The 110,540-nt window shown below is 50.6% G+C and overlaps 4 protein-coding genes across 6 annotated transcripts; 2 read left to right on the top strand and 2 right to left on the bottom strand.

Moving 5' to 3' along the window:
- Positions 1 to 2,251: 2,251 nt before the first annotated feature.
- Positions 2,252 to 37,259, bottom strand: FNTB (farnesyltransferase, CAAX box, subunit beta). Its single transcript, XM_090032061.1, has 11 exons — positions 37,111 to 37,259; positions 14,063 to 14,135; positions 13,164 to 13,255; positions 10,932 to 11,078; positions 10,644 to 10,727; positions 8,243 to 8,329; positions 7,924 to 8,053; positions 6,917 to 7,049; positions 5,025 to 5,136; positions 4,220 to 4,334; positions 2,252 to 3,431 (listed from the first exon to the last, which is right to left on the bottom strand). Exons 1-11 carry the CDS (start codon positions 37,143 to 37,145, stop codon positions 3,303 to 3,305), a joined length of 1,137 nt encoding a protein of 378 aa, XP_089888187.1. The 5' UTR covers positions 37,146 to 37,259; the 3' UTR covers positions 2,252 to 3,302.
- A 75-nt stretch (positions 37,260 to 37,334) lies between these two features.
- RAB15 (RAB15, member RAS oncogene family) lies at positions 37,335 to 77,413 on the top strand. 3 transcript variants are annotated; one of them, XM_090032064.1, is made up of 7 exons: positions 37,335 to 37,984; positions 43,250 to 43,448; positions 68,538 to 68,598; positions 70,959 to 71,019; positions 72,823 to 72,900; positions 74,296 to 74,385; positions 75,545 to 77,253. In XM_090032064.1, exons 2-7 carry the CDS (start codon positions 43,355 to 43,357, stop codon positions 75,869 to 75,871), a joined length of 711 nt encoding a protein of 236 aa, XP_089888190.1. In that variant the 5' UTR covers positions 37,335 to 37,984; positions 43,250 to 43,354; the 3' UTR covers positions 75,872 to 77,253. The 3 variants fall into 3 exon arrangements, with proteins under 3 accessions (XP_089888190.1, XP_089888188.1, XP_089888191.1); XM_090032065.1 differs by lacking the exons at positions 37,335 to 37,984; positions 43,250 to 43,448 and adding an exon at positions 47,836 to 48,056 and having other exon boundaries at positions 75,545 to 75,610; positions 77,111 to 77,413; XM_090032062.1 differs by lacking the exons at positions 37,335 to 37,984; positions 43,250 to 43,448 and adding an exon at positions 47,830 to 48,056.
- A 172-nt stretch (positions 77,414 to 77,585) lies between these two features.
- Positions 77,586 to 84,460, top strand: GPX2 (glutathione peroxidase 2). The gene is made up of 2 exons (XM_090032066.1): positions 77,586 to 82,462; positions 83,868 to 84,460. Exons 1-2 carry the CDS (start codon positions 82,241 to 82,243, stop codon positions 84,216 to 84,218), a joined length of 573 nt encoding a protein of 190 aa, XP_089888192.1. The 5' UTR covers positions 77,586 to 82,240; the 3' UTR covers positions 84,219 to 84,460.
- A 4,637-nt stretch (positions 84,461 to 89,097) lies between these two features.
- CHURC1 (churchill domain containing 1) lies at positions 89,098 to 109,920 on the bottom strand. Its single transcript, XM_090032071.1, has 5 exons — positions 109,767 to 109,920; positions 100,780 to 100,915; positions 97,282 to 97,352; positions 92,459 to 92,565; positions 89,098 to 90,328 (listed from the first exon to the last, which is right to left on the bottom strand). Exons 1-4 carry the CDS (start codon positions 109,803 to 109,805, stop codon positions 92,473 to 92,475), a joined length of 339 nt encoding a protein of 112 aa, XP_089888197.1. The 5' UTR covers positions 109,806 to 109,920; the 3' UTR covers positions 89,098 to 90,328; positions 92,459 to 92,472.
- Positions 109,921 to 110,540: the final 620 nt, after the last annotated feature.

Below are 110,540 nucleotides of genomic sequence, written 5' to 3'. Positions count from 1 at the left end.
TTGACAGAAGCTCCTTGAAACAGGGACTCGCTGGGGGTGGGGGTGGGGGTGCTTGCAGCCCTTTGGCTTTTGGAGCACTGCTGTTCCCATGGTGATGCTATTTGGTGAAGATGAGGAAACCCTGAGCCTGGGGTGGCAGGAGCCTGGTATGTTGTAGGCCAAGGGCAGCATTGTCCACAGCCACATTCTGCTGTGCCTAGTGCATGGGTCCTGCCAAACTGGACCCAGCTTGTGCCCACAGGACCATAGCGAACCACCCATGCACATGAACACAGGGACATTTTTCAAAATCTTGCCTGAACTCCAGTACAATCCTCAGCTCTGGGACTCACTAGGCATGAGCACAGACCCATGAACACAGGCTGCTCCCTGCTGCAGTCAGTGAGCTTGAGGGTGGACAGAATACTCCAGTCTAGGTTGACCTGTCTCTAGCACCCCTACCCCATCAAGCTTACCCCCAAAGCCTTGGGCCTCTGTTCTCATGGACTTGGAGGAAAGTAGGGCTGGAAGGGATCTCTGGAGGTCATCTAGTCCAGCCTCCAGCACAAAGCAGGATCATTTCTGTACAAACTATCCAATACAAACCCAGTATCTAACTTCCTGGCATCTCTTGCAGCACCTTCAGTAGCAGAAAGGAAGCTCAGACATGAAACCTGGATACAGGAGCCAGCACTGGCCTTCTTCCTAAGTACATGGACAGCACCAGCCAGACATTGAGACTGATGCAATACAGATGAGAGTACATTAGCTGGGTAAAGGCACTGAGATTTTTTAGGAAGCCCCTGCTGAGCTTTCCAAGCACTCTGGCCAGGGACAATGTGGGGGGCAGGGCTAGAGGCTGATGGGGCACCGGCTCTGGCAAAATGAGATCCAACTCTCTGGATCTTGGACCCTCCCCCAAAGCTGAAACCAGCAGGCACCAGAGAAGGCAGCCAACTTGGACTCGGCCACTCCTAGGCTCCTGCCCCCTGGCACAGTGGAGGAGGGTGGAGGATCAGCCAGTAGCATCAGAAGCCGTGAAACTCCCCATGTCCTGGCATCCCATTGGTGGGTATCAATCAGAATCACAGAAAATGAGGGCTGGAAGGGAGCTCAGGGTCATTTATTCCAGCAGTTCTCAACCTTTTTTGTACCAGGACCCATTTGTAAACATTGATGGCTGTTCCCAGCCCCAGCCCCACAGCATGTGGAGCCCCAAGCATCCCCTTGCAGACTGGAACTGTGCCAGCCTGCAAGGGAAAAGCCACGGTTTCCCACATTTTTCTCCTTTTAAAAAAAATCCATTTTTAAAGTTTGCTCGTGACCCTTTCATATACTTTTGTGACCCATGAGTTAAGAAATGCTGATATAGTCCAACCCCCTGCTCAAAGCAGGACCATCCCCAACTATATCACAGCCAAGACTTTGTCTAGTCCAATTTTAAAAACCTCCATGCTTAACATTACAAACTGATCCAAAGTAGGGGCAAGCAGACTGACCATCCCAGCTCCACCTCCCACCAGAAAGTTTGTCCTCACACTGGATAATTAACAAGCAGCAACCAACTAATTCTCCCATGGCATGTGTGGTAGCACAGGCACCTCATTAACCCTCCTGTCACAAACTCACCTGCAGAGCAGGGTGCTCCATCCTGCAGTGGTTTGCTCCTGTCTCCCATTTCTAATTGGCTCTTCAAGAGGCCACAGCACAGCCTACCCACCAGTGCTCAAGCAGATCAGGCATCAGCTGCCAGAAACTGCTTCACAGCTGGGCTGCAAGGTAGGCAGGGGACTGGGAAAGGCTTTGCAACTTCTCAGGTAGATAGTGAGCATGGGAGGTACATGCACCTGGCTTCAGCTCAACAGCCCTGAGCACATTCAGAGAAGTTCAGGGCCCTTCTTACACAGTGCAGATCATGCCATGACTCCAGCACCTGTACTACCACATGCACAGGCCTGCCCTCTGCTGCTTTGCCTCAAGAGATTTGGTCTTTCACTGTCTGACAGGGAATTTGACAAAATTCCTGCTGATTCAAAACCAAGCAGTCAGTGCACCAGAAACATGATGCAGCCAGAGAACCAGAGCCTATGCCACTGCTGTGAGCCCAAGGCAGACTAAGCTGCTCGCTGCAGAGGGTATGAAGGACTCTCTACTACAAAGACCCCATGTATGTGCATATGCGTGTGTTCAAGATGTAGGGAATGGCAGAAACTTGCCTCTTCCTGCAGACTGGGACCAGGGCTGCTGGCCAATAATTACTCATGGGGCCTGGTAAGAAAACACATTAGCCTTTATTATGGATTTACTAGTAGAGGCAAGAAACGTTCCATTCAAGATGATGCAATAGGGTCCCTGGACAGATAAGAAACAGGCCTGTCCCTGTTTCACCCTGGATCCTGCTCAGGGTGGGAAATCCCATGTTTGTCGCTACAGTGGTTGTTTCTGCAGCTGGCCCCAGGCAAGGTGTTCCTGAAGTCCATGCTGCTTTGGAAACAGGTACATTGCCAGCTTTGACCTGACATGGGACAGGGATGGGGGCAGTGGACTGAATCCCAACCCCATCAGTTGCCTGTAGGACTCCTCCTAGCCTGGGGAGTAAAGTCTGGTGTGGATGAGCAGGGGGGTCAGCCTGATGTTGAGCATGGAAACAGCTTAGGAGAGACTGGTTAAACCACTGCAGCAGCAACATTACATCAGCTTCCTAGGCTGGTTGGGGCCAACTGGCAAGGGACCAGATGGATCAGAAAAAGCTCAGCTGACCCCAGCCATGCACAAAGAAGCCATGCATCCTCTGCTCCTCTGTACCCGACTCTGCAAGCTGCAGCCCCATGTTTAGTGATCAAAAGGCTGGAGCATTTCCTCCCAGCTCATTTGCAGTCACCTCTCCACAACACTGCTGTCCAACAGGGCACAGGCCCAGAAACCCAGGCCATTTTCAGCACACAGGGGAGAAGGCTGCTGCTTTCCTTAGAGGCTTAGCACAGTGCAAAGGAAATAACATGTATTAGCTCTGGTTTATTGATGCTAAATTATTCACACATATCATTATTTTAATTCATAGTTCCTGGCTGGAGTATTAGTGGGGCCTCTGCCTCTTCTACATGCTAGCGAGCAGGCTGCACGCTCCCTGCGCTTACAGCCTGATGCAGTGATTACTGGGCAGGTTATTTTTGGTATAACTAGCATCCTGAGCTCTTGTGGGTGAGTCAAGAGGGGGCACAACTCTAAGTTAGCTCCAAGAAGGAGCCCCAGGATGACTAAGGCTGATCTGAACCCAGGGAAGATGATCCGGTGCCAGAGTCCATGCCATGGCACAGAGGCATCTAGTCTGCAGGCACTTCCTGCTCCGGCTCTGGCTCCGGCTCCAGGTTAGGGATGGGTTTCTGCAGGAAGTACAGGACGGCTTGCACCACCTTGTCTGGGGAGATGTTGTACACAGGATGCGTTGGCTGCTGTGAGGGGGCAGGAAGGATGGAAATGCCCACATTAATGCTCATGCTTGTCATGAAGGTTGGATGCAGGCACTGCCAGAATCAGACCCAGGCAATACTTCTCCACTCATTGCTTCCTGTGTGAGTGCCCAGCACTAAGTGCTCTGCTTTCCAATAGTGCCTCTAGGGGGTGGAAGAGTGCTTCCATGCAGCCCAGGCAGGCTTTAAAAGAAGGTCTTGAAATCATGGCACCCTAGCAAGACATGAGACTCAGTGAAGGAGTCAGGTACCTGCAGCAAGAGCCCACAGGTAGCTCCCACCAGCCAGACCTCAATCACAAATAGGCTTCAGATCAGGCGTTCAGGGTCACCATGCATCTGCCCGGCCCCCTACAAAGCCAAACAAGGATTGAGGTCTGTTCATGTCAGCCTTGCCCCCGCTTACAGGCAGGGAACAAATCACACTCTGCACAGGGCCACAGCCCAACACAGCGGCCAGGCACCTGTGAGGGAAGGGAGCCTATGAGCTGAGGGTAAATCTGCATCAAACCAAAACAGTCCCACCCGCAGAATGTTTGGAAGCCCAAAAACGTTCATGGGAAAAGCCTGTAGTGACAGCACCTCCCTTTCCCCATAGCGGAGGATGGTGTTTGCTGCACCCAGACCTGCAAAGGTGGGGGAGGGGCAAGGTACGCCAGGGCCTGGCAGAGAGGGTGGGGGAAGAGATCAAGGAGCCACACACTGCACTGGCAAAGGGTGTGAGCATGCCCAGTCCCACTGACTGCCCGCCCAAACCCAAGGACCACTTACAAGGCGATTCTCAGGGACTCCCAGCACGACTTCATGTAGGAGCTCTCCGCTGCCGAAGTGCTGGGCTACTGACAGCCCACTCAGGCAGTAGCAGGTGTGGTAAAAGTCCCGTGACCTGTGGCCAACAAAGGATATAGCTGGTAAGACATTTTCCTGGAACAAAGCTAGCTCCCCTTGGCCCATTGCCCTGTTCCCTGCACATGAGCTTGGGTTGCCATGCAAGGGGAAGGCTGCAGTTTCACCTGCAAGTCTATCAGGGATATTCATGAATAATGCAACCTGATGATACCCACACATCAAGGCCAACTTCCAGAGAATCCCATGAGACAAGCCCACAAAAGCCAAAGTACTAAGAGGCATTTGTACTTGGCTAATATAAGTACAATTTGAGTGTGTGAGAACAAAGGGAGGGAAAGCTTATACAGGCCGGCACCAACAAGGAAGCTGAGTTATTTTCTCAGGTTATTTTCTTTATATTAAATAAAAAAAAAACATTTTTAGTTCAGGTAATCCTAATTTCTCGACTTGTTGAACGAGCTGCATAGCAGAGGTGAATACAGCCAGTAGGCCTCAGCCCATGGGCTGTTAGCCAGCTGCTTCTTCCCTGAGGATCACAGGCAGCTGACTCCTCCTCCCTTACCTGATCCCTGGCAATGACAGTTCTGCAAGTCACAGTTGAAAGGCAGCCCCCTCCAATGCTGGGCTAACCCCTGCTCTATACAGCATTTCCAGGAGGGAAGACCTGGTAGCTGGCACTTGGGCAGCTCTGATATGGTTAAGGGTGGAGTTGTGGCAAGGCACTCACTTGCCCGGTTTGTCCAGCAATCCTCCTGCAGGGCACTGGCAGCACAGCAGCAGGTACTCCTGTAGTGCCTGCTGGTCAAACATCCAGTGTGTCATGCTGAGGGCAGTGTCACCTGGGGAGGAGGAACAAGCAGCATGAAGAAAAACCCAAAGGGGAGGGAAAAAAGGGTTCTAGTGGGTCCTACCTCAACCCCAGGCAGGATACACAGACATGCACTGGCTCTCAGACAGGACAGGCTCCCCCTGCACTCACCTGACAGGCTAGGGCTGGGCCAGGAAGTTTTGCCAGCCAGAAGCTGCCAATACATGCACACACCCAACCTGTGTCTGCTGGTGCTGCACACCCTTGATATGAGACATCACATCAAGAGGAGGTGGGGTGCTCTGTGGGCAAGAGCCCAGGGCTGACAGGGAGGCAGTGGTCCCAGGAGGGGGAGCTCACACGCTGGTAGAATGGCAGTCCTCCCACACAACGAGACAGAAATCATGGGGTTCTGTCAGCATACATCAGATCTCTGAAGGGAAGCACATGCTTGAAGCAACCAAAGTCATGCAGACAAGACCTCAGACTTAGCATAAGCAACTCCTTCTCCACACACCAGCCACTTCTGTGGGTGAGCATCCTGTCAATACTTCCTGCTTTGTGAGCAGGGGACCTAGGCTACCCAGCATCCCCAGGCATGGCATCACTCTGACCACAAGAAGCCTGTCTGCCCATGCCTTCAGTGGCCTTTTACCCCAGTTTAACTCTGCTTTGCTGCTTGGACTGGAGTAGAATATTACTGGAAGCATTTTTAGTAAAAGGTCAGGAGCTGAGGCAGTCCTTTAAATAAGGAACTGGGGCCAATTCAGGTGGTTGAGCAAGGATTGCTACTGTGGGCTGGAAGGAATCCTGATGTTAAAATTGTTGCCCCAGGCCTGATGGGAAATGTGCTTTGGATGCCTCGCTCACATCCTCCTCCTCTGTCTGGGCCCGCTGGTTCAACATCTCTCTTGCATCATGCACCCTGCTCTCTCCTGGAGAAGGTGGGCAGTGCATGCCGGGAGATGCAGCTGGGATGCCTCACACATTTTGTCTCCTCTACAAGCCAGCCCTCCTTGGTCAGACTATGTCCCCACTTCTTCAAGCTGAGGCACCCAAAATACCACAGGGGTACTGCAGAAGCACAGTCCAATCCAAGTGGCCCCCAAGAGCCAGGATTCTGCTTTCTGCATTCCTATGCAGCACACACTTTTTGGCATAAGTTCTCATATCTGAAAAAACAATTTTCCTGTAACCCCCTGCCCCCTAATTTTTCTGCATAAGTTTTGAGCTGCACCAACCCCACAACCCTGTCAGGGAGGGAGGCTATTGAAGTTGACAGCTCTGCAGTCTAGATGGCATAGCCTTCCCAGATATATTGGGTGCTGGCTACAGCTAAGGGGTGTGCCAATGCTCCTGCTGACATCAAAAACAGAGATTCCTAGCTAGTGGGTCTTGCTCCTCTGCTCAGGGTCAGACTAATAAATCACCATATCTGGGGTCAAAAAGGAATTCTGCCCCATGGTCAGGCTGGAATAAACTGTGGGGTTTTTTGCCTTCCTCTGTAGTGGGGGGCACAGCCCTCTAACTGGGACCTCTTGAATGTATACTGACAACATTTTATAGAAGTAGGACATTGGCTGCTGTGGTCTCCCTGTTTTACCTGTGGCAGGTTAAGAGTCTGTGTCGTGTCCAGACTGATGAGCATCTTACATTGAGTTTAGATTACTGTTTGTATGGAATAGTTTGGATAGGAGTGATCCTGCCCCAGGTAGGAGGCTGGACTAGATGACCTCTGGAGCTCCCTTCCAGTCCTACTTCTCTGTGTCTATGACTACATCCTGCTTCACTAGGACAAGAATCACACTCGCCTCTGGCATGGAGTGCTCGGTGTAAGAGGGGCAGCAGGCCGGCTTGCCAGAAGGAGTAGCAGCCATCCACCAGCTTATTACAGCGACCCTGGAAGCCCCCCTCAAAGCGCATCTGTCGGCTTGTGACCCAGTGCTGGAAGGGACAGACAAGAATGCATGTAAGGCTTAGACAGACACAAAGATGCAACTAATTTGGTGGTTCTGGCATCCCACTGATTAGTGCCTGGGGCATTTCCCTCCTCCTTTACCTCACTGAAAGGTGGAGAGGAGGGGGAAGGCAAGCAGCTGGACAAGCCCCTCCACCCTTGCTGTCATGCCCCATGATGCACCACCTCCCTTCCCCAGGAGACTGACCATGGGGCATCACAGGAGACAGTTCCTGAGAAGCCCCATCCATAAAGATGAGATGGGAGGTATCTGAGGTGCAGACCCTGCCAGGCACTGTAGAGACCTTCCCATACAGAAAGTGCACCAGCTTCTAGTTCTTCAGTTTTGACCTAAAAGTTTGAGTTTTCCCCATACAAAGGAAAAACCTTCCAAAACCCAAACGTTTTGTCAGAAAACCATTCTGACAGAATTCTTGACAGGTCCCAGATGTTCTCCTGCCACTACCTAGCTCTCAAAAAAACCTGCAGAAATACTACAGAGTGATGCAAGCCTGTGCAGGATCCTCTTCTGCAGGAAGGGTAATCACCTCCTTCCAGTAGCATGAGAAAAGGGCCAGCATTAAGGGTGCTAGGCTTCACTTAGCCACTCTTTCATTCGTCCTATCACAGGGAAGACAGAAGTCCCAGGCAGTGAAAACACATTCAGGTCTCCACACCGACTCCTAGACCTGGACTCAGTCTTGCAGAGGGGCAACTCCGCCCAGTCCACCACTCCTAAACTGTCCTGCAACACCATCACACCCCACCCAGACCACGTCGGGTGAAGTCAGAGATGACAAAGGATCTCTTCAGTCCTGGAGTCTTATTAAGGAGTGTAAGAGCTCCTTGGACCTCACTTACCAACAAGCTTTTCAGATTCAGCAAGTGCTCCTTCTTCAGGATGACCAATGCAGCTAGTCCACAGAAAGTGTACCCTCCGTGAGCCTCCATGCCAGGGACTCCACCAATGCCACCCTCCCAGTTCTGGCACCTGTCTCATCGGATCAGCAAGAGAACAGAATAGTCACTATAAGGCTGACACCTGAGGCTTCCCTTGTCTACAGGCCCCTTCCTCACAACCATCTGCACAGGCCATTGCCTGTATGTGGAGCCCTGTGGACATCCATGGCTCTGCCCCCATGTCACAGTGCTGCTGGTGCAGCCCCAATGCATTGCTCACCTGGCTATCCACACAGCTGTCCCTTCAAAGAGTGTAGGTGTGATAATGTTGGTCAGTGAGGCCACTGAGGCAGCACAGTATGCACTCCTGGGGTTCATAGACAGAGAGAAAAGGCCATCATTACCCAGCTATTTACTACATGGACAGGCAGACCTGGACCATGTGTCATACAAATTCCTACCAACCCTCCTAGCCTCCAAGTTCCCCCTGGATTCCACAATTGCCAATATGAGCCTGGTCATCAGGACAGGTCACTGTTCTCCCCAGGAGTGCTGGTCATTCAGAGTTGTCCCTTCCTCTTCCCCCTGAGAAGTTACGATGTAAGTAGAAATGTTTAGCTCCCGTTACCTATGGATCACAAAGCAGGCTAGGGTCACTATCCCCACTACCCAGACATTAAAACTGAGGCACAAGGAAGGGAAGTCACTGGTCACCAGCAGAAAAATAGCAGAGCTGTAAACAGAACCCATCTCTCCCAACTGCCAGCTCTATCTTCAGGCCTCACTGCCTCCCCATGCCCGATAGTGAGAGCTGAGGAAGTTGCACTGAAGGCCTGAAACACTCTCAGCTCTTGCACTGGCAACTTGAGCATCATGGTGGACAAAAACTCCACTACCACGTCCAGAACCAGAGCTCTGCCCAGGACACAGACAGCCTGGCTGTAAGAGTCAGCAGCACCCAGAGCCCCAGCAGCTCCATCAGTGCTGTGGGCAGAAGCCCTGTAACTGTGGCCAGAACATCAAGGCAGAGCTTCCCACAGTGGCAGCCTGCACCTTGGCATTTGACAGAATGCAGCAGCTCCAGCAACACCATGGGCAGAAGCTGCAGACCACTCAGATAGAGCTCACTGAACTGGGTCTTTTGCCTCAGCGCTGGTCACACTGGCAGGGCTTCTGCAAATGGTGTTGATTGATGCTGCCAGCCACCACAGGGAGTGTCCCACCACCGTGTTCAGAGCTGGGACAAAAGCCTGTGGGCCTGATGGCCCAGGTCACTGACCTCAGTGCAGCCCACAGGCTGTATGTTTGATCAAATCCTGCTCTGGATCAACTTCCTAGACAGCTCTGAACTCCAGTGCTTGCTTGTTGGCAGTTAAACACTTGTCCAGGCAGGAGAATTATGATGCTGATACAATTCCCAGTATGTATGTGTAACAGGGAACCTCTGCCCCTGTTTCCAGGGATGCTGGGGGAATTCAGGAAGCCTGAGGGCAAAGTGGCAGCATATAGTAGCTGCGGAAGTGAACTAAGCCAGGGGCTAGAAAAGGGTAGGCAGTTAATGGGGAATTAGCAGCCTTGGTGCAGGAGACAGGGTCTTGTGACCAGAAGGGGGCTGGGTTTGAGGCATATTAAGTCTAGCTTCTGGCCTGGGAGAGGGTGTTCTGACTTTGGCTGCTGCAAGACACAGGGCTTCTAGTTGAGCTAACCAGAAACTGAAGTCAAGCGTACCCACCTGGAGACCTGGAGGAGTTTATGTTAGGACCAGTTAAGTCAGGCCTTTTTTGTTTGCATTCAACTGGAGAACTGGATTGTGGCTGCAGGGGAGGAGGCAGCCATGGGTGGGGTGTTTAGGAGGTACTTCTCACTACCGGCAACAAAAGCTAGACCCAAACTGAAGAGGTTGAGGCTGGCAGGGTGAAACTGAATCCCTAGGACACACTGCAGCCAATTCAGGGCCAAGGCTCAGAAGCTGAGGTCTCAGGCAGTACACCAAGGCTGAGGATTCAGCTAGAGAAAAAGGGGGCCAAGAATGGGATTCAGCTAGAGAAAAAGGGGGCCAAGGACAGGATGCCTGAAGCCCCAACAGGTTCTTGGAAGCCAAAGAGGAAGTGCCCTGAGGGAACACAGACCCCTGATGTGGGTTAGATGCTGCAAAGACAGAACTGGCCATCAAAGAAACCAGTAGGACTACTCCTAAGACCCCAGGGACTGCCTCTTCAGTAAACCCAAGCATAACAAAGCTATGGCAGGTGAGAGACTGGAGGCAAGGTGGGGCCAGCAGACCGGTTGGATCACAGGGGGCACCAGGTGCCAGACCCACCAGACACATTACAGTATGTTTATTTCATTATAAAGGGGCTTTGTTTTGGTCTAGCTGGGTGCATCCTTTTCTGAACCACTAAGTTAATTGGCTCAGGGCAAAGGGTTGGACTTGGTAAGCTGAGGAACCCTTCTGGTCTAGGAATTTTGTAAGCCTATGTTTTAGAGGGGAAAAAGATGAAGATGGGCTTTTGACCAAAGGTCACAGTGTAAAGCCAAGGCCAACTCACTCCTCCCTTGAGCCCAGCCACTGTGCAGCAGAGAACCCAGGATCCCAGCTGGGAAAAGCACTACACTCCTGGTATTTTGCACATGCACACTCATGTTCAGGACAGTGCTAAGAAACCAGAGACCCTACTCACCTGACGTCGACCTCGCCTCCAATATGCATGAGGAAGGAGCCGTCAGGCTGCTTCAGGGAATACAGATACTCTAAGAGCTTCTTCCTGAAAGGTAGAAAGGGCATCACTGAGAGTACAGTCCTACCACACACACGACCCAACCCATCAATAGGAACAGCTGAAAGCCCCAGGAATACACACCAGTCAGGCTGATATACAGCTTTATAAAGGAACTTATTTTGCTCCTCCCCTACCCTACCCCACCCCACCCCCAGCAGGCCCAGACACCCGAAGACCAGACTGTCTTGCCTGTTGATGACATTGAATGCCTCTTCAGTACCAATGATGCAGAGAGCATTGACAGCTGCATACGTGGGAGCAAGATGTGGGTGCTGGCTGGGCCCCCCTCCAAAACCACCCTGGGGGCTCTGGCACCGGCTTAGAAACTGGCAGACACTGGAATCAGAAGAGGCGAGTAGGAGACAATGTTGGTTTTGAAAGGTCAAACATATGCATGCATGATTCGGCCCTTCTGGCACTTCAACTGGGTGACCTTGATCTCCCCACAGGGAGAGAAACTATTTCAGCAGTCATCAAACCTAGCCATCTGAAGGCACAGGGTGAGGGATAGGTGTATGGAGCAATGGAAAATCCCAGCACCATCTTTGAAAAGCTAGGTGGATCCTGACTGAATGCGAGGGTTTGGCAAGTTATTCACAACCCAACTGGAGATGGTACCCACTGTACAAGATGGAAGGGCAGCAGGATATTGGGGCCAGAGAGTCAGGAGGCCTGCACTGAGAAGGAGCTGCCAATAGGGCCTAGCAGCATCTCAGTGTGTGGAGTGTTCTCCCAATGCCTTCAGTGAAGAGAGGAGTTATCAGGCCATGTGGGTTGATGGGCGAGGGGTGAAATCTGAGCACACAGGGGCCAGTCTTTTGGTTCAAGAACGCTGGCTACAGTCTGAGAAGTCCAGAACACACTTTGCCCAGTACAGACCCAAAGTGGCAGGGAAGGTTACAGGGCAGCCCCACTCCCCTTGTGCTGTAAAAAGCAGTTCAACAACATGCATGTCTCCCTCCCTGACAGTCCTCCACCAACGGGTGAAGGCTGTGTTTCACTGGGAGGATAGCAAGGTAAGGTCCCAGGTCCATACACATGTACTCAGGTAACAACAGCACAGCCAGACTAAGAGTCTGTCCCCTCCAATGGCACTTTGCTCCATTTGAATGCATAAGGCAGGTATGCCAGTTCAGGGAGGTTTCAGATCTGTTATGGAGAATCAAGTCCTATGATGCTTGTGGACACAACCTAGGAGCCCTAGCTTGGGTAGGAATTATGAGCTGCAGAGGGATCTCAGGCTTGAGTCAAATCAAGACAGCACAGTGGTGCCTTCTGGCTATGAAATCCCTTCAATCCAGAAAGGGAGACCACGAGACAAGAGACAAACCCTGAAAGACAGGAACATTAACGAGTGAATTTTATTAACGTACAACCAATGACTCCTGTGGTGGCACAGTAGGGTGTGCTACTATGCAGAGGCACCTGCCTCTGTGCCAGGCCCAAAAACCTTGCTCTGGAAGTCTCCCACAAAGTGCCTCCAGCCAACTGTCCCACATCCTGGAGAACACCCAGGGTAACTGCCACCACTCGGGCACTGGTCTCTGTTAGGCTCTGTGCAGCCTGGGTCACACAGACCCTGCAAGCCTTGGGAGTGCTTTGCCCACTGGTAATATTCCTGGGTGCCTCTTTTAGCCCAAAGCATCCCAAGACAACCTCAGGTATGACTGAGGGAACATACACAGACAAACTCTGCTGGCTGGGCCAGGAGCAAAAAAACCCAATACCTTTATTGATCGGGGAAGAGGAGGATTTGAGGGGAGAGCGGGGGTAGAACAAGGAAGTCAGAATACATTTTGAGCAAACATAATCAGTCTCACACAATCTTGGATGTAATAGTCCTTTTATAATGTGTCTGCCTAGACATAAATCCTAACTCCTGGCTAATTTTCAAGTTTTTACTTACAGGAATTCATCCAGGCGGCAGCCTGGAGGCACTTTCCTTGTGAGCTTTTCAAAATGCCCAACGGAAGAAGAGAGCTCCCCCCTCCCCTCCGGAATTTATCTGGCCCAGTGACCTGGTTGACCAGCCTGAACCAGAAAGAAAGCAAGTGAGACAGAGAGGGTACCTCTGAAATGACCCATGGGAGGGAAAAGAGAGGAGGATTTCTTCAGAATGTTAGGAGATGCCCTCCTCTCTCAATCACCTCACACAGGACTCAGGGCAGGGATTGCTAGATCATGTTCTCCAGCCTGTGCTAAGCAAGGCCACTTACTTCACAATGAATACCAGTAACCCTTCCCGGTTCAAAATACAGGAACTGGGATGACTCCAGTGTCCACACGGACCCTCTCCCAACTACTCTGTCTGGCCAACAGCATGCCAGACCAAGCGAAGGGGGTCTGCCTTTTCAATTCCGGAGTCTTTGTTGCAACAGGAATTTGCTACAGATGGAATGGCAGGCACCAAACAAAACTTACTCTGAAGCCACCGACTCCGGGATGGGCTCCTCCAGCAGCTCCAGACTGTGCAATATCCAGTAACACAACCAGGGACGGCTAGCATCCAGACACTACAGATGGGGAAAGAAGACACCCATCAGGTCCCAGTTGATGATACAGACTGATCTTGTTACACTGGTGCAGGGAGATGAGGAAAGGGCTGCAGAGGACAAGCAGCAAGAAAAAGGCCTCTGCAGTGGAAATACAACAGCAAGAAATAAATACAGCTCTACAGTGACAGTGGTCAGTGTAGGACACAAAAATGGTGCAGGAGGAAAGAGCGTAGATATCAGTGTCCATGCTGCCCTGAGAACTGCAAGGAAAAATAGCCCTATAAAAAAGCAAAATCAGGCAGTAACCATTTCCCATGCTAAAGGCCCCAAAGATGTTTTCCAGGCCACATGCACAGCAGCACTCATTTTACTTGCTAAAAATCAAGCCACTTCCAGGGCATGACATTATAGCTATTTAACTGCATGCTGTGACCCTCTGAAAATGTTCACAGCAGAAAGCACAAGGGAAGAAAGCACTAAACTGAAATTACACTGGCTGCCTAGAAAGACTGGAAATTAAACAAAGTTGAGAGCCAATGGTATTGGTCCCATGTCCATGCAAGGGATGTGACAGCCAGTGATACAGAAAAAACAGTCAGCAGAACCGAGTGCTGCCTCTCTGACCTGTCCAAGCACCCTTTGGCAAAACACTAAATGCAAGCCACATGTAAAGTGTACACAGCTGGAGGAAAAGGAAAGTGGGGAGGTGTTCTTCAAGTGGAGAAACAAGGACAGATTCCTGGTGTCCTGGTTCTGCATTGGTCCTGGAGCTGGCAGCAAGCGGCTGATGACAGTGAGAGGGAAGAGCTGGAGCCAAGCAATTACCTCATAGGCATCTGTCAGCTGTCTCAGGCCTCTCTTCAAGTAGTGGAAATGCTTCTCCCGCTGCAGAACAAATCTGAAAGACACAAACCAAGAGCTCTTTGATTCTTCATGCCACCTTTACCAGCAGGATCACTGCTCTTTCAGTTCAAGCATGGTGGATAAAAATCAACAATTAAAAAAAAAAAATCAGATTTTATTTAAATGAGATTTTTTTAATTTAATCATTTTTTAAGATGCTTTTTAAAAAAATAAACCTGTATAAAATAGTTTTAATTTAAAATACATTAAATAAGGATTATAACTTCTAATTATATACTATTTGAGACAATATATTCATGTAACCTTTTTAGAAAAGTTTTATGTATAGGTCACAACAGGCCACGGACTATATTAGGGGCCCAATCTTATGGGCCAAGTACAGACAGTCAAAAGGCCTGAGGCTGAATTGATTCAGTCTTTGCAGGTTAATCTAAAATGCAAAGATTAAATTGAAAACAGAAGTGAACAGACATTCACTTTTGATTCAGGAAATCAGACCAGAAGCCAAGGGCTACTAAAGCTCAGCCCCCTGGCATGTAGTCAGCATGTGTTTGCTGCTTCTTCCTGCTGCCCCCAAGGTCTCTGGGATTTGCAGTCTAGAGCCACAACAGCAGGACTCTGCAGGGTTGCTCATCACTTCTTCTTGCTTCCAGGTGCCGCTGGGATTTGTAGCCCACAATTGCAGCCAGCAGTAAATTTGACCTGGGGAAGGACTGTTTAACCTCCATCCCTGGCCTGACCCCAGCCAGGGTTTGCCTGGGGGCCTCCCCACACCTTGCAGGCTGGGATGCATTCCCATCTGGGCTTACCCCTTGCCCCTACCCCCAACCCCTTTGCCAGCCAGCCATCACTGCTCCAGCTAAGGAACAGACGGGTGGGGCCAACCCTGCTTTTCAGAGCAGACAGCACAGCTCAGCCCAGGGCTGCAAAATGCTGGGATGCTGCAAGACTGAGAGTTAACCTGAACCAGAGGAAGGGGTCTGGGACAGAAGTTTCTTAAACTGGCTTGACCCATATCAGCTAAGTCTGATAACTACATTCAGCCAGGTTTATCTTAAACCAGTTTCAGCTGTTTTGAAACTGGTTTCTGTGCACTGACCTTCTGTTCTGTTACAGGTTTAAACCAGTTTCTGATCACTGAAGGGTAGGAGATAAGTTATCAGGACACTTAGAAGCCATAACAGCTGCAGCTGCCCCAGGAGCAGCCAACACTACCTGCCTGCACCACGGCATGGTACAGCCCAGGAGGTGGGGTGAGTGGGACAAGTGGAGCCCTGGGGGGTTTGGAGCACAGTGCAGCCTCCTTTCACACCAACTAAACAGTCACCACCACCCTGTGCTTGTGTGTATTGGCTGCCATTAGTGAATACCAGAACTGTCTTGTAAAAGCGGTAGAACCAGGGGTCAGTACTGTATGCAAGGTAAGTCTGTAGGGGAAGGGGCACAGCACAGCCCATCAGCCACTCCTAGGGCTACAGCAGGGAACAAACCAAAGCAGAGGGAATGGGACTGGGGGGGTGCAGCTCTTTCTGCTACACTCCCCGCCCCAGGAGGGCTGCAAGGCCGTGCCAGACTCTTCCCAGGGGGGCACGTACCCCTGGATCTGTGTGCGGAATGAGCAGGTGGCCAGCAGTGGCACTAGGAATGCAGGTTGTGTGGGCTATGGCAAACTGAGGTGGCACTAGTCCCCTCTCATCACCATGGCCCTCCCCCCAAGCACTAGGAAGAGCCTGGTGCCACCACCAGCCCCAGCCTGCATGCAGATCTGGGGGCACACACCCTCCAGGAAGAGCCCAGTGCAGCCTGCCAACCCACAGCCCTCCCAGGTGGCATGTAGCAGCAAGAGCCATGCCGCCCCTCCTCCGGTCTCCCAGACCGACAGTTCCCTCTGCTTTGCTCCCTGCTGCAGCCCTGGGAATGGCCAAACTGTCTGCACCATGCTGTGCCCCCCTCCGCCCTTTCCGTAGTCCCAGCCTTACTCCCTCCCTCACTGCCATGGGAACGTATCCCTATTTGTTACTTTATAAACTAGGCTCCCTTCATGTGAATTAGATTTATATGCCGTTTTCCAGGAAGGTGCGTACCACATAAATCAAGGGAAACCTGTAGTAAAAATCAAACAAGCAATAACATGTTTTAACTTTATTTAAAAATATATATATATTTTTGTCCTGATTTTATTGTGTGTTTGGGTCATGTATATAGAGGTGATTGCATAATAGCTCAAAATGAAGTCTTACTCTTGTATATTATGGGGGTATGAGGTTTGTGGGGGGCTGTGGGTATTTGTGTGCATGGATATTGGTTGGTTGGTGGGTGGGTAGGTATAGGGGAGAAGGTGGCTGTAGGGGATGTGTAGAGGGCTGTGTGCATGCAACAGTGAGTAGGCTCCCCCCCAGAGGCCCACAGGTGTGCATGTGGAGACAGGTGTGGGGGGCGGGTATAGTGTCTGTGGGGTGATTGTGTGTGGGGGGAGGGAAAGGTGTGGTTATGGTGGGGACTGCATGAGATGCCCTTGAGTGTGCCCCCCAAAACTGGTCAGCATTCATCCTTACCCCACAGCCTGGAGCCTGCAAACCCTACAGTGTGTCTCCCCACCACTGCCAACAGTGCGCAGCCCCACCCCTGCCCTGGATCCACTCCCGACTCACCCCCGCCAGAGCAGATAAGCTAGAACTTGGGCACAGCCCGCACCTAGCCTACTCCACATTGCCCACCCATGGCACATACTGCTGCCCCCTGGGCACACAGTAGGAGTGGTGTGGATCCATAACTCTACTGCCTTTCTAGGTAGCCCAAGTGGAGGCAGCTCCTAGCAGCTTCCACTGCTGCTAGCCCCAGCCCTGCAGTACTGGTGGGGAATCGCATTGCACAGCCCTGACCCTGCATGTCCTGTGCCTGCTCCAGGCTCACCTGCCCAGGCTCAGCAGCAGTGGTGCTGGACAGAAGCTGTTGCTCAGTGTAGGGGGAAAGTGGCCTCTCCCCATCATTGCTGTCAGCCATTCCTGCTGCAGCCCCCCAGAGCCCACACCTTGGCTGCCACCACTGGGCAGCTGGGAGGTGGCAGTTACAGCAGCATGGACTCAGGGCAGCCTGGTATAGCGCAGGCTCCAGGCAGTTGCAGCAGGAATGGCCCGGCAGCAGCAGCAAAGGGAAGGGGCTGCTTTTCCCCCCCCACACTGAGCAACAGTTTCTGTCCAGCGCTACTGTTGCTGAGCCTGGGCAGGTGAGCCTGGAGCAGGCACAGAGCCCATGGGCTCAGGGCTGTGCAGCATGGGTCCCAAATGGTACCACGGGGTTGGGGCCAGTGACAGCAGCAGCCAGAAGGAGCCACTGCCACTTGGGCTGCCTAGAAAGGCAGTCCAGCTGCAGAGACACCCCAACCCCACTATTGCCCAGGGAGCAGCAGGACATGCCATGGCTGGACAGTGCCTGGGCAAGGTAAGACCAAGACCCACCACAGGCTAGAAAAACACCCACCATGGGCCATATTTTGCCCACCCCTGAATTATAAGCATCTTGGCAACATTACGTCCTCCCAGTAGCCAAGAGATAACACTTGCTTACTTTTTGCAAAGTGACTGCTTCTGGCATGGCCTGTTCAAGTAAATCATTTGCTAGATAATGCATTCTACATTCCTCTGCCAAAAGCTCCCAGCTGAAAGGTACAGCAGGAGTCTCCTTGCCACAGCCCTGCAGCAGCCAATGCTGCCTCGAAGTCCAAAGAGGCAGCTCCAGCCAGTTCAGGAAACGCTAGCTGTGACACTAACCTTCCACGTAGAAGAGATGTTGCAAAGGGTACTGTGTACATTTTTGGGTTCCACATTTTAAAAAGGATGTGGAAAGGTCAGCGGAAGTCCAGAGGCAAGTGACAGAAATGATAGAGGACTTGGAAGCCAAGTCCTACAACGTAAGGTTGAACAAAATAAGCAGGTTCCATGTGAGGAAATGGTGCTTAAAAGGGGACACGATAGCAATCTTCTCTATAGTAGCTCTCAGGTATTTGAAGAGAGAAAACACCTTTTCTCTCTTGCTGCAGAAAGTAAGACGCAGACCAATGGCTTGAAGTTGCAGCTGAGTAGATTCAAACTGGATACCTGGAAAAACTTCTTCACTATTAGAGGAGTGGAAAAGATTGCTTAGGGAAGCTGTTTCTCAGAATTTGCCTACCTCTTGCTGCTGTGTATGGCAAGGTGTTGGTTGTTTTGGTGTTTTTTTAAGCCTTCCTCAGAAACACTGAACACTGGCTGCAGAAAAAGCTAGGGATTGCGACTGGGGTATGCCAATGTTCCTACTGTGACAAACCCAGAAGTTCTGGGCTAGAGAGAGTATTTCCCCTCTGCTTGGAGTCAGGCTGATCACCATATCTGGGGTCACACAGGGATTTTGCCCCATAGTCAGATTGGTATGGGTTATGGCAGGTTTTCCCCTTCCTCTGTAGTCTGGGAACTTAGCTGGTTCCTCTGCACAACATCTTCCACTCTGCTCTGAGGGAAGAACCCCTGCTGCAGCTCCTGGGAGTCTCACTCCCTGCTGGTCCCAGCTGCTGCTTTCTCCTGCTGCAGTCTACCTCCACCCTTAGCAGCTCCTGCAGCCAGACTGCCCCTCTCTGGCCCAGACTTGGGCTTATGTAGCAGGCTCTGGGTCACCTGACCCTTCACTTCCACCTCCTGGGTCAGCAGGCTCTGTCTGCACATGGATGTCGGCCAGCTTGTTTCATATCCTCAGCCTGTGTGCAAACCATGCAAGCACCTAGAGATGCACCAACTCAGATTACATAGTAAGGTTAAGGGACAGTGTGCAAGTGTCTGTGTGTACAAGAGAGATGGAGGTGAAAATGAGGAAAAAAGGGCTGGGGAAAGGCGCAAGGGAGGTAGCAGTGAGAGCAAACCTTAAACCCCTCAGTCTCCCTTGTAATGGGGTAGGGGGCCATTACAGGTAGTCAAGCAGCAGAGACTAAGTATGCATATTAAACCAAACAAGGAAATGTTCTTGATCTGGTCTAGAACCAAGCCACTGATGTTGTTACAGTCTTAAGCACCCTCTCACCATAGTCTCACCCTGCAAGCACCTTCTCATTGGACCTATTCTGTTACACTGCAGAGGTGACAATGGAAGCTGGCCCACTAAGAGAACACCAGGACACTACCTGGGCAAAGCAGAAAAGTTCATAGAAATTAAGGGCTAGAAGGGGCCTCAAAAGACCATTGAGTCCAACCCCCCTTCTCTGGGCAAGAATACTGCTGACATCAAATGATCCCAGCAAGGTGTTTGCCCAGACTCCTCTTGAAGACTTCCAAGGTTGAGAACTGTATTACCTAGCTCATGTTCATCCTGTGATGAACCATAACCCCAAGGTCTTGTTCAGCCAGGACATCTCCTCCTAACCTATATTCATGTCACTGATTACTTCTCCCCAGATGAAAAACTCTTCATTTATCCTTCTTGAACTGCATCCAGTTTCACTCCACTCACTTTCCAGCTTGTCCAGGTCCGTTTGGATCTGCATCCTATCTCCTAGCATGACCACTTTTCCCCATAACTTAGTATCATCCACAAACTTGGCCAGTGTGCTTTCCACATCATAATTTAAATCGTCGATAAAGATGTTGAACAGCATGAGGCCAAAAACCAAGCTCTGAGGGACACCATTGGCCACCTCCTGCCAAGACAATACAGATGTGTCCGCTAACACTCTCTGGGTACAACTGTCTTAACCAGTTCCCAACTCACCTGACCATGGACTCTGCCAGCCCACAATCCCCCAGTTTGTTCATTTTTGTATCAAATGCCTTTTTAAAATCCAAGTATGACATCAACTGTGTCTCCCACATCTAAGTGGGTCATTACTTGATCATAGAAGGAAATGAGGTTGGTCAAACATGAAGTGCCTGTAATGAAACCATATTGACTATCCTTCAGCATCATGCTTTCTGCCAGTCTCTCACAAATGGACTTCTTGGTGATTTCTTCCAAAATGTTACCTGCTATCGAGGTCAAACTGACCTATAAGTTTTCCAGATCCTCCCTCCTTCCCTTTTTAAAGACTGGCACCACACTGGCCCTTTTCCAGTCTTCCAGGACCTCTCCCAAACACCACAAGTCTTCAAATACCTTTTGCCAACGGTCCCGCAATGACTCCAGCCAATTCCCCCAGCACTCTTGGCTGTAGTCAACCCAGTCCTGCCAACTTGAAGATGTTTGGCCTCTGTAAGTGCAGTTCAACACTGACCACTGGTTGGCAATTGCGCCCCCCACCCCCCACATCCATCTAGTATCCAACCAGGTGTGCGACCACCATTTTTATGCAGGAACACCAGTGTATTAAAGACTTCAGCTTTCTCCCAACTGTCTGTTATCAGCTGTCCCATTCCATTCTGCAAGGGCCCCACATATCCCTTGGTCTTCCTCCTGCTCCCTATATACCTAAAGAACTTCTTATTGTACTTGGTTTCAGTGGCCAACCTGATCTTAGTTACCACCCTTGTCTTCCTTATCCTCTCCCTACAAATACGGGCTACACTTGTGTATTCCTCCTTGGTGACTACACCTTGTTTCCATGTCCATAAGCCTCCTTTTTCTTTTTTCGGCATTCCTTGACTCCTCTGGTAAGCCAAGTGAGCTTCCTGGCCCCTTTACCACCTTTTCTGCATACAGGAATGGACCTTTTCTGCACTCTGAGGATTGCTCTTTTGAGGAACAACCACCCTAACTGAACTCCCTCCTTCTCCAGTCCCTCTTCCCATAGGGTCTCTCTCACCAGGTCATCCCCTTTGGCTAGAACAGGGGTGGGCAAAATACAGCCTGCAGGCCAGATTCAGCCTGCCAGGCCATTCTACCTAGCCCACAGGACGCCTAAAAAATTTAGAAAGTTAGTTATTATCTGCCCCTGGCTGCCTGTCAAAGATTCAGTCATAGAAGTTAGGGGCTAAAAGGGACCTCAGAGCTCATCAGGTCCAGCCCCCGTGCTCAAGGCAGGAAAGACTGCTGAGGTCAGATGAACCCCAGTAAGGTGCGCATCCAGCTGTCTTCTGAAGATCCCTAGGGAAGGTGACTACCACTTCTGGGGGTAGTCTGTTCTAGACAGATCAGAGACTAGGCTCCGATCCATACCCAAAGCCAGGCAAGGAAGCCTGTGCTTACAGCCCCTCCATGTGTGACTCAAAGGTTTTTCTGTATAGATGGCACAAGGGTTGCGCTGAATTTTCAGTGGGAACAGAAGTTAACTGCAAAGTAGACATGTCAAAGCAGAGAAGCAAAGGAGATGAGATCATTTCAAGCTAGCTTAGCCAGACAAAGTTCCAGCAGAACACGGGTAACACAAGGCAATGTGACAGAGCCCCAGCTAAACACAGCCAGCCACACTGCTTTCAAACATGCTAGACCCTACCAAGCTTCCAGAGATTCCACCCCAAGAGTTTCCCACCAGGCTTCTTCATGTTACAACAATAACTTACTGTGAGGCATGATGATTCGTCCTGTAAGCATTGAAAACTTCCTGTACAATGTCTTCTACTTTAGTCTGCGGTGTGCAATGGTTGGGAGACACAAAGCAGGGGAGGAAAAAAAAAAGCAAAGAAATGTTAGTTTGGGAAACGTATTTCTTCCCGTCCTCCAGTCCTTCCAGTCTTGCAGCATTTGAGAATATGCATAGACCAACCAAGCTGGGCAGATCATGCCAAGAACATGCGACTCCAAGCCTGGGCCAAAGGCTTAAGATATAGTGAGAGACTGCTGCATCATTGCCTTTGTTGGTCTAATCCCAAAGTCAGCAAAGAGGCTTCCAATATGGCTGAATGGTGACAGCTGAACAATCCTGACTGCAGGTTACATCTCAGCAAACAGCCTCTTATGAAGGCAAAAGGTAGCAGGAAAATGGCAACACCTGTGGAGTGGGGGCCAGGAACTCATCTCCTCTCATCCTGCTTCTCCCTCTAAGGCCAAAGTTCCCTGCTCTGCTTCATTTTTTCTGTGTGGATGACTCTCTCTGGGGAAAATTTCTCCAGCAGTTATAGCGAAGTGGCTAGGCCTTGTCAACATATGAAAGTTTGTATTGCTTTCACTATCCTAGGTAGGAGGTGCACCGATACATCGGTCCAATATTGGATCAGCACCAAAATAAAAAAAATTAACTGTACTGGAAATCAGCCTGACTTGGCCAATAATTTGGCTGGTACATGCGTGCGTCACACAGAGTGAAGAACACAGCCCAGCAGCTTGGTGAGCTACGTGCAGGTGGTAAGTCTGTTGTGGTAGACAGGGAAGGAAGAGGCGTGGGGGGAAGCAGATCAATGCCCCTGCAGCAAGGGACGGAATGGGGCTGCCCAGCAGGGGTAGGGTGTGGGATGGAGCTGCAGCTCATGGGGGAGGGGCAGCTCCTGCTGCTATGCATACCCTGGGTGGACCTGGAGATGGGGAGGGATGTGCCCCTGCCTCTGCATGGGGCAGGGTGGGGTGGGCTGCAGCTGCAACTGCAGGCTGGGGTGCCACTGGGCTCTTCCTGGTGCATAGGGGGGGTTTGGCCAGGGCTGAGCTTGGAGTAGGCAGCGACAGCACTGGGAGGGGGGCAACAGCCTGCCCCCAGGGTCTCCCTCCCAGCACCACCACCTGCCTCAAGTGCAGCCCCAGCCCAACCCTCCCCCCCGACCCATGTGTCAGGAAGAACTCCATCCAGCCCACAGCTGCAGCCTGCCCTGCCCCATGCAGATCCAGGGGCACATGCCCCCCCTTGCCCTCCTGGGGTGTGCACAGCAGCAGGAGCCACTCCCCCACCCCCACCCCCTTGGACAAGCTGTGGCTCCATCCTAAACCTGCTCTGCCCCACCCCAACAGGGTAGCACCTGCTCCAGCCCCAGCCCCAGCCCCAACCCCAACCCCAGCCCCACTCCTTCCCTCACTGCGGGGGCCTTGATCTGCCCCTCCCATGCTCCTTTCCACCACAGACTTACCAGCTGTACTGGAAATCAGATCAGTATCGGGCGATACATCTCCTTAAAAATCAGCTGTCAGTATCAGCCCTCAAAACCTCCATCAGTGCATACACCCCTAATCTAGGATGGTTACAGTGGGGGTATAATTAGAGACATAAGCACGTTTATGCTGGTACAGCCACTCCTGTTCAAGAAAGGAACTGATCTAGGAGGTCCTATCAGTATTACTGGAAGTGTCTAGGTTGGCTGGGCCCCAGCCCTGCACAGCTCAGCCTCATCCCTGGTTTGTTGCCCAGAGTACTTACTAAGCTTAAAGAAACAACATATTGAATATAACTAGAGCCTTTAATCATTGTCAGCTGACTGATTAAGCTAACTGGAACAGGGGACATGTACACAGGACACATGTTCCTAGGGCAAAAAAAAAGAAGTTACATCTTTTATAACTTTGTTAAACATTGAATAACTATAGAAACCAATCAAAATTTAATGATTCCATAAGAAAAACAATTACCTGTTACCACACAGATATCCATGCAAGTATACCATATTTTACTACTTTGGTATGCATACCAATTTGTTGTCAGAGAGATCATAGAGAAGTAGGGCTGGAAGGGACCTCCAGAGGTTTAGTCCAACCCCTGTTCAAGGCAGGATCATGCCTAGCTGAAACATCTGATACAAATCCTTGTCTAACCTATTAGCAAAGCTACACAATCAATTGTCACACAACCATGATGCCTAGCACCCTGTCACAAGAGGTGGTAGTCAATGTCCTGCTGCTGCAAGAGTTGTTAAAATATGCTGGAGAGATCCAAGGAAGAGGGCCATGCTCCCGCTACAGAGAAAAACAAAAATCCCCACAAGCCACACCAATCTGACAATGGGGTAAAATTCCTTACTGACGCCAAATAATCACAATCGGTGTGACCCCAAGCTGAGGGGTAAGATCTTCTATCCAGGAACTTCCAGGTTTCCATCTCAACAGGAGCACTGGTATATCCCAGTCACCATCCCCAGCTTTAGCTGAAGCCAACACCCAGTGCTTCTGAGGAAGGCCAAAACCCCCATGAACAAATACAACATCAGGATGGGGGAAAAAAAGAACAAAAAAACAAAAAAACTCTCTCAGCCCCACATGGAAACCAACATCCCAGAAGCATGAAAAATACCCATAACAGAACACAAGCGTAGCTACTCCCAAATCATCCCTGACCAAATCTTATCCAATATCTTCTTGAACACCACCAATTTAGAGTCCACAGCACTCCAATCTTGGAAAAATGGTATAACTCTATAATTGAGTTGGGCCAAATCCCAGATTCCTGGAAAGGGAGTATTATTGTACCGATTTTCAAGAAAGGTTTAAAAGATAAGTCAGAATCTTATTGCCTTATAAGTTTGATAGACATTTCAGCTAAAATTTTCAGACACCATTTGTTATATCATCTCACAGCATGGGTAAAAGGGGAAAAACATATTACAAGAACATCACACTGGATTTAGGGACGGATATTCCACTTTTGATAACATATTTTTCTTCAATTTTTTGATACACAAGTATATGCAAATGCACAAATCAGCACACTGTATATTGCATTTGTAGACTTGTCAAGAGCTTTTGATAGTATAGATTTCATAGATTTCATAGACATTAGGGCTGGAAGGGACCTCGGGAGATCGTCGAGTCCAGCCCCCTGCCCAAAGGGCAGGAAGTCAGCTGGGGTCATAGGATCCCAGCAAGATAAGCATAGAAGTAAGCTTTGGGAGACACTCAGAAGTTATGGGACTGACTCTTCTCTTTGGCATTTGTTGATAAAATATTATAAAGATACATAGGCCTAAGTTAGGTGGGGCTTGAAGGGTGAACTTACACAAAAAATTCATATACATCGTTGTCTAACCCCTTTTTGTATTTTGGCCCCTTTTTCATTTAATCTTTACATAAATAATATTATTGGAAATATGCAGGATGCCCATTTTCATCCCCCAAAATTATTAGCAGCCCTGATTCCTATTTTAATGTACGCAGATGACACCATCATACTGTCAAGAACTCCTATTGGATTACAGAGAGCAATTACAACTTTTGAGCATCTTTGTGGACAAAATAACCTAAAGATAAATTATGATAAATCCAAAATAATGTATTGGGGAAGTAGTTTGATGAGATATCTGTGAAATATGGGGGGGGAGCCAAACTTGAAGTTGTCAAAACTTATAGATATTTGGGTGTCTTATTCATAGCTTCTCCATCATGGAAACCTCATATTCAGTCAATTAAAACTAAGGTAGCCCAATCAGCTGTGGCTATAAAGAAATTTTATGAAAACACACCAGGACAATCAGTCCAAGCTCCTATATCAGCATACAAAGCCAAAGTTACCACTCAGTTCTTATACGGCGCTGAAGTATTGGGGTTATTCTGTGAGCAATGATGTAGACATACCTCAGAACAAGTTTCTTAGGGCTCTTCCTCCCTCAACTCCTGCATCTTTTCCGATATTAGAGATGGGAATGGATTCTATTTTAACTAATATTATTAGAATGGCAGGATTTTTAAAATCCTGCCCCTTGTACCATCTTGTCTGCTTAAATTATGCTACATAGAAGATATTATTAATCCCCCTCCTCTCCAATCACCCTCGTTAGCTTTTTTTTCTTGCACTTTTGTACCTTCTGGGATGGGATACTAGCATCTCAAAAGATAACGAAAGATCTTTCTCCCCCATAGAAAAGGTTTGGATTTTCCAGAGGATACAAATATTGCCAGGCAGAATGATTTTGCAGTGGCTAGAACTACTCACATTGCCCCTTTATATACTCTTTGGAAATTAGATTGTAGGGGAGAAAGGTATTTACAGTTGGATCACAATAATAAATGGCAATCCTCTTTGACTAGACTCAGGACTGAACAGATGCCCACAGCTGTTCTGGCTGGACATAGATTTTCCATTTCAAGGGCTAAAGATGTTGCCCAGTTTGTCTAGTTTTGGGAGATACTATCCATCATGTATGTTTTTTATATAATGACATAAGGAGATCCTATTATTACCATACTTGCAGAAATTGATACATTTCTCAAACAGAGAAAAATTAATCTGGCATTTACAGCAAACAGATCCAAACGTGATAAACTGTCTTGCAATTTTCACTTACAAGGCTGAGGTGATTAGAGTTAAATATCCTTTATAACAGATATGAACAATACATTTTACTATTGACTTGATTTTACTGTCCCAATTGTGGATCTAGGTACAACAATATTATAGATTCAGGTCTTGATTTACTATTATATTTATACTAATAATGTTTATATTGGTGGGCTCTATTTTTAGTATAATATTTGTAGTTCAGTTACTTTGTTCAAACATACATATTATGGGTGTGTGTGCATCATGTCGTTTCAGGAGCATGGCATTTAGCCAGGATCCTTAATAATAAATTGAATTGAAATTGAGAGTCCACAGCTTCCCTAGGCATTAGATTCCACTGCCTCATCGGTTATCAGGAAAAACCTCTTCAATGTTAGAACAATCTAAATCTATTTGCTGCAACTTCAGCCCTTCAGATATTTGAAGACAGTATTGGGCCCAGGACAGACCCCTGTGAGACTCTACATGAAACCTCCCATCATTCTGACATGGATCCATTTACAATTTCCCTTTGTTTGCTGCTATTGAGCTAGTTGTCTATCCACATTTCTCTGATTTGTTTATGAGACGGTCAGGCAGGACCTGATCAAAAGCCTTGCTGTATCTGGATATATTATATCCAAATCATTCCCTTCATCCACTCAAGTAGTTATCTTGTTGAAGGATATCAAGTTTGTTTGGCATGATTTATTCTTAGTAAATCCATGATGGCTGCTTGTGATCAGCCTTTCCTCCTCCGGATGCTTGCAAATGGGCTTACTTAAGATATCTTCCAGTAAGTTCCCAGATACTGAGGTGAAGCCAACATGTTCAGCTCCTTTAAAAAAAAAGAACTATGTTGGCCTCTGGCACCCTGCCCATCTCCCACAACTTCATAAATATTCTTGCTAAGGGCTCTGAGATCTCCTCTTCCCATTCCTTTGGTAGCCTGGGATGAAGTTCATCAGGCCCTGCTGATGAAATTAATTCAGAAACATCAAAAGCTGTCTGACTTTCTTTTGCTATCTCATCCCTCATGTCCCCTTCCTTATCCAAATAATCCTTACTAAGTGTCTGGTTGCAGCTTAATTTTCCTGTGAAGACTCAGGCAAAGTAGCTGTTGAGTAGCTCTGCCTTCTGTCCCCGTACTGTTGAACCTCCATGTCTTCCTGGAAGATGCATCACTTGTCACACCTTGAAGATAAGACATGCAAGGGCCTTGAAACTCTGTTCACCATAATTTTTGGCTACCAAACTAAGCCTGGCCTTCTTTCAGAAAGGGAGAAGAAATGTGGGGGGGACCTGGTTAGAAACTGAAACCTCATACTAGGGAGGAGGGGGTGAAGGGAAGAGAGGCCTGCAAGAGACTGAGGTCTTCTGAGCCAAGGCGTCTAATCTATCCAACAGGTATCTCTATTTCACAAAGAATAAATCACTGCCCCCCCTCAACTATTAGCACAAAACATGTCCTTGAAGACATAAGTATCATCAAGAGAGATTTGGGGTTTTTTAAATTGTTAAACCCCTATTATAAAAATATTAAAAATAATAGGTGAATGTACAAAAGTGTGTGGCTTTCCCAAGGGCAGAGCATAAACCATTTGTCAGTAACAAAAACACTCACACCCTCACATATCACCAGAGGTTGAAACACCCTCCCTCCACCACCCTGCATGCAGTTAGACATTTAAGACTAGCTGCCATCTTTCATAGATTAATAGAGTCGGAAGAGACCTCAGTGGGCCATCTAGTCTGACCCCCTGCTCCTGGCAGGCAAGAAAAGAGTCACCAACCCTGGGGTCATGTGATCCCAGCCAGGTGCCTGTCCAGTCTCCTCTTGAAGACCCCCCAGGGATGGGGCAAGCATCACATCCCTTGGGAGCCCATTCCAGATTCTGGCAACCCTGACTGTGAAGAATTCTTCCTAATCGCCAACCTAAACCTTTTCTCTAGTAGTTTATGGCCATTGTTCCCTGTCATTCCAGGGGGTGCCCTAGTGAACAGATCATCACCTATGAGTTTTGGAAAGGTATCCAAACTCAAATGGGATGGGCACCCAGACCAAGAAATGGAGGAGTTGGAGAGCATCATTAGACCTGGCTCCTGAGAACCAGTTTCTGTGGATTTCAAGACTGCCATCACAGCCTGGCCCAGCAGGAAACTGGCCAGGGAGATCACATTCCCCTCAGCCATTTGGTGCAGGATAGAGATAATATTCCCAGGCTTAAAGAATTCCAAGTCCAGCACGCCAAAGAAGGTGCTGAGGGCAACAAAGAGCAGTCAAAGCTGGGGACAGTTTAGGAGCAGGTGTTGTTAACTGGGGGTACGCATACCCCTGGGGGTACTTGGGAAGGCCCCAGGGGGTACACTATGGTGGCATAGAGAAGCGGAAGTACTTGAGCTGTGCTGGCATGGGGAGCAGGTCCACCGCCACCATCCATCACTCTGTGTCACCGTCAGGTGCCATGCACTGCTTTCCTATGCCCAAGTATCCCCGCTTCTTCACGCCACCGACTTTGTACGTGGCTGACCGTCAGCACCCCCCCAGCACCGCCAAGTGTATAGACAGAAGAGGAGACTGCCATGTGTGAGCTAGCCGTATGCCAAGGGGGAGGGGACAGTGCCAATAGCTGGCTGCACATGAAACCAGTGGTGCAGAGAGGCAGGGATACTTGGGCTTGGGAAAGCAGTGCTTAGTGGCAACACAAAGTGTACAGATGGCGCCACCAGCTTTGCATCCAGTAGTCTGTCAGCATGCCCTCGAATCTGTGCAGGGCAAGCTACTGCTGTGGGCTGGGGCCGGGGCTGCACCAGGCTCTTCCCAGCAAGGGGGGCAGACTGCACTGGCAGAGGGCTGCAGCCACACCAAGATTCACCATAGCCCACCTGCCCCCCCCCCCCAGAGTCGCTGCTGCCCATCTGGAAAGCAGCAGGCCCCCTCCGCTGGAAAGAGCCTGGCACTGCCCCGGCCACAGCCCAGAGCAGCAGCCCATCCTGCCCCACACAGATCCAGGGGCATGTGCCCCCCATGTCCTCCCAGGATGCGTGCAGTGACAGGAGCTGCCACCCCTCCCTGCACCCCCCCCCAGATGAGCTACAGCTTTGTCCCATGCTCTGTTCTGGTTGTGCAGGGCCTGGCAGGGTGGGCATGGAGGTCCTGCAGGCTCTGTCCCTTCTAGTCCAGTGGCACAGCTAAAGCTGGCCTTGCTCTGGCCCCTGGCTGGGGGCCCCAGGCAGCAAGGGGCCATTGCTGGGGCGGGAAGGCAGCTGGGGGCAACGGATTTGTTGGTGTGGGGGGTGCCGGCGCCAAGGAACAACCCTGGACGTGGGGGAAGGGAGGAGCTCAGCAGGCCCCAGCCCAATCCCGGGCCCAGCTTGGCTCCCTCCCTATTTTCCTGCTGATGTCAGCACCCCCGCAATGCCCAGCCAGAACGGGGTACAGTCCAGAAGGGGTACCAAAAGAAGTGGTACACTCCTTAAAAAAAAAGGTTGAAAACCCCTGTGGTAGAGAATCTCCTCCACCTCCTCAGAGAAGGGGTAAGGTGCCAACACTGCCAGGTCTAATTTGTGGACCTTTGTGGTGCCTGTGGCCAGGGCTCCATGCAGCAGTCATGAGTGGAGTTTGCCAGTTCTCTTGGGGATGAGCACTTTGTACAGGGAGCACCAAGCCAGGCAGACCTGTTCTGGCATTGCTGACCTCAAGTGCCTCCCCCATATTGTGCCAGATTTCTGCCTGTCCTGACACAGAAAACACAGGCATGACACATTGAGTCAGCCTTACAGTGTCTGCCCAGACACAATCTTAAAGCAGATCCTACCACAGAGAGAGAGAGAGAGAGGGAGAGAAACAAACGGGAACAATTCCCTGCTAGCACCCATATACAAGGCCTACAAGAGTATGCGGAGACAATGCCTATGCACTGTGTAAATGGACTGTTCTTCTATCAAACATCACAAGATGGCAGCGAAAGGAGATGGTCAGCCTTCCAGTAAGAGGGGCAAGCAGGAATCCTTCACTCAGAAATGCCTATGACAAAGGTCTGACGGCAGAGACCTGGTAAGAACAAAAAGAGCACGTGCAACACACCCAAACACTGATCCCTTGTTCCAACCTGTTTGTCAACAACAATGCTGACACCAGGACTTTCACCAGTACTTAGGGTATGCCTACACTGTGGAGACTGCAGCTCTGTCATGATTCATGAAGTGCACCAAACCCACTTGGTCCTGCTCTACACGTGCTAAATCCCAGATGTGAAATATGTAGCCAGCTGAAAGAAGTCCTCAGCATGTGTCCTATGCTTGGTCTCTGGTATTCTGCTCAAAATGTTCAGGGTAGCCCAGAACACCCCACCACCACCACCCACCCAGGACTATATGTACTAGGTGGGCTTCAGAGCAGCAATATCAAACAGGGAGGTGAGGGAAGACATGTTCAAAGGGTCAATCTTTCTTCCCTAGGTTGCTGGCTGCTCCAAAATCCAGCAGAAGTGAAAACACAGGTCCCAGCATTTATTGATTCAATTTACATGCCATACTTCCCAACAACGGCTCTGGGAAGCTTATAAGAGGACAAAATAACTAGCAGGAGGTTGACACAAGAGCCAAACAACTTAAAAGAGAACTGACTACCAATATAAAAAAAGATCCCCTAAATGAGGGGATCAAAGATACAACCTGCAGACTGGATCCAGCATGGAGTCAGTGATCACCCAGGTCCAGGAGCTGCCCATGGGTCTTGGATTGGACCTGAATGCACTATGATATATGCCAGATCAGCCCCATTTGCTGCATGGGGTTGGCCTGGGGCACACACCACCCATAACACCATGCCAAACTGGCCTTGCATACTGGATCTGGCACATGGGGCTGGTCTGCAGGCCCAATCTGACCCAAGAGCTGCCTCTGCATCACTCTGGCCCATGGGGCCTGATGAGTCCCCTGCCCTAAACAAGATCTCAGCCTAGCTTTGTTTGCTAAACCAACTGTTCTAAAAAACATTCAGGCTCTGGCAGGCCTCATGGACAAGGGAGTCTCAGAGCTGAGGAGGAACTGCCAAAAACAACCTCTATGCAATTGCACTAAGTGGACTTAAAAGTACTGGTGGTACTGGCTGGAGGTTGCTCCCTGCCGATTACTCACATGAGCAGTCCAACTGAAGTCAATGGGGCTGTTCACATGAGCAGAATTACACACATGCCTAGGTGTAGCTGTAATGCATTTATGCAGCCTATTATACAGCCTGAATGATAATGGTACTTTAAGGGAATAGCATATGGGACCAAGCGCTCCAGGTGGTTTGTTTGATAGCCTGCTGATCTCCAAAGATTTTTTTTCCCTGTTTGGCTAGAATTGGATTGCTGCTCCCTTCCCTGATTCCCCAAATTTCTGGAGGGGAAAGGCCAAGAGGTCTCCAATCCCAAGGAGTTAAAAAGGCACCGAGGATTTGTAGTGGTAGACGGAAGAGTGTCAGTGCAGCCCAGCTGCACTGCACTGAATATTCTGTGTACAGGGGCAGACTGTTCAGCCACCATGCACACTGGCCATGAGTGAGCAAGCACCATGCTAAATGTTTCAAAGTGTGGAATTTGCAAACTGATGCTATTTGCTCCAAAATAGGGGTGTCAAGCTCATCCAGCTCCATGGAGCTGGATGAAGGTCACTGAGCTGGTCTGTGGGCCAGACTGGCCTGTGCCAGAGCTAGTTGCAAAGGGCCAATCCAGCACAGCACTGCATGCAATACATGCCATGCCAGTCCCTTAAGCCAAATGCAGCACAAGCTGATACAGTGCACACAGACCAGTCCTGCATGCTGGTTCCAGGGCTGGTCCAGATCAAGCCTCAAGCCATCCATGAGCACCAGGGCCAGCATGCATGTGCCCCATTCCAGTACCACACACCAGGTGCAGGATGAGCTGTGCTGCATGCAGTGCTGGGGGTCAACATGGGTCATATGTCATTCCCCCCCACCCCTTTTCAGGGAATCAAAAGAGTCAGGCTTCAGTGAGGAAATTAGATTAAACAGTTTAATCTACTCTGCTTCCTCAAATACTATGTAATATGTTCAACCATAGTTACGATCTCTCTCTCTCCTCCTCCAATTTCTTCCATGTATAAACCTAACCTCTGACCCAACAACGTTTTCTTTTGGGAAATTAATATTACAGTGACATTGTAGCTCTTAGTCTTTTCAATATCTACATGTGCATGTAACTCCCCTGTAATGTAACTGTGGCTTTTCAAGGCCAAAACTTTATTCTGCGATAACTTAAAGATAAAAGCAGGATAAGGCTTACTTATAAAGTAACCAAAATAGATTGATTTTATTATATATATAGGCAGCAGCTCATCATCTGATAGTGAGTTTCAGTCCAGAAAAGCTGTATTATATCTATCTTGGTTAGTGTATAAGGTGCAAATCTAACCTGCCTTCTATCTGACTTCAGATTAACATGGATAACTACACCTTTCAGTTCAAAGATGCAGAGACCTTGAAGGCCAGACAAAACTGCTGGGATCGATCTAGTGTGGCTGCCTAACGGAGGCCACTGAATATCCCCCCAAAATTCCTGCAGCAAGCACAACCCTACAAGTTGTTCTAAAGCAGAGATATAAGGATTGTTTTTTAAAGCATGCCCTATCCATGTAATGTCCCCATCTGACTTTTGAAGCAAGACTGCTTCATGTCTGGTGAGGCTTTTGACAAGGCCTTGATGACATCATAACTGGGAGTGGTAGGCATATTCTCCAGATAATGAATTATTTCCATTTCTTTCCAGTTATCTGTTAGATGGAGTAGTAGAGGAGCCCTTTCCAGTTTTGTGGGAGAAGCATGAAAACAATGAAGGTCAGTAAAGAGGCTGCTCCCCCAGTCTGGAGAACAGAGGCATGGAAGATTGGGTGGGACAGATTCCTCTCCAATACCCATTGAAAAGGGGGAGTTCATACTGGAATGGGGATAAAACAGAGGGCTTCACACCTTCAAGGCTGGCAAAGCAATACTGCTTTTATAGTGTTGATGAAGGGTGTTTCTCACCAACAGCACTGAAAAAGGGTTGGTGGCCAGACCAGACAAAGTTGTGAGGGAGCACAATTTTTTTCTCCTGTCCTCTCAGATCAAATGGTTCCATGCTGCCTTCCCCTTTCTCACTCTACAACTCCCACTACTCCCAAAAATATAGTCAGATGTTGTGCAGGGAGGAAAGCAAGCCAGTATATTTTTTTAACTGTTAACAACACCAACACAGCTCTTCTACTCCATGAAAATACTAATGCGCTCTGCAAAGGCACATTCAGCCAAAGAGCACATGAATAACAGAGGAAAAAAAAAAAGGAATCAAAAGACCCAAGGAAACTGTAACAATGGGGTCACACCAGACATTCTTGGCCCACGTGGGCCCTCTACAATGGCAAAATTGTCAGAGCAAGCTCAACTCTCTCTAACTAAGATCATTCAGAGCCTTCCCTAAAGGTAACAGACAAATTCACACTAATTTGCCCCAACTCAAGGGACAAATACACTGTGTGCAACAGCCACCTGCTCCAGGCTTTTCAAGAACACTACCCTGACTTGCAAACTCTCCTCCCCAGAGCCACACTGGTGCCAGAACATTGTTCTTTCAGGTCTCAGAAGCTGTTTGCTGGTGGAGGCTGGCTATTGTGCTTCACATTACCCCATGATAATGATTTCCCTGAAGCAATGCAGTTTCTGTATTTTGTGAAGTGTTTGGGGTATGCAATACCAAGCCCCTCAAAATGGACAACAAAAGAGCTTCAGTTATTCAGAACTTCTGAAATCACACAGGCCTGACTCTCTTATCTCATCCACTTCATCAGATCCCAGAAAGAACTCTGCACTAGACCTAGGGAACTAGCTGCTCGGCCAGTATAGAAGTATTGTTCAGGCATGCAGGAATGAAATCAGGAAGGCCAAAGCACAATTAGAGTTGCAGCTAGCAAGGAACGCAAAGGGCAACAAGAAGGGTTTCTATGATTGGCAAGGAGCAAACATAGTGCCCATCTTTAAGAAAAGAAAGAAGGAGGATCTGGGGAACTCCAGGCCAATCAGCTTCACCTCAATCCCTGGAAAAATCATGAAGCAAGTCCTCAAGGAATCCACTCGTAAGCACTTGGAGAAGGTGATCATCAGGAACAGTCAGCATGGATTCACCAAGGGCAAGTCATGCCTGACGAACATGACTGCCTTCTATGATGAGATGACTGGTTGTATAGAGACCGGTGGGTGTGGTGTACCTTGACTTTAACAAGGCTTTTGATATAGTTTCCCACAACATTCTTCCAGGCAAGCTAACCAAGTGTGGGTTGGACAAATGGCCTGTAAGGTGGGTAAGAAAACTGGCTAGATCATCAGGTTCAGAGGGTAGTAATCAATCCATGGCTTGATGCCTAGCCAACCAGTATCAAGTGAAGTGCCCCAGGGGTCAGTCGTGGGGCCAGTTTTGTTCAATGTCTTCACTGACAACCTGGAAGATGGGATGGAGTGCACCCTCGCCAAATCTGCAGGTGACACCAAAATGGGGGGGAGGGGGGGGGGGGGAGAGTAGTAGATACGCTGGAGGGTAGACCTCAGATTCAGGAAGGCCTCAACAAATTGAAGGATTGGATCAAAAGAAATCTCATGAGGTATAATAAGGACGGGTACAAAGTCCTGCACTTAGGATGGAACAATCCCATGGACCCATACAGGTAGGGGACTGACTGGCTAAACAGCAGCTCTGCAGAAAAGGACCTGGGAATTACAGTGGACAATAAGCTGAATGAGCCAACACTGTGCCCTTACTGCTAAAGAAGACTAACAGCACACTGAGCTGCATTAGCAGGATCATTGCCAGTGGAGTAAGGGAAGTGATTCTTCCACTCTGTTCAGCACTGGTGAGGCCAAATCTGGAGTAGTGTGTCCAATTTTGGCCCTCCCACTACAGAAGGTACGTAGACAAATTGGAGAGTGTCCAGTGGAGAGCAATGAAAATGGTGAGGGGGCTGGGGCACATTACTTATAAGGAAAGACTGAGGGAACAGGGAGCATTTAATCTGGAGAAAACTGAGGGGGGATTTAATAACAGCCTTCAACTACCTGAAGGGTGGTTCCAAAGAGGATGGAGCTACACTGTTCTCATCTCATCAAGTGGTGGCAGATGAGAAAACAAGGAGCAATTGTCTCCAGTTGCAGCAAGGGAGGTTTAGGTTAGATATTAGGAAGAACTCTCACACGGAAGATAGTAAAGAACTGGAACGAGTAACCCATAGAGGTAGTAGAATCTCCATGAGGTTTTTAAGACCTAGCTAGACAAAGCCTAGGCTGGGGTGATATAGTTGAGGCTTGTCCTGCTTTGGGTAGGGGGCTGGACAAGATGACCTTCTGAGGTCTCTTCCAACCCTAATTTTCTATGATTCTATGCTCAAACCTTGATTCAATGCATCGCCTACATAAAATTCAGCTTCTAGTGGAAACCAAAAACAAGTGAAATGCCAGCACAGTTACCTGAAATTTAGATGGTACCCTTCACTCCAAAAAGACTGCAAAAAAGCATGTTAGAAACCAGGCACAAGCAGAACATGTCCTCCCACTGCAGCTACTCTAAGGCTGGAAAGCAACAACTGATTAGCTGCACCACTACTAACAGATCCATGGATGTTCAGCTTCCTTCACCAGTGGCAGCATCCCAGTGACGCAAGTCCTGGCAGTGCTGATGCTGTAGACCCTACTTTGTCAATGGCCTTGATCTGGGTTAGAGAAAGCCATGATTCAAATGAAGGGGGAGGCCTCCCATTTGAAGCTTACTGTGTTTCAGTGCATGACGGCTTTGCAGCTGGAGCCCAACTCCTACACATTTTTTCTAGCTACTAACCCTGTGCTGCCCTCAAGCACTTCCACACTTGCAAGCCAGGCTGGCTTGTACAGCTAGTGGTTCCAAAACAAAGATCTAGCTGTGCTTTAACTTGGGCTGGGATCTGGTCTGCTGCCAGAGAAAGCACACTAATGCCAACTGCTGCTGTCTGGCTAAAGTGTGCACCCCTCCACCCCCAAGAGACAAACGCTTTACCCAAAACCGGCACAGAAAAAACTCCTAGCGTCTCAGCACAAAGCACCATGGAATACCACACAAAGTGCACATAAAACAGTGAAAATACAGTCTGGGAGAGCAGACAGCAGGCTTGTGCTCATGGTGTGAAGACCACACCTTATGCTACCTGTACACTGTAGACACGTGCAGTCACGGAACATACGAAGGGCTGAACATGCCAATCACTGCACCCCAGGAAATACCACACTGACACAGCTGAGCACAGTCATTTCAAACAGATGCAGCAGAGAAGCGACCAGCACTTTCAACAATAACAAGCCACAGCTGGGCCAGCATCCACGTCTACAGAACGGACGTGAGAAGTGTCCCTCACAAGCTGGAGCTATTGCTATTAGGTGAAGTCACCAAGCTCCGGGCCAGCCCCAGACCTGTCCCCTCACCTGGTTGGAGGGAGTCCAGCTCCGCAGGACGGGGGACAGAAGCTGCAGAACCTCTTCCGTTGGCAGCAGAGGCAGGAGCCACCGAGGCTGCCTGCACAGAGGCTGGCAGCACTGGTGCTGGCCCCCGGAGCAGCGCTCTCTGTGCCAGGGACGGGGCAGCAGCATGGGCAGGACAGGGCAGGGCAACACCCCACCGGACTGCCCATCCCCGCTTGCAGAGGCGGCGAGCGCGCCCCGGCTCAGAGGGCTGCGCGTCCCCCCGGCGGCCTCGCACACCCGCCGGGCGCATCCCAGCTCCTCGGGGGCGCCGGCACCGCCCTCCCGCGCCAGGCTCCGTTTGGGCGCCCGGCGGGAGCTGGGCCGGGTCCCTCCTCGGGGTACAAGCGTCCCTGGGCGGGCACAAGCCAGCCCCCGCCCCGCCCCGCCCCGCCCCGCCCGCGGGCTTCCCCGGGCGCGCACCTGCTCTGCTGAGGTGAGGGTGCGCACGCCGTCATCCCGCAAGCGCTCGCGGCCCAGCTCGGTGCTGCTGCGGCAGGGGCAAAGCGCGGCGGGGCTGGCGGCAGCCATGCTCCGCCAGGGCACGCGGGCTCCGCGGGGGGCGGGGCCTGGGGCCAGACGGCGGCTCAACTGGGACAAAAGAACTGGCTTCGCGCTCCGCCCCCGCGCTGTGTGGGAGGCAGGGCCTGCTGGGGTAGCTCGTTCCCTGCCGGCGGGGCTGGCCGGGAGCTCTGGAGATCTTGTCCCGGGCTCGCAGGCAGCTCCTGGCCCGCTCCGGCGGGGGCCCCGACTACCGGGCCGGCTTGCAGGTTTCCCCGGCGCGCTGAGCGCAGGAAGCCTGGAGCAGTCTGCGGCACGGCGCTGGGAGACGCCCCCGGGCGGGGCAGGCGGGTGTCCGCGCGGTGTGGATTCCTGTTTGAAGCCTCTGGGTTGACTTTTGCTCCCCTCACAGAGCCAGCGTTGCGGGGCACCCCGCAGCGCCCTTGATAGGATCTCAAGGCACCGCAGCGCCTGGCTGAGACTTGCTGCTTTAGGTCACCCATACGCCCAAGAGGACTTGCCGATGGAGTGGGCAATGGCTGCCTGTAGGTCAGGCCATGTGAAGAAATTCAAAGCCTCTTAGCTTAATGAAAGCTACAATGATGGAAAGCCATCAGCCAAGAACTGGGATGCAAGGAAGACACCCGGGATGTGCAATTCAACGGTTTCCCTCCAAGTTGGAGCCGAGAAATTGGGCCAGGGAAGGAACTGGATTTGATTGCAGTTGTCTGCAAGAGAAACAAACCCCACCAGAAATAGACAAAAAAGGTGTCGGGGGAGCTTGAGAGACGGATGGGTATGTCTTTGCAGGAGGGAATGCTTTTGGGCTCGGTGCTGATTGGTAAGAGGTGTGGAGTGTTAGCAGAGACCCTACCTCCTCCTCCATTCAGTGACATCCCTTGTCAATACACAGGACTATTCAGAGAACTAGCTCAGACCCCACACTTGTGCCTCCTCCAATCATTTCTTCCTTTGTTTAAATGGGACTACACACGCACACACTTCCCTCTGTAATAGAAGGGAAATGCCATCCCATACCACTGGAAACCAGCACAGGCCTCTAACACTTGAGCTGACAGTGGAACTCCACTAGCTGGTAACAGTAACAAACAGTTATCGTCTGTTCATTTGCCACTAGAAGGGGAAAATGCACCCTTTGCCAGCAAATTGCAGGACTGTTGGACAACAATATAATGTTGTATTTACCTCCAGCCTGGGGCATGAAGTGTGGTCTAGTGAGTTGGGATGAAGAATGGGAGTGAGGACTCCTGGTTTCTGTACCTAGGTCTAGGAAGTGAATGAAGTCTGGTGGGTCAGACCATGGGACTGGGTGCCAGGATTCCTGGGTTCTCTGCCCGGCTCTGAGAGGGAACAGGGATCAAATGATTAGAGCAGGTTGGGGTTCTGTCCCCAGCTCTGGGAGGAGAGTGATGTCTAAATGGGGAAAAAGGGAGGGTCTGAGAGCTAGAACTCATGGGGTCCCTGGCTTTGGGAGGGGAGCAGGTTCTAGTGGTCAGCACAGTAGACAAGGAGTTGGGACTCCTGGCTGCTGTTTTCATTTGGGTTCCTTGTATCTGCATAGTCTCGCTCCTTTCTGTACCCCTCAGTACTTCATGAAGTACTAAGTACAGGCATTGTCATATACATTGTGTTGGCAAATTCCCTTCGAGAGGCTCAGGGACTTAGTAGATTTGGCTTTGCCATGCTGGAAATGGTGGCTCTAGTCCCAGCATCTCCCAGTTCTGAAGCATCTCTGGGCAGTCCTTTAGATCTCCAGTGGCCCCAGCCCCACATGTGAATGCTGTTTGCCTCCACCAGGCACTGTGCTCATTCATGGAGTATCAACACCAGCTGGTGGAAGAGAACAGGTGGCGGGTAGAACAGCAGGTTAGGGGGGAAGAGGTTGGCTATCATCCCTTCCTCTGGCTTTGGATCTGATTGGCTGAAGAGCAGATTCAGCCCTTCCCGACCAGTCCGTTCCCTTGTTAGAAATCAGTAAGATGTGGTCAGTGTATGGCTATGGAAAGGTTCAGAAAACCATGCTCCATTAATGTTGATCATTAACTCATTCACTGACTGGCATCATGGTTCTGTGTGACCTTTCCCTCAGGACAACTCAGCCTGTTGTCCTGGCTGCAGTAATTTGTGGAACAGGCTTAACATGTCCTGAAAATCATTGTCCCCCCTTTTTACAACACATTCCCTAGTAGGATGTTTCTCCCCTCATCAGAGCCTCACAGAACAGCTGTTCCTATTGGAAGCAAGGAGCGAAACAGGTCAGCACCCTCCAAAACCATTTGTGGTGGTGGTGGTGAGGGGCGGGGGGTGTTCTGCTAGAATTGCAGCACTGGATGTCATCACCAGATGGATTTGGGACTGGTGCCTGAAGGTGACTGAACACCACTTTATGTATTTTGTCAGCCTAAAATTATGCAAAGTCAAGTGAGGCTCTTAATATAAGAGTGCTGTGGGAGTTATCTTAACAGTTTAAGCTAAATGTAAACCCTCCATTCTTGTGTGCATGTGAAACTAAAATATTTGTGTGCAATATTATTTACTTACTAGGAGGGTAGTAAAGCGCTGGAACAGGTTACTCAAAGAGGCTGTGGGTTTTCCATCCTTGGAGGTTTTTAAGACCTGACTAGACAAAGCTTTGGCTGGGATGATATAGTTGGGGATGGTCCTACTTTGAGCAGGGGGTTGGACAGGGGCAGGCAAGCAAAATACAGCTCACGGGCCAGATTTGACCTGCCAGGTAATTCCATGTGGCCCACAAGGCCCCTGTAAGACCTGGCACTGGGCTGCCCCTCTGCAATTGGTGCTTCGATGTAGGTGGTGCAGCTCTGGTTGCTAAGAAACCATATGGCTCACCTCAGCCTGGCCTGACCCAGCCCCAGCCCTAGCCCCAAGGCAGGGTGTGCTAGACACAAGAAGCCTCTGCCTGGCAGAGCTTGTGTCTGGTCACCCTGTGTTTGCTCCCAGCCCCCCTGCCTGCAGGAGTGGGAATGCAGGTACGGCCTGGTACTCCTGCTGGGAGAAAGGGACAAGAGCACAAGGAGCTGTGTGCTATGGGGCCAAGTAGGGCTGGCCTCGCACCCTGCCACCACATGGGCTGGGGCTCGGGTGGGAGGGCTATAGTGTTGGACTGAGCTGCCTCTGCATGCTGCTGCCACTTGTGGCCAGGGAGTCGGGTGGGAGCTCCATGTTATGTGGCCAGGTTGGGCTGACCCCACACCTTGCCACCATGTGTGGCTGGGAAACTCAGGGGGAGTGCTACTGAGCCAGGTGGGGCTGGCCCTGAAGCAGAAGATGTGTGTTACAGGGTGGGTGGGGCTGACCTGGCACACTGCTGCTACCTGCAGCTGGGGACTGGAGTGGGAGTGCAGGGAGCTGTGCATTATGGGGCCAGGTGGGGCTGGCCCTGCTCGCTGCCACCAATGCAAATCCAGGGACTGGCATACCCCTGGGACTCTGAGGACCACCCCCCCATACCCTCCCACACCCCCCACTATACCCCCAAACACACCCACACTCACCGCCCACCCTGCCCCACGCCACATCCACCATACGTACACTGCACACACATACACTCTATACCCCACCACACACACAGCCCCCATACACACTCCCATCCCTACCCACACTCAGCATACTCCCAAACACACCCACACACTCCCACCCTCCCCAACCACATATCCCACCCCAACTCCCCTCCACATCCACCCCTACCCTTCGCCACACACCACACCCACCATACCCACACTGCACATATACACCCACTCCCAACCCCCACCCCCACGTACATGCCCTTACCCCCCTCCCACACAATATACAAGGGTAAGACTGTATTTTGAGCTATTATGCAATTGTGTCTAGGTACACTATGCAAATACATATAAATCAGGACAATAATATTTTTTGTAATTAAAATTAAAATAAGTTATAGTAGATGTGTGATTTTTTTAGTATATAATTTGTTGTTTTTTTCCAGTTTCAAGGTGGTAGTACCCTCCCTCCCAAAAGAAGTACAGGCAACCCCCACTTAACACTGTTTTGCTTAGCGCTCTTTCACTATAGTGCTCATTTAAAATTCATACCTGATTCCACTGAGCTCTAGCCAGTTTCATTATAGTGCTCATTGAAATCACCAAGTTTTGGCGGGGGGGGCGTGGAGCCAGGCAGTGGTGGCAGCAACAACGAGAAGCAGTAAGTAGCAGTGAGTGGGGAGGCGGCCGTGAGCGTGGGGCCTGCACCAGTGCCCCAGGGCCAGGGCCAGCAAGGGCCCAGGGCAGGGAGGCAGGAACGCAAGACCCGGGCTGACACATGGTACTGGAGCAACCAACCAGCCAGTAAGCAAGGGGGTGGGGAGAAGTGACAGTGGCTGTGAGAAGCAGCGAGTGGGGTGGGCTTGAGCATGGGGCCCATGCTGGTGCCCTGGGGCCAGGGCCAGCGGGGGTCCAGGGTGAGGCGGGACAAATTATATTTATTGACATTAATTTCTATGGAATATTGGGTTTCGCTTAGGATGGTTCTGCTTAAAACTCATTTTTCCCGGAACCAATTAAAAGCACTAAACAGGGGTTGCCTGTACTTCCAGGGCAAAAGCAGGGGCTTCAGGGGGCAAAGGCCAGGGGTTAAGGGGTGGGACTTCTGGTCCCAAGATGGCGACCAGGTGGCAGGGCATCCCTCTGGGGCAGGGCTGCCCTTGCAGCCCCTGACAGCTTACCATAACTCATTAAGTGGCCCTTCAGCTGAAAAAGTTGGCCACCCCTGGACTAGATGACCTCCTGAGGTGCCTTTCAGCTCTAATTTTCTATGATTCTATGAAATATTGATTACTGATTGGAATGAGAGCTAGTGTTCATGGAGATCATCATGTCTAATGAAGCAGGCCCCAGGAGCAATGGGTCAGGTGGCCCAGATGAGACTAACCCTTTGCAGTCCCTGTTAATCCTCCAGGCCCCCTACCTCACTTAGCAGGTGATCAGGAAACCTTCCAAGAAGCTCTTCCCAAGGCACCATTGCTTTGGAGAGCCAGCACATACCTATGTGCCTCTGTCCAGTTCCTACACTGCATTCCCACTGGGTCCCAGCCTCTAAGTGCAAATCCTTCCAAAACTGGCAAAGGTCTTGTTTCACGTTGAGCCTGATAGCCAAAATGAAACTCCATTGAGGTCAGCAGGCCAGAAAGCCTGGGGCCTCAGCTCCAGGTGTCCCTTATGTGAAGACAAGCTCATGCTACTCATGCTATCCTGGAGGTTTTCAAGAGGAGACTGGACTGAACAGTCACCTTGCTGGGGTCACTTGACCCCAGTTGTCTTCCTGCCTAGAGCTCAGGGGCTGGACCTGATGGTCTGTGAGGTCCCTTCCAGCCCCTAACAATCTATGAATGCTCCCCCTCCTGTGCTCCTGGTGAATTGTGCAGTAGAGAGCAGGCAGTGGTGGCTAGAGCTCAGGTTCGGACTGCTCGAACAATAGCTGACCAGCCTGCATCACCCTGATGAGCCAGGCCTGGATGTTGGCTTGCTCTGGCAGTGAGGCTGGGACAGCAGCCACTTCCATATATTCATGAAGGCTCTTGTATGCAGGGAATTTTGTATTGTGCCACTCTGTTGGCTTGTGGGTAAGGTGTTTATATGGCTCCAGAAACACATGTTCAATCCTCACTCCAGACATGTGCCAAAGGCCGCTCCCAGTGGATCCAGGGGTACATGGGCTCTTGAGCTGGGGAGCCACAGATGGCTGGATGCTGTGCTAGTCAGGTCACTCCTTTCTGGGCTACCAGCTACAGAAACTAGGATGTCTTAGCCACACTAACCATACAGGTTTCTATGGCTGGTTGGACCTTTTGGACAACACCAATATAATTATACCAGTACAACTCCAAAAGTAGACTTTGACTATAGAGGTGAATTTCCCATTGCAGCTCTCACAGAATAAGCTGCCCCAAAAATAGCTCTTGATGCAATTATCCTTGGCATTGCTATTCTTTATACACATGACTGTATGTCACTTTATTTCCAGGTAAAACTGTTCCAGAATAAAGCCCCTTTTCTTCCAGGATACATCAATTCTGGAGCGTCCAGGCACTGGAGAGCTATTCCAGGATAGCAGTAATGGCGAACTTCCCCACACAGAGACGATTCCTTCAGCTGAATGCAGGAAGATGTCAAAAGCAAAAGCAAGCAACAGCAAGGGAGAGTGGAGGATCTGCAAAGCAAGGAGATCCATTTCTCTTGGTGCCAAGGCCCCCAGCACAGGTAAGATCAGATGGTGCTGCTGCCTGTGCTTTTTCTCTGTCTGGCAGTGCGCCGATCGGTTGCCATGGCAGATCTCCATGGCAGTGCCCTCCGTGTCCTGCTGAAACAGGGAGCATGCTCAGTGCTGCTTTCCTTTGAAGAATCCTACCTGCCAACCACAAGACAACACTCAGATCTACAGATAGGCCTTTATTGCTACATTCCAGTTAGCGGAGAAAAATACTGCCAGTGGCCCACAGAGCTTGGGGGTGGGGGAGGGAGGGAGGGAGGGAGAGTGCACAGGAACCAAGGGCACAAGGTGCAAATTCAGGACCTGTACATAACATACTCTTCCACGCCACATGTGTGGAGCCTATGAGACTCCTGCCACAAGAAAGTGTTGCAGCCAGGGCCTAAGTGACACTGAAAGAGCAGCTAGCTGCGCATTTCTGTGGCTAACGGGAGTACTCAGAGTTAGAGTGAGTGAACGTTGACGTTAGGCGAAGAATAGTCAACCTTTCACCCCACAGCTTGCACCAGTCTGTTGCCAGTGATAAGGGAGAGATGTAACTTGTGGCAGACCCTCTCTTAACTCATTCTACTTCTTCCTCTGCAGCATCTGGGAGGGCTGAGTGGATTGAACTGTGATCAGGCTGGCCACACCAGTGGTTTGGGGGGGATATTTGTTATATGTTACCATGAGGTTTGCTGAGCTGGCTGCTATGTACACACAGAATACAGCTTCTGCCCAGCTGAATAAGTTAAAATGTTCACATTCCTCTTGCTCTCCTAAACAACAGCAGTGTAAAGACTGCATTCCACTGTGCTGTCAGAGGAGTGCTTGTGATTGACTGGGGTGGGAGGCATGCATGTGACTGGGAGCCAGGACTCCTGGCTGCAATGGGCCCCAATGTATCAGGTAGCTCATCTGCATATCCTTACCATTAGCTTGTTTGCAACATTGCAGTATTCATCTAATAAATCCCCAAAAAGGGTTACTGTGACTGAGGCCTTGTGAGTAATCCAGGGTTTAATCAGAGAGGATCTTGCTTCTCACTAGATGACCTCCTGACATCCCATCCAGTCCACTTTGCTATGATTTTTCTATTATTCTACCCTTTCCCACCCCACAATATCTAGACCAATTAGTACTATCTGCTGCTGATTTTTTTTTTCTGAATATATATTGAGGAACCCTCTCAGTGCCATGGCTGTGAGCAGTGACTTGACCTTTTACTGGGTAGACAGTCTTGGGGTCAGGGACGTGATCCCAGAGAAAACTATTTTGTTTGGCCAAGTAATAAGCTGTTAGAAATCACTAGCTGGCCTCACTAGAGGCTGACAGCTTCCACCCATCAACATCCCATCAGCACTTGCATGTACAGCCCCAGTATCTCATTTCCAGCATGTCATATGGAGCTGGAACTAGCTAGGATGAACGTTTCCTGCCACTGTGACCACACACTCACACCAAGGAACATTTAGGCTTTGATAAAGATCCAGTGTTTTGGGAACCAGTAGGTCATGGCTTTAAACCTCAAAGTTCATGAGTGTTGTCAAGAGCCTTTCTTGGAACAGCTTGAAAGAGAAGTCAGGTACTGGCCAAGTCTTAACCAGACTTCCAGAAATAAGGTGCTGGGTACCCGTGGGGTTGACAAAATGGGGGATATGTATATGTAAAACCATTTCAGTGCGTTAACCATCCAACACCAGTAGCTGTCCTAAAGAGCATAACAGCCTATACTTGGTATCAGAGTTAATTTGATAACCCAGTAGGCACTAGCCTGTGCCATCATGCTCAAAGTCTTGCTGAAGATAGGATTTCAATGACGTTTGTAGTTGTACATTGTAGAATATTTTTAAAAAATCTGTGCACACGCCTGTGTTAAAAGAACTGGAAGGATGCATAGTGCAGAACTCAGAAGTTAGGAAACGCCAAAATGAGAGGGGTAGCCCAGGCATGCACAATGTAATGCCAGGCTATGCTTACATGGCCACAGGAGATTTCCTCCTTCATTCCCCACTTCCACCTCATACAATGCATGGGCTGACTTTTTAAAAAGTTTTCACTGTTTCAGAAGAGAATGAGATTGGGGAAAATGTATGTTTCAACATTCTTACAGCTGCTTTATTGAGGATTTCTAGGTGGGGGGAAGCCACCATAGGGTCAGGGATGTACCTCCTGCTGTCCCTGTGAAAATCTACCTAAATTTGGCTAAGTTAGAAGTCATCAGCCCTGGAAAACCTCAGGGTATACATGCTCAGTAGAAATGGAGTAGAAAGGCAGCTCAAACCACTAAGAGTCCATCCGCACTAAGCATGCTCCATACCTTCCCAGCATTTAGTGCTGACCAGATAGACTGTCTACGCTGTCTCACATACTTCATCCTCCTGCAGGGCCACTGAGCGTGTGCTTCAGTTTAGGGAGGGAAGGACTGAGCATGACTTTCAGGAGAAGCAACCTGACTCTTTTGTACTCTCAGTGCACCCTCTGCAAGTGTTCTGCATGAAGGGGGCAGGAAAGAAGTGAGAAGAAAGAGATGCAGGTCCGGGCACAGAAAGGCAAATGACAGGGAAGCAGAAGGTGCAGGGAGAAGCCAAATGAAAGCAGGAGAGTCTGTAACCAACAGAGCACTCTCCTGGAACCCTGTAAAGGAAATGAGAAGAAGATTCCTTATTCTTAGAGAACTGAAATATTGGGACCATCTCCGAAGCAGAGTGCTGGGGCAAGGATCCTACATCTCTTTAAGAGATGGATGATTTTTTGGCAGCAATGCTATGGACAGGACAGAGCTCAACTACCAGTTTGTGTGCTGTATAGTTATACAGTTGTGATGCCCAGATTAGGATATAAAGGGAGCTCTGTAGTGTGGCATACATGTGGCAATCCCAGGACTCAGGGCTTTGCTGGTCACTAGTTGGGGCCAGGGAGGACTTTTTTTCCACCTCATAAGAGGCCACTGCCTTGGGATGGGTGCAGGAGAGGTTCATCTTCCTTTGAGGTACTGGGATGTTGGTCACAGCCAAAGGCTGGGGTGCAGTGATGCTCATGTTGGTACTTAGAGAACTCAAGAGGCTCCTGGCAGAAAGGTCTTGCTGTTTCATGAGAGGCTGGATGTGTACTGGACAGGGAGGGGTCGAGAGCTGTACCCCCTACATTTGTTTTATGTTTTTATGTAATTTGTATCCGAGGCCAAATTAGCCAAAACTAATTCCAACTCTAGGGGTCCAGCACCATAAGCGGCCCTACTACTGGCAAACATCCTCCACCCGCACCTGAGGCTTCAGATGTTTCCAAAGCCTTTGGTGGGCATCCTGCTTGCAGGCCCATGCCCAGAGGCTCGGGGTTTGAATGCCCCCGGGTTTTGCTTGCCCTTAGCCATAAAGCCCTCAGAGCAGGCAAGGGAGAAGCCTCTTATTTCCATAAACTGGGCTTAAATCTGCTGCACCTCAGCAGGTCCTGAACCACGTCAGAAGAGCAGTTCTCCTGCATGGTGGTTCAAGAAAACTGCCTTCTTTAACACAGATACATGGTATTTCCCCTGCCAGGTTAAGAAGCCACTAGGCTTGTCCTAAGCCTTCAAGATGCACTCCTCCCTTTGGAGGAGGTCCTTCCCAACATGGAGAATGCAGGATGCCCCAGCATGGGCTCGGTCCCCATCCCAGGCAGGGTCTGCATGGTCTTAAACAGTGCCTGATGAAGGGAGCTTGGGGGCAGGAACCCCTCTTTCTCTATATTTATCTATCTATTGATGCATGGTGCTATTGGCAAGTGAAGCAGGGCAGAGACTTCCATAGATTTCATAGACATTAGGGCTGGAAGGGACCTCGGAAGATCATCAAGTCCAGCCCCCCACCCAAAGGGCAGGAAGTCAGCTGGGGTCATAGGATCCCAGCAAGATAAACATCCAATTTGCTCTTGAAGGTGTTCAATGTAGGTGCTTGAACCACCTCCGATGACAGGCTGTTCCAGACCTTGGGGGCTCGGATAGTAAAGAAATTCTTTCTTATGTCCAGCCTGAAACGGTCTTGTAGTAGTTTATGACCGTTTGACCTCATCATCCTTTGGGGAGCTCTGGTGAGACTAACCAGAGACTAACCAAAGTAATAAATATCTATCTATCGATAGATAGATAGGTCTCTAAAGGGGTGTCTCTGCCAGTAGCCTCACGCATCGTCCAGGTCTCACCTTGAGGGGGCAGGGCAGGGGGGCACCTGCCTCACCGAGGAGATGTACAAAAAGCTAGAAGTCTTGGTTCCAAAATGATACCTTGAATGCGACCAACGGGGACCATGGTCCATCACCAAGGAGATGGCGCTGCCAGCAGCTGCACAGCAGAGACCCCGGCCGCCAGCCGGGCGCTCCCCGCCGCTGGCCCGGGAGGGCTGCGCCGCGACTCCGCCCCGCGCGCGGCCGCGCCCCGCCCGCGGCTCTGTGCTGGGGCTGCAGCCCCGGGCGGCGGCGCGGCGGGATGGCAGCGGCGCGGGGCTGAGCGAGCGCAGCCATGGCCAAGCAGTACGACGTGCTGTTCCGGCTGCTGCTCATCGGCGACTCCGGCGTGGGCAAGACCTGCCTGCTCTGCCGCTTCACCGACAACGAGTTCCACCCCTCGCACATCTCCACCATCGGTACCGAGCCGCGCGCGCGGGGCCGGGCGGGCATCGGGGCCGGGCCGCCGGGGCAGAGCGGCTCTTTGTCCGTGGCGCCGCAGCGCGGCCCAGCGCGGCCGGGCCCCCGCCCGCAGACAGCCTGGGGCCGCCTCAGCAGCGGGGTGTCCCCGCGCACTGGAGCGGCCCTCAGGCCCGTGGGGCCTCTGGTGTGCCCAGCGGGCGCAGGGAGAGCAGAGCGCTCCTAACGTTTCCATCCCTGCGGGGTCTGAGCCGGTGCCCGGGCCGCTGCCCTATAACCCGGGGGAGGCCTGCAGGAGCTCCCCCACAGTGCATGGGCCCCATGCATACAGCCGCCTTCCCCTTGCAGTGCCCGGGGCACTGTGCTGGCTTTGGTACGGAGGGCCCGATCTCTGGGACCCCTCTGGTGGTCGGACCAGGCACTGGAGTCTTTCTGCCAGACCTCGGTTCCACCTTTGGGAGGTTGCATTGCCTAATCTTCCCCTGCCAGCTCAAGAGGTTTCTGTAGTCTCCTTGCTTCCCACCACAGACTGGCACATCCCATTGTTGCGTGTTGTGAGGGCCCTGTTCGGCTTTGCCCCAGGCCTGGCTGCACTGCAGCAGGGGGCTGATATGACCATAACTGAAACTGGGTGGGAGAGAGCTTTCCTTCAACATCCAGCCCTTTCTCTAGCTGAAGTACACGGCAAGGACTGCCATTTTCTGGAGGAGAAAGTACTCCCAGCATCAAAGAACTAGAGCTATGTTTCATTTAGGAGGGGAGAGAACCTGCTTTCTTCCTGTATATGGTCATCTCTCTGTTGGGCTATATGCTCAGCAAAGGGACTGGTCATCCTGTGCTTGAGGTCACTTACTCTCTTGTGTGTGAAATCAGCCCTTGGGGCAGCAGCTTTCCAGGAGCCAAGGTCTGACGATTGCAGGAGGCTCTGTTCCATTTAATTCCCCCTGCCCTGAGTTCTTCAGGAACCACACTGTGGGGCTGCATAGCTGGATATTGCTGTCTACTTGTCTTCTGCTTCACGCTCACCCCAGCATGATCAGTGCCCTGGAGAGTCTGGGGAGACAGAGCTGTCTAGCTGCGAGAAGAGAGGAACTCATGTTCCTCCAAGCCTAGGTGCTCCATCCCAGCCAGGGACAAGGAAGGAGATTCTCCTTGAACTAGCCAAGCCACCAGTTGCCCTTGTGCTCTCTGAAGCCTGGAAGCTAGTGGGACCCAAGCTATTTTCTCTGCAATCCCAAGGGCTTGCTTCTTAAAGGAAAGCTGATGTTTTCCCATAATCACCTGACTCAGGAGGCTGGGGCTTTATGAAAACCAACCGATGCTGAACTCTGGATAATCAGATGGCAGGAGCTGGCAGTGGTTTTGGATGCGTCTGCCCGGGCACTTGTATCTTGGCAGTCAGTCTCATGAATGCTGAATTAGTGTGGTTGCCTCTCTGAACTTGCTTCTTTGGAGTGGGGGTGGTCCAACCTAGTGTGACCTCTGAAGGAAAGCAGACAGCAGGCTACTTAGAACAAGTCATTGCTGCTAAACTCAGGCCTTCACCCTAGTCATAGCGATCTGGGCAAACTTGTATTAATACTGCTTCTCTGTGACTCACCCTGGTACAAGTTTAGCCCTGGCTCAAACAGGCACAACTCCTGTTATCACTAATGCTTATATCCCAAGGTAAGTTTTGGCCCCTGGCTACCATGCTGAATGGCTGTATGGCTACTGCTTCTGTGTTTCATGTGGTACTGGCTCCTCTCCTTGTAGGATCAGATTCTGAAAGGTGCTGCATGATGTGCATACCTGTGATGATACGGGGCTAGCTCAGTGACCCGAAAGGGCCTTTCAGGTCTGCTTGTCTTGCTGTGATTTGACTCAAGGCAGAAAACAAACAATAGCTCACTTGGAAGGGTCTTGATCCTTAAGCCTGGCTTCCAGATGTTCAGGGGTGATTATATTGGACCCAAAGCAATTCAGTTTGGCGGCCCTGGTATGATTTTCTCAGAGGAAGATCTCTTGTTTTCTTTCTTCTCTCCACCTTTCTATTGATTGAGCCACACCTGAAACATGATGTTTCACTGTGAATTTCAGATCTGGAGCTAGAGTTCTCACAGAATATGATTGTTTGGAAGTGATATATGCAAGAGTAGAGATTAATTCCATTTAAAATAGCAGCTAGCTGTGATGTCTACAACTGAAGTATGTCAAAACTTGCAGTGATATCACACTAGGTTCTTGACTGATGATGAGAAACAGGATTGGCCCTGCCTCACTTCCTTAAACATAAGCCTGAATTCAGATTTAAGCTTTTTCAAAGTTCACAGGCATTTGAGGCCTGAGACCTGTCCTGACGATCTCTCTTGTGGTATCATTGGTTTTTAGGGCACATATTTGAGGTATTTCTGTGTGTTTTTCCTTAAAGCCTCACCTCCTGGAGTCCAATGATTGGACAAGACTCTCTGCTTAGTTGTATAATGGACATTTCTGGCCCTTATGATTGTAGAGGAAAGCAGGAAAAACAAGACACCCAAAAGATCCAACACCAGAAAGCAAATTTTTAAATCCCCAGTATTGTGGAATGATGGATTAAGAATGAGTCTCCTGGCTTTTGGGGGCCTAACTCATGCTTCTCCAAGAATCTGTTCTCAAGACTGCTGTCACACTGTTTCCATAGAGCAGGGATAGACAAAGTTTTTTGGCTGGAATGCCAAAAAAGCCACAATGTCTATCTTGAAAGGTGCCAGAGTGCTGGCATGCCGGAGCCTGGAGCAGCTATTTGCAGCCTCCCAGCTGCAGCCAGCCCATGGAGCCTAATCTGCTTGCAGCAGGACTTGCAGCCTCCCAGTTTCCTGCTGGGAATAGCCTGAGCTCCGTGGCTGGCAGCAGCAGCTGCTTAGAGCCTGGGCTGGTGGTGGTGTGCCAAGTAAAATGGCCTTGCATGCCATGCTAGACCCCTGCCCTAGAGACTGGTAGAGAAACGGAGTAGGGCAGTAGGAGGGACCCTTGTGGTCAGGTTCCCTCATTTAGAAACACAACAAGTTCCAGCTGGAAAATGCAGCAGCTGAGGCTTTTTACAAAATGGGATCCTCTGTCTTCATCTGACAGATAAACAAATAGTGTGGCTGCTGGGAGGGCCAAACACCCCTCAGCCCCTGTGGAGTTTAATGGAGTGACAGAACAGCTAATCTGGACTTGGAGCCAGTGATAGAAGAGACCTAGGGTCAGCTTCATAGAATCATAGAGAAGTGGGGCTGGAAGGCACCTCTGCAGGTCATCTAGTCCAACCTTCTGTCTGAGGCAGAACCATTTCTATCCAAACAGTCCCTTGCAAATCATCTAACTTGTTACTAAAACTACATAGTAAACCCTGCCATGCAACTACAAGGTGTAGCACCTTAATCTGCCACAGGTAAAGCAGGGGGACAATGGTGGTCATTGTCTTGCTGCCACGAGGGTTGTTAACACATACTCAAAAGATCCAAGGAAGAGAGCCACGCATCCCAGTACAGGGAAGGCAGACCCCCCACAATAGTCCACACCAGTCTGACCATGGGGTAAAATTCCTTCCTGACCCTAAATGTGGCAGTTGGTTGGATCCTAAGCAAAGGAACCTCTGGGTTTTAGTTCTTGCAGGAGTACTGGCACACCTCAGTCAAAATCCCCAGCCTTGGCAGCAGCTAACCCCCAATGCTTCTGCGGAAGGTGAGGAAAAACCCTTGTTGTGTAGCAACAGGAGGGAGAAAAATTCCTTCCTGACCTCATAAGGCAACCAGCAAAGCTCAGAAGCATGGGAAATACCAACAATAGAGCATAGACATTCCTGCTGTGCCACTGACTTCCGAATCCCTTTAGTCTCTTTGTGCCCCTGTCCTGCCCCATAATATAGATGTAACACCCCTGCCATACTGCTTGTTAAAGACAGGAGGTATCTGAAACCCTGATTGGAGAGGTGAGTTTAGAAATCCTGGCTTATGTGCTCAATAGTTCTCTAGGCTTTTTCTGCCATGCAGGCAAAACTATGTCCCTATGCCCTGGGTGGGTCTGCAGATGGAAGGGGGTAGACATGGACATGGGTGGCATTTCAGTGACACAGGGCACTGTGCCTACTCCCAAGAGTTGTTGCTGTTTACTTTCTAGCCTGTCCTTCTGATTGCTGTCTAATTATGTTACCTTGGGAAGTCACATAGTGTCTGCAGAGCCAAGGATCCTGCTTCACTGTGCCACAACACTGATCTTTACCATGGCATGGGGGGGGCACTTGGCAGATGAAGGGCTGGTGGTCAATGGACAGGATCACTGCCACATCTGGTTTGGGTGCAAAAGCACCCTGACTCTCCCTGTGGTCACTGGAAATGGCTGCACTGTCATATGTGTTGCAAGCATGCAGCCCCTGCCCAGGCAGGTCCAGAGGGGGTTTGGTAGTACAGTTGCATTCTCCTTTAATTCCTGTTCTAGTCAAAGTTTAACATAAATTGCCCAGCAGGGACAGCCACATTTCTATTCAGGTGGAACTGAGGGAGTCAGTTAACTTAAAGGCTCATTACTTTCTGTTTGATTCCTGCTAATCTCTTCACAGCTTTCTCTAATCAAGCTATTTTCTTCTACAATTGTTACCTGTGTTATCTATTCCTAGCAATTTGCTCACCTACCCTATGGTGTCCAATACAGGTCTGTCCCTATCTAGGTACCTGTACTGAGTGGCATTGGGTGTTTATAAACATGTTCTCTGTGGCTCTGAGAGCTGCTCTAATTAAAGCACCCAGAAAGTCTCATATACCAGTATCCTTGCATTTCAAAATGGTGGTTGGGGCACTTTTTCTAAAGCACATTGATACACAAGATGTAAGTGGTTGCTGGAGCACAGTAATTGAGTTTGCTCTGACATGCTAGGATTACAGCGTGTCAGAGCAGCCTCCCTGCTCGTGTATAGGCACCCTTTGTTCCTAGGGGATTTGAACCCACAACAAATCAGATGCAAGGAGGGACAGGGCTAGGTAAGCTGAACTGTGCCACGGCAAAGCGGTCAGTAACAGCAGGGATTGCAAAAGGGGTAAGTTACTGTAGTGACCCATTCCTTCAGTCACATTTGGGTGCTCAGAGGGGCAGGGGAGGGCTCAATGGCATGTTAGAGTGGTGCTGCCAGGGCAGCATAAACCCAGGTGAAAGGTCCAGGTGGCTGAGGGATGATGGGGAAGAACCTGTTTAGGGTGCAGTGGGTGCATGGGGGCAGGATAGGACTTGCTGGGATATGAGGGGACAGTGATGTCTGATAGGGCTTGGGGAATAATGGGGTGAGGCTGAGTATGGGGGATATTCATAGATGTTAGGGTCGAAAGGGACCTCAATAGATCATCAAATCCAACCCCCTGCATAGGCAGGAAAGAGTGCTGGGTTCAGATGACCCCAACCAGATGCCCATCTAACCTCCTCTTGAAGACCCCAAGGGTAGGGGAGAGCACCACCTCCCTTGGGAGCCTATTCCAGATTTTGGCCACTCTAACTTTGAAGAAGTTCTTCCTAATGTCCAGTCTAAATCTGTTCTCTGCTAGCTTATGGCAATTATTTCTTGTAACCCCCAGGGGCGTGTTGGATTACAGGGGACAGAGTGGAACTAGGGGCATTTGAGGTGGCAGAGTCAATGCATAAAGGGCAGTGAGGGACTTTTTTGGGGCATGGTGGAGTGTCTGAGGGACCTACATGTTGGGGTTCAGGCAGTTCTGTGTGTAGTCAGGTTGGGGGTTAACAGCTGTACTTGTCTGGCACCAGGTGCCTGCCCCACCATACAGCTGGCAGTCATTCCTTGCCACAAACTCAGTTATATGTTTTTGCTTGGATCTCAGACTAAATATTATAGCTCTAGACTCCTAAAGCTTCTAATTTATTTTTAATTGGAGAATAATATGCATTGTGTTATGTGATGATATACCACCTCACTCCCCTTTCAAAATCCTAGATCCATCCATGTACCTGCTGTGAAGGGTCAAGAAGTTTTCATTCTTTGTGGTGCCATGCAGTGGATTAAAAATCCCCACAGTGCCTCCCTGAAGCTGCTCCCTGCTGCATCCTTTCCTGAACTTCTGGAGGGGTTGAAGCACTTAGTGCTAGGTGCTTTCTGACGAAGCAGAACCATGCCTTTCATGTGCACCACAGGCACCTGAGCATTCACCCTCTGCTGACAACATTTCTGCCAGCAGTGAGGATGACCTCGTGCCTCCTTTCACAGTCTGCCCCATTACTTTGATTAAGCCCCTTTTCTTTGGTCAGATATAACCTTGCTTTGCTACCTTGTGGCTAGAGGACGTTGTTCCCTAGCAACTCCCTCCCAGAGAAGCAGCCCTGGAGTCCAGACGATGGAAGGTGTGCACTCAGTATGCTGGTGAGCCCTTTCTTCTGTAAGGAAGCAAAGCAGGTGAATTTCTTTCTCTTCCAGAGTCTTGAGCTCATAGGCAAGAAACAGGCAGGATCTATGATCAGATGGTAATTTAACATGGTTAGAAGCAGTCTGACAAAACTCAGCTTGTTAATCGAAGGCCCCTGGTGTCTTTATGCATGTGACAGATGCTCTGCAATATTACACAGATTTTTATGGGCTTGTCTGTAACTGTATTCCATCTCTGCCCTGCTCTGGGCACTGGGCCTGTGGCCCCTGTCTCCACCTCTTTTGGGCACTGAGTCCCCTGGCCTTTGTCCCACTCTGCTCTGGGCACTGCTGCCCCTTTTTGGGCTCCAGGTCCTCTGGCCCTAGGCTCTGCCCCTCTCTGGACTTGCTGCCATTTCAGGCTGTGGGCCCTCTGGCTCCAGTCTGCACTTTGTGCCTGACCCCTAACAGGGCCCAAAGCAATCACATGCCGCTCAGGCACTAATAGGACCTCTGAACTAACCCTCAGTTTCTTCCACAAACCAGTATAAAATATGACAAAGGAATATGCCTCTCTGGCTACCTACCTGTACAACAAGGCTTCCTCTTATCCTGGGTCACATTCCTCTGCAAGGTAGATGCGTTCTATTTGCTTTCCCCAAGGTAACACTGGTGCCAACTGTAGGAGCTCTCTGGGTCTTTGTTGCTCCTTCCACTTCAGCCTCCAGGGCCAGACTGTCTACTCTGGCTCAGCCCCTGGGTTTATAGAGTTGGAAGCTATGCCCCATTTGGTCATATGGCTCTCTGAGTTCCCACAGGTGTTTCCCGAGTAGGCTTCCGGACTAGCCTTCAGTGCAGTTTGCTAGTTCACTGCTTGGAAAGCAGCACCTGTGCTCCCAAGCAGGGTTCTGCCCTGCTGGATTATTGGAGGGTAGCCAGCTCTGTTGAGCAGAGTAACTCCTAGCCTCTGCCATTTCCCCAGCTGTTTATTTTCCTTGTAGCCAGCCCTGCCTGCTACTCTTTTCTCTTCAAGTAACAAGAGCCTTCTGGCTCTCTGTTCCAGCAGGACAGCTAGACATGGGATTAAGACCTTTGGACCTGCTACTGCTCTGGTGGGCAACCCCTGGACAAGTTGTTTCCCCTCCTTCCTGGGACATGCTTAGACTTTGGGCTGTCTGGCCATAGATACCCTGTGGGGCGTGGCACGCTGGGACCTTGATATGTATTGACACCATTGTGATACCCAAATAAATAAGAGACTCTGCTTTCCCCTCTTTTCATGCTTCTGGCAGTGGCTGGTTTTCTACACCCCCCTAATCTCTCACTTAATAGCCGACATTTAGTTCAGTGGTGTGAATGGGAATGTTTGCATGCTGTGTCAGGCCCAGTGACTGTATCCCAGATCCGGTAGGGGGGAAAAGCAGAGGGTGGGAGGGTCAGTGCAGTGAGTAGAAATGGCTTAGATGAAGTTTGAATTCTCTCTAGAGGCTTTGTAGTACAGCGGTAGCACTGCCCACTGCTTTCCTATTCTCTGGTTCTGTTATAATTCTGCTGAGCTTTAAGCAATCAGGCATGGGCTGAATCTCCCTGGAAAACTTGTCCAGTCTTTTCTGGGGAGAAGGTCAGGGAAAAGAATATAGTGGTTTCACACATTAAAAAAAAAAATCCCATGTTTCATGGGTGCTGGTGGGGGCTGTAGTAATGAGTGATGGGATGAAGGATCAACCGTCACCTCTAAAGTCTGCATGACAGAACCACAGTCTCCTGGACCAAGCCCAGTGTGAGGCTGTGTCAGGGATAAAGCCTGTATCCCTATGTCTTTCACGACCGTGAGGATATTCTCTCCATGATTTGAGTGTGGGGTGCAGAGTAGGAATTTGAGGGGGACATGATAAGGGATGACCTTCTGAGACTGTGACGGTCAAGGGATGGGCAGCTAGAAAGGGGAAGCCTTGAGTGACTTTTAGGGAGGGCACTGGTAGGTCTGAGGGGGGAAATAGGCTTCACTCAGGCCAGGCAAAAAATGGTGAGCAAGGAACTGGGTGCTCTCCAGTTAGGATGCAGGCTCTGCTAGAGCCTACTTGTAGCTGGAAGCTTCATCCTCAGCTCATACTTGCTTGCACTGCAGGCCACTGCAGTCTGAGCTGAGCCCTCAGTGAGCCAGTTTGGTGGGCTCATTTGTCACTGTCATCCTTCTCCATCCATATGGGTATGTGCCACCTTCTACACTTCAGCCATGACTGGGGGCAAGGACTGCTTGGTATATTTATAGGGACAAGGGTATATCTTGAGCAATACTGCTGTCTTGCTGTTTGCTACATGCTCTTGTGTGGTGGGTCCTCAGACCCCTGCTGATCCTCACAGAGACTTGAATCAACTCCTGATGACATCCTGGGGCTACAAACTCAGCTTCCTTTTAACAGCCCTCACCCTTTAGACATCTCAGCCCTAGTGCTGTGCAGCAGGCACTGGCAGGGGCCTGAGTCTGTGGTGCTGTGCACATGCTCACCACAAGGTCTCCCTGATCTCACTCTGTCATGGCATGGCAGTCATTCCTCTCAAATCCCACCCCATCTATTCTTCCCCAGAGCATAAGTAGCCTAGGAAATTGAAAAACATCTATGAGCTCTGAATCTTAGAGCTCAGATGGCTGCTGAGGGAGGTTTGCTGCTGTAACTGATTGCCTGAGAGGGTGTGAACTCCCTCTCACAAGGAGTTCTTATATGCTGGTTAGATGACCACTTTGCTGGGATAGTTCAGGCAGGGCTGATCCTGGCCTGAGGAAGGGATTGTACTAGATGTGACTTCTTGAAGCCCCTCCTGTCCCTGTTTGTGAATGGGCATTGGCTAACAATGCCAGTCCATCGACTGATCTCTCCCTCCCTTTCTCTCCCTCTCACACACACACACCATGGATGTGCAGCAGTGCCTGCCCAACAACAGCAGTGACAAAGCCTTCACTGAGTAGTCCAGCAAAATCTGGTCCCTTCTTCTGTGCAGCTGGTCTTCTCCAAAGACAGCCCCAGCCTTTTCCTGTATACCAGAGGCAGGCAATTATTTCAGGCAGAGGGCTGCTTACTGAGTTTTGGCAAGCCATCAAGGGCCACATGACAGACAGCCAGGGGCAGATAAATATTTATTTTCTAAATTTTTTAGGGAGCCTGCAGGCCGCATTTTGCCCATCCCGCTCTATACTGAAGGGGCTAATTGACTATGTAAAACAGCTACTCAGACACCCACCTTTCTGGTTCAAGAACCAGTGCTGTCTCCAGTTCTGTATCCATTTGGTTACAAGAAGATGGACACCTGCTTCAGAGTAGGGGGTCCATTTAAGGTTAAGTTGGTTCTTCCAAAGTCATGTAGAGTAGCCTGCCAGTTCTTTAGTAATGACTAAGGGCTGGGCCTGGCAGTTTGTACACTGGGGTGTGCAAGGGAGTATCTCAGGATCTTGGTGCTTTCTGCAACTGACCAAGCTCAGGGTACTGGGGTAAAGTGACAGGAAAGCTAAATGACATGCTAGGGACATATGCAAAAGCTGTGAGCAAGACTGAATGGACCCCTTTGTCTCAGAGTGACCATGCCAGTGTGCTGGGTCAGTGCTCAACACCCACAGGCTTCCAGGAACGGCTTTGTGGTTAGATATGGGATGAGGCACTTATAGTGCCAGGGTGTTGCCAGCTGCTCATCTGGGCATCTATTCCATATCAGTCTCACTGGGAATTCAAACTCTTCAGAGCAGGAGCTGTTTCTTCTGAGCTTATCCAGTGCTAAGCACAGTGAAGATCTGTATCTGTGGCTGTGAGGCCCATACTGGCAATATATACAGTGCTCATGTGGAAGATGTAATTTGGTGACACTTTTAATACCTTCCCCTTTGCAGGGATACTTTGGGACTCTCAGAAAAGTGTCCTGAGGTACTGTTTTCTGACAGTGCCTCAGAAATATGGAGCAGCTTGCAGGAGCAGCCTTCTCACAGTCTCCTTGTTGGCATGCTGGGCCTGTCCTGTTCTTTCTTTCTTTGCTAAATCTATATGCTTCCCTTCCCCCCACCCCAAAAAAAAGGCTCAGGTGGCTTGTGATACAAAACAAAATGTTATAGAAACAGAATAAAATATTAAAGTAAGGTAATACAACCAAACAAGCTCCCAAAACACCAACAATTCAAAAGCAATCCACCCCACCCCTCCTACTTCCCTGCCTCTGAAAAGGGGGGACCCGTCCCACCTTCCCAACCCAACCTTGCTTCCCAGCCCACATTCACTTACTCACTACCTCTATAAAAGAAAGCAACCAGAAAATAGTTTCCTGTCTACCCTCCCTCATATTCTTCCCATTCCTATCCATTCTCACTCCCCTGCCTCATAGTGGAGCCCCCCAGCCCCTCACCCTGCACACTGCTTACTTTCTCTTCCACTCTTCCAATCTGTACCTCCTTCTCATAGGGGGCCATTGCTGTCCCAAAATCCACTCACTCAATTCCTGCCCCGCTAGGAAGCAAATTATTCAAGATCTAAACAATAACAACAAACAATACAATACCCACTATCCCTCTCTCTGTCCCCTGTCAGGGGGCAGACGAGGGCAATACCAGAGCAGGCTGCTGTTCTTTTAAGAAGCCCCAGGCTGGTCAGACCCAACCGACTTCTGGCTTAGGTAGTCATGTAGCATACCTGATGCTCAGTATCCCAATCCCTCTGCTTCCCCTGAGAGTAGGCATCTTTAGTATGCTAGCATCAGCTGCTTGTCTTCCTGATGCAGGTCTCCTCTGAAGCAGAGGATGGCCCCTCTATTGCACTGCCAAACCTGAATCAGTGTACCTTGACAAGGCAGACCGAGTGAGCTCAGGTGACAACGCTGCCTCCTGTTGAAGAGCTGTTGCTAGGCTTCTTATGGCATCATTGTAATGACATTGGCCTATGGCTCAATGGAGTCGAAACACACAAAATGAAACCCTCCAGTGGTAATGGTTCCTTTTACTGAAGCACTGCCCTAATTAGCTGGCTCTGGAAGGTGGCTGTGTGCACAGCACAGCCACTGCTGTAAAGCTGTACCATGGACAGCTCCACACAGGGATGTGCGTCCTCTGCACCTCCATCCAGAGTCTCCTATTTCTGTTTAAACACACCGTATACCACAGGGATCAGATGGCTGTGAACCCTGGTGCCCTCCCCCAGACAGGCAGTCTGAGACACGAAATGACTGTTGTTACTGTTGGGATTGAATGCATGACTCTGCTCTCTAAATAATAATAATTAGCAGCTGACGAATTCTCAATTTCCTGCCAGGGCAAGATCTAAATCGGTAGAAACCAAGGAGGAGGGAAATGTTTAGAAACACATTTCAATCCGAGGCCTTGTTATTCTTCCAAATCACTCCCAACAGGGGGAGGGCAGAGAAAATGAGTCACAGGCCTGAGTTGAAATCCTAGCTAAAAAAATTTTGGGGGTATCTATGCTGTTCAGCACAGCTGGCCTCAGTAACCAGCCACAGTACTATGCATCAACAGCCAGAGGAGACTGGACAGGTTTTGGAGCTGGTGATGGGAGGTAGGCTGGACAGGAAATTATTTTTTTGTCGCACAAAACATTCTGAGATTTCAGAAATATTCCTGTTCTTGACCCAGACAAAACCAAGAAGGTTTCCCTACAAATCAAGAGGGAGCTGCACTAGACAGCCAGGACTGGTGGTTCTGTGTGCCTCAGCTGTGGGAGACAACTTTGCATCCTTTCTTTGACTGCTTCAGAGCAGGGACTTGCATCTGGGTCTGTCTCACTTTTACCAGAAATGCCATCATTGGAGAGAGCTTGCCTGGCAAAGCTTAGTCATGACAAGTCTGTTCCCATAACATTATGATTTTGATACATCACCCTTTTCTGACTGCTTGAAAAATTCCTGGCCAGCTTTAATTGAGTGGTGAAGCTCCACTAGCTCACAGTGAGCAGGATGGTACCCCCACAGTTTTCTCAAGTGATTTGCCAATCTGGGAATATATGCATGTCTGCATGTTTGTCTGGGGAAGATGCATAGAGCATCACTGCTGGATGTAGCCAGGCAGGGCTCTCCTCTGTTTTCCTCTGGGCAGCTTTACACAGTGGGTTTCTAGAGTTGATTAGCATTCAGTGGCTTCTGATTGTTTGATGCATTTAGCTGTGGGGAGGAGGGAACACAGCATAATAAATGGTGCCAGCCCTGCAGCAAGGTTTTTCTGCCCTACATTTACCTGCTATGTATCAGTTGACCTTAATCTGGTAAATTCCAAATTAAACTAAATTGGCATAAGCCAAAATTAAGTGTCCACATATGCATTAGCATGGATTTAACTGAACTGAAGTTAAATGGGTGTAATTGTTATAAACAGCCAAAGTCTCTGGTAGCAAAGGCAGAAAGCCTGTATGGAAGGACATTGCAGGAATCTCTTTCTTTCTCTGAGGTTTTGCAAAATTCCCTTTTTAGGGTGTGGCCTACCCTTGCTCTCAGTGCTCCTGTGAGAGAGAGGCCCTCTGTCCTGTTTTTTGGGATATTATGTATTATGCCTGAGGTGCATGGAGTGTTTAAGGAGGGGTAGAACCCTTGTTTCTCAAACAGCGATACCTTGTTGAGGTGGTTTGGGATTACTCACTCATATCCAACTCTTACTAATAGCTCTGCATGTTGTGCCTTGGGCAGCCACTTTCACCAATGGGCTGAACTTGGTAAGGGGGGACAGTTCTCATCATTAAGAGCTGTCCTCTGATCATCACAATGGCAGCTGAGATGGAAGAAGACATTTCTCAGCGGCAAAGCTGGCGGACAGAGATGACAGTAACCACAGCCACTGCTTTGGGGTTTGCCTTGGGAGAGGTGAAGGCTAGGAGTAAACCCTGACAGAAAATCTGGAGTGGAGCCCCTAAGGCGGTTAGGCAATTATTCAGTCGTCTTTCTAGCAGCTCCTGCAACTTGCCTGGCCCCACATTGTATTGGTTCTACCTTTCCAGTGGATATGTTGGCAAAATCAAAAGGGTGATTCTGAAGCTTGGGCAACTCTTGATCACTTAGTAAATGCCCAGTCTTTTGCACCCTGGAGAGGTTACTCCAGCTTTGTCAACACATTGAAACAAGTAGGAATCAACAGTTACTGGTTATAAGCCATGGATTGATTGGCAGAGATCCAGGTGCCAGGGACTGTCTCCCATGGTGAAAGAGGTCATCACACCTCTTTGGAAAACTACCACCTGCCTGAAGCATGGCAGTCCCCAGCCAATAAGGTGTTTTCCTGTCACAGTCTGGTGCTTCAGTGGGTGCTTGGAGCTTAGAGATTCAACTTGAAAGCAGACTGCTATCACATACTACCAGCTACTACGAAAAATGTAAGGAGAAAACTTTCAATCCTAAAGACTGGAAGTTGGAATGTACGGACAATAACCCCAGGTATATCCGACAACTTCTAAACCATTAACAACACATGCGAAAGTACAGTAATTGATGCAGAACTGCTGAGACTGAACGCTGATATTGTCACTCTACAGGAGACCAGACTACCAGGCACTAGCTGCCTGAAAGAAAAGAACTGCAACACCAGAAAAGGGTAGTTTATACATACATAGATTCTATGAATTTATGAACTACCCTTTTCTGGTGTGGGAAACAGCCCAAAGAAACTGGAGATCGTGTTGTTAGGTTTGGAGTAAAAAATAAGTTGCTGTTTGCAATAGAACCCACAAACAAAGGCTCTGAAAGATGTATGGTTCTTTGACTCACTACTACCTCTAGTCCTGTCAGTATCTTACATGCATATGCTCCAGCTCTTACCACTTCATCTGAATCAGAGGACTGCTTCTATGATGAGCTTAGTACTTTAATAATATTTCACCCAAAGAAAAAATCCTCCTGCTCAGAGACTTCAGTGAAAGGGTTGATGATGGTCACGCTGCTTGGCCTTACTGTTTGGGGACCAACAGTGTTGACAAAATGAATAAAACAGACACAGTTTACTCAAGCTATGTTCATGCAGTGAGCTGCGTATAACAAATTATTTCTTCAGTGAGAAACCTCAACATAAAGTATCTTGGTGCCACCCACAATCTGGACACTGGCATCAACTTGACCTAATTATCACCTCATGGGACTTCCATGATGTAATTGTTATGCAATCCTGTCGGAGTGCTGGCTGATACCGATCATTCATTGGTATGCGCTAAAGTCAAATAGCATCCCAGGAAATTGTACAAGAGCAAGAACCTCTCCTTACTATGAATAAATGCCACATGACTGAAAGCTAAAGACACATCCTCTCAATTCACTAAAACTCTCTCCGGGGCTCTATCATATCTTAAGCTGTATAATACTGCTGAGGAGAAATGGCTTCAGCTCAAAGGAATGATCTATCGAACTGCCTTGGATTCTTGTGGCAGGCAGTCCTTGACTTACAATGCTTCCAGTTACAACATTTTGCACTTACAATGTTTATAAATTGACACCCTGTTTCAACTTTATGATGTCAGTTTTGATTTACAATGCTTGATCTGATGCAATGTCATGCCAGTGAACAAGTTTGCTGCATAGCCTATCTGCCTGGAGAACATCTGTCCAAACTCCCTTGGACACTTTCTGTAAGAAAGTAGACAAGACTCCAGAAAAACCTGCAGCCAAGACGCCTGAGAAGACTCCCTTCAGCCAAGAACCCATCAAAAAGTCCAGCAGTCACCTCAAAGAAGGCCTTCCAAATCAATATGGTTGCTATTTACAATATAAATACATTAATGTTGCTATATTACTCATCTATAATTGACTGAGTACAAAATTCTGGAGTATTTTTGGTGAAAATAGGGTATTGGGCCTTGGTTCAGGAACCAATCCCCCATTTATAACATTGTTTCTTATGAGAAAATGCATTCTGAGTTACAACATTTCGACTTAAGACACCGTATTCAGGAACCAATTGTGTCGTAAGTCTGAGGATTGCCCGTACCTTGCATTGCAGCTCAAATGGCTGGCTTGTTGAGAACTCATCTGAAATGATCCCACTCATAGAAAAGAAATGGTCAGTTGTCCTTAAATATAAATGTGATCCTAGCCACTCCAACTTTCAGGCACTTCAGGAGATCCAGCAAAAGGTCAAACATACATTGAGACGGTGTGGAAACTATTATTGGCTACAACTGTGCAAAAGTATCCAAAAAGTTGCTGACTGAGGTTACATGCAAACAATGTTTGGGGGCATTAGGAAAGCTCTTGGGCCTGTTCTGTGGAAGACCACCCCTTTAAAATCCTCCACAGGTGAAGTCATCAATGACCACAGTAAGCAGATGGATGAATAGGTTGAACATTACTCAGAGCTCTTTTCTTGTGAGAATGTGGTCCGTGACTTTGCTCTCAACCTCTCAACCCTGACAGCACTTGGTCATGAACCTACTGTAGACAAAGTAGAAAAAGCCATTGATCAGCTTGTTTGTGGTAGAGCCCCAGGTGTGGATTGCTTACTGGCTGAAGTTATTAAGTGCAGGAAATCCGTCCTCCTCTTCCATCTCCATGAATTAATATGTATGTGTTGGAAACGAGGTGAAGTTCCTCAAGACATGAAAGATGCAAGCATAGTCACTCTACAAAAATAAAGGTGATACTAGCGACTGCAGTAACTATGGTGGTATATCCTTTACTTTGCATCATGGGGAAGCTGTTCACTGAAGTTGTTCTACTAAGACTGCAGACCCTTGTGGATAGAGTCTACCCTGAGTCTGTGTCGTTTTAGATCCGGTAGATCTGTGACAGATATCATATTCTCCTTGAGACAGCTACAAGAAGCTCCACAAACAAAAGAAATCTTTGTACATAGTATTTGATCTCACCAAAGCTTTTGATCTTGTCAGCAGAGGTGGCTTGTTCTGAATCCTGAAGAAGACTGGCTGCCATCCTAAGCTCCTAAGCATCAAGTCCTTCCACATCAGTATCCATGGAACGGTGCAGTTTGGATCACATTCAGAAGAATTTGAAATCAAGAGTGGTACCAAACAGGCCTATGTCCTAGCTCCAACACTTGTTTGGGATTTTCTTCACTGTCCTATTCAAATATGCATTCAACAGCTGTTTGGAAGGAGAATACCTTCAGACCAGATCCAATTGGAAACACTTTAACTTTGCTCATCTCAAAATGAAAATGAAAATGCGAGAAGTTCTTGTCTGTGAAATGCTCTTTGCTAATAATGTAACAATTGTTCGTTCAAAAGCAGGACTGCAGAGTCTCATGGATCACCTTTCTCTTGCTTGTGACTATTTCAGTCTGACCATTAGCTTAAAGAAGACAGTAGTCACGGGTCAACAAGTTGACCACCCTCCTGAAATTAGAATAAATTATGAAAGCCTGGAAGTGGTTGAAAAATTCACTTACTTGGATTTCACTATTTTGCAAGAACTTGGTTTGGAAGCTGAAATTTAACGCTCATATTGGAAAGGCAAGCAACACCATGGCTAAATTTAAAAAGAGAGTTTGGAAAACAGAACGCTCGCTCTGTCAACAAAGATGTCCATCTATGGTGCTTGCATACTTAGCTTTCTATTGTATGACAGTGAAACATGGACTCCTTATGCCAAGGAAGAAAGAAAACTGAACAGTTTCTATCTTCGATGTCTCCATCGTATCCTGGGCATAACATGGTGTGACAAAATCCCCAGCTTTGCTGTTCTGGAATGGGCCCAGATACCCAGCATGTTCATAGTTTCTAGGGTCGGAAGGGACCTGAGCAGATCATCTAGTCCGACCCCCTGCCATGGCAGGAAAGAGTACTGGGGTCAAACGACTAACCTAAACCTACCCTCTGCCAGCTTGTGACTGTTATTCCTGGTCACTCCTGGCAGTGCTCGGGGGAACAGTGACTCCCCTAATGCCTGCTGATCCCCCGACTAGTTTATAACAGGCCACAAGATCCCCCTCAGCCTTCTCTTTTGGAGGCTGAACAGGTTCAGGTCCCGTAGCCTCTCCTCATAGGGCCTGCCCTGCTGCCCCCTGATCATATGAGTGGCCCTCCTCTGGACCCTCTCCATGCTGTCAACATCCCTCCTGAAGTGTGGCACCCAGAACTGGATGCAGTACTCCAGCTGCGGCCTGACCAGTGCCGCATAGAGGGGGAGTATCACCTCTTTGGACCTGCTCGAGATGCATCTGTGGATGCATGACAAGGTGCGGTTGGCCTTCCTGACTGCATCCCCACACTGCCGGCCCATGTTCATCTCGGAGTCAATGATGACCCCAAGATCCTTTTCCGCCTCCGTGCTGACAAGAGGGGAGTTCCCTAACCTGTAGGTATGGTGCGGGTTGTTCCTCCCAAGGTGCATCTGAGACAGAGATGCCTCAGTTGGTTAGGACATGTGAATCGTATGAGTGATGGCCAAATCCCCAGGGACATACTCCATGGTGAGCTGGCCACTGACAAATATCAACTTGGATGGCCCAAACTCCGTTTTGTTGATGTCTGCAAGAAAAACCTTCATGAGCCACATGTTGATGGCAAGTGCTAGGAATCAATTGCTTTGGACTGCTGAGTGTGGAAAGCTGCTGTGAAGAATGATCTATATCACTTCAAGCTGGAGAGAGTCAGTGATAAGCTAGAGAAGAGGCACCAAAGGCAAGCAAGCCAAAATGGTACTCAGCACACCAGTGCAAGCTCAACTGAGTTTGTATGTATAGCTTGTTGGAAGGTCTGCTTGTCATGCATTGGACTCCTCAGCCACTCAAGAAGTTGTGGTGGTGCCTGGTAACCCACAAAAGGCACAATCTCCATGGTCTCCTAAGACTGATGGCTGGGAATGATGATGTGCTATGCCTTCTACCGAGGGACGCCCTAGTTCAGCCAGGAGCTGTAGAGTCAGTACCTGAGTTCCCTGCGCAATATCTCAGCCTGAAAATCTGGAAAGAGTGATTGAGTTCATTCAGGTGAATACAAGAGCATGCAGACACTGACTGATGCCTTGTGTGGTCTAGGCCATGGCATGCACACAGTCTTCACTTTTGGCTGTTCACTGTAATGCACCAAAGCAAGGGAGCTGTTGCAGTCACAAAGAGCTGGCTTTTGGGGAACGGGGCGTGGTGGCTTCAGAAAAACAGGCAAGTCAGGCACAGAGATACCCATTACCAAATGCAGCTGCACTAAGGAGTGTGTGGAGGAAAGTAGCATGTCGGGAGCCCAAAGATACGGATTTAACAACACAGCAGCTGCTCTCTGGTGTAGTACAAGCACTAACACAGATCTAGTCACTGTAAGATGCATGGGTATCAGGGCCTGTCATTCAGGCCACCAAACAGATCTGTTCTCCCCTTCTGTTTTCCATGCTGTGTGACTTCTCCAAACTGTTCTTCTCCAGGTGGGTAGGTGTAATGTTCTATCTTTGCTGCCAGCTGAACTGCACGATGAGGAATTTGTTCTTGGAGCAAAGCTGAACAGGAATAGGGTAAAGTCTCCTAGCTGTCACACTGCTGCCTCTTGGAGCAGAAGCTCTCCCTTTTTTAGTCTTCAGATTGGAACAGTTCCTTTTGCTGCCTTTGGAAAGCCATCCTGATTTGGCCACTTTGCAGAACTGTGGGAATTTGCATGTGCCCATTCTGCCTCTGTTCCAGGGGCCCAGTATATGCTCCCAAACCATCAAGCTAGTTGCAGCAGTCTGATTGTGCTCTCACCTGCATCAGATGTCCTCTAGCTTAGGGAAAATGTACTATGCTGGGAGCCAGGATGTTGTGAGTTTGATTCACTGCCTTGTATGGACTTCATAGCCCGTGTTACTTCATAGGCCTTTTATTCTTTTCTTTGTAAGTAAGGCAAGTATTTCCCTCTTCCATATGTTTTCACGGAAAGTAAGTTTGCATGATCTAGGACTAGAACCAGACTCTCATCCTCCTTCCTGCAATGCCTTGCAGGATGAAGATTCTTGGTTCTGTTCCCCACCCGCATCTGCTCTTAATAGTTAACACCATGCCCCTAGAAATACTGCCTGTAAATATCCCACTTACTGGAAGATCCAAATTGCCCTTGCCGAGGAATCCCTGACAGACTCTCCTTGGACCTGGAAGGGTTTGTCTAGAGTGGTTGCCTCAGTGGCCCTAGAGAGAGTATCTGCTTTTGGGTTTGGCTTGTTGCTGAGCCAGCCAAGTCCCACCCTGTAGCCCAAAGCTTTCTGCATTAGTTCTTGTTGAACTGGCATGATCTGAGATAACTATAAGTAACCACCAGGTTTTAGCCTCTCTTCCTCCCTGAAGCACAAGAATATGAAGCAATGATGAGGTGTGTGTAGCAAGGCAAGTGCCATGCTCATTAGAGAAGTATCCACAATATCTCCTAATAGCAGAGCTGGAAAAGTGCGGCTCACCATCCCTGGAAAGCTACCAATGCCCAGTGCTGCCAATTCTCAGTCAATTGGTCAGAGGATGGCTCAGCATAAGGCCTGTGGATGGGTGGTATGAGGAAGCCTGCCTGTACCAGGGCCTGTGGGCCCTGTTCCTAGCAGAGCAGCTGAAGTGAATGCTCTCCTCTGCACTGAAAAGCTGTGTGGCTAAGGCACACCTGTGTGCTGCTGAGAGTGTAGGGGTCCTTGCTGTCCTCCATGACAGAAACCCTATGCCAGGACCACCCCTCCTCCCTGGTTTTCTAAACCCCACTCTGATATGTGAACAGGGTGATCCGTGTCTTGTTCAGATGGGCTTGCTGCCTTTCAGCTCAGTTTTTTGTCTGGCCCAAATCTGAAGGGCTTCTAGAAGCAAGGAACAGCAGGACACTGGTGCTGGGGTACAGCGGGAACCTGAGGGATATGGGCATTGCTAAGGACATAGGAAGTGGCAGGGGTAGGGCATAGAGTGAACAAGGCAGGTAGGGAGTTGAAGCCAGGGCACAGGGATCTACCTGCCCAGCCCATCCTTTCCCATTTAGGCATCCTCTCTTGTTCTGCTGCTCTAAACACTGCTTCCTGTCTCTGTAGCTATTGGATGATTTTGGAAATACTGGTCAATAGAAATGTTGGTTCTTGCCACTGCCCCTGCTAATTGGCTTTGTGCTTCTGTACATGCCATTCATCTTGTGCCACAACCCCTGTGACATGCTCAGGAGCAGGGCCATGGACAAGGGAAGGCCATAGCCTGGTGCCTCATAACCTCTCTCTCTCCTTGCCTCCCCAGGGGTGGACTTTAAGATGAAAACTATTGAAGTGGATGGAATCAAGGTGCGAATACAGATCTGGTGAGTGCTGAAGTGAGGTGAGGGGGCTGGACTCGATGATCTCCCGAGGTCCCTTCCAGCCCTAATTTTTATGTCTATGAGGTGCCTGGGTGGAGGTGCTATGCTTACAAGCTCAAAGAGGGCAGCGGAGTCAGAACTTGTGTGTAATGACCTGTGGGCTGCTGCAAGACAAAGTGATGGCCAGGAGGAGCTGCCATTCTTAAGCTAAGCCAGTGCCCCAGCATCATGGTCTGGGGTTGAGATTTTAGCAAACTTGTCCTGCAAGTCCAATTTGCTCTGAGAGCAGGGGCATCAGCAAGGAGACAAAGGCAGAGTTCCTCAGTGGGCAGTCGTTTGTTGAATCTCTTGTCCCGTTTTAGCTGGTTACAGCTTTCCTCTTCTCCTTCTTCCCTAAGCTGCTGCTTGGCATTTTTGCACTCAATTCACCACCAGCTGTCTTCTTCCCCAGAGGTAGCTGCATTTCAGTGTATGTAGCTAGTTGAGTTATTTGGCATTCCCAGCCCCTCATTGTGTGAGGCAGGGCAGTGTCTCATTTAAAGCATTAAGGACCTTAAGGCAGAGGGGATGCCACAAATAAGTCAGTGCAGCTGTGACAAGGAAGGTGCTGCCTGCAGAACTGTCCCTGGGGGTGTGCAGGGCACGGGACATATCACCCTGTGTGGGGCCAGGGGGTGGCAAGCAGCCGGGAGGGAGGGCAGGGCCAAAAGGCTGGAGCAGCACTGTCTGCTGGGCCCCACAAAGCGCAGGGCCCAATGCAGTCATCCCAATTTGCACCCCCTAGGGATGGCCCTGCCTGCCTCCCTTCTTCTCGCCTCAGGCATACTCCTGTGTGTATGTCCATGGGTTTCATACCTGCCTCTGTCAGATGTGAGTTCTGGCACTAGAAAGGCCATTTACCTCACCCAGCAATACCTTGCAGTCCCCTCATGGGCAAAGCAGGACATTGCCAGCCAAAGAGATGCAGAGCACCAAACCCCAGGCGAGAAGGTGTTCTGGGGCTAAAGGCAGACAAGGTTCTTTGGGTGAATCTGATAGCTTCTATTAGACCAACACTTTCCATGGATAGGGAAGAGTGGGGTGGGCTTAGATCTCCACACCCTGGCAGGGTGGGGAGCTGCCAGCCAGCACCTCCACCTTCATCTCTTCCACTTGCATGAATTCTCCCTGGGATATATATTTTTTCTTGACTAAAACCATTCAGTGTATTTGGACCCAAATCAGGACATTATGGGATGGCTGAACCCACAGGACTGTGGTGAATTTCCTATCTGCAGCAGACTTCTGGCCCAGCTCTGCTGTGGGGGACAAGGGAGGGCACATAGCTGCAGCTCTGCCTGGGTCCCCTCGGTGGAGAGGGGACAATAGAGTTTGCCTGAGTCTTTGTGGGAACTGGTCTGTCACCTTATGGCAGCAAGGAAGAACAGCAGCCAGTGGCACCTGGAGGGCAGTGGGGAGCCTTTGGAGGCAGGGCAGGTCGGTCCCTCTAACCCAGGTTCTACATGGGGGTGTTCCAATCCCACTGATCTTCTTCACCCACTGAAGAGTTGTTTTCCCTTGTGCATGTTACACTTGTCTTACACATCTACCCATGGCTATTTGGGGCAAGCCACACCATTTAACCCCTTAATAATATTTTCATGACTGCTGATGCCCAGAATAATAGTGAGCCTAGGGATGTCCATGGGATCATCCTTCCCAGAGAAAGCTTTTTGCCCCACTACCCCTAACTAACCCATTTCCCATGTGGACCTTTCCCCAGCCCCTTCTGAAGGTCAATGGGCAGCTCCCCCTCCCTCTGGCTCCCTGCCTCCTGCTCTGTATAGAAAACTCTTTTGCTCCCTCCCCTTAATTCTTCTCTCATCAGGAACAAATTGTAGAGGTATACCAGGGCAGATCAACACCTGGGGCAGTGCCCACTCCTGTCATGCTAATCATAGTGGCATGTCCAGCTACCACTGCAGCAGTGGCCCCTTTTGTGCTCCCTCACAGAGTTGGCACCCAGGTCTACTGTCTTGGTACAGCCACTGTTATCCCATTGAAAAAGAGACGGGGGAAGCATTGCTGGACTCCCTAGCTGCATCCCCCAGATCAACCTGCTGGGTCCCCCTTCTCTGTTTACCAGCCTGTCCCTGTGGTCAGAGGCAGGCCAGCCCCTTGTACACCAGTCTGGGGTGGGAGCTGAGATCCTGTAGCCCTGAAGGGACTGAGGGAGGGAGCCTCAGTGCAGGGGCAGCTTTAACCCCTGCTCTGTATGGCTGCCCCATGGCCCACATTCCTACTCACATGCAGCAGCAGGCACTAGGTATCTGCCATCATCCAGGGAGTGCCCACAGTCTGACCCCATCTCTGCTCTGCTGCAGGGACACAGCTGGCCAAGAGAGGTACCAGACGATAACGAAGCAGTACTACAGGAGAGCCCAGGTAATGTGGCCTGCTAGGAGTTTGGGGCCTTGGTCACCAGCAGTGTCAGCCAAGAGCAAAAAAAAAAAGGGGGGCACTGTTGCTTGACCGGAAGTAGCCTAACCCTTCTGATGCATCCAGACCAGACTTGGCCCTGATATGGAGGGGAAGGTGTGACACCCCACAGTGCCCTTCCTGTTCTGCATTTGGGCCCTTTGAAGAGGAGATGGCAAAATCCATCATGATGGAGTCTGAGGGCATCTTGAGAGTAGGCTTAACATGAGCAGTGAGGATTAGGAGGGGCCTCAAGTGGCAGCAAGCCCTGCTCCTGTGTCTGTGGCTACAGGCAGGAGTCTTCTCCCCAGCGCCGCCCCCCCCCCCCCCCGGAGCTGGCTTGTCTAGATGTCTTTGCTGGCTGACTCTATCAGGATGCCTTAGCCCTGTCATGCTGGGCACTGTGCTGAATGATGCACAATGAGAGACAAACTCTGGAGCCCAAACAGAAGAGACAGTGGGAAGGGAAGGGGTCATAGTCACCCAGCAGAGCCTAGAAGAAAACCCAGGTGTCCCGAGTGCCAGACCAGTGCTGTTTCTACTGGGTCACTGTGGCAAGACTAGCCCTGCTAGGAGGCTGTAACGCTCAGCATCCAGCTAGCTTGCCCCCTGCCCCTTCCCTCCTCCCTGCTCTTCCAAACTGTCACCCTATATCTCATCTGCCACACCTTGATGGAACAACCTATTATGCAGAAGGCATCATGAGTCTAAGAGTGGGATTTCTCTTGGCTCACTTGGCACCACCCTTTTTAAGCTTGCCCAGGCCCTGACTCTCTTGGCCTGAGCCTGCTTTCTCTAACTGCTACCTTCAGCCGTAGACCTACTTAGTCCAACCTTGGCTCCTTGGTAGCAGCAACACAGCTGTGAATTAAGTTGCATGGCCAGGGCTCTGGGCCCTTCTGGTCTTCCAGCCTTGAAGGGGTTAAATCCCATATGTGCATGACCCCCTTCACCAACAAGGGGAGAAGGTGAATCTCATAAGGTGTTTTAAGGCACTTGCAGTGTGCCCTCCATCTCTCCTCAAAGTTGTTCCTGATCCTTTGGTAAAACCGAAACAAAAAATGTATGCAACTGCTCGAACTAAAATAACCATCCTTTCAGGCACTTTCAAACCAACCCAAAGTGAAGTGAAATCCTTTATCCCTCCTGAGTCCTGTGGCTAGGTAAAAGGAAACAGCAAAAGGAAAAAAAACTCTCAGTACTTAGTCCCCAGGGCTCCCCTTGCTGTTTCTGGGCACCCCCGTGGCCCACCTGGAAGTCCTGCCTCTTCCTCAGTCAGGGCTAGAATGCCTCTCTAGCCTGAGGGTGAGCCTGTTTACTCCTCTGACCCCTCCCTTTCCAGTTGGGCTTGCCTGTTGCCTGGCTTGAGCACAGAGGTTGGTCATTGCCCTCAGCCCTGCCAGCTTCCTGCCCTTTGGCTGCTATCTCCACAGCATGCAGCCACTCTCCAGGGAAGACCTATTGGCTGTTGCAACTGCCTTTTCCCAGGGCCGCAAAGACCAAGCTCTTAAATGGCCCTGCTAATCCCACAGCCTTCCTGCAGTAACAGGGCAAGGGTTTCCTGTTACAGTCACACTAAGGGCAATCCCTGCCCTGTGTTGGGGGACCAGAGGGCCCGTCACTGGGATGATAGTGGCCTTAAGCTCCAGGGCAAATGAGGGGGAGGACAGCAGTGAGCTGCATATGTGAAGAATGCTCCCGTGCACTGTGGCTGAGTCTCCACCATGTTGGCTTCCTCCCATCACATTTGTGCCTTGGTTCTCTTTGTAGGGGATATTCTTGGTCTACGACATCAGCAGTGAACGTTCCTACCAGCACATAATGAAGTGGGCCAGCGATGTGGATGAGGTAGGAGGCACTACATTGTCTTAGCTCCCTTGTTGGGGCATTGAGCTGGGAGGAATTTAGTCTTGTGCATATCTACCCCAGAAGAGCAGGCAGCTCAGGGCTATACTGGTAGCTATATATGTGTCAAACCTAGCTGAGCCCTAGGCAGGGAGACACATTAGCCACCATGGCATCCAGCTGCTCTTGACCAAGCTCAGAAGCAAAACTTGGGGCAAACAGACTAGCCAAACCCTGGGAAAGAGGCAAATGGAGCTGTGATCATGCTGCTGGAAAGGGATGCTCTATGGGACATGCAGTAGCAGATGTGGGCAGCAGGGGGCATCTGGCCCATTGGAGATGAAGGCTGAAATCCACGAGGTGAAATGCAGTAAGTATGTGCAAAGGCTGTACGGAACAGGGAGAAAACACTGAGCTGGAATAGGGACTCCTGGCTGAGCAGCAGTGCATCAGGGCAGGCCCAGGGCATGGGGAACATGGCTGCCCATGAGTCAGCAGCATGACAGTGGTGCACCTCATGCTGGCATGATGCTGGGCTGGTTTACGTCTGCACAGGAGATGATGATCTGCTCAGCTGGGGTTTCAGGTCCAGGCTGAGGCACAGCACTGTCAGACATGTACAGCTTCAGTCCAGATGGGACCAACAAGAACAAGACATGTACAGGTCCAGATGGGACCAACAAGAACAAGACCAGACTTGGAGAACACATGGCCTTTGAAGAGAGGTAGAAGGAACTGAGTTTTTATTTCATTTAGAAAACAGAAACATGAGAGGAGATGCGATAACCCCCATCCAGGAGGTATGGGCTAGGCTGGGATTGATTGGCTTCCATGTCCCTGGGGGGCTTGATAGAAAGAGACCTGCCACATTTTAAGCAAAGAAGATAGAGGACGGATGTCAGGGTAAACATTCCGTCTGCAACAGTAGTGAAGGGGTTCTGGAGCAATGCCTGAAGCATGGCGGGTTGGGGCTTGCTTAGTTCCTGGCAAGGAGCTGGCTCACATGGGCACAGGGCAGCCATGGCATCATCAGGAAGTGTTGGCCTCAGGTCCCATTCAACACCCATTCAGCAAGGACTTCAGTCCTTGAAATGCTAGCCTGCCAATGGGCTGATATCAGAGGCACCTCAGCCCCCCAAGACAGGCCTGTTGCCTGGCCTGGGCCCCTGTTAGGCGGGCACTGCTGTTACTGACTGCCACAGTGTGTGGGTTAGAGGGTGACTGGCAGTTGTTGCCCACATAAGAGGCCTTGGAAACCTTTCACGCATCCAGCGCTGTGTTGCTACCAAGAGCTGTCATGGTTGCAAGGGGCTGCAGCTTGTTTGTGGAGAGCTCTGTGCAGGACTGCTTGGTCCTGGCAGTGCACACCAGGTTGGCTCATGCTTCCCGCTCTCCTAGTATGCACCAGATGGAGTCCAGAAGATCCTCATTGGGAACAAAGCAGATGAGGAGCAGAAGAGGCAGGTGGGCAGAGACCAAGGCCTTCAGGTTAGTGCCAGCCCTGCCCTGTACCCCCTGCAGGGAGGAAAATGGGGCACTGGGGAGGGGCCATCCCAGAGGGGGCTTAGCTCAGGCAGCTGCATTGGCGTGGCCATAACTTCTGCTTCTGTAGTGGGGCAAGTGAGACTAGGGCTCCGCAATGAGGGCGTGGGGGGGAGATCAGTGAACAGAGTTCAGCTCTGATGGCAAAGGTAGGTGGATCACCAGTGAGTCCCTGGGGATGTTCCTTCCCAAGGGACAGGGGACAAGCTGGGTGTGAGCTGTTTGCAGAATGTGACTGGATGCTGGGGTCTGGGTGCCACATGACACTGAATTGGTCAGGGACTCTGCTCTCTGCCTGACATTCTCAGTGCCAGGCTGGGACCAGCAGATGTGGGCAGCTGAAGAAACCTCCCACAAACATGGAGAAAAGGCCTAGCTGGCTCCTGAGGAGGGGGAAAACCTATCTGAGGAAGCAGCCTACAGCCCTTTCTGCCTGTAATGGGGCCTAGGGCTGTCCTGAGCAGGGGACATGTGTCATGTGCTGAGACTTCTGCATCCTGGCCTGAGGGACAAGGAACCAATCTACAGCCTTCATTGATGGTCATGGTGTATGGGCTGCAACCCTTTTCTTTGGGGCCAGAGCCAAGAGAAGGGGAGCTCAGAGCAGGAGCAGATCTAGGATTTTGAAAAGGGGGTGCAGCAGAAAGCTTACTGACACCTGGGGCACCTGCAACTGGCAGTGAAGAGCTTACTGATTGTGCACTACATAGTGGGGTGCAAACTCACCACTGCACTTCCTTGGATCTGCCCTTGGTTCTGATTTGTGGGATTCCTACAGACATGTTAAGAAGCATGTACCACCCTTGTAGCCTGTGGGGAGCAGCTGAGCTAAAGCAGAGCCTCCAGGCCCATCCCTGCAGGTCTCTTATGTGTGTGTAGAACTTAATGGGGAGAACTAGGGGTCCCAGCTCCTGGTCTTCTGCTGTCACCCCCAGGCCAGGGTTCCCCCTTCCGCCTAGCTGCTCAGCTTTCTCTGGAAAGAGCTTGGGAAGCCCCTGGGGTCTCTGAGCTGCCCGAGGGCCTGTGTCCTATGGAGGGGAGGATGCAGGTCAGGAGATGGCTTCTTCTCAGGTGTTCCTGACTCTCCAGGACTATTCCCTTCCAGCTGGCCAAGGAGTATGGCATGGACTTCTATGAAACAAGTGCCTGCACCAACTTAAACATTAAGGAGGTGAGAGCCCCTGAAGGACCACTCTTTGCTGGGGGAGGGAGCTTTCTGCCTGATGACTCTAAGAAACAGGCCATGCTGACCTCAGAGCAGCACAGCCCCCTCTCCAAGGCGGGAATGGGGCTGTTCCCACATTTCTGCTGTGGCCCAGCTTCCAGGGGAGCTGCTGCCCAGGCCAGTCAGGTCAAAGGGATGGGGCAGCTGAGAGTTAAGGTCAAGGGGAAAGTGGCTGTCAGGCCACTTGGAGCACATGGATGGACATAAGGAGCTCTCTGGGGAACAGTTGTTTGTGTTGTAGCACCAAAGTCCAGCCAGAGGGACTCTCATTCCATGCACCATGGACAGCTTGGCCTTGTGGCTGGTGAGTCGCAACTGGCTGGGGAGTATCTAGAGTGTGTTTCCCCCCTACCTAAGGGGCAGTCTAAGGAGGGAAGGGGGAGTAGGGCCACAGCCATGGGATATGAAGGCCCAGCATTCAAGTCTCTGATGACCAGGCTTGGCATAGCCTGGGGCACAACTCCCCTGGGCATCTGCTGGGAAGAGAAGTCCACTTACATGGAAGGCCTGGGCCTGGGCATAAGGGGTCAGGAGTCAGGACTCCTGAGTTCTCTCCTGCTTTCCCTGCACCTTTGGCTGAGTTGCTCCATGTTTGTGCCTGCTGCCCCTATGGGCGGGGGGGCAGGTTCTGGGGTGATTCCTGGCTGAAAGATACTGTTTATCCTGTGTATTGGGAATGCCCAGAGGCCTCACTAGGGCTCCATATGCTCAGCACTGCAAAGAGAGGCCCCTCTATCTCATCCTTTAAGGAAAGATAGCACCCTGCTACCCTTGAGTTGATGTCACTCTTAGGCATTCCCTTACCAGGCCATCCCTCCACATTTAGTACTTGCCCAGTGCCCATCACCACAGCCTTTGGGGCCCCTCGCTCACCCTAAGACAGAGCAGAGCTGTTGTGCCCTTGCTGCAGACCAGGACTGGAGAAGCTAAGTAATGTGCCCAAGGCTCCACAGGAAGTTTGTGGCAGAGCAAGGGATTGAACTCGGCTCTCTCAAGCCCTGGGGTGGCACCCATACTACTTGACATCCTTCCCTTCCTCCCCCCATCAATTCAGCAGTATGGCCAACCAGAGGAGGAGAATGCTAGCCAGATTAGCCTTGGGAGGGAAACTGAGACTCCCCCATGGGTTCCTGAGGCCAGGAACCTGGGCCCATGAAGGGCTGCAGGGCTGAGTGAGAGCTGTCTCCAAAGGCCTGGGAGTGCTGGAGGGCATGGCACTTGTGATCAGGAGGAGGTATTCTTTCCACCCTGGGGGTATTGACATGAGTGAGGGGTGGTTCCCACTCCCAATTTATCCCTGGCCCACCCATCCTCTCCTGGGCCTCTGTCAGGGACAACAATCCCAGCACTGCACCACACAGGCATGTAAGGGTCCTGTTTTGGGCTGCACCTCAGAGGTAACTGAGTGCCACAGGTGCCTGCCTAATAGTGTGGTCTCTCCTGCAGTCCTTCACCCGGCTGACGGAGCTGGTGCTGCAGGCTCACAAGAAGGAGCTGGATGGGCTCCGCACGTATGCGGCAGACGAACTGAACTTAGCTGAGCTGGAGGAGGAGGAGCGCAAGCCGGACGGGGCTGAGAACTCTCCCAAAACCTGCTGGTGTTGAAAAGCCCCACCCTGCCCCCATGTTACCTCTTCCTGCCCCAGGCCTGGCTGGCTGCCTCCGTTCCTGCCCTTGCATCCTCCAGTCACTGGTCTCTGCTGCCCCCAGTGTCCCCAGCGCCGACATGCTTCGTGCCCTCCTGCCATGCCACATGTGCCATCCACCTGGCATGATTCTGCCTGCCCTGGCGGATCAGAGGCTCTCAGGATCTGCTTCCCTTGGAGGCACTGGCGAACATGGGCTGTGCTCACGTTGCCTGTGGGCTTCGCAACAGAGGGTAAAGCCACAGGCACTGCCAGTGAGATGGATTTGAGCAGCCTGGGCAGAATGGTTCTGAGCTCATGTCCCTCTGCCATCCCTTGGCAGGGTATCCCAGACACCAGCCTGCCCTGGACATCCACTGGCTGCAGCTGACACTGGCCCCTGCATGGGGACAGAGGAGGGAGGCTCCCTGGCAACAATCCTCCAAGCCCCAGCTTTTCCAGCATGGAAGCTGAGGCCAGAACCATTGGCTCAAAATGGTGGGATCTCAAGAGGGGCTGATCAGCCCTGGCTCCTGCTGGGGCTGCCCAACTCCTTTAGGTTTCTGTCCTCTTTCCTCAGGTACCTGGGTTGGATTTAGGCCTCTGGGCTATGATTTCTCCTCAGCTGGTCAGAGAGAGAGTGGGGAAGGCCCTTGGCCTGTCCCTGCCCAGAAAGTGATGAGAGGTCTTAAGGGCTGTCCCAGTGCCCTCTTTGCCAGCAGGCTCCCCTGCCTGTCATGACTGTGGCAGGCAAAGATCTTCTCAGAGTCCATGGAAACTACTTGGAGACTTCCCTCAGCTCTTCTCAGGCCTGGGCTGGGCTGGGAGGGAGTCAGGCATGGGGTCTGACTGCTGGATGGGGTGGGTGATGGGACAGAGGTGTGACAGCCTGCTTTGTTCACTTCTCTGGAAGCTTCATTTGCAGGGTATTGTCGGCTCATGTGGAGAGGAGCCCCTGAGGGTCCCAGCCCAGCCCTGGGGGCTTCAAGAGGGGTTGTGGACCATGCTCCTACCCAGGGTGATGCAGCATAGGCCGCACGGACAGGAGTTTCACTGGGCTGCTGCTCTGTATGCCATCATCTGAGGAACCCTTGCTGGCAGGGGCAGAGGGGCATGCCCAGGTGCTGCAGTGGGTGGCAGAGCTGAGCACCATGCTTCCCAGAAGAGGAAGGAGCCTGGGTTTTCTGATAAGCGTGCAGCTACAATAGTACTATTGACACAGCTCTGCACTGTGTCTTGTAAGCAGCAGGGGCTCTGGGAGGCTGCCAAGGGTGGCTGGTAGGGCAGAGGTGTGACTCACAGTGCACTGATTAACCCTTCCTGCTCTAGTGCTTGCAATCACTGCTGCTGTTCCATCAAGTCCTGCACCACTGAAGAAACAGCAGGTACAGGGGCCTTGTGCAGGGTGGTGCTGCTAGAAGGGAGGGTGGAGAGGCCTGTAGGAAAGAGGGCCTTGTTTTCTGCAAACAGAAATGTGACACAATGGGGTCTTTGCCAGCCCCACTCCGTCCATGTGACAGACTTTGGTGTGCTCAGGGCAGCTGTGGGACCTTGGGGCCCTTGCACAAAACAGGTGTGGAGAAAGAAACGGTTGGTTTGTCCTGTGTGGCAGGGGCAAACAGTCATCCTTCAGCTGGCATTGGGGATGGGGGACAGGTTTGGGGCTTTTTGGGGGGGGGGGGGGGGGGGTCCCTTGGAAGTCACGTACTTTTACATGAGATTCCTCCCTGCCTGCAGACACTGCACAGTCCAGCTTGGCTCCAAGTGTCCAGTCACGTTCACCTCCAGCCTTTGGCATAAAAAAGCTGAGATCAGACCTGAGCTAGGCTGGGGGCTCATGATACCTAAGGCTGGGGAGGTGTGTGTGATGGGGGTCAGTACCGCTGTGGTGAGAGGGACAGTTTGAACCCTGCTGATAGGTTGCCATGGGGCCTAGCTTAGTGCCTGCTCCCTTCCCACCAGGCTGCATTGCCCTCTGGGTGATGCATCTGGAAAGCTCCAAACCCCCAGCCCAGGGAGGGGCACCCCTTCTGAACTTCCAAGTGGGAGATAGCAAGACCTGTCAATATTTGGACACCCTGGAGCTTGGCTTCATGCCTCAAACTGTTGCACAAAGATGGCAGAGGTTAGAAACTCCACCTCCCCTAGAATCCCTGCCCCAGCCCCATCATCTCATTGTCTGTCTGGAACCTGTCTGCCTCGTCACCAAGACACCAACCACGCTGCAGCTCCACATCTCAGCTGTATGTGCACGTTGCTCACGGTGCCTGCCACCTCCCTTGTGTGACCCACCCCGAAGTTCATTATTTTAGACACAAACGTTTACAAAATAAAGGGGGTTCTGAACCACTGCCTGGGCATCTCCTTTCCGCCAGAACTGCCCTGTCCACAAATGGGTGTAGAGGGCAGGGGTAAATGCACCTGTTCCAGGCAAGCTATGGGTGTATTGGAGACAGCTGCCACAATGAAGAAATGGTCTCAGGGCAGCTCTCCTAGGAACACAGGATGGGCAGTGCTTGAAGGGGCAGTGCTAACAGGAGCCAGGACTACATCCAGCTTGTGTCACTTCTGGAGGCTTTGGCCAGAGCTGCATCAGAAAGGCTGGAGGCCAGATGCCTTCTGGAGCAGCTAGGACATCAGTGGGAATCTGGTATGGAGCCAGACTTCCTGGTCATACTTTGCTGTTTGGCATGGACAGCAAGGGAGCTGCTCCTGCCAGCCAACCCCTTCTGGGGGGTCATTTGGAGGGGGTGAGTTCAGGACTTCTGCTGCTCCTAGAGCACAGGATGGAGGTGAGGACATTTGGAGGGGAGCTTGGCAATGTCTGCTCTGCAGGAAGCTACCCATAAGCATAACAGGGAAGGGTGTGCAGAGCATCCAGAAGTCCTCAAAACCCTCTTTGCTCCTGAGAGGTAGTGCTGGGAGTAAGCAGCTGTGGCCAAGCCTGTGTTTGCCAGACATCTGATCCTGCCATGAATAATTCAGGCTCTTTGTTGGGGCTAAGACCCAGATCCTGGGTACCTGGTGTTCTATTTCTGTGTCCTGCATTGCCACAGCTTTTCTTCAAAGCAGTGTCCTTAGCTCTCAAATTCCCTCACAGAAATACTGTTGGAGTTGGGCGGGGGAGTGGCTGGAGAGACAGTGACCGCTTTCTCAGGAAGGGAGACTGGAGAAATCTAAATTCAGGGGGCTCCTGAGGAAAGGAAGCAGTTCAGGGTGAGGGGAGGCCAAGGACCAGCCCACTTGGGGAGGGGGAGGAGTGTAGGGTCTGACTGGTCAATGGTGGTAGGTCAGCCCCAGGGGCTTGGATCCTTTCTGAGGTCAGGGAGAAGGGAGTGAGCAGCCACGGTGACAGCTGCCCAGCCTGATCAGGAGCCCTTGAGTGTGAAGAAGATGGTGAAGCACCTCAGAGCAGGGTCCTGGTGCTGGATGGGCAGCCAACACTGCAGCAACACACACAGGGACAGAGCTGACCCATTCAGGCTCCTGCCCAAGTTGTGTAATGAACCTTAGGGAGCCCAGCCCACTGTCACTACCGGGTGGCCCTGAAAGTATGGACAAGCAGCTCATCTCCTAAAATGAAGGTCCTCTTGGCAGCAGCAAAGGTCTGGCAGTGTGTGAGGGGCAGCGGGGGACTGGAATGATCTCTGCCTGCCTAAGGCAGCAGACAAGCCTGAACAGGAAGGCGCACCTGGCAGAAGGGTGCTGGGACCCTGGCTGGATGGCAGGAGGGGCCCATACAGGACTCAGAAGTAGCCAGCCTGGATCCCTGCCCAATGCCCAGACCTCCCTTGAGCTGCTTGCTTATTCTCATCTGTTTTTTTTTAAAGGCAACCTTTTATGATGTTGTCAGGAAAATAGCTCCTGAGTTGGCACTGCCAAGTCTGCAGCCAGCCTGGGGCTGGGGTGCAGTGAGGTTTGCACCACCCTCATTGGGAGCAGGAAGGGGTTAACATGGGTGCTCCAAGCTATTAACTGTGTGGGTGCATGGGCCGGCCAAATCGATGCCCCATGCCCACAGCCCCACAGTGAAGGGGGACCCTTGGCATCACCCACCCATCACAGAATCATAGAGAGGTAGGGCTGAAAGGGACCTCAAGAGATCACCTAGTCCAACACCCAACAGCCTGAAGATCCACCCCATCTGCTATGGGCAATGCTTCTGTCTTCTCAGCTTACTTTGCAAGTGGGGCCTAGGAAACCCTTGGCACATCCTCAGTCTGACCCATATGCTTATGAGAGGGGTAAGGGTTGGGCATTTGAGAGCTGAGAGGCAAAAATGGTGGAGTGGGCTGGAGGGGAATGGGGGGAGCAAGTGCTCAGGCGCCAGTGCTCAGAGCTGCTTAGGAATTTGGTCCCTGATGGCAGTCAAGCCCACAGCAGCCAGACAAGTATGTGTTAAGACACCCTGAACCCCAGAGTGCTCCCTGCCTCAGCCTGTCAGGGGCCTGCTGAACCCCACATGGCAAGAACCAGGCTCTGTACCAAAGAGCTGGCAATTGAACTAAACTATGGGCAGGAAAGGAAACGGAGCCAGCCAGGGCACTTAGACCATCTCTCGCTCCTTAGCTGTGTAGCGCCTGGCACAAGATGGTTCTGATCCTGGGGGCTCTTAATGCTGCTAGGAGCCTGGCAGTTGCAGTGTCCTAGAAGAATGTGACTGGCATGAATAATTGAAAGCTGCCAGGCATATCATGTTGGTCTGAATACCCTCATGGAGCCATCAGCCTTGCAACGAGACCTGTACTGGCCTGACCTGCTACTTCTGTTCTGCATCTGAAAGCAGTCAGATCACTCACAGGTGAGGTCTCTGATTTCCGTAAAGTCATGCCAGGGAAAGAGTGAAAGAGAGAGAGAGAGAAACCTTTGGAACAGTTGGTCACGTGGCTTGCAAGAGACAGCCTTAAGCTGGTTCCTGCCTCTTTGCTGGGCTCACTCCACACCAGCAGCCATGACGCCCATAGCCAAGTCCTTTTATGACCTCAGCGCCATCACCCTGCAAGGGGAGAAGGTGGATTTCAACAACTTCCGTGGCCGGGTGGTCCTGATTGAGAATGTGGCTTCACTCTGAGGCACGACTGTGCGGGATTACACCCAGCTCAACCAGCTGCAGGCCAGGTACCCCCGGCGGCTGGTTGTGCTGGGCTTTCCTTGCAACCAGTTTGGCTACCAGGTAAGTGGTCCCTGCACTGTTCCTTCCCCTTTTCCATCAGAGGGACATTAACTGACCCATCCAAGCGATCTAATGTCTGTGGCAGAATCATCCCTGTTGTGGAGTACTGGCTGGGTGCTATCCACAGCCAGTATCTAGAAATGATGTCTATGTATAGCACCAGCCCCTTTAGGGGCATGTGGGCAGGCAGAGGAAGGTGAATGGCTCTTTCAGATCCATGCAGTGACACAGCTCCAGAATTGATGTTAGAGCTGGGACCAGTTTCCATCTGCAATATCCCTCTCACATGGGCCAGCTGCCCCTTCACCACAGTGATGTTCCCATTTCCACAACCCTTTGCAAAGAACAGGTCTCACCTGCTGACTTTGCTCATCCCAGGAGGCTTAGATCCTCCTGAGTGGCGTTGGTCCCAGCTGCACTCTCGTGGGCTGCTTGAAGTATGGGCTAGTGTGCCAGCCACTGGTGCTCTTCCCAGGCAGCAGGTCCTGGAGGGGCATCTGCATATCATTTTGCTCTGCATGTCTTAGCCATGTGAGTGCCTGCCAAGAGCAGCCCTCTCTGCAGCACTGAGCACTAGCCATAAGGGGTTGCTAGAGCTGCTCCATCCTCTGCCGGGAGAGAGACAGGTTCCTCCCAGGACAGGCCTTCAGAGCTAAGAGAGGGCTATTGCCTGGCATAACATCTTCCCCTGGCTCTAAATGATGCTGTTTTGGGGAAGGGGGCATGTTTTCTGGAAGTTACTGAGTAGCCTAGTGACCAAAGCACTGGGCCGGGAGTTGAGGTGCCTGGGTTTTCTTCCTGGCTGGTGGCCGTATCCCCTTCTCTGTGCATCAGTTTCCTCTGTCTCACCTCTAACTGCTTTGGGTCAAGGCCTGGCTCTCACTCCTTGTCTAAGTAGCGCAATGGCACTCTCCACCCAGCCGCCCTCCCCCCATCACTGCGCAGCCTTCTTAAAATGGGGAGACCCAGTCTTGTTAGGATCCAGCTTAATGGGTCTTGAGAGGGAGCAGGGGTGGCACTGATTTTTGCCAATCCATGCAGTGCCTGATATGACTGACCCTGACATTACCTTGGGGTCAGGAGCACCCAGGCTAGTGAAAGGTCCTGGTCTTGAGCAGGGCCTGGTGCAAGGTTAGGGACTCAGAGCATGAAGCAAGCCCTCTTCTGGCAGTGCTGCGTAAAGGGGTACCGCCACGGGGCAGCCTCCCTTGGTCCTCCCTTCTCTGGGGCCCCAAGCTGTCTGAGCGCTTATGGTAGAGGCCCCAGCTGCAGAACTGGTTAGGCCAGGGGCAGAGAGCATGTTGTTGGGGATGGGGGGCTTGGATGCGTCAGCCAGAGGATGAGTCAGCAAGGCAGGGCAAGGCTAGGCATCCTGCTCAAGGTGTCCTTGGCCCGTCCTCTGCAGGAGAACTGCACCAACGAGGAGATCCTGAACAGCCTGAAGTATGTGCGCCCAGGTGGAGGCTTCGAGCCCAACTTCACCCTCTTCCAGAAATGCCAGGTGAATGGGCAGGACACCCACCCTGTCTTCGCCTACCTGAAGGCCCACCTACCTGCCCCCATCGATAACCCCGCCGCCCTTATGACAGACCCACGGTTCCTGGTGTGGAGCCCTGTGCAACGCCCAGACGTGACCTGGAACTTTGAGAAGTTCCTGGTGGGGCCCGAGGGCGAGCCGTTCAAGCGCTACAGCCCCAAGTTCCAGACCAGCCACGTGGAGCCTGATATCCAGCGCCTCCTCAAGCTTGCCAAGTAGGGGGCTTGCCGGGGCAGGAAGGGCGTGGGTGGGGGCTAGCACCAGCCCTCCCTAGCTCTCATCTCAGCATGCAGTGTGCCCCCTATCAAGGCTGACAGCAGCCCTTTACTGGGTGACGGCCCCCTTCATAAACGCCTTGGGGAGGGGGGCCTGAATGGGGTGAAGGGCCTGCGTGCTTAGCTCTCTGCCTGCCAGAGGGGCACCTTGTACAACACTGAGACCAATAAATGAGCTGGAAATTAGCTGTGTGTTTTCTGTTTGTGCAGAGCCCAGTACCCGCAGGTGTCCATGGATGAGCTGTAACCAGGTCAGGTTCAGGTGGGAATGTAATTCACATTTTGCAGTTCAGGTGCGCATCGGAAAAAAATATTTGGGGGTTAGACTCGAATTGGGCTTCTGACCGACATGAGGAAAAAAACCCCCAACAAAATGGCTCTTTTGAAACTCTGTGGGCTCCTGTGTCAAGCCCAGTGTACGCCCAGAAAAGGTATCATGTCAGTTCAACTCTCCTTGCCCAACGTCTGTATAGATGGGGTGCTTTTATCTCATTGCCGATTGAATCAGCTATTAGATAAAATCACCAAAAAAGCCCCACTAAAGTGCCAGAGCTATACAGATGCTGAGAAGCTGGGTCCAATTAATGCATTGCTTCTTCTGATAAAGTGTGGCTTTGGGGATTTTTCTCATGTCTGTCAGCAGTAAGGATGTAAGTATCAATCAAATAATATGTTTCACCTGTTGTAATTACAGCTCGTTAAATGATTAATCAGTGGGTGCAACGATGGGCACGGTTGTGGCAGTGTCGGCCTGTGGTTCTGTGAAGTGTGGGGAGGCAGAATGAAGCCTGGGCCTGCCTCACCCCTCTGTGTAGGGGCTGCACCCACCCAGGGCAGGGAGCCAGGGGCCAGAGCTGCCCTGCCAGGGGCGTGGCACAACCCAGGAAGCCCTGGGGGCAGGAGGCAGCGGGGGCAGGGGACTTTATCAGCCACTGCAGACATGTAGCAAGGGAGGGAGCAGGCAACCCCTCCCCACCCTGCAAGAGCCTGTATGGAGTTGTAGGATCCCATCTGCCAGGCTGCTGGTGAGCACAGCACTCTCTGTTATAGGGCTGGCAGAAAGGGCACACAAGGGACCACTGGCAACAGGAAAGAGTGACATGAGGGAGAAGAGGGGCAAAAGGAGTAAGGCAGAGAAAATACCATGACCACTAAGGAGGTTTTACTAGTTACAGGGGGAAACCACTTTCTTGGCAGGGGGTAGTACCCTGACTGTTGTAATGCACAGATAGCCTCCCCCTTTCACTTCCAGAGGGAAGATCTCTGCTACACGCCAACTTTACGGAAAAGGGAGAGTCCTCCCTAGCTGGTTCCTGTGGCCATACGGTTGAGGGCAGGTGAAACTTGGGGGCATCTGATCTGAACCCCAAGCCTCCTGGCTTGGGCCTGTATGTAGGATGCCCCTCTAAAGCATTTCGAAGCATCTGAAGCCCCAGGCAGGGGTGGAGGATGCTTGCCTATAGCAGGGTCATATATGGTTCTTGAATGACTCATGGATTTGGAATTGATGTGGCTGATTTGCCCTGGAACGTGACAAATTTTCCATAAAAAAAAAGAAGTGAGGAACTAGCAGTGACAAGGAAGGGATTCCTGTTGAATGCAGAAGGCAGCAGCCTATGCCTAGCAAGGGAAGTTTGCAGCAACATGTCACAAAGGAGGCAATGGCTCAGGGCTGAAGGAAACCTCGGCAATGCCTGAGAAGCAAACCAGCAAGAGAGCTGTTCACTGTAAATCTAGCCCTGGTAATGTCTTGGGAACAGCCCCACAAGGGAGCATCATGCCCCCGTCCAAGAAATATATTGAAAAAGGCTCAAGAGTGAGCAAGACAGGGGCCAAGGATGAGGGGTGTCCTCAATCCCTTTCCAGAGTTGCTTTTTTTTCCTCCGCCCTGTCCCACCACAGGGATGTGGCCAGGGAGCAATCCCTTCTCCAGGTTCTCCCAAGTTCTCCACTGCTGTTCCAGGTTGAGCCCCACACACTTGGGATCCTAAGGCAGGACTTTCTGGTGGCTCCTTCCAGCAGAACTTCCCCCCTTGTCCTCCTCTCCACCTGAGGCCACCCAACTCAAGGAGCCCAAGGTCAGTACAGCAGCTGCGTAGCAGATGCCATCTTTCCTCAGAGGCCCCACTGGCCTTTCCCTGCCCAACTTCTAGTGTAGGTGGGTGGAAGGAGCAAGGAGAGGCCCCACTCTATTAGCCCAGCTGTCACTGAGGACCCCTGATGCCTGGGGGATTTCACAGCACTGAATTGGGCCCTTGGGGGCATGATGCTGTCCCAGCGTATGGAGAGCCCTTGGGCCAACTCCATAGTCCCTGGAACGGCAACTTGAAACTGCCACAGCCCAGCCAGATTTAGGTTCCACATTGTTTGATATTGTGATGGGTCCTCAGTGTGGCTCAGGGGCAGGATTATTAGACACTGGTCTGCCTTGCTCAAACCAAACCCTTCACACCTTCCCTTCAGCATCTCTCCACCCATAGCCCTTCTCAGGTTACCAGTAAGAGGCCACACTACATGGCAAGGATGGCTCTAACCAGCAACTCAGAAGCCCAGGTCTCCTCCCAGCTCTTCTAAAAACATACTGCGTAACAGCTTCATTTGATGCCTCAGTTTCCCTCCCCTATTCTTGGGCAAAGGCCAGGTCCCATGCTGTACGTGTAAAGCAGCTAGCACAATATGCCCATGACATGGGATAGGGCCTGTATATGCTCCCAAGAATCACTTGATCATGACAATCCCTGGGCCTATGCAGTCAGATCCATGGCCCACATTCTGGCCAAGGAATCCTAACAAACTCAGGAGGTGGGGACAGGCCTTACCCCCAACTTGCCCATTCTTACCTGAGGCAGCTGAGGAAGTGAGCAGCGCTCACATTTCACCGCAGCCTGACACTGAGGTCAGCCCATTCCCCAAACAAAGATCTGTCCACTCTTTACCCCACCTGCCTGCAATGCCCCTTCCACACTGAGATACATCACATACTAGGCCAGTCCAGGTGCTTAGGCCTACTGTTTTCTCATGTCATGGGTGACAATGCGTGTGTTAAGGCGCAGCAGGGTGAAAGTTGCAGGCCTGCTAGTCCCTGCTGCAGCCAAAAATCCTGCCAGCTGTCAAAGAGATGGGTGCAGGGGCTTCTGGGTTCTGGGGCCCTGCACCTCTGGCTGCTGACAGGCAAAACTCGTGACATTGGTGCTTGTGCAACTGACTGTATCTGGCTTAGGGCACAGTGGGGTGAAAACTGCAGGCCTCCTATGCCCTGCTACGGCCAGGAAGCCTGCCAGCTGTCAAGGAGATCGGTACAGGAGGAGTCTGGGTTCTGCACCTCTGGCTGCTGACAGGCAAAACTGGAACACGCAGCTCAGCAACTGACACCAAGGCAGAAAGCAGGGCAGTTCAAACAATCCTGCCTCATGCAGTTTTTCCATCCCACCCCCACCGCATTGGGATTGGAAGAGACCTCAGGGAAGAATGACAGTCACTGGCTAGCTACACAGTCAATAATGAGAGCACTCCTTCCCCAACCTTCCCCCTCCCTCTCCTTACTTTAGTTCAGCTGTGGGCAAAATATGGCCCGCGGGCTGCATCCGGCCCACAAGGCCATTCTATCTGGCCAGTGGGGCCCCTAAAAAAATGAAGAAAATTAATATTTCTTTGCTCTTAGTTCCTGTCAAAAATGACAGGAACCAAGGGCAGTGGGACCCAGGGGAAGCCCCGTGGGCTCCCACAACAGGGGCCAGCCCGGCCCCACCCCCCAGCCCTGGGTTTCTGGGCTGAGAGCACAGTGAAACTCAGGTAAGGGGGGGGGAAGGCCCCTCTCTGTCCACCTCTGGTGTCCTGCACTGCAGCTGCTTGCAGCCCCCCTCCCCTGCGCTTAGCTTTTCCCTGGGCTCCTTCCTTGTGCAGAGAAAAGCAGCCCCTTGCCCGCCCCATGGCCGGTGCTCCATGTGGGCTGTGAATGCCTGTAGCGCAGGGCGCCGGGCATGGGGCAGGGAGGGGCGGCTTTCTCTGCCCCGCCCAGCTCAGCACCAGCTTGTAACCCAGCCCCACTGCCAGGCCAGCAGTGGCGCAGGTTACAAGCTGGTGCTGAGCGCAGGGAAAGGCAGCCCCTCACCTGCCCCATGGCCAGTGCCCCGCACTGCAGCCACCTGCAGCCCACACAAAGACAGCCCCATGCGGGCTGTGAGCGCCTGCAGTGGGGAGTGCTGGCCATGGGGCAAGCGAGGGGCCACTTTTCCCCACACTCAGCACCAGCTTTTTCCCTGCTGGTGAGCAAGGGGTCGGGGCTAAGCTCTGCCTCCCACCTGTACCGCAGGCCTGGGGGGCACTGGGTGTGAGCAGGCGGAGAGCCAGTGGGAGTACAAGGCCCCCACCAGTGTCCCGGAGCCACTGCCAGTGGGGCCCAGGGCAGGGTGGCAGGAGCACAGGGTCCCGGCCAGCAGGGGCTCTATGGAGCAGAGCCAGCTCCCCTCTCCCTGCTGGTGCAGCCCAGCCTGGCTCCACAGACCCCTGCCGGCCTGCGCCCTGCTTTGGGCCCCACCAGGCCTGGGTTTGACCTTTGTGCTTAGCTCAGACTGCATGCTTAGCTTGCACTGTGGTTGAGACATGCACCCAATGAAACGGGCAGATGGAAAAATACTGTCCCTGACTTAAAAAGCATCAGGAAGTTGTCTAGCTAAATTAAATAAATATAACCTGGGCAAAAAAGGAACAGTCAGAACAAAACCTACCCCCACCTAACTATGAAAAGGTTATCTCAGCATAGAAAATTCCAGTTAAAGGTAAGCATACTTGGCAAAGAGAATATTATTAATATGCATTAGGAGGAAAGCTTAAACTCATTTTATGTATTAAGAAATGCAAGCTCTATGGTACATAAAGAGAGGTGAGAGAGTGTATCCTTCGGAACACTTCTGGAGGAAGCCTGAAGAGATCCTGTCACCAATCCAAGATCCTCAACTTCAGACATGGGAACAAGAAGCCCCAGACAAGACTTCACCATTTGATCAACCAGTGAAGTTGCGTTCGCAACAATACAGGGTGGTGAACATCTCCTTTGACTAACCACAAACCTAACATTTTAACTGCTAATGCTGCTTCAGTTCAAATTAGAGTAGTATCCATTAGGGTTCAATAAACTTCCCTTAGTTTAGGACAACTGTGTTCTAGTTTCCTTGACTGATATAAGGCCCATTATAGTGCCATAGGGATGCAATACTAGGGGCAGATGCTTTCCTCTTACTGGTTCAGCAATAAGGGGCAGCACCACTCTGTCTCTCAACATGCTCAATGTACCCTGGGCTTTGGACTTGCTGTGAAGGAGTTGCTGGCACTGTCCCAAAGCACAGATTTTATTACGTGCATGCGAGCATGGTGTTTGCTAGGCCTTTTGTTTTATTATGTGCATGCAAGCATGGTGTTTGCTAGGCCTTTTGTGTGAAGAAGAATTTAACCAGGAAGGGAGGGGAAATGGGAGGAGGAGCAGGAACAAAGGGACATTGTTGGGAGGGATAGCCCTGGGGCCACAGCTACCCTTATCTTTAGGGCAAAGAGAAACTATGGGCCTGGAACGCAACACTCTGATTTAACCTGTGTAGCCTGGCTGCAGTCACAAAGCTGCTAGAACATCCCCAGAACAGCTCTGAACAGCTCATCATGTACAGCAGGGGTTCCCAACCCCTGGGCCCAGTACCAGGCTGTGAAGGGTTGGCTACAGGAGGGTTGGCTGCCAGACCAGCAAGCTGCCGACCAGCAGTGCCAGCATACTGCGGGCAGGAAGCCAACCCTTGTTTTTACTCAGTATAAAAAAGGGCTGGCTGCCAGTCCATAGAATGCCAGTCACTTCCATTCCATGGTTTGCCGGTCCTCAGCATAAAAAGGTTGGGAACCCATGATGTAGAGGGATAAACACAAGCAATCATGCTACACAGTACAGGGCAAGGAGAAGCGCAGACCAGGTTCTGGGATTCCCAAGCAGCAAAATATGGGTGCAAAGGGCAGCAGGTCCAAACACTTTGCTTTGGTGAAGGTTCGGTGTCATAACTAAGTTGAAAATACCTGTAAAAAAACAGAGCAGAGTAAGGGCTCATTTGTACCACCCTTGAGAGCACCAAGACCCAACAGTGAAGCAGTAGCCACAGCACGGTCTCCGGCATACTTGCTGGCATGTGCTCAGCATTGCACCACAGCAGCTTCAACACCTTGTTTCCAGGATGTGGAGCATGTGGAGTGGGGAGCAAGTGAGTAGGGCATGCTTGTGTTTGTGTAACAGACACAGGGCGGATGAGTCATGAGGGGTCCTGCAGGCTTACTGTAAGATTAACCTCCCAGCTATACAGCAGCAAAGGAATGGATGCTTCTCAGTAGCCACTGGGGATACAAAAAACAAATCTAAGGGTGTGGACACATGGCAGGTTTGCTCATGAATAATTCAATTTGACTGTCAAGCTAGCCTCAAGGGATGAGCCTGTCCAACTATCTAACTCCAATTCTCACAAGGCCACCAGGTGTTGCTACAGGCCCAGGTGCTAGTTGTATCCCCTCACCAACAAACCACATCAACACTGGGCTGAACAACACAAATTATAGTGTCTGGGATTCATTCACCTCTTCCTGTACTGTCATCTGTATCATCACCTGCTTACAGTGCCCTTCTGTTGTCTATGCTGACTGGGACATTCTTTCTTACATGAAAGAATGAATGGACATGGATTCAACATAAACTCTAGAAACTCAAAAGCCTGTGGCACAACACTTTAACCTCCCTGGACATCCCATCACTGACCCCCAAGCAGTTGTCCTTAAACAAAAGAACTTTTAAAAACCAACTTGAATATGAAACTATGAAACTAAAATATGAAACTATGAAATCTCAGAACAAGAAATCATCCACAGACTAGACTGTACTAATCATGATTTCAAGAGGGACTGAATTCTTACCCATTACCTGGCCTATGCATTTACTCTAGTGTTCCTCCAGGTATTAACTGCCTTGCTCATTTCAACTTATCTAATCAACCCACTCATTACCTCTTAACAGATCTTCTCTCCCTGCCCCTTTCCCTCCTACATAAAATCTTTTCCTTCTGCCAGCAAGTGCATTCTTAGTATCTGAAGAAGTAGGTTATGGCTTACAAAAGCTCATGTTGAACCAATTAGTCTCTAAGGTGCCTCTGCCCTGCCTTCTGCCTAACTTTACTCTGGGTGAAAGTGAAGAGGACATATGATAGGCATGTGAGCCATAATGCTCCAAGATAAACTTAATCCTTGGAAAACAAGAAGTAACTAAACTTTGTGTCTGCTTCTCTAAGTCAGGGGTCAGAAACCCATGACCTGCATAGCCTTTGGCTCTGGAGCTGTGCCTTCAGCAGCAGGGGCTTTCCCCGTGTTGTGCTGCATTCGGGTACCTGCAGCTCTAGCAGAGGGGGAGCTCTGCCCATGCTGCTGCATCACAATCAGGCAACACAGGGTAAAGCAGAGGGCTTTTGCTTCATCCTGCTGTAGCTGAGCATTGGAGAAAAGTGCCTGTGGTGGCCAGGTATTTAGTACCCACCTTTTCCAACCTCAGCTGGGTCATTCTGGGGCCCCATGCAGGCAAACAAATGTTGCTGATCCCTGCCCTAAGCAATTCCATCTCCCACCTTACACAATGCAAATAAACTCCCAGCATTTAGTGGGCAAACACTGAAACACACTGCAGGAGGCCAACCTGCAAGAGGCTTTGTCCACTCCTTACTAAATAACATCTGGTAGAAGTTCCTCTGCAGTAACGGTGTTGTGTGTCCACACCCATATATTTGTTTGTGCCAGAGACTGATCCAAATCCTGCCAATTACCAAGTGTGGCTATGTACCCAAGCACATCCCCATCCTCTCCCTAACCCCATCAGTCCTGCCGTTCACAAGGCAAGCTGCTGCTTGTCCGGTCTTTGCATCCTAGGCCACTTCACTGCTACTGCCTCCCTTCACCTGCAGGACATCACTGCAAAGCAGGCACTGGTCTATTTGTGCCCACTGTACTGAGAGCAGTATGGTCTACTCCAAGCAAGGCACTGGATCCTGAGACTCTCCAATCTATAGCGTGTGCAGGAGCAGTTTGTGGGGTCAACCCACATGATGCTCATTCAGAACAAACTGCACATTTCCCACCCCCTCCATCCTGCCATCTCACTGCTAGTGGGTGTGTTACCCTGGGTGCCAGTTTCAGAAGAGCGGGGCCATCTGGCGAGGGTCATCAGGCAGGATGCTGATGGAGTCCTCAGCCCTGCCACACAACAGACACAACATCGTGTACTCCTGTGGGCAGAAAGAGATGGTAAATCACTGCTCTGATATACCTATGCTTCCCCAAAGTGCACAGCCTACATTTCCCACTAAAGGTGCAGCGGCCTATCAGTCCATATCATATCGGCACCAATAAAAGGAAAAATGACTTACAGGCAATCAGCTTTTTTTGGCCAATGGTGCTGATAATGTCACTGATAAATGGCCCATGCATGCACAGAGCCACAGTGTGCATTTGGCCAGGAATGCAGACTGGCAACATGGAAAGCAGACTCCAGCCAGTAAGTCTGTGGGGAGGAAGTAGCATTGGGGGGTAGGAGGAGGCACATCGAGGCCCGCACAATGAGGGAGGGAGTGGGGCAGAGGCACACACTGCCCAGCCGAGGCAGGATGCAGCACAAAGCCGTGGGCTGCGAGCGGAGGGTGGACTGCGGTGGCACTGGGAGGGGAGGGCTACGGGGCTGGCTATAGCCACCCCAAATTCTCTGTAGGCCTCCCTCCCAATGTCACCACCCACCCCACCCCTGCCCACCCCATGTACAGCCCTGGCCCAGTCCTCACACCCAGAAGAGGTTGGCCCAGACCCTGGCCCCAGCCTGCAGCAGGCAGCCTGACCCCACACACAAATCCAGGGCACATTCACCCCATTCCTCCCCTGGGGGTGCACATGGTAATGAGAGCCACACCCCCTCCACCCCTGGCTCTATCCCACACCCCACCCCAGCTGGCAACACCTGCCCCTGCGCCAACCCCATTCCCTCTCTCACTGTGGGAGGCCTTGATCTGCCCCTCTCATGCCTCTTCCCTCCCCCGTCCCTCCCCCCCAGACTTACTCGCCAGACACTGCTCTCTAAGCTGCCAGGCTGCATCTCAGCAATCAGATCAGTATCAGCCAATGTGGCTGGCTAATAATTGACCCTCAGTATCGGCCCCCAAAAAATCTTTATCGGTGCACCCCTACTTCCCATGTGCCCACCCAGGAGTCATCCTGGGCTCAAGGCTCCTCCTCTTTAATGCAAAGCAGCAAACCAGTATGTTGAGACCCATGGTCTCTCTGGGATGAAGAGGAAGACAGGCTTGGGCCAAGGGGTGTCCTCAGCCCTGCCTACATGTCCCAGGAGCTGTGTTGTCTTTGCAGAGCTGTTCCCATCCTGGAGTGTGTCCATTAGAAGGCAGCCTGCCCCTACCAGGTCCCTCATTCAGGCTGGCTTTAAAGAACAAAGGTGCTCACTGCTCCAGTACTTATGGGCAATGGTGCTACCTCCTTGTAATTCCTCTCATGTTCAGCAAAAAGCAACACCCTGCTGCAAGGGACTATCTTCCCAGTGCTAACCTCATTTCCACAGTGCATTACAGCCAGAGAAACCGGAGATGGAGCTGGCACCCAATCCTACTGCCACAGAGATGTCAGAGAAAGCCAAGAGAACAGTCAGGGCTTCAAGGCTTGAGTTTCTCCCAGGGGACCTGTACATAATGGCTCCCCATAGCACCTTGTTTTAAAGCATACTAAGTACTGAAGCAGTTGTGACCTCCCCAGGGAAACTCTTCAATGGCCATGTGCAGCTCCAGTCCCTTTCACCTGAATTATCCTTTCACTAATTCAGCAAGACAACCTACTCTGAAGGATAGCAGAAGTAAAATGAATCCATGACGGGGCACTCCATGAGTCACAGTAATCAGCACCAACTAATTCTGGGCAGGCAGGTTCCTGGCATGGTGGACCAAGTACCTTTGCTGAAGGTCCATAGCACAGCAGCTGGTTGATGAGGAAGTACCAAGGATGGCTTAGGGTATGCAAAGCCCTAGCACTGGAGCTGACAAGCTGGACAGACTCTGTCAGATAGTCACACTTAAAGAACTGGGCATCAGACAGACTGAGCTGGGCTTGGGCATGGTAACTGTAACATTTTAGTCAGTTTTCTCTGTAGCCAAGCACTGGTCCTGGGCCTGCAGTTGATCTATTTTCAGCAGCCACCCTCCTCAGGGTGGACAGGGTTGCTCTCCTCAGGTGGACAGGGCTTTCTCCTAATGAAGAGCAGGCACAGCCACTAAATGAGGGAAGGGGAAGCCTGGGGGAGCTTTCTTGCTGATCCCTGCTTGGAATCACTGTCTCATTCTTGCTGCCCCAAAAACGGTTTCAACAGGAACCAGCACTAGCTGCTGCCAGCATTGGTTCCTGTGTCCATGCAGCAATACACTGGAATGGAACAGTACTAATTAGATTCAACCTATGCTCAGTCCCTTCCAGAGCAGGCCAGGCCTCAGCCATTAAACACTCTGTTAGTGTTTAACACCCCAGAAGACTGGGCATCAGAACTTAATGTCAGATGTGGCTGTCCGTAGCCTCCTGTACATAGGCTGCTTGGAGCAAAGCAGCAAGGCACAGAGGTTGGTTGTGTCCTGCCATTTCTATCAGTTGCTGCCGTGAAGTATTGAGACATGCAGCCCAGGCAATGCTTGGCTTGTGCAGCCCACTGGCTCCCTCTGATGGTCACAGGGAGTGGAGATCACACAACATCAGATGATGTGGTGGTTAGGCAGGCACCCTACTGGAGCGCAGGGCTTGAAAGGAAGTTCTGAACCTCAGCTTGGCAGGGAAGCTGTTCAGAAACTGTGGTGCTAGTCCAGCTCTGAGATACCATGGCAGCTGGAAAAGGAGGAAACAGAGGCACGGGTCAGAAGACAGCATCTATCTCTGGCTTAAGGCTGGGGTGGATGCAGAGTAAGGTTTGGTGGTGCAGCCGCACCCCCCGCCCCTTGATTTCTGTTCCATTCAAAGTTTAAAACAAGCTGCCTACAGGATCAGCTTCATATCTATTCAGGTGGACTTAAGAGACTATTGATTTCAATTTAATTTTTGCTCTTTGCTTCAAAGGTGTTGACAACACGAGAACTGCTAATCAAGCTATCCTTTCTTCTACTGTTATACTGGTAATGTTTCTCAGCTTGTCTGATAAAGGTATGCCATTACTTAGGACCCTGTACTGGGTGGGTTTGTTCCTAGGGAATTCAAACACACAACAAAATCAGACACAGGGTGGGGAGGGGCAGGACTGAAGGCAGGTCCAGCTGTCCAGTGGCTGTGGTGCAGGTGATTAGAGACAGGAGGGAGTTGCAAAGAGGTAAGTTACTACAGTGACCTTTTCCTGGGTTATTCATTGCAGCAGATGATGGGAAGCTGAACCAGCAGCACAGTCAGGTCAGCATAAAGCCCAGCATGGGCAGACCCAGAGAGGTTGGTCTCCACTGGCAGGAGAAATGCAAGCAGCTGAAGCAAGTCCTCCCCCAACCCCAACTGTTTGTTTCAGTGTTTGGGGTCAGAACAGAATTTTACTCCATGGTCAAATTGGTATGGATTGTGAGGAGTTCTGCCCTCCTTTGTAGTGGGGGCATACCCCTCTACCTGAGATCTCTTGAGCTTATATTAACAACCTTTCATAAAAGCAGGAAATCGGCTGCCATGGTTCCCTTGCTTTACCTGTGGCAGGAAGGGTGTTTTATTTTGTGTTGTGTCAGGATTGATGGTAGTTGTACTAAAGGGTTAGATTATGGACTTGTTGAATAAGTCCATCAAAGAGCACATGTCAAGAGATGGCAGAGTAGATGGTTTGAATAAGGATGATCCTGCCTCAGGCAGGGCTAGGACAACGATGTTCCTTACAACCCTACTACTCCATGATTTTTATGATTTGTATGTTGAGGGTGAAAAACAGTGGAGAATAGCTACTGGCATGCTGTGGGGCAAAGGGGGGACACTGGAGGAGGGGGACAGTTACAGTCATGGCCCATGGCTGGGGGCCATGGGGGGATGTTTGGAAGGGGTTCTGAGGTGAAGAGGCTCCTGGAGGCCATCAGAGGCTAGAGAGGGGTTCACAGGCACCAAGGGGCTTTTGTGGGGATGGGGGCCTGTGGGGTAGAGCAGTGTGGGGTGAGGAGGAGCTAGGGTGTTATGGAGGTATGGGAGTGTGACACAAAACAGGGTTTGAATCTGAGGGGTATAATGAGGGCTATGGTACTGAACTAGAGTCTGAGGGGGGTTGGGAACAAGAGGAAGTGTGGGTGAGGGGGCCCCAGGGGGTGTAAGGGAAAGCAGTGAGGTTTGGATGCTCAGAAGAGCAGGGGAGGGCTCAGTGGGATATAAGGGGGATGGTGGGGTGTGATGGGGCTTGGGGCATGATGAAATGGAGTTAAGTATGGGGGATATGTGAGATAAAAGTGGAGCCAAGGGCATTTGAGATGGGAAAGGCAATGCATAAAGGATAATGAAAAGGAATGTGGACATCTGGAGGATCCAGTTGTTGGGGTTCAGGGAATACTTCTGTCTATAGCCAGGTTGGGGATTATATCAGATGTACTCCCCTAGCACATACGGAGGAACCAGGCCCAAAGTGCATATGCACAATCTCAACTTTCATGCTTCATGCAGCTTTGGGTGTCCTGAGCAGACAGCTGGAAATGATGCAAGGGATAAATCACCTTGTGCAAGGAATCCGGCCCCCAAGAAGAGAGGGAGGGTAGCTGTAATTATTCGCCTACTGCCTAGCCAGAGAAGCACACAGCACAAAGCAGACTCAGGCATGCTCAAGGTCAATGGCATGAGACACCCAGAGGAGAGCAGTCAAGGCCTGGGTTTCCTATGCTTCTGCAGTGTTAGGCCTGGGGTCTTCACAAGACTCAGGAAAGCATCTGCAGAGAAATCAATGAGTACATGTAAACAAGACAGTATACCTGGTAATCGTCCACCACACTGAATGTGTACTCATGCCTGGCTATCACATGATGACAGTTCTCACACATGTCTGAAAAGAAAACAAAAGATCACCAGTTTGCTGTGAGCCTTCCCATCCAGAATCTTGGTGGGGAAAAAGGTTTAATTTCTTCTGATTGGAAATGATGCTGATCCCAACTCTGAGACATACTATCATCCAATTCCTGGATACAAGCAAAGAGAGCCCTCCTGATCCAAAAGAGCCAAGATTGATAGCTTTAAAGTCATATGTCGATTGATCCCTATCCCCACAGTTAACTTCACCCTGATTTTCGCTTACTTTTTAAGGAGCAAATTAAAAGTTCCTATTCCTTACTACAACACACACATGGAGAAATGCTTGGTTTATGCCATTTCATTAAAACCTATTCAGTGCCTCCAACACTTGGCTGGCTTGCTGTTAAAGCAGTAGCCAAGGATGTGGGGGATCTGAGTTTTTTCCCTGCTCTGCCAGCCACTCCATGTGTGCACCTGGGCACATCACTTACTTTCTCTGAGCCTCCATCCTCCACTTGTAAAACAGAGATAATAGCACTTTCCTGCATCATATGGGGGCCATTCCATGAGTATAAAAACAATACAAGACTGTGAAGTGCCTGAACAGTGTGGTGATGGGGCTGTGTAATGCAAGGCTAAGTCTCTCCTGGGTCAACAGCAGGTCTTGTGGTGGAATTATCAGGGGAAGACACTGAGTCCAGAAGGGTAATGAAAACATAGCCCCTGTAATCATCCCCAGCTCATCAGCTGAGCCCATCTGGAAAAGCATGTTTACTTTCAGTGAGATTACCTCTTCTGCAATCACTCAAAAGAAACTAGGATCTCAGTTCTGCTTAGGCACAGGTGGTGATCCACCAAGTCACTAATTTAGTAGTTCAAAGACAGCCTAGGACATTTTGTGGCTACTTGTAGGCCTCTGAGTCAGCTGTCACCTCAGTTCCCAACCCACAAAAAACAACTAACATAAATGGACACTTTGGTTTCTGTGGGAAACTTGAATCGAAATGGGTGAGGGAGAAGACAGTTTCCAGATGGCCCCTCACAGTCAGAACTGACTTATATTTGCAATCTGTTTCACTGCGAAGTGTGACCAGCTACAGTGCTTGGGCCTTTACTCTGCAAGCAAGTAACCCCAGTGTCTTTACTGTTGCTCACAGATTTCCCCTGAAGTAGCCGAGACCAACCTGACTCTGGTTAGTGTCACAGATAGTATTCGGAACCAGTAGACTTACTCATGTATTTCACTGTGCAGTCACATAGTCAAAGTGAATGGTAACAAAGGCAGCAAAACACAGAAATGATTTATCCGGGAGGACAACAACCCAGGAACAGTGGGTGAGAGAGGCATATGAGAGACCAGCCCTGTCTCAACAGTCTGGAGTTTGGGAAGGTAAGGTGCAGGAGCAGTGAATCTTCCAGCAGTAGCATGGGGTCTCCTTCTCAGTCTCTATTCTGCTAACAGTTATGCACATGCTCACCTGTCTGTGGGATTTGGGCCTTGACTTCTGTACTAATATAACCATGAAGGTCAGAGGGGCTATTTTTTTTTTGGGGGCCAGTATAGTTATATTATTTCTAACCTTAATGTGGGTACAATTATATTGTGGTATCTCATTCTTCACCTGTCCAGAAACAAACTATACAAGATAAACACCTTGATAGCTGTGCTCATATAGCTCTTCATAGCTCCCTAGACTTTAAGGCCAGAAAGGACCTTTAACTCATCTACTCTGCCCCCCTCTGTAACACAGGCTGTACAACTTCACCCAGCTAAACTTCTGTTGAACCCAACAGATTGTGACTAGCTAAAGCAGATCCTCCAGAAAAGCACCCAGCCTGATTCCAAAGACATCAAGAGATAGAAAATGCATCACATCCCTACAGAGTTCAATCAAGTGATTAATCACTTTTGCTGTTAGACATTTGTTTCTAATTTGAATCTGCCAGGCTTTAATTCAAGCATATATAACAACAGTACTGGTGTAATTATAGCCACGTAGTTCATGTATGCAGAAAAAGCTTGAGATACCTGCCAGTTGGATTCTGACAAAAGACGAAGCCCTTGGGTAAGATTCTAAGATAGCAGCAAGGTAGGAATCCCTGTGGATGGGATCCTGAACTCCTCCTTAGTGCATGACCTTGGATCTCATTTGGGAGGCCTCATCTCTTCTAATATTATAAAACCTTATGTGTGTCTGTCTGTCTGTCCATAGCGCTTTATTTGCGCTCTGATTGGCTGACAAACACACAATCAGAGTGCAAACAAGCATTCCAGCAGGAGTGCCGCTTGTGATGGTGGGGACACGGGATGGAGGGGCGAGGCCAGCACAGCTGGCCTCAACACCCCCCACCCCTTCCTCCCTGGAGGCAAGGGCAACAGAGCAGATGGAACGGGGGGGCAAGGCCAGCAGGTGGCAAAGCTGGAGCAGGGGTGGGGGGTGGCAGCGAGGCCACGGGAGCTGGTCTCACCCCTGCCCTTATTCCTTGCAGGTGACAGTGGCAGCAGCAGAGGGGCGGGGAGCAGGGGCAGGATGCTGCAGGGGAGGCAAGGCCACTGGCTCTGGCCTTGGCCTGCCCCTCCCCCCTTCTGTCATCACCACCTGCAAGGTCCAACGTGGGGCGACGCGGGGGTGGGGGCAGGCACCACACAGGTTGAGGGAATAACAGACACGCCATGGCAGCAAGGGGGGGGGGGGGGGAGAGAAGAGTGGGCCCAGGCCCCACATGGGGGAGGAGGAGGACCAAGCCCGAGCCAGGGGAGAAGCCGCGGCAGGGGGAGCAGTGTGCCCAGGCCAACCTGGGAAAACAGGAGGAGTGGGCTTGGAGCCAATGGGGGGCAGGAAGAGACTCACTCCTCTCTTCCCCCAGCTGCTGCCATGTCAGACCGGGCCCACTGCTCCCCCCACTGCCATGGCGGGCCTGCTTCTCCCCTGGCTTGGGCTTGAGCCTCCTCTCCCACTCGGGCCTGGGCCCACTTGTCCCCAACCCCGCTCTTCTCCCCCACCCCACCGTAGGCTCCAAGCCCACTCTTCCTGTTCCCCCACTGGGTCAGCCTGGGCCCACTGCTCCCCCTGCCGTGGCAGCCAGGCTTCTCCCTACCCTCAGGCCCGGTCCTCCCCTGCATCGGGCCGGGCCCACTCCTCCCCTCCCCCTGCCATTGCAGCAGGGAGGGTGGGGAGTGGGCCCAGACCCCAAGCAGCAGGAGGTTAAGGGGGAGCAGGCCCAGGAGGGGGCCATGGGGCTCCAACCCTGCATGCCCTCCCCCCCTCCCCCCCCAGTCATTGCTTATGGGCAATTGGCTAGTCTTTCATATCACTGTCTGGCAAACAGGTAACTTTTCCAAGTCAAGTACTGAAATACTACCCCTGCTATCAGATATAATACTGTGCCTCACCCCCCCCACAGGGCAGCTTCCAACTGCCAACAGCCCCTGAGTGCTCATATACAGGAAATCTCCTTACGGTCATAGGTGATGATTTCTTCTCCATCCTCCTCCTCAGTTGCTCTGTTTGCAATCAGCACAAAGTCTCTCTTGTTGCACTCTGCACAAGCCACAAAGTTCAGCAGGAAAGACCCATTCTCCAGGCAGGTGTTACCCTAGAACATTGACAAGAGACAAAAATACAACCTTCACAATCTTTGTGGTGCTATTTACAATGCTTGCCTATCCCACAATTCAGTTCATCACCAAATTAAATTGAGTAGAACTGACAGTTCTGGCCGTACATCAAAAGAAGGGCTTCTCAAAACCCTGCACTGATTGGCAGTTGGACAGCATCCTCCAAGGTTGTTGTCACCTTCACGATAAAGGTTGAGCTGTTAGCCATAGGAAATTACAAGTCCAGACTTGCTACACTGCCAAGATCAAGATAGGGCATCACAAGATGACACCTAGCACCTTAGCAGCCCACACTTTCGTACAGAGGTGAGATCCCACGTTTCAAAACTCCACAAGGAAATAGGTGCAAACTCCAACTGACCAAGGAGGGTCCCAAGAATAATTACAAAATTGGGAGACAGCAGTAATTATATGTCTGCTGATTGATGCTATCAGTTTCCAAGTCACCCACAATGGCAAAAGACCAGTTGGAATGGTAAGGTAAGGACAAAGGGAACCACCCCCTGGTGCAGAAGGGGGTAGGTGACTGGTGCCCCAGGCGCAGCCTTGTCAGTTCTCAGCACTGGTGGATGAGAGGCGACCACAGATTGCTTGATAGATATACTAGATGAGGGTTTTCCAACTGGCAGCCTGCAAGCAGCATGTGGCCTGCAAGGGGTTAAGGTGAAGCTCCTGGGCTCCCACTCAGCTGCCACTCTCCCCCATCACTCCAGCTGCAACAGCAGTCAGAGTCCACCCCTCCTGCTTACACTTCCTGCCCCTGCTCCAGGAGGAAAGGTAGCATGGCATGACTCAGAGAGATGAAGGTGAGGGCCTCATTGGCACAGAGTGTAGCAGTGGGCTGGGGGAGGGTCATGTTGCAGCAGTGGGGGCACCCATGCAGGTGAATAGCTCAGGAAACCTGCAGCTCACCCCTGTCCAGCCTATGTGACATGTAGCCTGTGGGGTATGAGGCTCCCAGCTGCTTAGGTGTTAGACAGCTTCATGCCTGATGGCTTTCTCTTGCAGAGGGTCCCTGTTTAGGCATCTGTGACAGAGAGGCTTAACCTGCATGGGCAGTCTGAGGACACACAGGGCTGTACTACATCAACAGTGACTCTCAGGGAGAATGGGACTCAGCAGGCCCTACCCACCTGACTGCAAATTTGGAATAACCTACCCTGAAAAGTTGTTTCATACTAACCAAAGTACTTAGCACAAAGGTTTATATATCCCTTCTGAAACTTTAACAAAATGAGTCACAGGTAATACAATCTCATATTCCACATTAATTGATAGTCTCTGAACCCTGGGAAACTCTTTGCTCCACTGTGGCAGTAATTTCTTCCAGGCTGATTACACACAATAAAGGTGTTTTCTTTTATTACTATTTAATATACTCAGTACAAATATACAGGCAGCTACAGACAGAGAGAAAGAGAGAGGACTGGAAGGTGTTTGCTGGGCTGTTGAGACTGTTTACTTGCTATTGCTGGTAACTATATTATGTAATCCTATCTGCAACCTTATCAAGCTCCATCCTAATACTGTCTTTCAATGCTCTTCCAAGTTCCCTTTAATCATAAGAGAGGAGCTCCTCTATACCATTCATATTTTTAAATGTCTCTATTCAAGGAGATAAATTAACGAGGGGTTAAACCAGGGTGGGCAATTATTTCAACCAGAGGGTCACTTAACAGTTCTGATGAGCTGTCGAGGGCTGCACACGTAAAATCTTTCAGAAGATATCATTTTAACAAAATATAGATGAAAATAAATCATATACTAAAACCAAATATCTACTATATTTTAATTTTATTTCAAAAATAATTTTGTCCTGATTTTTTTGAATAGTGCATATAAAGGGGACTGCATAGCTCAAAATAAAGTCTTACTCTTGTATATTTTGTGGGAGGGGATGTGGGGGGGGTAGGGTGGGTGCGAGGAAGTGTGTGGGGTGGGTGTGCACATGTGTGGGAGGCTGCCAGTATGCTAAGTCCTGGAAGCTGGTCGGGGGTGAGTGGGGAGGGGAAGGGAGAGAGGCAGGAGCATGGGGCACATGCAGCAGAGCTAACTCAGACGGTGCAAGTGCAGGGGCACTCCAGGCCCCCACCCCATCTGGCCCACAGCTGCCCCCCTGGTACGCTGCATGAGGCCAAGCCCCATCCACTCTGACCTGGGGCAGCCTGTACTACATTCACAGCCATACCCACTGGCCCTAGGCCCAGTCCCTGCCAGTGTGCACAGCTTCCCCATGGGGCTGCTCCCGGTGCGGCCGCGGCTGCGCAGGTACTGCTCAGCTCTCCTGCCTCCAGAGGCTCCTTCTCCCCCTGCCCCTGCTGCACCACTCCGGGTGTGGGGGAAGCTGCAGCAGGGCAGTTCCTATCCCAATGCTAGGGGCTCCAACTCCCGGCCACTTTCCACCCACTTGGATGCCCACAGATAGCTGCTCATCACACTTGATGGCTAAGTAGGTGGAAGTGGCTGAGAGCTGAAGCGCTGCATGTTGGAGCAGGAGCCAGCACACAGAGCTTCCCCTCCTCCTGGAGTGGCACAGCAGGGGCAGAAGAAGAATGGGAGGGGAAGGGAACAGCAGTACAGAGGTGGCTGCAGCTGCACTTGGAACAGCCCTGCTAGAAAGCTGTGCATGCTGGCCAGGGCTGCCCTGGGCGAGGCTTGGCCCATAATTCGCAGGTGCCCACTCCTGAGTTAAACACTCAGTCTCATCTTCTTGGTCTCATGATGAAGCCTTCTCAAATCTCTAATTATTTTTATTTATTTATTTATTCAATGTTGCCCTTCCCAACAAAGGCTAAGGGTGGCTTATAGTAAGAGAAGAGAATAACTCATAAAACAGGAGAACAAGCAAGAGAAGAAAGCAAATTATGGAGCAACCAGAGGATCAAAATGAAACAGAACCCCGACAGAACAATATCCCAGTCTAGCTTGTTTACTAAGTGCCTGCCCAAGCACTTCTGAAGGATGTCCAGACTCAGGCGCTGGTGGGTGTCGAGAGGCTAGAGAATTGCAGAGCTAAAAAGCAATGCCTGAGAATAACCTCCCACATATTTTTGCCAAGCAGACTTGGCACATTGATAGTACTTGCAGCAGGTTGCTCTTGGCTGACTTCAGAGAAGATCACAGGGCTTAAGGGAGAAGACAGTTCTCTAAATACATAAGGCCCAGACCATTTAAAGCCTTATAAGTCAAAACCAACACCTTGAATTGCATCCAGAAAGCTACTGGGGGCCAGTGCAGACTCTGGAGAATGGGAGTTATGTACTCCTGGTGACCCACCCCTGTCAGAAGGCAGGGCATCCCATTCTGCACCTGTTGCAGTTTCTAGATCAGGGTGAGCAAATTATGGCCTGCAGAGTGATATTGCCCAGCCTGCAGCAGGTCCCTTAACACCATCAGCCCAGGGGCAAGGGCAGCCCACGTCATGGCCCATGAGGCTGGTCCCATCCTGTTCACGTGCTCCTGGCCAACCTCCATGGAGACCAGTCCCCGGTCCTGGATGCAGCATCCACACCAGGTCTCCCACCTGCTCCTGCTGCCACCACTGCCACTCCACTCTGTGCTGCTATGCCCTGTGCTGAGCTGACAGGGCTGGAGGCTGCTGCCACCACACAGGAATCCTGGGGGAACTGCAGGCTGACACAGGACAGGGGTTCCCAGCACCACCCACCTCCCAGCCCGGTCCTGGCCGCAGCTTCCAAGTAGATGGCAGAGAGAGTACAGCTGTTGTCCCAAGTGATGTGACCACTGGGTCTACACCTTTCCCTCCCCCACCTGTGGGCTGCATAACCCAGGCCAGGGGAAGGGAGAGGGAGGCTGTTTCCCCCACTTGGCAGTGACACGTGGCCATCCCCTGCCTCTCCTCCTCAGCAGGGCTTGCAGCCCTCCTCACCTCCTCATGGGTGCTGCAGCCTCCCAGCAAGACCCAGTGGCAACTTCTAGCTCTGCCCTGGTCCCATGTTGTCACTGTCCCACTGCCCCAGCCCCGGACCCCTGCCCAGCCACACACTGCATCTTGGGCTGGGGGCCAGCACCCCAGCCACGTGGGCAGGGAGCTGTGTCTAAGGCCACTACCATGGGGCAGTGACAGCACAGGACCGGAGCAGGGCAGAGCTGAAATCCACCCCCTGCACATCCCTGTCCGCAGAACCCACACTCAAAGGGGCTTAAGGGCAGTGAATCGTGGCTCTGACCTGGTCCTGGCTTCGCACTGTCACTGCCCTACAACCCTGCCCTGTGATCCCAGCCTTGCCTGCCCATCCTGCTCCTAAACACCTCTGCCTGGGGCCCCATCCCACATAGGGAGTTTCGGTTAGTTTTTGTGCAGTGGGCAGGAACAGGATGCTGACCTGCCCCATGACAGCTCCCCATCCCTGTTCTAGATTGTCTTCACAACCAACCAATGGCAAGCACATTACAGTAGTCTATAGCCTTGACGTTACAAAGACATGGATGATGGTAGCCAGATCAGAGTCTGAAAGAAAGGGATGCAGACCTTTCATTAGACAGAATTGGTCAAAGGCACTCCTAGCCACTACGGCTTCTATCTGAAGATCCAGGTGTAGCAGAGGATCCAGGAGCACCCCAACACTTCAAAACTGAGTGACAAAGAGATGCTAAACCTCATCAATGATAGATTTCCCAATCTTCCCACCCAAATCAAGCAGTCTAATCAGAGATGTGGGGTGGAAAATTTTCCAGTGCTTTATTTTTCCATGGGAAATTTTCTATTTCTAAAAATTCACTGTTTCATAAAATTCATTAGTAACAATGAATGGATGCCAATACAATACTAAGCAAGCTTGGTAGTTTCAAAGTTGTAATGAATGTTTTTCAAGTGATTATCCCTAGGAAATGTGTAAGACAGAACATCTATGTTTTATTGATTTGTAAACAGGAGGGTAAACACACTCACATAATAATCCAAACTAAAAATCAAGTTATGAATTCACTTAATTGGCTGTGCAGGTCAAATCAAAATCAAAGCTAAAATTCTTATTTCATATCAGGACCGCAAGTGAAAGCAAAACCAAAACTAAAATTGTGATTCATTTTTGTTTCACTTTCAGTTCAGCAAACACACAGAACATTATCTCATTTCTTTTCTTGAGCTGGGGAAGCTGGAAGTGTTTTTATAAGATCTGTTAGCTTTTTAGTGCTTTTGGTTTGAAGTAGTCATAATAATGCCTAATCAGAAAAAAATCTAGTGTGTGGCATCATTATAGTGAAGGTCAAGCAGAATCACTGACTGATGTCAGATGGATGAACTGATGTACAAGAAAATCTTTTATTGAACATTGTTAGCAACACCTGAACCAATATTCCTGAAAGCAACTGTTATCAAATCTTCTCATCCCACAGGTGAATACATAGCCAAATTACTGAGTGAAGAGACAGAAAGTGCAGGTCCCTCCAGGGTACAAGCCCTTGTAACTGATCATGCGAGTAACATGAAAGCTGCATAGCAAATATTAAAGGCAAAGTATCCTCATTTAATAGTATTTGGCTGTCTTGCTCAAGGGATGAATCTTCTGGCAAAGGGCATAGTAAGCGTGAATACAATGAAGACAATATTGGCAAACTACAAAGTGATTGTGAAGGTATTCAACAATCATCGTGTTGCTAATCAGGCTGTAAAGAAATTACAGAAAGAGAAGCAGGGGAAGGAAAGTGCACTTTTATTGCCATGAGAAACTAGATGGGGCTCAGCTACAAAGTGATTACATAGTTTGCTGTGCACAAAGAACTGTTTGCAGTGTGCTTCAATAGATGACGCAGTATCCCAGATTATTCCCATGAACATTCGGAAGCAGTCTCAACAATGATGCGTTCTAGGTTCGAGTTCAAGAAGCATTCAATTTGCTACTACCAGTTTCAGTGGCTATCGAGAAACTTGAGGGAGATGCACCAAGACGTTCAAATATTCCAGAGATATTCAGACAAATGAATGAAAATCTAACTGAGCTTTTGCCTTCTTCACCTCTATCCAAAAAAGGAGAAGTAAAACAAATGTTTATTAAGAGATCTAAGTTTTGCTCTCATCCAATTCGTCTGGCAGCAAACCTTTTGGATCCTCAACACAGAGGACAACATTTATCATAAGATGAAGTATCTACTGCTCTCAGTACAATTATGGAAGTAGCTAAGAATGTCCCCAACAACAAAATAGCTGTGATGGCAGACACTGCCAAGTACTGCACGAAAGAAAAAACTTTGGAGCAAAGATATCATTTGGTGGGCAGCAAAGAATATGTCTCCTCTCCCATGGTGGAAGGGATACTGTAACACCCGACTGTTGTCCAGGATTGCTCTAAGGATCCTAAGCATCCCACCAACAGCAGCTTCCTGTGAACAGAACGGGAAGGCTTTCAGCTCAATCAAGACAAAAAAAGAGGAATAAACTAGTAAATGAACGCATTGCTAAACTTGTTTCTATTTCTCAAAATCTCTTGCTTTACAATTAGTGAAGAAGATTCAGTGTGATGATAAGTTGCCCTTGCCCATAGACTCATTGGTAAAACCATCCTTTAGCAAAAGAGAATGTGGTTCAAGTAGTTCTGAATCAGATTTGCCTCAATCTGATTCTGAAATGGCACTAATAAATAGTGCAAGTGATTCTACAGATAGTGACAGTGAAACTAGAGGTGCCACAATGACCTCAGTGGAAGAGAGTTCAATTCTGTTGAAGTAGATGAGCGGACAACCACAGCATATCATGCACAGTTCTTTGGGTGTGCTAAAATTAGTGTGTCAACAGTTTTCAGTGCCTTCATTTTTTTTTCTTAAATTTACACAAAGAATATAGGGGGAGTATAAGCTATTGTGTATTGTCTTTACATTTTTACAAGTATTCTAATAAAATCATTGTTGTCAAATAAACATGCTAAATCAGATCACAGTCTATTTGGGGCACTGGAAAAAATTCCAATTCAAAATTTTCTGGAAAACCCACATCTTTGAATCTAACAACCACCATCACTTCTGTCTTGTCTGGATTCAATTTCAATTGGTTCACCCACATCCAGTGTACAACTGCAGCCAGGCACTAGAAAAGGACTGAGTTTGCAAGGCCTGGGTCCAATGGGTATCATCAGCATATGGATGATACCTCACTCCAAATATCTCTGTACTATCTCACACAGTGGCCTCATACACACGGAACAAGAAGTATAACAAAATGGACCCCCTAGAGACCTCATGGGAAGGATTCTGCAGGGCATGACATACATTTGACCATCACCACCCTGCTAGGGAAGAGCAGAACCCATTTAGAGTAATTCTGCAAGTTCCCAGTAGGTCATGTAAACCCTTTACCAGAACCCGATAACTCATGGCCAGCTGTATCAAAGGTACAATTTTCCCTGTCAATCTCAAAGCCAAGATCATTAACCAAGGCCATGAAGTCAGTCTCCACACTGTACTCAAGATGAAACCCAGACTCTTGAGTGTTCAGGAATCTCATGTCATCCAGATACATCCAGGGATGCCATTCAAAGACCTGCCCCAAAGAGTGGAGGTCAGAGACAGGGCAATAAGTGGCTGGACTGGAGAGTCAGTGTTAAGTGATAGCTTCTTGTGCAGGAACCAGACAAGTGAAGACTTGAGAACATCTAGTACCCTGCCATCCTGAAAGGAGGCACTGACAACCCTCACTAGTCTCTCCATGCTAGTTTTTACAAACCAAGATGGGCATAGGTCTAGTTCACAATTGGTCACCCTCATCCTCTAAAGCACATAGTGAGTGATAGCAACATGATTCATATCAACAGGACAAGACCAGTCTGCCTCAACCTCAGACTGATTCTGCAGCAAAAGTGATGGTCCCCAAGCTGTGCCAGATACTGACAATTCTGTCTGCAAAGTAGGCAGTCTGAAGACATGGCTTCCTGGCAAATAAGCTGTATTAATCACATCATTCACCACCCAGAACAATTCCAGGGATGACAGTTTGCAGATGCAATGGCAGTGGAGAAGAAAAGATTCTTTGCCTTTGCCACTGACCTGCCACAGCTCTTTAAAAAAAGACAGTAATCAGTCAGTTCTGGCATGAGCTGAGGGCCACCTATGCTCTAGCCATCTACCCTCCTGTTTAAGCTGCTTGTTTCCCAGTGTACAGGGGGCCTTGTCCCACTGCAACAGTAAGAATGAATGCTTGGGTTCTCCTGTAGCTATGACCAAGGTCAGAGAGTTATTCCACAGATCAGAACAGCCGGCTCTGGAAACCCACTAGCTCCTTGAGTCTCCGGGGGTGGGCTAGCCAAGTCCGCCATCCTGACAGGCGCAACAGAAGACAGAGATTTGAACTTCTAGGAAGTAACGGTCCAACCATGACAGATTTTTGATGACACCCCCCAGTAATTGAAGCTCCTGTATCTCAGCAGATGGAAAACATTAGGTTGAACATGAGCCTCATGGGTCAGCCCGGTTACTATGCTGGACAGCCCTGTGGTCATCATAGAGGCCATGAAGCCTAGTTCCAGCCCTGAAGAGTCAGCAGAGACACTTCAGTCCCCCAAGACAATACATCTAGGTGTCCTCAACAGGGAGTTCAACACCAGCCTGGCCAATATGATGGGGAACCTGCTGGGCAGCAGTGCGGCTGGCTCACCAGCAGGATCCCACCTCATCCACGGCCCCTCGCACCCCAGCCCCACAGAGAGGCTCACTCCGGCTGCTCAGCCACATCAAGGCGGACTGAGGGCTAAGGCCTGCCCCCACTCTGCATCCAAGACAGTCTTAGCCGCAAGCCCCCGAGCTGTACGGCGCCCTAGGCCCAACGCCCGGCCTCCAGGCCCAGGCAGGACCCAAGCGCCCGCCACGGCCCGTCCTTACCCGGGCCGGGTACTCCGTGCCCACGCAGCCCCCACACATGGCGCTGCTGCTGCTGCCGCCGCCGCCGCCTCCCCTCAGGCCGCCGCCCGCGCCCTTCCGCGAGGGGCGGGGCCTGGCCTGGCGGGGCGGGGCCTGAGGGGGCGGGGTTTGGTCTCGCAGGGCTCAGCCCCCCCTGGGGGAGCGCTGCTGGGGCTGGGCTGTCCCGTGTGACAGATGTGGCCGGGACGGGGGCACCCGGCGGCACAGGGGATGCGGCTCCAGCTGCCGCAGATACTGGGCTGGGGCCAGAGCCAGCGTGGGCTGCGACCTGGGCTGCGGCTGGAGCAAGAGCCAAAGCCACCGCGTGGGGCGGCAGTGGGGGGCCAGGCGAGTGCCCCAGGGAGCCCGGGGGCAGGGGCACATTTATATTGTTCCATGTCTAACCAGGGGGCGGGGGGGGTCATCTTAAATCGGTCACCTTGGATGCAGGTAAATGCAGGGCATTACGTTAATTACATTCTGCGCACACACAAATCCTTAATTTATTTTCTGAACTTATCGTGTTGGGAATTCGGGAACCTGGCACCTGAGTGGCACCTCCACCCTGCACGACCACAGGCTGCTTTGCTGCTCTCCTACGCTCCCTGTGGGGAAAGCATCAAGATTGGTATTAGAACAGTTTCAACAGTCAGGTAGCAATTTTTTTTTTTAATTTAAATGTTTGCAGCACTGAATTAACACATGTGTAGTTCCCAGTTATTGTTATTGTTGTGTAAGCCAGTGAAACAATATTAT

Source organism: Crocodylus siamensis, chromosome 2 (assembly GCF_052110815.1).
Source record: "Crocodylus siamensis isolate JL-2025a chromosome 2, ASM5211081v1, whole genome shotgun sequence".
Classification (NCBI taxonomy): Eukaryota; Metazoa; Chordata; order Crocodylia; family Crocodylidae; genus Crocodylus; species Crocodylus siamensis.
Note: the sequence above shows the minus strand (reverse complement) of the source record. Positions and strands in the feature narration are given on the sequence as shown.

Excerpts from the sequence above, each read along its gene's own strand:
- FNTB (XM_090032061.1), bottom strand. The coding sequence starts at position 37,145 with ATGACGGCGTGCGCACCCTCACCTCAGCAGAGCAG. Across the intron at positions 11,079-13,163 it reads CCGGAGTCGGTGGCTTCAGA|TGTCTGCCAGTTTCTAAGCC; the intron begins GTAAGTTTTGTT and ends TTCTGATTCCAG. Across the intron at positions 8,330-10,643 it reads GGAGGCGAGGTCGACGTCAG|GAGTGCATACTGTGCTGCCT; the intron begins GTGAGTAGGGTC and ends TATGAACCCCAG.
- RAB15 (XM_090032062.1), top strand. The coding sequence starts at position 47,933 with ATGGCCAAGCAGTACGACGTGCTGTTCCGGCTGCTGCTCATCGGCGAC. Across the intron at positions 71,020-72,822 it reads AGTACTACAGGAGAGCCCAG|GGGATATTCTTGGTCTACGA; the intron begins GTAATGTGGCCT and ends TTCTCTTTGTAG. Across the intron at positions 72,901-74,295 it reads GGGCCAGCGATGTGGATGAG|TATGCACCAGATGGAGTCCA; the intron begins GTAGGAGGCACT and ends CCGCTCTCCTAG.
- CHURC1 (XM_090032071.1), bottom strand. The coding sequence starts at position 109,805 with ATGTGTGGGGGCTGCGTGGGCACGGAGTACCCGGCCCGG. Across the intron at positions 97,353-100,779 it reads AGAAATCATCACCTATGACC|ACATGTGTGAGAACTGTCAT; the intron begins GTAAGGAGATTT and ends TTTTCTTTTCAG. Across the intron at positions 92,566-97,281 it reads GTGTGGTGGACGATTACCAG|GAGTACACGATGTTGTGTCT; the intron begins GTATACTGTCTT and ends TTCTGCCCACAG.